This window comes from Periplaneta americana, chromosome 11 (genome assembly GCF_040183065.1).
Source record: "Periplaneta americana isolate PAMFEO1 chromosome 11, P.americana_PAMFEO1_priV1, whole genome shotgun sequence".
In the NCBI taxonomy this organism is placed as follows: Eukaryota; Metazoa; Arthropoda; class Insecta; order Blattodea; family Blattidae; genus Periplaneta; species Periplaneta americana.
In genome coordinates, this window is record NC_091127.1 from 81479246 (window position 1) to 81600974 (window position 121729).

General features: G+C 35.5%; 1 protein-coding gene across 3 annotated transcripts; it reads left to right on the plus strand.

Moving 5' to 3' along the window:
* Positions 1-52842: 52842 nt before the first annotated feature.
* LOC138709149 (UNC93-like protein) lies at positions 52843-113211 on the plus strand. 3 transcript variants are annotated; one of them, XM_069839687.1, is made up of 6 exons: positions 52843-53560; positions 66461-66747; positions 88578-88803; positions 89821-89980; positions 96883-97153; positions 112947-113211. In XM_069839687.1, exons 1-6 carry the CDS (start codon positions 53115-53117, stop codon positions 112949-112951), a joined length of 1395 nt encoding a protein of 464 aa, XP_069695788.1. In that variant the 5' UTR covers positions 52843-53114; the 3' UTR covers positions 112952-113211. The 3 variants fall into 3 exon arrangements, with proteins under 3 accessions (XP_069695788.1, XP_069695787.1, XP_069695789.1); XM_069839686.1 differs by lacking the exon at positions 112947-113211 and adding an exon at positions 101043-102852; XM_069839688.1 differs by lacking the exon at positions 96883-97153.
* The last annotated feature ends 8518 nt before the right edge of the window (positions 113212-121729 follow it).

Consider the following 121729-nt stretch of genomic DNA (forward strand, 5'->3'; position numbering starts at 1 on the left):
CTAATCTGGAGGCAGATGCACTACCACAGAGCTAATTCGGCGGACATTCCATAAATATGTAACTTTCTATATTAGATATTAAATTATGTAACACTACCACCTCTTCTAGTTCCAAGGTAGAAATCAAACCTGGACTGGCTAGTCTGGAGGCAGATGCACTACCACAGAGCTAATTCGGCGGACATTCCATAAATATGTAACTTTCTATATTAGATATTAAATTATGTAACACTACCACCTCTTCTAGTTCCAAGGTAGAAATCAAACCTGGACTGGCTAGTCTGGAGGCAGATGCACTACCACAGAGCTAATTCAGTGGACATTCCATAAATATGTAACTTTCTATATTAGATATTAAATTATGTAACATTACCACCTCTTCTAGTTCCAAGCTAGAAATCAAACCTGGACTGGCTAGTCTGGAGGCAGATGCGCTACCACAGAGCTAATTCAGTGGACATTCCATAAATATGTAACTTTCTATATTAGATATTAAATTATGTAACACTACCACCTCTTCTAGTTCCAAGGTAGAAATCAAACCTGGACTGGCTAGTCTGGAGGCAGATGCACTACCACAGAGCTAATTCAGTGGACATTCCATAAATATGTAACTTTCTATATTAGATATTAAATTATGTAACATTACCACCTCTTCTAGTTCCAAGCTAGAAATCAAACCTGGACTGGCTAGTCTGGAGGCAGATGCGCTACCACAGAGCTAATTCGGTGGACATTCCATAAATATGTAACTTTCTATATTAGATATTAAATTATGTAACATTACTACCTCTTCTAGTTCCAAGGTAGAAATCAAACCTGGACTGGCTAGTCTGGAGGCAGATGCGCTACCACAGAGCTAATTCGGCGGACATTCCATAAATATATCTTTCTATAATATTATATATTAAATTATGTAACAATACCACCTCTTCTAGTTCCAAGATCGAAATCAAACCTGGACTGGCTAGTCTGGAGGCAGATGCGCTACCACAGAGCTTATTCGGTGGACATTCCATAAATATATCTTTCTATAATATTAGATATTAAATTATGTAACAATACCACCTCTTCTAGTTCCAAGATCGAAATCAAACCTGGACTGGCTAGTCTGGAGGCAGATGCGCTACCACAGAGCTAATTCGGCGGACATTCCATAAATATATCTTTCTATAATATTAGATATTAAATTATGTAACAATACCACCTCTTCTAGTTCCAAGATCGAAATCAAACCTGGACTGGCTAGTCTGGAGGCAGATGCGCTACCACAGAGCTAATTCGGCGGACATTCCATAAATATATCTTTCTATAATATTAGATATTAAATTATGTAACAATACCACCTCTTCTAGTTCCAAGATCGAAATCAAACCTGGACTGGCTAGTCTGGAGGCAGATGCGCTACCATGGACATTCTATAAATATATAACTTTCTATATTAATCTGATATTAAATTATGTAACACCACCACCTCTTCTAGTCCCAAGGTAGAAATCGAACCTTGACTGGCTAGTCTGGAGGCAGACGTGCTACCACAGAGCTAATTCGGCGGACATTCCATAAATATATAACTTTCTATATTAGATATTAAATTATGTAACAATACCACATCTTCTAGTACCAAGGTAAAAATCAAACCTGGACTGGCTAGTCTGGAGGCAGACGCGCTACCACAGAGCTAATTCGGCAGACATTCCATAAATATATAACGTTCTATATTAATTTGATATTAAATTATGCAACTTAAGCCTGACAGTTGCTGTAAGTGCAATGTTAAGCGTGTTACAATTTTCCAAGAGTCGAGATCTGATTTACGATATAGAACTTCAATAGTGAGAAATAAGAACAAAAAGAAAGAGCAGTGACAAAGTTGCCACGATCACAAGAACTGGTCAGCAGTGACAGGCGAATGCTTGAAGCTTCTGCCATGAATGTGATTCCTTGAATGTGATTCTCAGTCCTGTTATTCGGAATCAGCTTTGAAGCAATCACAACAACAAAATCATGGATCATTAAATCACAACACACATCTTTAATGTAGTCTCTATCAACCAGATATCGCACTTGACCTTTCCTGGACTTGAATCCCATTCTCTAGAATAAAAAGTCACATGAACTAGCACATCAAAATCTACAGAGAAATAAAATTTAATCTACCCTTAACAAAAATTATACAGTTAAAAGGAGAAATTTTAGGAACATTATATACAGATCTCACCAGATGAATTACACGTTAAAAGTTTTATTGATACATATGTAACTTAATCAAAATCTACAACATTGAAAAGTGATTCTTCCAAGGAATAACTATTAATCTTATTTCTAATTTAATGATGATGTTCTTCTGCTTCCTTCCTTCTCATTTCTGCCCATTTTGCCTTATTTGCTGGAGAGTTGGCTGTAACAGGAGACACAAGTCACAATTTGCACACTTTCTATTAATCTAATTGCAAAATATAAAAATTAATATAATATAAATAAACTACTGCTTTTCAAAAAAACAGACATTTGAAAAGAAGAAATGTTAACTATCAGCCAACATACCTAACTTGCTAATGGAGTAGAACACTGGTGCACACACTGCCAATGAAAAGAAGTAGTATTTCCAAATCCATTGATTCTGGAAGTAATATTTGAGAGGAAATTGTGCAACTTTTGCAGAAAATGTGTATGGATATTTCATTGGCCGGGCAGGTGCACCTGAATCAGACATCTGTGCAAAAAAATAAAAAATAAATAAAAAAGTAAAACTATAGATTAAGTCGTTACTTATATTCTTCACACTATATTGTAAAATATTACAACCTCTTCATGCTAAAGTACATTAAAAGTGCAGACGTATTCATTTATCATCCCTCTTATTATTCATTTTCTGCGTTTGACAGTAATTTACTAGTTATAAGGTTATGTTTGGGTAATTTCCCAGAATGTGTCTCTACACATAGACCAGTCTTACACTAAACCTAAACTTAGTGTAGGCCTATACTAAAACCCTAAACCTAACCTAACCTTCCCTGAACCTGTGACAGGTTAAGTTAGTTTAGGGTTTCAGTATAACTATCATACATTAGGTTTAGTGTAAAACTGGTCTATGTCCTCCCGACACAGTCTGGGAAATTACCGTTATGGATAAACTCCAGAACATGGATTGCACCCTTTTCCTCTTACTTCAAAATTCCAACCTTGTGCACACAAAATAAATTATTTGCATTGAAAAGTGCCTTTTCTTAAATACAATGATGCGCATTCGACAAACGCAGACAAATCTGCTCTTTTTTAAGACATAACTTAATTTGGTAGGTGCAATCCGTGTTCTAAAATTTTCCCCCTATTTGTCTTTGGCAACGCAAATATTTACATCGATTGGCCTTTTTTGTTCTCAGAGGTAAACTGTGAAAAAAGTGACATTTAAGACATCATAAAAACACAAATGCCGTTAAAAATGCAGCACAACAAAGAAATAAAATTTATATATTAATTATATGAATTTTTTAATATTAGTTCGCATTTTAGTATCTTTCTGCCTGCCTGTTTTAAGACATGTCCGAGCTTTACTTATGACGAACAGAATTTATCAAGTACTTTCCTTATCAAGAAATCAGCTTTGAAGTTTCTGTAACTACAATATTCAGTCATTAGATATACGTGAATTCAAAAGAATGCAGTGTTAGATTAAAATATATGTGTATGAAACTGTGTTTGTATGTACCGTTCTTTACATTTAAAATAGCCTATATTAAGATTTGCAAAGTAGGTAGTGAATTTTCAATAATGTGAACCCAATAACCCAACTATGTACTGACGTGAGATTTCTCTTCCTCTCTTCGTTAACCATACTTTACCTTACCAAATAAATTCTTCCCAATCTTTAATAATTCAATCCCCATACTGATTGCTGCTTTAGACAAATGCTTTATGTTCTTGTTCATGTTCATGGTGTTGAAAGGTAGCCTAATTATTCGAAAATCTGTTATACTTCTTATTCCAAGCAGTATTTTTATAATTCTTAGAAATAGTTTACCTTCAATATATTTTATGACTTTAAATGCAATCAAGAAGGTTAATCAAACGACTTGCACTGTCTTTAGGCGAAGGCAAAGAGGCGCTTTCTCAAAGTAGTACCATGGATGAATATAATAGTAGTACTTGCAAGATTGGCAAGACTGCAAGGAAAGAAATGAACGCACAACTTCAGTGCATCCAATTGAATTGAAATAAACAGGTAATGCAAACAAGATTGCGACTATGCTTTCCATCTAGACAATATATGTAGGCCTAGATCATATATAAAACAGATCACCCAAGCTTATACTAAATTTGGACGCAACTGGAAAATAACGGACGCTATGCGTCGCTAGTGTCGAGAAATGAGCTTGCACCAAACGAGACGATAAAAGTCACCCTCGGCTCCCTTTATTGCGCATGCGCTATCGGTGAAGAAATTCCGCTTCCAGTGTGACGCTGAGCCCCGTTGTAAGCATAAAAATGTTTTATTTACCGCATTAATTGTGAACTGGATTTCTTTTACTTTCATTCGAGATTGATGGATTAGTTTTCAAACTTCTGTAATAATGCCTGTGGTATGCAAACATTGCAGTACCATATTTAGTAAACAGTCGAATTTAAACAGACATTTAAGACATGTACATAAAACAGAGCACGTGAACATGATATCGTATCAGTAATATTATATCTTTCTCTTGTAAAATTTCCAGTTTTGGAATTACAAGGTTTTGATCGCCACCCGACGACGAGCCATTAGTTTCACTATCATTGATATAACCCAATTTATCATTGTATTCCCGTTCACTGCACTTTCAGTGGGGACAATTTTCTTTATTAAGCATTTATTCATTATCAGTAGTTATATAGCCGTTGCTAATCAATTAACGAGCACACACCTACGACGGCGATCATAACAAAAAAAAAGCAACCTAAAAACGAGTGTTGATAATGGTTAGTTTTAAATTTTGGGTAATTAAGTAGTAATCATCAGCCAGGCCATCTTCCCGTAATAGAGATCTAGGATAGATACATTACCAAGTATATACATATATTTTAATAATTGTGTAGAAACAAACCATCGACAGGTCATATCGGCCAGGCCATCATTTTACTACAACAGAGATCCAGGGTGTAAAGTGGATACTGGATGACAAGTTAATCATATACAAACGAAATTTAATAAAAGAAAATACATATGATAACGAAGGTGCCCTGGACCTCTATTGCGGGAATATGGAGGCCTGGCCGATTATTACTACATAATTACCATACACTGTTAATTAACTGTTAGCTCTGTGTTATTTCCGCTTGGTAAGACTTAGGACCATTACTGTTCGATCCCAATAGTTCATAGATTTGAACTGAACTACAAAAATGTAGATCATGGATAGAGAAGTGGAGTCACTCTGTTGCATGTGTGAAGATTCACCGATCTCAAATTCAGGAAAGATAGCGGCACTGTGAATTGCTTTACCAACATGTTCGACAGCTGACCTCCTCTATCAGTGATTTAGATGGATAAAAACATTTAGGGCCTACAGGAACTCATAAAGTTAGTGGTATATTTTCTAATTTACCATGATATTTAAAATGCTATTGTTCTAAGGGTGTCCCGATTTGTTCTTTTGGATGGTTCCTTGTCCATTTTGTTACTCAACTGTGGAATAATAAATAATAATGAATATAGGTCTATACCGGTAATAATAAAAAAAATATTTATATCTTCTTTTTTCCGAGATGTTCCAGTCGAACCAAGCCACTACTCTCTATAGAGTTCAAATAATAATCTTTGGCCTATAACCTACTTCATCTTTCAAACAAATTAATTCAATTTTTGGCTAAACTAGTGCTGAAGTAGTTCCCCGCTTATATACATGTTGCATATACGAATCTGTGACAGGTTAGATTTGGTTAGTTTAGGGTTTTGTTACGCCATGCATATATTTGTCTATGATGCATATACGATCAACTGTATCTACATAAAAAGAAACCCTTATAAATTCAACAATTTTCACTTCCGAAATCACCAGAACTACTTCAGCGCTAGTTTCGCCGCTTTATTTACATAGGAATATCTCTTCGAATTGTTAACAAGGCTGAGATCACTCTTAATTTTACTGGATGTGATGCCCCTGGTTTTATAAATTTGGACACAAAGTGTCTTGCAGCCCCTCTGAAGTTGGCACCTACGTTTGGTGATATTTATTTGCATATCACGAGATTCGTAAGTTGGTTTACAGTTGAAATATCCAGAACTACCTCAGCGCTAGTTCTTGCCGCCCCTCTGAAGTTGTAGATGGAATATTGTGTTAGCCAAGTTTAATATCAATACTACCACCAGAAATTAACTCTTAATACATATAGCCTATCAAGACTTATGAGGAAATATTCTGGAATACAATTATACGAAAATAACGTTTGACTTGGATAACAGGGTCTGGAGTAATAATTGTGAAATCTATCAATGCACTATTATTATAATTGCGTAACTTGTATCACCGAAATGTAAATAATATATGATCGTGACGAAGGTGAATCTAGAATGCGGTGAATAAAACAATTTTTATGCTTACAACAACGAGTTAGATACTATAGAGAGGCTAAAGACCTCTGATAAGCGCTCCCTGCGGAGGCCAACAGTACTATGGATCGTTCCCTAAAAAACATGGCGTCTATAGTACCGCCAGCCTCCGCAAGGAGTGCTTATCAAAGGCACACTGTAACGAGTTGGTACATGTATTATATTTTTCAGATACATCAATATTTAATTTAAACATTTCGCTATAGGTTTTGTAAAAAGCTGATTTATAAATGAAAAAGTAATAATTAAGACTTTAAAATTTCCAAAAATGTCTCATTCCCTCGGATTTAAATGAAATGTACCGTAAATCATAATATTCGTTGCTGGATAATTAAACCCTCTCAATACAGGTACCATTGCCGCAGAGAATTATAAGATAAGACAGACAGCATAAGCGAAATATCTGTATTAATAAGTTTGTACCATGAAGAGTTTAATATTTATTGTGTTTATAGGGCCTACTCCAACTTTCTTTTTATTAATGCGTTAGGGCTCTTTTTGTTATCAAAGAGGAAAGATAGCACTTGCATCACACACAATTTGTCATTATTGTTCAAAATAATGTAAGAACAGTTTTATTCTGCAAAAGTCTCTGCTTAGTTGCGAGACACGTATGAGATCAATGCTTGTTTCAAATTATATTAGACTACACGATGTCTCCATCACGCGACAATATTTGTTTCAAACTATATTAGACTACATGATGTCTCCATCACGCGAAAAGAAGTGTACCTAGCTGTGGGTCCTGTTGTTTCTGACAACAATGTTAATCGTAAGTATCTTATCGTTTCAATAAATGTGGTGAGATATGATCGTGAGTAACTTTCTATTAGTGTCATTCTTTAATTATTATGTTGCATGCTAAGAGATTATTTGTAGTTTTAATAATTTCAGTTTTCAAAAGTTCTCTGTGTTAATTCCAATTTCAAATGAATTTTTCTCAATAACTTAATTACTGGATATTTTTTTTATTTTCGCCACTACCTTTACTATATTTTACTCCTATTAGTTACATACGTCGTCTCTCTTGAAATCACCTGGTGAGCACTGAATTACATGATTTCATATTAGGTTAGACTAGCTGTAAGGTAATTAAATTTGTGACGAAGTCAAAAAATTATTTATTTTTCTTCTGCCGATTAAATTCATCCGTCTTTAGGTGCTTTGCTTTGGTTGCATCGAGTATAGCTTGTCATTTAATATCTGGGCTATATTTAGTGAAAGTAATAAAACATAGGCCTACAGCTGTTATAAAACGTAAAGTTTTGTGTGTATTTTACTTTTTACTTATTAACATAGTCTTAATATGTAACTCAATTCACAATAATACTAACTTCATCACATTCATTTCCTACAACATCCGAGCCACGCCCCCTTATTTTGACTAACCGAAACATGGCGGACCAATGTTCAATTTTCTTCAACTTTCTGAGATCTTTGTCCTCTCTATAGTATCTAACTCGTTGGCTTACAACGAGGCCCAGCATCACACCGGAAGCGGAAATACTACACCGATGGCGCATGCGCAAAAAGAGAGCCGAGGGTGACTTTTATCGTCTCGTTTGCACCAACGAGTTAGAAAGAGAAGACTATAGAGTGGCCATGTTGTCCTGTACAGCGCTCTTTGCGGTGCCACCGCGAAACACGGCTGATCTGAGCTAAGCGCCCACCTTTGTAAAAATTCGTCTGCTTACAATGTCGTATAACGGAGGTAAGAAGTACAAATAAACGAAGAAAAAACATGCCTGTTGTGTGTACTGCATATAACTGCAATGTCAAAAGGAAAAATGCAACTGATATATGATATTTCATGTAAATTTTATGAAGTTAAGTCCATAGTTTTGTTAAATTAGCAGCATTTTTTTTTTCATGCATAAATGTGTAACAACGCCCGGCATAAACAAAATAAATGGTTCACTGGTAATGTACTTAAACTAAATACGGATAAAACTAATACAATTCCGTTTCAGACCCAGTGAAAAACAAATAGCAATACAATATTAAAACTGTATTTCGATACCGGCATCCTTTATTTCTGCTCCTTCTGTCCTTACTGCTTATACAAGAAGACGATGAGCTGTAGCTTATAAGAAGTAGGCCTATTTCGAAGACAAACGATTAATCAAAGAAATGGTTCACTAGTAATAAAGTTAAACTAAATACGGATAAAACTGCTACAATTCCGTTTCAAACCTAGTAATAGCAATCAAATATTAAAATTGTATTTCTACACTCGCATCCAAAATAACGCAAAACTCTGGGGTAGGTCGTATTGTTGTTAGTATTTTGACTGGAAGGACATGAAAGAACATAATTGAGCAACCATGTGCAATAATGGGGTAAGTATGAATATATTTCGTAACTACTTACCCCATTATTGTACGTGGGTGCTCAATTATACACTAATAATTAGCTGTGGTGTCACAGCCCTTGAAAGGCACAGACAGACCAGCCGGCTGTTGGCCTCACGTTCACATTTCGATAATAATTATACTTTATTGTAACAAAAAAACTGAAAGTGTGTTTTGTCATGTTTCACCCACGTTACAAGCTTGGAGGTAAAGGTTGTTTACTACAGATAGGGCCTACATTCATTCTATATCTTATGGTATAGTAAATAGTTTTGTAACGTGTTGAGACTGGGAAAACAATTTAATAAAAACATCCGAATCATACTCGTTCATTTTATAGGCAATCTTGCAGGTCGCATTTAAAAGAACCTAGGAATATTAACATTTTCTTCAGTATATTTGCTAGGACTTCTTGTCATACTACATGACAATTTTGCTTAGATTATTCTTTCAAGCATTCCTTCTAGGAATAGCTCAAGTGTTTTAAATTTAGCGTACATAAGTTTAGATTAAGTTCCTAGCACGTATTTGACGAAATACTAGGTTTTTCCACTTCAGTTTAACTGATTTATGCAAACGAAATTAAGACAGCTGACGATTCTAATGTCAGTTATCACCACGCCCACTTTGTTTTGGGCGCATAAGTTCATTACCGACGGTCGTTCAATTTTCTTCAAACATGGCGGCGCAATGACCACCCTATATCTTTCTCTTTCTAACTCGTTGGCTTGCACAGATCCTTCTTTAGTTACAAGCCGGGGCCATACGTCGGCAACACTGTAATTATCTGTCACCCGGAGGCTGACCGTACAGTACACGTGTTTGTGCTAATGCCGATTTCCAATGTAAATTAATGTTACAATATAAGTGTGTGTCGATGGAATTATGTTTGCGGTCGTACCAAACGTTAATTGTTGATGTATTATAAACTAAATGCGTGTTGGTGATAAAAAAAAAAACAAGACAATAAATGAAAATAAAATGGTTGCAGTCTTTGGGAATTTTTACGGTTATGGATGACAAAGTAATTGACTATTCTAACCACATTTTTATATTCTTATTTGTGATTTGTGTGTATCAGAATTCTAGTCAAATTGTTGGGTCTCGCCTGCTATATCAATAAAGTTACGCCGTTGGTTTTCAAAGTCATAGTAAACAGCTGTTTTGTGATCCCATAAATGTTGCAGTTTTGTTGAAGATTCGGAATGCCTGCTATACGTCAGAACTATCTATAATTTGTACATGCATATAATCACTTTGTTGGTTTGGTCAATGTTACTTATGTCCCGCCCACTATAGAGACATAGGCCAATTTTACACATATTTAGTATAACTTGTTGCTTCTTTGACAGGTTAGGTTTGGTTAGTTTAGGTTTTTGTTATAGCCTACCTTGCATATACGATTATAGCGCAACATTGGCAGTGATAAAAGTGAAATATTCGTTCAGTGGACGTTGGATACTCTACTTTCACCCACTTCACTTGGTATTTACAGGATTTAAAGTCCACTGAGTTTACGCTAATTGATACATACATGTACTTAATAGATAATGTTGCGTTTTGTTACGTATTATGTTGAAGGGATGTGTTTTCATTGTTTCATAGATTGTTTTACTTGGCTTAACTGTGTTTACATCCTCATACTTTTATTGTAATAGGAATGTCAATAGTTTCTTCTGTTTACATTTTATTTTAGGCCTATTTGCATTATTCACATTCTTAGCTTGTTTTCTGTAGTTATATTTATTTAAAATTGTATTTTAAAAAGTTTATAACAAATAATTTAGGATAACAGTATTGTTATGGTGACTGGCCAGGTTCAAACTAAAACTGGCTTCCTGGACGTCTGAAATATTTATAGAAAAGCACGACATAATCACATGAAATTAAAATGCATATAATATCCTACACCTTTCATGTCAGAGGTGAAACAACATTAAGCGGCAAAACATTGTCAATTTACTAGCCACATAATGGTTAATTGATTGGAATAGGGTATTGCGAAAGTACGTCATTATTTTATTTATTTTTGGTACAAGTAACAATGCTTTAAGTATTTATTTATTTTCCCTTGTACCATCAATAAAAAAACAAGTAGGTTTTTATTTTTTTTAATTATAAGTGTAGTTGCTACGAAACATAGGCACACAGCACTTTCTAGGCATCTGAAAAATTTGTAGAAAAACATGATAGATAATCGCAGAAGATAATATTAAAATATATCCTAAATCTTTCACAGATGAAACACCATTAAGTCGCAAAACATTGTCAATTTGCTAGCCACAAATTTGTTAACTGAATGGAACTTAAGAATACTGCGTAGGAACTTACGTCTTTATTGCATTATTGATTTTATTATTTTCGGTGAAAGGAATATCTTTTTTATTTATTTATTTACCTTCGTACTATCAATAAAAACATGTTTTTTGTAATTACTTTAAGTGGCAGCCTTTGTATGTAAGTAGCCTACTTACGCCGTATTCTGAAGTATAGCTAATTGATTGCAATAAAACACTATTTTCGAACCCGTAATAATTTACATCACTACTCTGAATCTTGATCTTACCTTTGTGCATGAAGTAATATTGAAAAAATACGCGTTACGTATAACGAAAGCAATGAGCAAACACAATATCACTCTAAAATCTCCCGCCTCCACTCTGCGTTGCCAAACCTACCCATGCCCCGGCTTGTAACTAACGAAGCCTATGGCTTGCAATAACCAACACTTAGATGGCAGAGTACCTGAAAAGTACATAGAGTAATACGACTGTGGGATGACTTTTTTACGTCATGCCACCTCCAAATTTCTTTCTCATTGTAATGTGAGGTTATGTTACTTTGATGTGTCGCTAAATTGTAGCATACAGAAGCTTGTTTTACCCAAATTCATCAACACACATAGATGACATTTTGGTACATGGCTGATATAATGTTGTTTGCGTTCAATATATAATCTGTCATCATTTAATGTACGATATCTAATTGTTTTTAATTTTCAGTATACAATACCCCACTAGCAACAATTAACACAAAATACTAAAAAGAGCAGATTTGTCTGCGTTTGTTGAATGCACATCATCATGCTCACGAAAAGGCACTAATTTATTTTGTGTGCACAAGATTACAATTTTTTAATATGAAGGAAAAGCAGGTGTTCCTCTTCTGAAATTTATCCGATAAGGGGCAGAATTACAACTCCCTCCCCCCAAACATGTTTCCTCTTTGCTAGGCCTGCATGTTTTCATTTTACAGGTGTATTATATGATGCGATATGGAAGCAGATAAATAATAACTGTACGTTTCTCGTCCACATTAAATTCAACGTGTTCATAACGTAGGCCTGATATATTGCTTCATGTAGGCATGTAGGCTACACAGCTGGCAGTGTTCTTTTTACGAATAAGCGGTCGTACTAATAATTTTCTTTTCATCTGAACCATTGCTAGAATATGCGTTTGTGTTTTTATTTGCTCTGTATGTTGTTAAATAACTACTGAACATCGTCTTTGGTTAACAAATTGTTCTAGTATTCGTTTCATATCAGTCTTACGGTATTGAATTATGTCCATAACGTGGGCGAGATGATATCAGGCTGGAAAATTCGCTCTGAATGCATTTTTTTACACAATTTTCTACTTTTCAGCAGATTTACGATACCCTGTGCGGTTTCTCTGCCAATGCAGAGTTAATTGCAATATACGGTAATTCTGTTATTTTCCTGGCACGTTTATATCCGTTCTCATAAACGTACTGATTTAGATTATTTACCCTACTGTAGGTATTTTGCTCTCTACAAATCATCGTTAGTCAAATGAAATAGTCTATAATAGTTGTTTGTAACGAATTAGTAGACAACCTCAATCCCTCCTGATCGCCTCCCTTACGAATTTCTTTCTCACTTTAATCAAATTTCATTTATACTGGTCCTTAAATTACATAAACTAGTGCTGAGGTAGTTACGGTAATTTCTGAAGTGAAAATCGTTCAATTTATAAGGGTGAAATAAAAAATAATTTTTGTAGACTTTCCTTGCTTTAATTGAAAATTTGAGTAACTTCATATTACGACAATATTTCTTCCTTCTTCTGCAGTTAACATAATCGCAGATGGACATTTCTAAATGAAGTTCGTTACACAGAAACTTTTGAGACAATATTGACACTTGAAGTTCTTTATATATATGAACTATATATATATATATATATATATATATATATATATATATATAGTTCATCTATAAGAGTTAAACTAGCGCTGCACCATGCCATGCACCCCACCCCTTGTTTTCTCCCTTGAAATATATCGGTGCCTGGTAGAGTTCCCGGGTAGCTCAGTTGGTAGAGCGTTGGTACGTTAAACCAAAGGTCCCAGGTTCGATGCCCGGCCCCGGAACAATTTTTCCCTAGAAATTATTCAAATCAACTTTGCAGGGAGTTATACATGAAAATCTTGATTAGCGCTGAGGTAGTTTCCTTCATACTCAGCTTCTTCACCTTGCATACACGAGTCTGTAACAGGTTAGGTTTGGTCAGTGCTGTCATGGTAATTTTTTTCTTGGCCATGCACCCTACCCCTTGTTTTCTCCCTTGAAATATATTTTACTCTCCTCTCTCTATCTCTCCAATTGTCATTTAATTAATTTTTTTTAATATTAAAGAAGAAGTAAAATTGTTTTGCTTTACAATTTAATCGTACAAGTTTGATTTAAAGAATACACCATGTAGCACCACCATTGATGCACACTTGTCTCGATGAATCCTGGAGTATATATTTGCAGCACTTCTCGTTTTTCAATCATTATTTTATATAATTCTGGATTCCAGTGCTGAAAAGAGGTGGATAATTTTTTGTTTATGAACATCAAACAAAATACCGGTAGGTACAGTAGGAACAGCAAGAGATGATCTAAGATCTGTATAGATCTCCACGTACAAAACTTAGGCACCCATATGCCGTATGGCTCCTTACAGACAAAATTTTCATTTCCCCATACGATTAATTAAAAAAAATTGTAGGTTCCATACGATATATGGCCTCGTGTGGCCTCCATGACAGCACTGGGGTCAGTTAGTTTAGGCACTTTTACACCTTGCATATACAATCAAATGCATCTCCACAAAAAAATTCCTTATAAATTGAAGGGTTTTCACTTCAGAAATCACAGGAACTGCTTCAGTGCTACTTTCACCCAGGTAGTAGTTAGCAGTTAATCATTTCAAAGCTCTTGTTATATTATGAAATAGCATCACACAATGCTACCAAAATAAATGTTCCCAGTATTAAAATTACAGAATGTAAATTTCGCTTAGGACAGTTTTTGCTCTGGAAAATTAAAGGAAACAAACAGTATATCAAACCAGCAGCTGAGACACAAAGTACCTGAAATTCGAAAGTGGTTAAAAATTTTTATATTTCGTTCTTTCTTATTTACCAGCAACAGAAGTACCAGTATCAGATTTTTTGCAGAGCTAATATCAGAGCCCCTCCTATTAGAGAATGTTTTGAATATTATTATATTCTGGAAAACTACATTGGCACATCAACCTCCCCTCCCCTCGCATGAATTCTGAGCTGAAGCACGAAAATTTCAAAATGTACAAACTACAGATGCGGCAGAATGTTACCACAGTGGTCTTCAGCAAGAATTTTGTAAGACATATCCAAATATCTTCATGGTCATTATATGTATTAAAGTAAAACATATGCTACATGTGAGGTACCTACTAAAAATGAGAGAAATAGAAATGGGAAGGACAATAAAAAAAAAGTGGAATGGACAAACACTAAGTAACTATTCATCTTGAATCAGTATGAACAATAGGACACTTTTTTTTTTGGTGCCAGTGGTATAGAATATGAAATTAAGTTGCATCAATAAGTTTTTCGAGTTTAGCATTACTTCAAGTATTTATTGTCCCCCTGTTGGAAAGATGGAATTACTTTGTTTGAAACTTGATGAAATTTTATTGTACCTTAACTCAATTTATTAAGGTACAATAAAATTCAAAATAATAACTGCAGGCCATTTTAAAATAAATCTGTTGGATGTAAATTATTTCTTAAATTATTAGGACCATAAAGGTATTTTTACAAGCGATAGATTGAATCATTTTTATCTTAATAATTTAATGTAGGATGATTATTTCGGGAATTGTTAAGCTCTAAATTGTGAGGATATTTTAATACTTTTTTAAAATATAAATTTGGAATATGTTTCCAGTTAGTAAAGAGTAATTCAGAGAGACAGAGGTCTCAAGTTTTTTTATTGACACATGCCAGAATTATTAAATATGAAAAAAAAAGAGTTCTTGCACTAACATACTGTTTATAAAGTAACCAAATCTTAAGAAATACAGCATATGTACTGGCATTCTATATAAAGGCATAGGAGTGAATATAAATCTGTTTTAAGGAATTCCTATTTAATATTCCTTCTATAGGAACATGACAAAATAAATACAACGCAGCATGGAAGCTAATTCAACTCTTTATCGAGTATTGTTGATGAGATGTGCTATGAAGGTAGACCGAATCATTCAATATAAATGTATAAATAGGACGAATAATAACAGATTAATTTCAATGTATTTAGTATCAAAACTGAAAGCGGTAACTAGACTATGAATGATGTCTTAACAAGTATAAATAAAATGGACTCTTGACAAGAGACACACATTTGGCTTCAGTAATAACTAGGACTTCAAGGAATTTATGGTAGCTCACCTGTCAGGCAAAACTCTGAATAGTCAGCATTGTCAAACTATAGAAGCGCGATTAAAAAGTATTTTTTTCCCCACCCATTACATATGATTGCTTTTTCCAAGTCCCGGTAATAACATTATTAAATTAATTATCCCACATATTTGGGTGGTGCCTTTCTTTGTTTCTGACATAATTTATGAGAGTTTCTCTTTTACACTTCAATAGAGAAATACAACTTTCAGTGGACAATGAACGTGTAACTCTAATGGAACTCTAAGAACCACAGCATTAATGTTTTCTTCTTTTCTTTCTTGCCCTTTAGTTTTTGTTGCAGATAACGGATAACGGATAATGCAGATAATGGATAATTATACATGCACCTTTCTAATAAAATTGCCATATATTTCACTGGTCTCAGAAGTAAAATTAAATGTATAATAGCTTCTCGGTGAAAAATATTTACTGAAAATTATTGTAGGATTTGAATAGAAATGCCACTTCTCAGGCAAGGTTATTCGTGGATGACTGTATGATATATAGAAAAAATTAGTGATAAATCTTATATCACCACCTTGCAAAACTAGCTTGACGTTATTGAAAACTGGACTACAACAAATAAAATTAAAATCGATGTGAGCAAAAGTAAATCAATATATATCCTTCTGTAAAACACAAAATTAAATTCGTCTCACATACCAATTAAATGGATCACCAGTGCCACAAGTAAACACTTAGGTACTGTATATATTTTAGTAACAAACTGGTTGAAATAAGTCACTAATATTACAAGGATAGCCTGGAAAGCACTACATTTCTTTATGCGTATTCTTAAGAAAGCTAACCGAAAGTCAAAAGAATTAATGTACAGTTTCCCTGGAAAAGGATGAGGCGATTGAATATTCCCAAGTCTCAGATGTAAGACACTGCGCATGATCGGAGACCAGAGCACTGATACACAAGATAACGAATATTGAGTTACTTAAATGCAGGCTATTTGGTTTGTTACTACCATCGTTCCGAAATTCACTTCAAATACTGCAAAACATATGATAATATTAGGTAAATAAAATATAAATATATACGTAAATCGTGTAGTAAAATCGACAATGGACCTTCATGACTAGATCGACACTCCACACAGAAAGAAAAGCTTTCGTGTCGTTTCAATTGCTCAGACGCTAAGACTTCTGCCTGTTGTGTAGAAGAGAGCGAGTTCGATTCTTAGTCTACGTCAACGATTTTTTTTGTCTAAATAATGTTGAAATAGTTAAGTAACGTTAAAATAGAGTTTTACAAAGTCCTGAAATTAAAACTGATCACAGACAATACAAAATTACAAGTTATAATATTATAAACGTTAATCTAGTGAATGCATTTACATACACACATATACAATGTAAATGCATATATATTAAAAAGTAACAATTAAAATGAAATTTAAAAATATTCCTAAGCCACACAGACAAACTTTTACAAAGGTTTGGAGTCCTAGGGTATGTCATTTGCTGAGTAATTATTACAATATTTTATTAGTAGCTTTCCCATATGTGTAAGAAATGCACTCGCACAAAACACTTTTTGTTAAAAGTGTGGCTTTGGATTATTTCACTCTCACCGCTTCAGTTGATTTTAACTATTTTATCTACGTGTTTCCAATAGTGTTTAATTTAATGTGCATTCAATTTTATTCATGTTATGATTGAATGAAAAAGCAATGTTGCAGTTATTGACTAATTACATATATTAATACTAATTATTAAATGCAACTGTTAAGTAACCAATTGCAGTATCTTTTGCAAAATCTTTAATGTTTAAGTTGTCAATAATATTTCTGTACCATATACTATAAGACGTTAAAAGAATTTGCAATAGATTTGGAATCCTCTACTTTATAATCACTTGTTTTAATGAAAAAATATTTTCTTTCTTAGAATATCTACAAGTTTAACTTTAATAATATTCCGAATAGCTTTAATTGCATTATCTGAATTTTGCACTTTTCTATTCAAATGTATTCCATTTCCCTCTTTCATTATTTTTGATAAATTACACTGTACTTCTTGTAGTATTTAAGAATATGAGGATCATTACATTTCAGCTCATTACATAGAGATTCGTCTTTTTAATACATTAGATTTTTAAGTCCCTGCGTTATCTACATTTTTTTACTTTTGAATTTTTTCACAACATTGAGTGGAGAAAATCCACTGAAGTGATTCTGAAATTAAATGAAAGATACAATACATTTACCCTTAATACCAGTAGTACCAGTATCATATACGTTTTTCCAAGATTCATTGTAGACATAAATGTAAATAATCACTAGATACTTGAAATTGCTCAGTGACATTGGAAACACTTAGGATTTGTTTATCATGTTCAGAAAAGCCATTGATTATAGATTCTGTCGAATACAAATTCAGTCTAATTCTGTGCACAAAACTTTTATCAATGGCTGTGCTACTTCAGCTTGTATGCTGGTAGGAAAATTACGCTAAACTAAGGTTGTCAGTTTCAAGGAGTGAATTTAATTTACTTTCACGGAAAAGTTCCGAGAGATAATCTATGTTTATGTCACTACAGAGTAGCCACCTATGCCCACCGACGCCCTCGAAATCGAGACGAATTGTGGAATCAAGTTGTTGACACCTGGGAAGATCTCGCCGAGAATCAGAACCTGTTCCACAATCTCGTGACATCCATGCCGGATTGACTTAGAGCTGTAATAGAAGCTGATGGCATGTGGACAAGATTTTAAGTTAACAGGTCTCGTTTTGTTTCTTATGATTATTGTTTCAGGAAGAATACTTTTAACTTCCAAGTAAGATTTTTTTTTGACGAGGTTCAGCCCACTTGTAAGACTCAGAATTTAGGAATAAATTATTCCATATTTTTCGACAAATTAGACAGTCGAGGAACTGTGAAGAAATTAATTACACCTCAATAAAAAAAAGTTTTACCCGGGATCGAACACGAGACGTTTCGGTTATATAGTAGAACCGACACGCTATTATAAGAGCTACCGAGACAAGACAGTGACAGCAGCAGTCCAGAATGTAGATCCCATAGCAGGCATTTGCCATTCGGTACAGTGAAGCAATGATATTTTGTGACTCGAGCTATGTTGTGAAATCGTGGCCTTAAATCGCTATCTTCTTCGTGATTCTTATTCTGGTCCTTGTCCTTGTTGTGGTCCTTGTAACAATTCTTGTTGTATATGTCATGGTATTTATTGTTACTTCGATATCGAGTGAACCGCGCTGTAGAACTTTAACTTCCGACGACCAAGAGTCGTCTCATTCCTTTTAAGGGTAACTGTACATAACCCATGTTCAGTCCACTGCTGTGGAGTAATGGTAGGCACATCTGACCGTGAAATGAGTGGGCCCGGGTTCAAATCCTGATTGGGACAAGTTACCTGGTTGAGCTTTTTCCCGAGGTTTTCCCCAATTGTAAGGCGAATGTCATGTAATCTATGGCGAATCCTCAACCTCATCTCGCCAAATATCATTTCACTATCACCAATCCCATCGAGGCTAAATAACCTAGTAGTTGATACAACATCGTTAAATAATCAATTTAAAAAAGACGTCAGATAAGCAGAGGAAGTTACAAAAGCTTGTGGTGACGACGAATTTAAAGTTTCCGTGATGTTCAAGAAAGGAAAGTACTACAAATGGGAGGAAAAGTAGATAGCCTATATTGGTGTATTCATCACATGATATTACACAGGAGATATCACCACATATGGTTGTAAATAACCAAGGACATTTTAAATCTGAATGTGTATTTTAGTGCAATCAAGTGTTGCTTTGTATAATAAGAACTGTAGGCACTGTGTATAAATCTCGATATGCATCTGAAAAAAATAGTAATCAACTTGGCAGAAATGTTCTTGTGTCACAATATAATTCGTAATATTTTATTTGTTAATGGCACTGTTATTTTTGTTAAAGTACGTCAGCAGTTACATGTACTACACAAGTGTCTTAATTCTTTGGAAAACAACTATTTATGTCATTTGGCACAATAATATGAACATTTTCCATTTTGGTAATAAATTAAGTGGCAAGAAAATGTTCATATGTCACACCATATAATATTTCATATTTTTTAAATTATTAATTTTCATTAAGATTTTCTGTTTATATTTCGGAATGCTTACGTTAAAAGACAGTGATGTCTCTTTCATAAACTCTTAAGTATTTAATTAAATATTCTGTGACGATCATAGTTACTTCGAAAATGTTATGTGTGTCACTATGGAATGACCCATCAGTATTGATAGTATTGTTACAAATTACAAAACCTGAAACTGTTAGAATGGGATCAGGAGTAGTGACAAAAAAATGTAATGTTGTAGGCCTACATCAACATGACTATTTTAATCCAGTGTCTAATAAGGTGTGAAGGCCTTTTGAGGTAAACAGTATTGAAAATGTGAGGGAAGGGGTATTCCTTTGTAATGGATTAGGCCTGTATATTTTATAATATTATTAACTATATATTGTTAAAGTACCTAGTAAATATCGTAATATGTATATTATATATAATACTGTAAACGAGACATCACAGGCTGCAAACTAGATTATTCTTGTGTTTGTATAATTATACGAACATGTATGAAATAAACAAGATTACTATTGCTTAGGTTAGGATAGTATTATTTATATATTGTAATCAGGCTATATGCACAAATTTTCCAATATACTACTATCATAACTAAATAGGTAATGTTAACATTAATTTTCATACGCTTTTGTGGTACAAGTTAAAATAATTCAAAGTAAAGTATAACAAAACTCCGACAACATTATAATCATGAACGTCAAATTCTCTTATTTTATTTATTTTTCAGTGTTTAGTCCCTTATTTCCCATTGTTCTTTGGATTTATCATTAATAAAATATCAATTAACGGATAAATTATGTTATACACTCAGTTGATAATATAAATAATATTCACGACAAATATATAAAAACAGAAGAGATAACGAATCATATTATTGCCGCCCGATACGGTACCATTACAACATGGTCTACATATTCTGTTTACCGGTACATTGGCTTTGCCTGGAAGACTGGCAGAGATTCTGAATTATATTCAATACAAAGGCGTACTTTACCTTATCTCTTCGCTTCGCCCACGTGACAACTATAAATAGCTGCCTCGTTCTGAACTTGCCAAGTTGCCAAGGTCATATAGGCCAATAATATTTATCCATGGTCATCAGTTGTCGACAATACATACCGAGATTATCTCGTAAGCAAGAAATAATCGATTTAGAGTTCGTGTCTCGTGATGGTGTTGGTCATTGTGCCATCTGTTGACGATTATTGAACTACATCAAGCCGGCCTCGACTGCAAACCCTAAAGCCTATATAAAAGAGCTATCTGTTAGTATATATGATCTAGGATGTAGGTCTAGCTTTCCATAAACGACTAGGGAAAACACGGGAATTTTACTTCAGGCAAGTAAGGAGATACAGTGAATGTAAGAAGTCACCATACACCTATTAAAATAACATAAATATGTATTAAAAGAAGCGTTTTGTAACCTCAATATGGTAATTTATAATAAATAGAATATGTTCAGGGATAGATACAAACATAATACAACGTATATAAAAAAGGAGAAATAATTCTAGTTTGAATTCCGTTAAAAAATAGAAACGTAAGGAAACATTTCAAATCAATGCGCAAAAAGTCTTCAAACACATACAGTATTCCTCTGAAACAGTTGAAACTCTGTTACAGGTGGGGGTGGGGGTAGTGTCTGTTCAGTTGATTGTACCACACCCAGAGACACCTATGCACGTGGCTGAGCCTGAGCTATTGTGAAATGTGCCTGCTAAAACGGTTAAGTTACTGTTAGCGCACTAGCTTTATCTGTGGTGTGGTAGCTCCTTTACTTCTCTGTGTCTTGTGCATGCGCAGTGTCACATCATTGGACTTAAATTTCTTGGTTTGGTTTTTCTGAGGTTTTCCCCAACCAAAAGGCAAATGCCGGGTAATCTTTGGCGAATCCTTGGACCTCACCTCATCATTGTAGAAAATTACTAAATTGTAAAGTTGTAAAATATTGTAAAAATTGTAATTGTAATATTGTAAAATTTTGACTTGTTCCACATCTTAAAGTTTCATTGCTCATGTAAGATCTGTGGAATATAATGAATGAATGAATGCGGTACACTAGCTGCAGTTTCTCCAAGTTTTTTATAATATTCTTACCTGTATTGAATTTGGTATTCCCGAGAAACTATACTTGTTTTTTTTTAAAGATGGGATGTGACAGGAGCGTTGCGATCGGAAAAACAACTAAATGTCACATAGCGTGGTAGGCCTTTTGCTATGGTAACCGCGGTTGAGTTGCCAAACTTACAGTTCCCATGTGGCAGTGCTTAATACCTCTCTTGGCATTGGTACGTTTCGTCTTTGATTCTCTGTCGATTTTTGTATTGTTTTCTTACCTTCGCGTCAATTGTCAATGAAGTTTTAACGTCAGCTATCTTAACGAGCTTCCATCAGCTGGCAGCGTGATAGTTCATATTGGCAACATGGTACTGTACACAGTATAAAGAAGATCTTCTTTATACTGTGCACTGTAGTTCCAAGCTCGGCCGCTTAACTGTCATGTCCCATCTTTCGAAAAAAACAAGTATAGCTTTATTTTCTTGCGGGAAACTAAGTGCAGTTTCTCCAAGCTTTTATAACAGTCTTATTGAATTTGGTATTCCCAAGAGATTAGTTTGGTTAATTAATATGTGTCTCAGTGAAACTTACAGCAGAGTCTGTATAGACCAGCTTCTGTCTGTTGTTTTTCCAATTCACTGTGGACTAAAGCAAGGAGATGCACTATCATCTTTACTTTTTAACTTCGCTCTAGAACATGCCATTAGGAAAGTTCTGGATAACAGAGAGAGTTTGGAATTGAACGAGTTACATCAGCTTCTTGTATATGCGAATGATTTGATTATGTTAGGAGACAATTCACAAACGATTGGGGAAAATACGGGAATTTTACTTGAAGCAAGTAAAGCAATAGGTTTGGAAGTAAATCCCGAAAAGACAAAGTATATGATTATGTTCTCGTGACCAGCATATTGTACGAAATGGAAATATAAAAATTGCAAATTTATCCTTTGAAGAGGTGTAAAAATTCAAGTATATTGGAGCAATAGTAACAAATATAGACACTCGGGAGGAAATTAGACGCAGAATAAATATGGGAAATGCCTACTATTATTCGATTGAGAAGATTTTGTCGTCTAGTCTGCTGTCAAAAAATCTGAAAGTTAGAATTTATAAAACAGTTATATTACCGGTTGTTCTATATGGTTGTGAAACTTGGACTCTCACTTTGAGAGAGGAACAGAGATTAAGGTTATTTGAGAATAAGGTGCTTAGGAAAATATTTGGGGCTAAGAGGGATGAAGTTACAGGAGAATGGAGAAAGTTACACAATGCAAAACTGCACGCATTGTATTCTTCACCTGACATAATTAGGAAAATTAAATCCGGACGTTTGAGATGGGCAGGGCATGTAGCACCTATGAGTATATAGAGTGTTAGTTGGGATGCCGGAGGGGAAAAGATCTCTGGGGAGGCCGAGATGTATATGGGAGGACAATATCAAAATGGATCTGAGGTAGGCGGGATATGATGATAGAGTCTGGATTAATCTTGCACAGGATAAGGACCGATGGCGGGCTTATATGAGGGCGGTAATGAACCTGCGAGTTCCTTAAAAGTCATTTGTAAGTAAGTCAACAAAATATTCCTAAGTGCAGTTAAAATTGTGAACCAATTATTAGGCCTACTTTTTATTGTTGCTTATTATGATTTTCTGCGATTTAAAATATTATATTCAATATTACTATGCTGTTTTCATTCGAACTCCCGACAGGGATAAAAAAATACGACTGCCTACCCTTGACGACGTCACCTAAGTGTAGTTGTAGATATAATACGTCTTGATCCACTAGTAGGTCTATCATTTTAACAGTGGCGCAGCTTCCAGGGTAGGCAGGGTAAGCTGAGCTTTCCCAAACATTTTCGAAGAAGGGACAAGATCAATTTAGAATTAGTTAATTAAAAACAGGAGCGTTTCCGCGTTTCGTTTATCTTTTAGCGACGTAAAGCACGGCCTAGATCACTATTTCCGAATCATGCCTTCAGCCCAGCTTACTCAAACATTTTGCCACGCTTCGCTATTATAAATAACTATAATTAACTAATAATTTTGAATGGACTTTGCAAATTTAACTAGCAGGGGCGGCTTTCGAAGAGGGGCTGCGGAGCTGCAGCACCCCCAGACATTTGTGACTCTTGTCTCGTTTTATGTTGTGAAATACATTTATTATACAGTCTCTATTTAGCGGCTCGAATTTTTTAAAATGTCGCTCTCATTGACATGCACGCAATCGATGTGAAGTCATTTCCTCCCCTGGAGCTGCCAGTCTCGTCTCGGATGCTTTGCGCGTTAGTTTTATCCCTCCCCCTGCTATCCGTGGCCATGAATCCAGAGTTTCCAGGCGCTGCAAAATTTGCAGCAGTTTCTCAGTAGCGCGCAGTTTTAAATACATTTTCTTTAATGTTGTGAGTATAACAAGTGCAACAATGTTTCATTCTGTACAATATTTACAGTCTATTCAGTTCAGTACCTTAACAATTCAGGAGAAATGTGAAATTAAGTGCCCATCAGTTGAATCTCATAATGGAAAGAGCCACTAAACAAAATACAAAGGCTGCATATTTTTTGCTGATTTATCCAGTATCCCTGCTTTCTTCTCTCGATCTCCACTCAGTCTGTATTAGATTAATGTGTTTCAAAGACAATTCCATCAGCCGGGGCAACAAGATGGAGTTTTAAAATAAGAATAATAAATGTTGTTCATGAGAAGAAGAAGCCATTGCTAGAATGTTTTCAAACCATAATGGAATCTGAAACATCTAACAACATTACAATAAATGAGGCAGGCGCCCTGGTGTGTGCTCTTAAAGATCCTGAATTCAATTTTTGGCTAAGTTTTTTTCATTTATTGATGTATCATGTAGATAGGGTAAACGCGGGTGAATCGGATCATTTTTAAAATAATTATAAATAAAAGTGGTAATACGCTGTTAATTCTTGCGTCTCTTACTGTCCGCTGAAAGATAATTTCATTAACTTTAAGTCTCACGCAACAGTCTGTCAGAAATAGTTGTTATGTTTTATTTTTTTTTTTCAATTTAATTGGTTGTTAAAACTGATCCGAATCATCCTCCAGTGGCGGGTGAATAGGATTGGTATTGCGGGTGAATCGGATTGAAAGAAAAAACAGTGGAAACTTATTATTCATGCTATAAGATACAAAATTAGAAGCTCAGTAATAGCAAAATCACATTTCTTAGTTTCTCTGTTTTCAAACACATTTTCCACAGATAAACGTCTTTCTCCCCTTAGCGCACGCACGCACGCACGCGCGCGCGCGCGCGCGCACACACACACACACACACACACACACACACCCCTCGTGGTACCATTCACCCTTACGTTGGCACTGGATCCATTCTCCTTTCTTCACAGACTTGGGATCAGAATATTTCAACATACAGAATTGGCAAAAGTCATCACTCCCTTCATTGTCTATTTCTACAACCACATCCTAATCCTCCTCATCATAATCATCATCATCGTCGTCGTCGTCGTCATCATCACTATCGTTAATCTCAATCATGTCCTCACTTTCTCTTTGCACATTTTTTCTGTTCATTCTGCATCCTTTCTTACTATTTATCTTCTCGTTTTTTAATTCTTGCTTTTTCTTCATTTGTGCTATGTTCTCTGGTGAACTGAGAAGACAAGCAATTTGTCTGGGTCTTCCTCGTGCTGAAGTCTACCCATCCGGAATTAAAAAAAAAACAATATTGCCATTTCTATATAAAATAAGCAGTTCAAATTACCCGCCATTCACTGATCCGTTTCGCCCGCACACGCACAGAAATACATATTTGCAAATTGGCAGCACTGGCAGCAAATAAATGAGAACATCAGGTGAGGTTATAGAATCAAGACAGACTGTTCTTTCCTACTACATAACTTGTTGCGTAAGTTTTAATAATGTGTGTTCAAAAATTGTTTAATCCAGAGCTAAAAAATAATAAAATGGCAAATTCAGAGCATCTATGTACCTCAAAATTATAAAAAGTAGTCTATTTATCACCAGCAGGTCGTATACACGCCAACTTCTTATGGTCATCGAACTGAAATACTAGCATTCTTTGACTTCAGAGGATGGTATCAGCAAGAACTCACTAGCGCACTCTAGGACCAGCAATTTATATTAACTGATCCGATTCGTCCTCCAATCCGATTCACCCGCGTTTACCCTATATTATGCAACCAACTATAACATCGTCAATTAGATATTTCTAAGGTCCAAATCTGCATAAACAATTTAAATTATGTTTTATTTAACGACACTCGCAACTGCAGGGGTTATATGAGCGTCGCCGGTGTGCCGGAATTTTGTCTTGCAGGATTCTTTTAAATGCCAGTAAATCTACTGACATGAGCCTATCTCATTTAAACACACTTAGATCATCTGATATTATCTTCTCTTCTGTGTCAAGAGAAATTTGAATGCTACAAAAGCTCATTTCCTGAAAATGACCTAAACGTATGTGTGAAGCTTTTTCGAATGTTCGATAAAGACAAACTAAAAACGTAACTCACTGTGTTGTATCAGAGACAAGATTTTAGAAATATCAGTGACGCAGTCAAGCTCTTGCAGTTTCTTCTATCTGAGAACTTGCAGGCCTCATTTTCAGAAGTTGTGGAACTACTACGCATAGCTATCATCATCCCAATGACAATTTCTGAACTACTACATTGCTTTTCGTGTTTGAAAACAGTGAAATCCTATCTTAGAAATACGATGAGAGAAGAGAGACTGACCGCATTAACTATGTTTTCCATTGTAAAGACTATGTTAAATGACATATCGGATTTTAATAAGAAGATGATTGGAAAGTTTGCAACTTACAAGACAAGGCGCATGGAACTAATCTTTAAATAAGGCAAGTTGCATGGTTTATTTTTGTATGCAGCCCCCCTGAATTCAATACCCACGAGCCGCCACTGCTGAAGATGATTTCATTCCGCGCTTTGTGAAACACAACGGACAAGAGCTGGGTATAAACATTATTTAATTTAAACAAATCTCTCGCCTCGTTCATGCCTATGTTGTGATTTCCCGTTATCGGACCATAAGCATAAGCTGCGTAGTGTAGACGTGGTGGCGTAGCTATAGGAAGCTTTTCTCCTACATTGTCAATCAATAGCTAGAAACATTTTTTTTACGTTAAGACGTGTGTATATTAGCCTCTTAAGATGCCTAAAATCAAATCGAGTTTAAGATCGCGTCTACAGCAATATGTAGATGAATTTAAAAATCATTTTTACTACCGACGGAAAAGTGTTATTTTGCCAACCATGAGGTAAATCAGTAAGTGCAGATCAGAGCTCTCAGGTAACCCAACATTTGTCTGGAAACAAGCACATTGCCGCTACTTCACGTGTGAATTCACGGCAAAACAGTGGATATAAAATATGTGTAAAGTTGCTCAAGTATTGGAGGGTGCGCCTGTAGGTGAAATTGACGGTGTAGGTGTTTGTGACATTCCTATCTTTAAATATGCACGTCTGACGTCCTGTGATGTGGAAAGATCGTTTTCACAGTATAAGTCTTTGTTCAGAGATAATGGGCATGCATTTGTGATGGAGAATTTGGAAATGACCTTTGTTGTTCACTGCAATTCTCGGACAACTACTAGCAACTGATACTCAAGTGTGATTGGTGAGTACCTAGTAACATTTTTTTTTTCAAGCTAAGTAAAGTATTTTGTCATATTTAAAAAATGTATATATATTTTTATTTTTAGCAAATATTTTCGTACTTTTTAGCACATAAAAAATAAATATATTTAAATTTTTGAGCACATAAAAATCCGCTCCCTAATCATTAGCTGTGACTCGTTTTACCTTGAACTTAGAGGAGTTCTCAATAATCCTCATTAGCAACACTTGAACTATCCATCTTATAACAAAATACACAAAACAGATAATAATAGTAAGGGCAACACTTAATCAGCAATAGACAGAACAAAATAGGCTACTGATCCGGCTGTGACTGAAATCAGCTGTTGGGTGTGACAGTGATGCTGTCAGCTAGTGTGGCAGACTAATTTATTTGAAAAAAAAAAAAAACCATATGTGATGTTAGTTGTGGGGTTTTTACAATAAAAGCATATTTCTTGTACAATTTTTTACATGTTACAATCATGCTAGATATAAGATTTTTATATCAAAAGATGCGCATTCATGCTGGCAATCAAAATCCACAAAAAAACGCAGTTTGCAAAAAATGTTGGTTGTAGTGTTTTTACAATAAACGATTCATATTTTCTACATAAAGTGAAACTCGTGGATTCAAGTACTCGAATTTTTCGATCTCTGCTGATCTTAAATATTCGGGTTTAACATAACAAGTGGGGATAGTTCGCAAGGCAGAAATAACACTTTCTCTCAAATTGTGAATTTGGGGCTTTTATCTTTGCAATTGTGTGTTCCAGAACATTGAAAATGGGTAAAACAAACTCAAGATATAACTTATAAGTAGATTCCTATATTTGGTTACCTAGAAGCCAGTAGCGGCTCGCCGTCAAGAAAATAGGTGAAGTGCTGTTCACATAAACAAATGCATGAACAGTTTTACCAATATAATGAGTAGGCCTACTATTCGTAAACTACGTACAATTTTAATAGTTTTAGAACACATGCAAACAGGAAAACTAATTTATTCAGGACTCACCCAATTTCTTGCATTCAAAGTAACTCCTCCCAGCTTTTAAAGCAGCAAACCGTCGATGATATCTTCATAAAATGTCTGAGTTTAACTGAGGGCGGACAGTATATCTCTATGCAAAGCTATGGGACTAATGATGAAAGTCTCTCCTGTGATGTAGCATTCCGAGTGAAATTTTCAATATTTTCAAACAGAAAAGCTTCTTTCATCGGAAGAATTTTTAAAGTTATTTTATACAACTTCTCTATTTTCTTAGCACTTTTTAAAACAGAGAAAATAATGGAACTGTAGATCGTCAAGAATTTAAAACATCTTTTTATCCTCATATTTAAGTCTACAAAACGACATTTCTAATAAATTACAAACTGTGTCATTTTCGGGATAAATATTTCGCACTCATTTATCAACATTTTCTATGTGCTGGTACCTAACTACTCGTATTTGTATAATAGCTATAGTGATTAAGCATATAATATATACTTACATGTAGGATTAATACACAATATACACTTATCACTAATATACCCTAAATACATTAAATAAGTTAATATAATATGTACACAGTATTAAACTACATGTGTACATTTACGCGCGCTTTAAACTTTCAAATACAAGAGCTTGAACAAAAATTGCCAACTCATGAAAAGAAATCATACACGCCGCGGAAAACAACTTTTTAACTTGACGAATGTATGTGGGGTGTATTCCTGATAAAATAACATAGAGCCATGTAATTTACCACTGCAGGGGTGGCTGCTAAGACACAGAGAATGAGAATACTATTCTCGAGTCAGGTAGTACATACTGTAAAATATCACAGCCCTTGAACAATAGCCCCCGGCCTTGGAGACCAGCTGCAACCCTTCTCTATTATTAGTACTGTTAGATCTGCAAACTGGTTACTCTTCCTACAAGTCCGACAGTTCTCCGTAACTGAAAGACTCAGAAACGCACTTCACTCATACAATCTTTCTTTAGTGCGTGACGTCACGTTACCATGGAAACCAAGTGCTGTATGAGAATGGGAGCCAAAATAATTTCACCTCAACAGTATTGTAGGTTCCAATAGACACCGCTCGGCGCTCGTAACAGTTGACATTATTCTATTCAGCGGACGGTTACAGGTACAATTTATACAACTAAACACTGTTCAGAACGACTGAAAAAAACTTATTTTAGAAATACGGTACCGGTAGTAACTAGAATTAATTATTAACACGAGATAAAATTGCGTTTTACACATAAATAGGTGAAGTAGTACTTCACCTACTTCACCTGAATAACCGCCCCTGCTAGAAGCTCCGAGTAATCCGCAACAGTGTAGGTATGTATGGAGTATAGCGCAGCGTACACATTTTAGGTGTGCTGTTAAGCGAACATGCCAAAACAAAATAAAGCTAGGCGCGCTTGGAGATCAGTGCTCTAATACAGCTATCGGCAAATTTGTACTCAGATGACATCACTGGACGCAAGCCGCAATACATAAGATGTAATTAATCGAGGAGTACAGAGCACTCCGTTCGGATCCCAGTGGCGGACTCTCAACACAAGCATCTGACGTAGACTACACAATATTGATTTATAGATGGACAGATTATATTTTATTTTACTTTTATTTTTATTGTGCTAAAATAACTTAGGAGAACACGTCACAAATTGCCACTCTTAATACAACTCGTAAATTTTCGTTTGCTAGTCACGATCTTTGTTTAGATTTTACAAGTTTTCGTTCAGAAAACGATTGTTCGGAAATATACTGAATGTAGAGCCAAACATAGCAGCTATGTAGGGTAGCGGTAGGCGACCTACAATATGATAGGACTTATGGCTTTTAAGGAACCCGGAGGTTCATTGGCGCCCTCACATAAGCCCGCCATTCTGAGATGTCATTCCCATCTAAGCTAACCTCTTGTACTCTCACAAAGTCTATTCTATATCTAGCTAGTTCTTTTGCCGGATAAATCGCAATATAGCGAACGCCAGTAGGGGAAGTTATCCCCATCCACATGAAATGTGTATTCGACACAACACTCGCCTATCACGTAGAGCAGGCCTGCACAAGGTTTGCGCTCTCCGAGCCGGCTCACAGCTCATGAGCGGAATGGAGGTATTAGCTGCGCTCTGTATAAGGGTGGACTGGAAGAAGTGGTGATCTCGTACAAAATATACACAAAAGGAAGTACTATTACGACGTTCATGAAATGAATTCCCGTTCAGTGTTTGCAAAACTATCTTGGACTTATTAATTAATACAGAAATATTTATTTTACAGAAATAATAGAAATTTTATACCTATTTAAATGTACAATATCATTTTCTTATATTTTTATTTATCAGTACATGAAAACGAGGTTTTATGCTGTTGGCAGCTGAAAGGAACAGTAGCCTACTGATCGTAATGAAACATCAGTTACAGATGTTCGATGCCTGCCTTTATTAATGTTGATTATAGAAAACAGTTGCTCACAAATATAAATGTTGAGACAAACATAGCAATCATTTTCACAGCCAGCCTTTGTAGTCGTGGATAATATTGCTAATGTTTAGTCGTGTAAAACTCAACCAGGCTAGTAGTATTATTCAAACGATCTTTAGCCCTTAGGCCACATTGAAGATCAATAAGTCCGAGCTGTAAATCGTTAAATGTTATGTTTTATTTAACGACGCTCGCAACTGCCGAGGTTATAGGAGCACATTTAAATGCAATCGACCTGGCCCGGAATCGAACCCGCAACCTCGGGCATAGAAGGCCAGCGCTATACCAACTGCGCCAACCAGGCCCACCTATAACTTACATGATATTGTTTCAACTGGTGTTGAAGGAATTTATTATGATAACTTTAAACTTCTTTCCAATTAAGTCAAGACTTTTAGTAGGTTTTTTACGACGCTTTATCAACAGCTTATGTTATTTAGCGTCTGAATGAGAAGAAGGTGATAATGCCGGTGAAATGAGTCCGAGATCCAACACCGAAAGTTACTCAGCGTTTGCTCATACTGGATTGAGGGAAAACCCCAGAAAAACTTCAACCAGGTAACTTGTCACGACCGGCAATCGAACCCTGGCCACCTGGTTTCGCGGCTAGACGCGCTAATGTTACTCCATATGTGTGGACCTTAAGACAAAATCTTGGAACCTAGAATTAAATTCATTTTGAATTTCAATTAATATTTGCACACAATCGTTTAACATGGCTTCATCACGAGCAGTTTCTATCGTTGGAAAGTAAGCCATATTACCTTCCCGAAACTGACTTACGAAAAGTGTAAGTTTACGACTGAAATCCCGTAATTTATTCAACATATCAACACTGAGCTGGCCTTTAAATTGTTTAAGATTAATATCTTTAGTATCTTTATGTCTGGACTCGTAATGACGCATTATGTTACGTTTCTTCCTACCTTTCAAAATGCTTTGGCAGATAAAGCACTGAGTATTTACTCCAGCAACTATGAAAAAATAAGAATTTTCCCATGCAACATTGAAAGAATTTGCCTGATCACCACTTTTTCGTCTTTTAGATTCCTTCATACTGTACTGTAGCAGTAGGTAAGCAACGTGAAACAGTTACTGAGAATACGCACTGCACTCCACAAGATAGCTGAGTGGTCGTTTCCCTCTCCCCTACCTATAGCAAGTCTATGTCATTCCGACGTATCTTCCTCTCTGATTCGGCGAGCGGTAAACACAGCTCTCTCGCTCCGAAGGAGCGCTCGCGCTCGTTGAGCGCTGTTTGTACAGGTATGACGTAGAGTGTCTGATGAGCTAGTAGGGGAAAAGTAGAAGGGGTCGTGGGCGGAGCTTCTACGTTCGCTATATTGCGATTTGCCCCTTTTGCTACTAATGTTACACCTTCTGTTCTATAAAGACTAGTTACGTTCCAAGTACCAAATCTCATAACCCGTATGATAGGAGACATATTTTTCTATAGAGAGCATTTTAAATAAATCTAAGCCAGACCGACCAGGACTGACAAGTCAATTGCAGAGAAACTCAGTCAGTAATTAAAAAACTCATTTTTTAATTTAAATATCTGCTAAATTGAAAAATCATATTTATTAGGCAGTAGCTTACACATTTCATTGTGTATAAAAGGGAGTAGCTCAGAAGCATACTTTTGATACTATCCTATCATTATCATTATCATGTATCGTTACTAAATCACCGGTGTAACTCAGGTGGTAGATGCGTTTGTCTGCTGATCTAGAATTGCGCATTGGCGTGGGTTCAATTCCCACTTGAGCTAATTTTTAGTTGGCTACTTAACGATGATGTATCATCTACTAGATTATTTAGCGTCGATGGAATTGGTGATAGCGAGATGGTATTTGGCGAGATGAGACCGAAGATTTGCCATAGATCACCTGACATTCCCCTTACAATTGGGGATAACCTCGAAAAAACCCAACCAGGTAATCAGCCTAAGCGGAAATCTAACCCACACCCGAGCGCAGCTTTGGATCAGCAGGAAAACACTCTGCTGACTGAGCTACGCTTTCGGCTATTTACCTGGTTGGTTTTTTCCGAGATTTTCCTTAACTGTAAGGCGAATTTCAGGCAATCCTCATCTTATCTCACCAAAACCATTTCGCTGTCACCAATTCCCATCAGATGCTTCCACAGATTCAGCAGACTCCTGAAGTCTTTAACTTTCTCTAGAAGATCGAAGCCGGCCGTGTACCATGTCACCGTCCATCTAGTGATGCTCTATGGGTGCGAGACCTGGACACTCACAGAGCAACATAAGGACTTGTTCCGAACATGGAAGAGAAAAATCTTGTGAATGATGTACGGTGCAGTCTGTGAAATCGGGGAGTGGCGCATCAGGGCCCACTAGGAACTGTTTGATCTCTACGGAGAAATTGAACTGACTGCCTGGGTAAAGAAACGAAGACTGTAGCCTAATATGTGAGACATATGATGAGCATGGATGAGGACAGAGTTCCAAAGAAGACCTTCAAAAAACGCTCAGAGGGCAGAAGGAGACCAAACAAACCAAGGAAAGATGGCTCGATAGCATTAAGGATGGGGAAGCGCGACTTCTATATGGGAGATCATAGTCCTACATGGACTGTAGCGCCTGGAGATTGATTGATTGAGTGACTGATTTATATCACCATTTCCATAAACCCTAAATGACTAGTTGATGCAGCGTCGTTAAATAACCGACTAAAACAATAAATAATATCTACTGTTATTCGTTCCGAGGATTATCCATGTACAAATACTAGACATTTTGATTACACAACTTTTAACATGCTATTGGCCATCATTGTAGAGTTCTGATGATGGCCAATAGCAGACCGAAACATGTTAACAAGGTAACATAAAATTTAACACGTGAAAGACATATAATACGTTTTCCAAAATACTAGACGTTCACCTTTATCGGGATCCCTATGATTCTGGATTAAGAACTACTCGTATTTTAATTTCTGTCTGCTGAGTTGTGCGCATGGCTTGAGGCGCATCTCACTAAGATCAATATATTGTGTCAGATCAATTTGTCGTATACCTAATTAGTTCTCCTTAAGGGCAGGGGCCTTACACATAGACCGCTTCGGTGAGACCATTTTGTTATCTGGGATGGAAAGATGTGTATGCCCTAAAGCCCCCCCCCCCCACTCTTCAGATCCTCCTACGGGTCGTCCCCGAACTCTCCCAATAGCTTGCAGACTGAAGAATCCCTTTAGCTTTACACGTATGCATCAACGTGGCGCGGCGGTTTCACGAGGTACCATGAATCCAAGCCGCGTCTGTGTGCTTACAGCGGCGGTGACCAAAGCGGGTGTCGTGATTACATCGTGTAATCACAGACATTCAAACGGGTACGAGGAGTTTCCTGTACATTGCTGTGTGCTTCATTTACGTATTGAAGACAAGCAGTGGCGGTATCGTGTCTGTAAGAGGTGATTTCGTAAAGAATGAGAAGGAGAACTTTTTTGTTGTTCTGTCGGACAAAATGTAATATGTTTACTTTGCTCAACGGTTCAATTAGGAGTATATAGAAACATTAATTGCCACGCTGAATAATGTATTATTATTATTATTATTATTATTATTATTATTATTATTATTACTGACTACTAAGTATGTGTTTCTATAATTCTCCTGTACGTGATGAATATTGATGTTTTTAGATCTACTCTCTAGAAGAACCATGGGGAAAAATGGCTCCGAAGGGCCACTGCACTCAAAGCCTCCTTGCCTCACTCCACCGACCATCCCCTCCACCGACCATCTCCTCCGCCTGGTGCTTCGTAAAGACACGCTTCATTCAGTGGCGGGTATGGCTTCGATCTCGGGACGTCAGTTTCAGTAAGAGGGGCAGAAATAATTTTTTGTTACTTACAAAAAGAAAAAAGTCTGCTGCTTAATATGCGGGTTTAAAATTGCGCATATAAAATGCTTCAATATTAAACGCCACTTTGATCGGAAGCAAAAAGCGGACTTCGATGATGGTACAAGTATTTATTTACAATTTTAAAAGCTATTTTCGTAATATTTGTGATAAGATACAAAACAAGATATGTTTATGGTATTTTCGGGGTTTAGTTACTTATTATTTTATTAAGTATCTGGAACTTAACTTGCTTATTTATAACTCTGAGTGCATATTAGGCCTACTTGATGCGTCCTCTTTCAAAGAAAGATTTTCAGAAGTAACTGCAATGGACAAGGGGATGTGTCTCTTCAATAATCCATTTGTATTTGATGTTACCCAAGCAGCAGAGCCATATAGAGATGCAAACGAGCACGCCAGTAAAGTGTTTAGGAAAAAATGGATTAGATCTTTTTAAATACCTACCAGAGGAGCAATTCCCTAATTTGCGCACATTTGCAAAGCGTATTGTATCTATTTTGGCTCAACTTACTGTTGTGAGCAGTTTTTTTTTTTTTTTTTTTTTCCAAAATGAATATGACAAAAAATATCTCCAGGTCTAGGATCACAGACATGCATTTTAGTTTCAGTATTACTGTTGAGTTGTTCTACTTCAGATCTTGAGTTGTTCTACTTTAGAGCCAAATATATCCGTTTTAGTTAATAACAAAAATCTCCAAGAGCCACAAAAAATGAAAATTAGCAGTATAGGGCTACAGTAGTATTTGGTCTCATTCATATCTCATATATTTTGTTTAATATGTTTTAAAGTTAAATGACAATGGAGTTCAGTTACTTTTAGTGTTTTTACAAAGAAACAATTGATTATGTTGATCATTATATTGTGTTTAATATGTTTTCAAGTTAAATGACAATGGAGCTCAGTTACTTTTTTATTGGTTAAAAAAACAATGTATTATATTGATCATTATATTTTTTAATATATTGTACAGTTAAATGACAATGGAGCTTTGTTTTTTCTGTATTGTTTTTAAAAAGAAACAATTTATTATGTCGATCAAAAGACAGTTCAAGAATTTTTCGTGCACATGTAAAGGAATGGTTATAGAATTGAAGAATATATAATTTGCCTAATGACAGTAGGTGGTTGTAATAATTATTGTATGACACATGTACTTCATATAAACAAGAGATTATAATTATTTTGAAACAAGAAATAACAGCGGAGAAATTACTGACGCGCAAGGTGTGTCGAACCCACCACTGCACTTGACTTAGCAAAACAGCTGCGTTCCCCTCGCCTGCCAATCAAACGAATGTGGGGTGGGTAGGAAACGTTCCCTCCCTACTTTGCTTATAGTCCCCATAGCTGATCTAGAAGGATACAATTATTAGGTTTTATCTCAATTTTAATCTTCTTAATCTTTAGATGAGGGTAACAATTTAGCCTATTAGTTATTCATTTAATAATATATTGTAGAAAAAACTGATTGAATATTTGGCCTATGTGCCAACGAACTGTTAAACGCCAGGAATTGGCATGTCTTAAATCATAGCCAAGAAGAGAAAGATGAGATAAATAAATATAAGGAAGTCAGCTACCTAATAGGGTTTGAAATATCTCGTGCTCTTAAGCCTTTTAATAGAACAGAATTTCTCAAAAGAGTAATGATTAAAATAGCTTCAATAACTTGTCCTTAAGAAGTTTTTAATTTTGAAAAACTACGAATTTCTCGACCAAGTATCGAGAAAAGAATTTAGAAAATTCCTGATTATATTCAAGAGGAAGGTTAAAAAAAGAAGCAAGAAAAATCGTATATTATTCACTGGCTCTTGATGACAGCAGTGACTTTACTGATACAGCAAAGCTTGGGATTTTTATCCGCGGGACTGATCAAGATGTTAGTACAGGATCCACCACTGGTTATAGTTTTCATGCCAAGTACCTTTCCTTCGTCTCCTTACTTCATAGACTGTCTGTCGCATGTAATCACTGCAGCTCGACTTTTGGTCACCGCTGGCTTACAGTGATAGCTCACTGATCTTCTATTCAAGCGGCCAGGATTCTATCCCCGGTTAGATCGGGTGGAATTTTTGTGGACAAAACAGCAGAAGGTTTTTTCGGGGTACTCCCGTTTCCCTCTTTTATTTCACCAACACTCTCCACTTCTCTCTCAGTTCATCTAGCATCTGCAATAGTGAAAACAGGCTAGGGTGATGTCCAGGGGTAGTACGGGTTTCCGATGCTGATCTGAGCTCTAAGCTTGGGGCTCCGGGCTCTGGGTTCACGCTCGTCAGTAGATGATAAGACCTTACCTACAGAGCCAGGAAGAATGGCCCGCCTGTCAGCATCGGATTCCACCCGAGCCATTCGTCGGTCTTAGTCATCGCATTTAGAGCGTACAGTGGGCCTAAACGGCCTAAGTGTAAGGATCATCCCCGATCCAGGTTTCGCGAAATCAATCAATCGTTATTTCATGCCATTAGGAAGTCTGGCAATCCTGCTGCAATGACATAGAAACGGAATGCTGCTATTCAGACGTGAATTCGTGTGTATTTGTTAGCCGGTCATGCGCTGTTACTAAACTAAGCAGATTTCCAGCCTAATTTTCTAATTTTGTCGCTTTCAATCTGCACAGTTATATCATTTCCATCCTGTATATTATTTTAAGCTCATGTTTTACTCAGTACACGGACAAAATGTTACGAACGGTCATTTCAAAACATATTATGATTTATGGCCAAAATGCCCTTGAATAACTTGTTTGTTCTATGGAACATTCACTTTTAAATATCAGTGAGCGTCCTGATAAAAGTTCAGTACTCTTTACATGTCGAACTCTAATGACGTGATGTTCATAGACGTTGTGAAGTTAACAAAAGTAGTGAAGAAGACATAGAAGATGATCAGGGAGGATATTCGATATCGGAATAGGGTACTATGAAGGACAGCAATACTAGTTTTAAAGATTCGGATTTACGTATGCTACTAATATTGTAATTTTTTTCTTACTCATTATTAATTTTTATCTTCTTCCTGCTATATGTAATTTTATATTTCGTTACGCCACCGTGTTAATAGTGAACGTTAACTATGTGTACCTAAGCTTTATCGAGGCCCAGTTCAAAAGGGAAATAACTCAAAATTTAAAGTTTTGAGAAACGTGAATTTTGAAGTTTCGTGTTACTGTGGAAAATCCAATTAACACACTCTGATTTGAAATTAAAGTTTATATAAAACATCATTAACAGAATATGGAGTAATTTTACAGCAACATAAAGGTTTTAAATGCAGATTTCTCAAAACTTTAAATTTTTAGTTGTTTTCCTTTTGAACTGGGCCGTCGCGCGTCGATATATTATCTTAATTTAGTTTTTTATTTGCTAAATTAGGAGGAGAATACACCTTTTGGGCCATAATGTAAACAGTGGCGAAGCTTCAGGGTAGGCAGTATAAGCTGAGCTTTCCCAAATATTTTCGAAGAAGAGACAAGATCAATTTAGAATTTAGTTAATTAAAATCAGGAGCGTTTCCGCGTTTCGTTTACCTTTTAGCGACGTAAAGCACGGCCTAGATCACTACGTCCGTTTGTAGAAAATTTGGTGACAGAATTCAGCCACAGAGCGCTCCTAGATCTGTTCTGGGGTGAGGGGGAAAGGACGCATTATATTCACACTGCTCCAGTAAGCCGGCTTATCCGAGCACGTAGCTCGGTTATCTCGACGTTTGAGTAGAGCGAACGCATTTCCATCTTAATAACGAATGCAGCTTCTTTTATTTTAGTGTTTTAATGTTATGATTTACATTTATTTAACTGTGATTTACTTTGTATTATATTGACAATGTTATTTTAACATTTAGTGCAGTGTACTTAGCAAACAAAAATGGAAGGCGTTGTAGATATTAACCATGACTCATTCGATTCAGTTGACTTTTTGTTAAATAATTCTATAAATAATCTAACTTTTGAACAAAAAGTGGATCTAAAAGGAAAAATAGCCAGCCCAAAATTAGATATTTCACAGAAAGATCGTAAATATATCAGAAACGTTTCATGAAAAGTGGTACTTGAAATATAGGTGGTTGGCAAGAAATAAAACAAGGAGGACATATCGCTGTTATTATTGCTTAATGTTTGGTGGAGAAGATTCGTGGTGTAAAGGAGGTCAGGCAGCATTGAAAAACTTTGAACTTAAGGCTTCTAAGCATGCCACAAGTAAGCAGCCTATAAAAAATTCTGAGGCGTTTCATATGTTAGGAAGATACAGAATTGATCATTACATTTTAGAAAGTGCCCGTCTTGAAGCTGATAGACACAACAACAATGTTTTGCGAAATCGAACAATTATAGGCCGCCTCATCGATGTGGTGTATCATTTATGAAAGCAAGAACAAGCTTTCAGGGGATACGATGAGAGAGTAGATTCTCTCAATAAAGGGAATTATTTAGAAACTCTAAATCTGCTGACTATAGAGGAGGGATTAATGAAATACCATTTGGAAAGTAGCACAGTATTTAGGGGTACATCTTCAGATATTCAAAACGATTTAATTGAATCAGTCACTATTGCCATCAATGAGAACATTCAGAAGGAAATTAATGATGCAGCTTTTGTGTCAATTCAGGCCGATGAGACAACTGACGTTTGTAAAAGCACAATCCAGTATCATTGCCAGATATGTTCATGGTAGAAGTATCAGAGAACTTTTTTGGGGGGGATTTTATGATGTTTCAGCTGATAAAACTGCCGAGGGGCTGTCAAAACAAATCATCACCGTCCTAGAAAAATACAATGTGGAAGAGAAACTTGTTTTCCAGACATACGACGGTGCTTCAGTTATGTCAGGACGTCATGGTCGGGTGCAAGCCATTATACGCCGAAAGTACGCCAGAGCGATTTTCGTACATTGTTATGCGCACCAGCTGAATTTGGTTCTATTACACAGTGCCAAAACGATTAAAGAGGTTAAACTTTTCATCTGCAACCTCACTGCATTTCATTCCTTCTTCAGTAGATCTTCTTTCCGTGCAGAACAGCTTCGGCAACTTGGATTTCAGCTACATCATCCAGCACAAACACGTTGGAATTACAATTCACGAGCTGTGTCCACCGTCGAGCACCATTACCAAGAGTTGAGAAATTCGGTGAACTATGTAACTAAATCTGATGACTGGGATCCTGAATCTGTAAATAATGCAATGGGACTTCTGAGAATTTTGGATTCTTTAGTGTTCACATTTATCTTGTGTCTTTTCAATAAGATTTTTATCTTCACTGAACATTTGTTCAATGTTTTTCAGACTAAGTGCACAAGTGGTGTAAACTTATGCGTAAATGAAATCAGAACGGCCAAATCAAACATTTCATCTCTATGGTCAGAAAAAGTATTACATGAATGTCTTCAAGAGAGTATGCAGTTGAATACAAATAACCAGGAAGACTTCTAACCCAAGCGTTTTGTTGAAACTCACAAACGTGTTGCATTTGAAATTCTTGATTCCATCATAGTCTAGTTAGATGAACGATTCAGCAATTTAGACGAAATTTCATTTGTAGAACTGTAAACCATAAAAGATTTCTCCAGTTCAAAGAAACATTTCCTGGTATTCAGTTTCAAAAACTTAAAAATACCTATCCTAATGAGTTTAACTTTGTAGCACTACAAAATGAACTGGTTGATATCTACAGTTTCGGAAAAGATAAGGACAAATCCTGCATTGAATTATTGGCTTTCATAGTAGATAATGAACTCGAAACAATATATGAGTAGACAGTAAAGTTGCTTCAGCTAATTCTCAGCAGTCCAATGTGTTCGACTACTACAGAACGTTCATTGAGCACATTAAAAAGTATTAAAAACTATCTCCGAAATTCCATGACAAATAATACGTTATACAATCTAGCTACAATTTTAATTGAAAGGTAGCTTTCTAGTCAGTGTTCTCAAGATGTTGTGTTCAAAGAACGAGTGATAGACACTTTGTCAGAAATGAAAAACAGACGCCTGGAATTAATATATAAAAAATCTTAGGCAACTGTGATGGCCTCGGAACCACCGAAGACAGGATGGATTGTATTTAATTGTAGGTACAGTAGTCAGCTTCCTTTGCTTCTGTTTCCCTACAGCATGAAGCTCACGTTCAGGGACTGTGTCCATCTGATAATTTGCAGTGCCTACTTGACATGTGTTTAATGTCAGAAAGACATGTTGCTCTCTGAACATCACCTCCTCTATAATAATGTAACTTTTATTTCAACACAACAATGTAACTTTATTTGTCACAACAATAATAATCACTTTCTATACTGAATTTAAACACTCCCGTCAACAATGGGATTTCCACTCCACACAGCAACACAGTATTATTGCACTCCACAGACGACAATGACAATTCACTTGGATTATTGAGAACAACAATGTACTGCAATCTAAACTAATGTTCACAAAGCACTATTTACAAAACAGAACTGTCAGTTCTCAGTTCACAGTTCGTTGCCTTGGCTAGTTCCTCTAGCTCATTCACTCAAGTTCACAGTACATCGAACCCAAGGCTTCTAGAGAAGTCCACTGCACTCGAACTCAGGACTTCCGGGACAGTCCACTGCACTCGAACTCAAGTCTTCCAACTGCGTTGCTTCCGCCTGGACACTGCTCAAGTTCACTCGCGTGTCAAACCCTAGACTGCTGATTCACAAGCTGAACTCACTGTCCAATACTACAACAACAACTACTGTCAGCTCACTTGCGTCTCCTATTTATAACTAAACCATAGTTTCCAGAAAGTACGATTTCGAGATCATTCTCGTTACAACAATTTGTTCGCGTGGCTTCCAGCTTCCCCCCTTTTCCTCGCACCACACAGCACATGCCCTGCAGTAGATGCGTGCGCAACTTCATTTTCCGCGCCCAGCCACCGCCGATCTTGCCCTGCTTCTGCCGGTCGCAAGATCGAATCCCGACGTGGCTGTCACAATAATAATAATAATAATAATAATAATAATAATAATAATAATAATAATAATAATAATAATGTTATTATGAATACTGTTACTAGTCTATTGTATAAATACACATCACTATTTCCGAACCATGCCTTCAGCCTAGCTTAATCAAAAATTTTTGTCACGCTTCGCTACTGAAGATAAATAAGATTTTAGAAGAACTGAATGTAGAATCAGTCAGTTGGCAAAATTGGAAGATGCTAACATATTTGAATTCGATACATTTTGGGAACAGATATCTAGTACAGGGTTGCAGAACTGAGGAAAAGAGGGGTGGAAGCTTGGGGAATGAATTTGTTCCCTCGTCCACAAGGCTGGAGCCTTCAATGACGTATCAGTGACATTTGGCAAGGACACTGAATACATCTCTCTTCTCTCCCTACCACATCCAATGACGCGAGGGTTACGTGTTCCGGCTTGTGACGTTTGCCACAATTGTAGAAAATTTTTGCATTTCTGATCTAGAATGATAAATAATAGATTAGAAACCCTACCATATCAGTAGAAGATTTTTTTTATAAAATTGATCAATAAAAGGCCTTTTGACTAGTTTTATAAATTAATTAATGAATTAGCATTTACAAAAAATTTCAATTTACTCGATTTATAATGTCAGTCAAAAGTCTAAGACCACAGTGTAATATCCTGTAATTAATAGAACTTAAACCTTTGCCACAGAAACGCTATGATTTTTTTTCTAAGCGCTTACATCTCTTAGTGCTCCAGTGGATAACTTCACATGTAGGAATCTACGGTAATGAAATGGCTGACATACTGGCCAAAAAAGAACACAAATACAATTAATCAAATACCTGTTCCACCAGAGACTCTTAAAGAGATTCACCTATAAAAAAAATTATGGACATCTATCAGAGTTAGTAAATAAATCAAAAGGAAGAAGATAGGAAAACGTACAAGATAGATGGAAATCACTAAGTAATAAACCAAGAAAAGAAGCGGTGGGCCACTTCAGACTAACAACAGATCATGACAGCCTGACTGCACACTTGAATAGAATAGGCATACTCCATCAGATGGATGCCCTCTTTACAATACTGAATTCAAATCACCTTCTAACATGTCCTGGTTTAGATGTATGCTCCCAAAGTCATGGTAACATTTGTAAATTATATTGGGATGCTAGAAATTGTATGTAGTACTAAGAATTTGTAACACAGACTATGTAGAATAATGTAACATTATGAAAATGTATTCCATTTATATCAATTAAATTTGCACTTGATTTCTTGTCTTTACTGAGTTCTGTTGTATGTAATTAAAATAATTTTATAATTTGTAAACTTAGAATCGGTAATATGTAATACTACGAATCTGTATCATATTTGTTTTAATTTCTACCTGACTTGTGTTCTTACTCTGTAATTTATTACCGGTATATATGTAGTAAGGTGCCAGTTATGTAAAGGATTAAATTTCAATAAAGCCATTTGTAACAACATCTCTTAGTATATTATACTTCGCTAGATTTCAGTTTCTTAGGCAATGTAAGTATTGTAAACATTTTTAAATGTTGAAAGACAACGCCAAAAATTACCATTTTTAGGTATATAGTGCGCTGAGTACTCTCAGTCGTACAAAATAGGCTATTGCCACCAAAATTGTTTGGTACATACAGTATTAGATGGGTTTTATTGTGCTATAAAAATAACAATTCAGAAAAGATGCTGTACGGTAGGGTTTTGTGTTACAGATATATATATATATATATATATATATATATATATATATATATATATATATATATTGATCAGATTTTTTGTATTCGACAGATATTGGAGAAAAATGAGAGTATAAGGGTACAGTACATCAGTTATTCATAGATTTAAAAAAGGCATATGATTCGGTTAAGAGAGAAGTTTTATATGATATTCTTGTTGAATTTGGTATTCTCAAGAAACTAGTTCGATTAATTAAAATATGTCTCAGTGAAACTTACAGCAGAGTCCGTATAGGCCAGTTTCTGATGCTTTTCCAATTCACTCCGGGCTAAAGCAAGGAGATGCAATATCACCTTTACTTTTTAATTTCGCTCTAGAATATGCCATTAGGAAAGTTCAGGATAATAGAGAGGGTTTGGAATTGAACGGGTTACATCAGCTTCTAGTCTATACGGATGACGTGAATATGTTACGAGAAAATCCAAGAACGATTAGAAAAAACACGGAACTTTTACTTGAAGCAAATAAAGGGATAGGTTTGGAAGTGAACCACGAGAAGATAAAGTATATGATTATGTCTCGTGACCAGAATATTGTACGAAATGGAAACATACAAATCGGAGATTTATCCTTCGAAGAGGTGGAAAAATTCAAATATCTTGGAGCAACAGTAACAAATATGAATGACACTCGGAAGGAAATTAAACGCAGAATAAATATGGGAAATGCCTGTTGTTATTCGGTTGAGAAGCTTTTGTCATCTAGTCTGCTGTCAAAAAATCTGAAAGTTAGAATTTATAAAACAGTTATATTAGCGGTTCTGTATGGTTGTGAAACGTGGACTCTCACTTTGAGAGAGGAACAGAAATTAAGGGTGTTTGTGAATAAGGTTCTTAGGAAAATATTTGGGGCTAAGAGGGATGAAGTTACAGGAGAATGGAGAAAGTTACACAACGCAAAACTGCACGCATTGTATTCTTCACTTGACATAATTAGGAACATTTAATCCAGACGTTTGAGATGGGCAGGGCATGTAGCACGTATGGGCGAATCCAGAAATGCATATAGAGTGTTAGTTGGGAGGCTTAGAGAAAAAGACCTTTGGTGATGCCGAGACGTAGATGGGAGGATAATATTAAAATGGATTTGAGGGAGGTGAGATATGATGAGAGAGACTGTATTAATCTTGCACTGGATAGGGACCGATGGCGGACTTACGTGAGGGCGGCAATGAACCTGCGGGTTCCTTAAAAGCCATTTGTAAGTAAATAAGTAAGTATTGCTGAGCTCACCATCGGAACCGGCCTTGAGCGGTTGTTGGCCTCGACGTGTCGTAAAATCCGCTCTCCAAGGCCTGTTCCGATTGCGAGCTCAGCAGTCTTGAGATAGTGATCCTGTATCTCGAGGTTATGTGAGAAAAACGAGGAGAAATTCTCAATATTTAGCACAGATATAAAAAAATAATATATATGGAGAAGAATGGAGCGTGTGAAGTGGACAGACAGAATAAGAAATGAAGTGTTGGAAAGAGTGGGTGAAGAGAGAATGTTGCTGAAACTGATCAGAAAGAGAAAAATGAATTGGTTGGGTTACTGGCTGAGAAGAAACTGCCTATTGAAGGATGCACTGGAACGAATAGTGAACGAGAGAAGAGTTCGAGGCAGAAGAAGATATCAGATAATAGACTACATTAAGATATGTGGATCATATGCGGAGACTAAGAGGAAGGCAGAAAATAGGAAAGATTGGAGAATGCTGGGTTTGCAGTGAAAGACCTGCCCTGAGGCAGGACACTTATGTAATGTATGTATGTATGTATGTATGTATGTATGTATGTATGTATGTATGTATGTATGTATGTATGTATGTATGTATGTATGTATGTATGTAATTTAGGTAGAAAAGATCATTTTAAAGCATTTATTTACAACAATAAATTATTGCATCCGATACCCGAATAAACTTGTATTTTTAATTAGTCATATGGTTCTGCTAGTAAATACAGGCCTAAGGAAATATGCTGCTGAAATTATTTTCCTTTCTCCTGACAAGCGTATTATACAGTAGATTCATTGGTTACACCCTTATTCCGGAGAGGTCTTCAATTATGACGTAATTTTAGTCACGATATTTTTATGTTCAATTGAAATTCGTAATCTTAGGATCGTCCCAGGACACACTGGCATGCATGTCGTAATCGGAACAGAGTTCTTTATCCATTTCGTTATTTCAATATTTCTTCTTTCTTTCTCCATTTGTTCACTTCTCTATTTCATTTTCTTTTTGGTGTTTCTTTTCTCCATTTATCTCCTTCCTCTTTTTTCTGTTACCTCCTTTCCTTCTCAATTTCGTGGTCTCTCTATTTCTCCTTTTCTCATTCCTCCTTACAGGTCCCATTTCTTCATTTCTCTATTTTTTAATTTCTTCTTTGGCGTTTTCTTTCTTTCTACTTTTCTTGATTGTTATATTTTCTCTTTTCTCGTTTCATTTTTCCTTTCCTTCTCATTTGTTGATTTCTCTATTTTTTTCTTTTCTTCTTTCGTGTTTCCTTCCTTTCTAGATTTCTTGGCTGCTCTATTTTTTCTTTTTATTTATCCTTTCTTTCTCGCTTCTCTATTTCTTCTTTTTTCGTTTTATTATTCCTTTCTTTCTCTATTTCTTCATTTATCTATTTCATCTTTTCTGTTTTGGTGTTTCCTTTTCTTCTTCATTTCTTTATTTCTTTATTGCTCTGTTTATTCTTTTCTCTTTTCATTTTTCCTTTCTCCATTTCTTGATTTCTTCTTTTCTTTTTTGATTCCTTCTTTTTTCTCAATTTATTTATTGCTCTATTTCTTCTTTTCTTTTTTATTTTCTCCTTTCTTGCTACATTTCTTGATTTCTCTATTACTTTTTTTGTGTTTCCTTTCTTTCTTCATTCCCTGATTGCTCTATTTATTTTTTTTCTACATTTTCTGATTTCTCTATTTCTTATTTTTATATTTTTGTCACTATTTCCTTTATTCCTACATTTCTTGATTTATTATTTTGTTTATTTTAATTTTTTCTTCCTTTCTCTATTTATGGGGTACAGTAGTTTGAAAGACGGTGTTTTGCACGAATCCGCACACATTAGAGCAATGGTTCCCAAACTTTTCAAAGGCGCGACTCACTTTTGGGCAAGACTTCTGTATGCGACCCCCACTACCGAACTGGTAGAGTACTTCACCCCATTCGAAAAATACAAATCCTTGTAAACTCAAAAACAACGATAATTTTACTCAAAATTATTGGACACCACCCAAAGAACGACCAAAATATTGGAATATCATGTAACAATGACATCAGATATTACGTTAACATAATTTCTAGTAGCCTATTTTGCTGATATTTTCGAACACTTAGCACTTTGAATAGTAGTTTGCAAGGACAAGATGTTAATATTTTACAGACATTTAAAGCATTTATAAAGAAGCTTGATTTCTGGTCGACGTCACTTGACAAAAAGGAATGTGATGCATTCCAGTATATTAAATAACTCGTGGAAATTTTAGCTACGTGTGATAAAACAAATAGCGAGTTTGGTTTTGCGAACATTCAATTAAATTTCCTCAATTCTGAGCAACAGTTTTTTTTTAGTATTTTCCGAAAGACACCCAAAACAATACGAAAGTCACAGATGGATACTAAAACCATTTGTGCGAGATCGTGCGTATTTGCTTGGTTTCCGCACAAAACCAATCCGCGGATAGTCTAAAATTTCACATTCAGTATTCCCAACCTAACACACGTAACAATTTCCCTCTTCTTACCGCTTAAGTGACATATTCATTTTACTGCTTTAGGCTTTTAACATATTATTTTTAGAGACATTCAATATAGTAATAATTATACATTGGAAACTTACCACTGCAATTTCACCTAAATTGCACTGTTAATTATTGTTTTTAAATATTTGCAAAAATTAAGTAAACTTTACAACTCCACTAAAGTTACTGCATTCGTGATGCAAGTAACATTAAGGAAGCCGTGAAAAAATAAACAAGATTCCAGACTCATCATGGCGGCTACTTTGAACGAAGAAAAAGACAGACGTATATCACGGCCTGCTGGAGTACAGTATTGTATTGTATTTATTAACATTCCATGGTATTCATACATGCTTACAGCTGGAATATGGAACAAGTCAAAAAACTTAATACTATTATAAAATCTTAATTTATAGTCACAGTCTAGATGAAATATATACAGACGAGATTTACAATATAGTCTACTAGTACAACACATAGTTTTAGTATCAATTTCATGAAATGTTATTAAATGTCATGAATTCACCTACAGAATAGAAGGCGTGAGAAATTAGATACTTCTTTAATTTGGCCGTAAATAATTTTATGTTTTGAGTTTCATTTTTTATATCGATAGGGAGGCTATTAAAAATTTTTGCTGCCATATAACGCACTCCTTTTTGATAGCACGATAGACTTGCCGATGGAGTATGAAAGTCATTTTTTGACGTGTATTTATGCTATGAACTGTTGAATTAGTTGCAAAGTTTTCACTATTACATACGAGGAAGACTATTAATGAAAAGATATACTGACAAGCCATGGGCATTATTTGTAGTTTTTTGAAAATAGTCCTACACGATTCCCTAGATTTGGCACCTACTATTATTCTAATTACTCTTTTTTGTAATAGAAATATATTGTTACTATCTGTGGAATTTCCCCCAGAATATTATTCCAAAACTCATTACCGAGTGGAAGTATGCAAAGTATATTGTTTTTAAGGTATTGATATTTACTATCTTTTGCATAGATCTAATAGCAAAACAAACTGAATTTAGTTTGGGGATAATTTCTTTAATACGATTTTTCCAATTTAACACATTATCGATTTTTAAGCCAAGAAATTTGGTTGTTGTTGTTTCTAATAGGGATCTATTGTTAATTATTGCGCTAGAAATTTGCGACGTTGAATTTGGACAGGATTTAAATTGAATTGTGTTAGTTTTGTTACAATTTAAAGCAACAATGTTGAAGATAGATATTTTTGTTTTGCAAATTTTCCGTCATTGAACAGAAACCAAGATAGTGATTTCATTGCAACTAATTAGAAATTCCTCTTTCAGGTATGTAATAAACGATCTTCGCACAAAATAATGTACGATACACGAGCGGTATGTTTTTTTTCAATTCTCGGAAATTAAAAAAGCTCAACTACGTTTCGCTTTTTCAGACTTTTCCTCGTACATGAAAACTTCAACATACCGCTCTTGTAACGCATATTACTATTTTAGACAGTTGCATTCAAATGAATGAAATTAAAAAGAAAAGGAACATTTAATTTAAATATGTACATACCTACTGATGGAATGTTGAAACTAGGTTTTTTGGAGAGTATAGACCAGTTGTGGTTCAAAAGAATGCATGAATACCTCGAGCTTGGAAAAGAAACTCTTAAAATTTTTATAGCATTTGCAAACTCGTATTTATGCAAAGTAAGTTTCTCGTTTATGACTGCCATCAAAACAAAGACGAGAAATCTCGTTGAACTTGAAATGATATCACTATGTGTGTAAAAAATACAGAGTTTAGATTTGAAAGCCGTTTTATGAAAAACAAGCATGTTTGTCGCGTGAGTGAAATTATTTTTTACTTAAGTGTATAACTACTGACTTTTTTTTTTTGTTTTTATGATAATGTTGTTTACGTCTCTGAACGCACGGTAATTGTATATTAATAAGACTTTTTTTATTTCTTCATACGATCTTCCTGGGGGCCTCGACCTACAGTTTGAGAACCATTGCATTAGAGAAACTCCAAGCTAATACTGAGCATGAAATAAGAGTTTCAGTTGGTGAACTTCGACGATTGAATGAAAACATATATTACTCTTGCGATATTAAGCTGTACATGAATGGAAGGATGATGCTTTCAACGTCTATTGTAAGGTGCGTTTCATAGTCCATCTCTGTTTCTGCTGTTGTAGATACCATTTTACCGGCTGATGCTCGACCTGTCGCCTGGGAGCCAGATCGCGTGCTACGGCAGCCATATACACGAGTATGAAGAACCCCAGTGTCATTAAAATATATAGCTGCCTAATATACTAATATATACGTCCTGGGTCGACCTGGTTGGCGAGTTGGTATAGCGCTGGCCTTCTATGCCCACGGTTGCGGGTTCGATCCCGGGCCAGGTCGATGGCATTTAAGTGTGCTTAAATGCTCATGTCAGTAGGTTTACTGGCATGTAAAAGAACTCCTGCGGGACAAAATTCCGGCACATCCGGCGATGCTGATATAACCTCTGCAGCTGCGGGCGTCGTTAAATAAAACATAACATTTTTTTTATACGTCCTGGGCATATGACCTGCACTGGCCCATAGTCACGTTACGAGTTTGTCTCTACTCTACTGTCCTTGACACTTCCGCGTGTTTGTTATACGAGTGTTGTTGCTTTAATAAAGTACTCGTGCTCGTTTATCAATCAAATCCGACTTAGATTAAATATGAAGTCCTTCCAGTAAATTCCCAAAACACCTTTCATTTTCAAGTAATTCTCTACTAGTAGAATCGACATGTTCATTAAAAATTAATATCTCGTGGACACTGTATCAGTTTGATTTCTGGCAGTCTGCTGGGACTTCCTGCATGTTAAACAGACCCGTTTTGGAGCAGGCTGTCTGTGAATAGCTTTCCGCTGCTACTATCGTTTTATCACTGCTTCAAGTTGTTCGTAGCATCTCACCTATACGCATGTAGCTTAGATACTATAGGTGAACAGATAAGTCTTCTTTTAAATTGAGTTGGATAATGAGAAACGCTCCCACCATTCGACCTTCCTTTTGCTTATCTGCATATAAATCTAGTAGATAAGTCTTATTATTTCTTTAACAGTGAGTAAATGTCATTCATCATTATGGTACTAAGGAACTATAAGAAAAAGTGGCCTCATTTGTTGAATTAGAACACTCATTTAGGCTCATGGTATGAACAAACTACAATGTTATACGTAACAGTGATATAAGTGTTAACAGTTTTTGTAGTCGTGCTCCTTGGTAGCATTAGACTATGTGTCGATGTTGTGTATAAATGCAGTAGTTTACGAACAAAGAAATAATAATAATAATAATAATAATAATAATAATAATTACAGGTATTATTCTTATTATTATCCTCTGATTGAGATTCTGGCTGATATGAACCTACATCTAATATTAGGCGGAATATCTCACTTGACAATACAAGGTGATTCACGAGGATTTACCGTCCTTTACGGAGCTTATTTTTGAAGACATTCTCAGCAAAAAAAAAAAAAAAAAATTCATGTAAACATGGGTCCTATTCTCAATATTTACAGAGTTACATTTAGTTATTGGAAAGCATTGCTGTGAACGCGTGATCTTGGTCAACGTGCAGTCAGCAGCCAGCGCGAGCGCTACGGAAATCAAAGATAGCCGTATGAAGTTACGTAGCGCGACGAGTGCTGTTCACAAGCGTGCGGCCAAGTGTACTCAAGCGGACGGCGACATTTTTTAAAATGTGTTGTAAACTCCCCAAGACTGTAAATTAGGATGCAAAATTGAACTGCAAATAATTAAGTCGGTGGAAGTGGTGTGATTTGTAATAATTGTTGTGATAATTGCGTAAGAATAATGTAATTTTCTAGTTAAAAATAGAAAAAGATGTCTGTACGAAGCAACTAAGGAGTTCACAGCACATTTTTAGCTTCATAATACTTGCCAATTAAAGAAATGATACTTCTGAATGGTTCATTCTCTATTTGTATTATTCTTTTACCTTCAAACTAAAGAAAAAAACGTATTTTACAAACAACTTTAAATTAATGTAACTCTGACAATATTGAGAATAGGAACTATGTTTATATGACATTTTTTGCTCAAAATGTCTTCAGAAATAACCTCAGTAAAGGACGGTAAATCTTCGTGAATCATCCTGTATATGTCAGAGGGAAAACAATTGTTTGTATGTATCTAAAGTTTGACTATGTAATATGTAGCTAGTCGGCGATGTATTCAATAGAGGGGGAAAGGAACTGGCCACCCTATCCCATTATCTCCTGGCCTAGTTGCCTCATAAGTGGTGCCTTTTTGGTATCACTTGTGAGGTTCAGACCTGTCTTCGGACAGTTGACTAATCAACAACAATTCTTATTATTTATACTTTAGTATGCAGTTAAGACACATTGGAACATAAATTCCTTGTTCTTAACGAAATTATAATTTTGCGCTCATCAGTAACCATTTCGAAGTAAATTTCCCTAATCTTTTTACGCCTGAAGGCCGCTTTTTATTAAAACAATAACAGTTTTTTAGTAGTTGCGATTATATTGACCTTAATGTATATGAAAATATCTCATTTTTATTCCAGTGCCATTGTTTGTTTATTTGCTTGTTTGTATACTTGTTTGTCATTTTTCTTACTCTGTTATATTTCATTGCCTATTTGTTCTTTTTTTGTTTTGTATGCTTTGTCTAATGGCAACCTCTAATTTGAGGAAGCTCTGGTAAATAAATAAATATGTAATTTTCCAAAATTATTTTCACATATCTATTCCTTCCGGTTTCATAAATTGTTTCTCTTGCGTTTTTGAGTTTAGAAGAAAATTAAACAAGCTAAAACATAATTAAACTGAAAATTATAAGAAATCTATTGTCAGTATTTGACACAACTTATAAACGAGTACTTTACTTTTAAACTGTAGATTGATTAGTTAAAATTAGAATTATGGTTTATTTAACGATGCTCGCAACTGCAGAGGTTATATCAGCGTCGCCGGTTTGCCAGAATTTTGTCCCGTAGGAGTTCTTTTACATGCCAGTAAATCTACTGACATGAGCCTGTCGCATTTAAACACACTTAAATGCCATCGATCTCGGCCGGGATCGAACCCGCAACCTCTAGCATAGAAAGCATAGAAGGGCAGCGCTTTATTAACTACGCTACCGAGGGCGACTAGGAGATTAATTGATTAGTCCTATCATACTACAAATGTATATATATATATATATATATATATATATATATATATATATTCCCCTTCTTTCAACGTTCATTATGATGATTTATGCTATGATTTACGATTTGAAGACTCTAACTTACTATTTCTGTCCTGCTTAATATTTCAAATAATAAAATAAATCGTCAACTTATTGACTAATTTACACTGGAATATTTCTTGTTATTGTGTTTTTAGATATCGAGTTGGACATTCGCCATTCGTTTAATTGAAACGATTGATAAGTTTTGTGATAAGCTTACGAATGTCATATAAAAATAAAGGAGGAATCGTCACGATAGTTAATTTTATTGTGAATGCGCTTCTAGACACTATTTAGCTCTCAGAGCATTTCAAATTGTCACGCGAAATTAACAACTTGTTTGAAACATCATCACGTCTAAGAGATTGCATTGTATGAATTTAACCTTCTAACAAAGCTAATCTCACCGTCATTAAAGAGAGGTTTTGTTTAAGGTTACGTGCGTAAGTCGGTGTAATTAAATGTGAAAATCATGTACACTTAAACGTCGTGGTATCTTTGATATAGTGTTAAATAATACACTGTGGAAGTGCTCGTACTTAAGTATGTCTGTTCCAAATGACACGACGTGTGGGGCTACGGTACAAAGTGGAAATAGCATTCTGCCTCACAATAATAAAAGTAATTTTATATGTGAAACGGACGAAGGGAAAACAGAAGAGGACTTAAACATGAAGTCGCCAGATATTTTACAAGAATCTCAGTTTCCAAAAACCCATAGTGGTGAAAATCACAAACCAACAGAAAACCAAAATAATACAAATATATTACAAAATCTAAGTGGAAAGAATAAGTGGAATAAGAAATTTCACTTAATTCTAGATGTACTGATGGTCAGTCTTGCGTTTATGGTGCACTTCACTGCATTTATAGGTACTAGCAATCTACAGAGCTCAGTAAATGCCGCTGAAGGACTGGGCACCACATCCCTCATGACGATCTACGTGGGAATGTCTGTGTCTTCAATCTTTTTACCAGTTGTTTTGATCAAGTACGTAATTATTTTAAATTGTTACAAACTGTATCGCGCAGTGTAGTTCTATTTGTATTATGTACTACTGTGTACATTTGGAAGGTATCCAACATAATCAATCGTTCATTGAGATTGTTTCCATTCATAGACCGAGCCTTCGTCATTTCAAATGGGGACAGATAACTCGCTGCCAATATTTAAAATACTAGCTGCGTGAATGGTTCTGTATATTATTGTAAAATATTTTACTTTTAATAATTTGATACTATTATTACTAGAGACCGGATTTTAAAGGGAATCCCTTTTTTTCAACACGAAACATGAAATAATTAATTACGATGCTCAAAACTATCTTCCACCGAACAAATTATGTGATTTTGACTTCCTTTTTTTTCTTTTTTAGTCCATATTACCTTTTTCCCCCTTTCTTTAAAAACTTATCTTATTTTGGTTCTTTTTGGACAGAATATCACAAACATTTAGATAATTTTCCTACTATATTTTTTTCCGATAGACCTATAACTTCCTGAGCAAGCGAAAATAAATGTCGTTCTTCTTCTGATTCCAGACATGAAAAACGAATAAAGTATGATGATTTAGAGTTCAGGATAAAAATAAAATTTTCACCTCTGGTTTCAGTTGATGTTGAGCGGTCATTTTCTGTTTATAAAGACATTCTGCATTCAAAGAGGCAGTATCATATTGAAACATATTGAAATGTTGAATGTGATCAAATGCAACACTTTCCTTATGTTGTGAAGCGATAAATATAAGCTTGTGTGTGCTATGCGTATCCATGAATTTGCTGAAGTGTGTTTTCAATTAAAATAGTACCTTTTTGAGGGAGTAATATAGTCCTTTTTGAAGTCTTTTTTTTCACTGTATCAAATACAATACTTTCCTTATATTGTGAAGAGATAAATGTAAGATTGTGTGTGCCATGTATTTCCATGAATGTGCTGAAGTGTGTTTTGGGGAGTAATATAGTCCTTTTTCAAGTCCTTTTTTTGGCTGTAATTTTCCCTTTTTGTCCTTTTTTGATGAAAAATTTTCCCTTTAAAATTCAGTCTCTAGTTATTACTGTTCATGTATTATAAGTGTACATTTTTGTCACTAGTTGTTGCATTCAAAAAATAATTTTCATTGAAGAAAAATCCTCACACCCGTCATCTTTAGTTCAGTCTAATAAGACATTCTCTCTCTCTCTCTCTCTCTCTCTCTCTCTCTCTCTCTCTCTCTACAATTTGAACTTGCAGTCTGTTTCTCACATCTGTCCATAGATTTCTCATTGATGAAATTCGCGCTCATCTGCGGAATTACTAATATATTTCGAGCAGTCGATTTGCTAAATTATTATATTATCCATTTCTCGTCTGTCGACATGTTTAGTGAGCTCTTTTATGACTTTCGTAAGCCACCAACGTAGTTCAGGCGGCAAGCGGATTGGTCTACTGATACGAAGCTGCAAATGGACCTGGGTTCGATTCCCGTTTGGACTGATTATCTGGTACGAAATTTTTTCGAGGGTTTTCCTTAACCCTAAGGTAAATGTATGATAATTTATGGGAAATCATAATTCTCACTTCGACAAAATACCATCTCCATATCACCAATTTCATCGGCGCTAAATAATCTAGTAGTTGATACAGTGTCGTTGAAATAGTATATCGCTGATAATTTAACGACACACTATATAAACTTTCGTGATAATTTCAGTAAAACATTGTTTTAGTTTCTTTTGACCCATTTTAAATGCATTCATCCAACCAGTATGCAAGACAATAATGACTGCAAAGATTGGTTTATTAGTGCCAGGATATTATTAAGAAAACATCAATCTGTATTTTAATATGCATACAAATCTAATTATAATATTGGAGTGCATATTACGGTACCCACATATAGCCAGTAACAAAGATTTTGCTTAAGAATTCAAGAGAAAAAGAAAAAAAAATTTTTTTTGCAGACAGTGTCACATGATTTCGAAAAAAAAAAAAAACTCTCAATTTTTTCATCTCCTCACCAAATCAGTGTTTATTAGAAGTTACTTTAAATTTATTTTGGATTCATAAAATCAGAATATTTTGAAGTCCTGGAGAAACATTGTTGGAACGTGAAAAAAGTTCTTTAAAATCTTAGCATTTTCAACAATTCAAAACATGTGGCATCCTAGTTTGTATCCATAGATTATAGGTGTACTTCTGTACGTAGTGTAGGGCTTATGTTATTCCATGGGATGTGTGATTTTAAATGAACGAATAGTACGCCTACTGGGGATATAGGTCTACAGCTTATGGGTCACATAATCACGGAATATCAGATGTTTTGTCTGAATCTGTGGCAGAGGGCCTGTGTGACGTCATCATTTCAAGATGTCTGATATTACAGATACTTATCTCTTTTTTTCTCTTGTAACTTGTTTCAAATCAGTTCTACGACAATTGTCCTAATGAACTTTCTTTCCTAATAAGATAAAGAATACAAAATGTTACTATACATTTTTGATATCTTTAACGCATTCTGCGATATCTCCGAATGTGTGGGAACTAATTGAATGACCATGAAATAATTGCTTGACTTATCTATAAAATACACTAATTGTTATTTATTATCAAAATACTGCTATAAGGTTTTAAGGTCATCTTCTGAGTCCCATAGTCATTGTCACAGATTTATTCATCGCAATCGCACTTACAGCTCTGCGTACCTTATACTAGACATTCACAATTTATGGCAGTTGCCAGTTGGAGAAATGAGATCGAGTCGTCAGATGAAAATGATGTGTGAAATCTTGAGAGCACACACGAGAAGGCAGGTCAAAAGTTATTCTGAACTCCTTGTACAGGGTGTTTGACTTTAGCCGTTCATTTTTTGCGTAGGCGACCTAAGTAACAGTCAAGACATATGGGAGGTATTTAATGGGTAGGATTCAGTCGAGTCTACAGTTACATCTGAACTGTAGCAGATACTGGACGACCAAAATGAAATCCTGCATTATTCTTGTATTTGCTGTGATGTTTGCATGCGTATATCTGTCCCAAACTATGCCGGACGAGTGCGTGCGACGCTGCACCATAGAGTAACTTACGCGTCCGTGTGTGGTAGCGACGGAATCACGTACAACAACGCATGTATACTGCGGACAGAGAAGAGTGTCACCACAAAGATGTTCATGTCGAGTACGAAGGTATGTGCATACAGACTTCAATCACGTCCCAGTCTTCTTCAAACCCGCCTGAGCTTTAAAGCAACTATTAATATTAGAGGAGAAAAATTCGCTCAGGCGCCAGGGATCGAACCCGAGTCTTTGGTTCTACGTACCAAGAACTCTCACCATTGAACTACGCCGAAGTTCAATCCACAGCACCGGATCGAACCCCTCTCCTCCAGTGTTTTTCTCTTTGTGGCCTGACTCCAAGTTGGGCATGTATGTTGACATTTTATATTAAGTCCTCTGCCATTATACAAGGAGCGCACTCAGGTCTCTAATATTAATTGTTACCATAACAGATGTATTCTGTAGGACCAAAGAAATAATAATCTTTACGTAGATTCTTCGAGCAGCAGTGCATATAACTATACAAATTACTGTACATATTACTGTGGAATCCCGGCCACCAAGTCACTCAACTGAGTGCGCTTCTTGTATAATGGCAGATGACAATATAAAATGTCGACATACATGCCCAACTTGGAGTCGGGCCAAAAAAGGGAAAACACTGGAGGAGAGGCGTTCTATCCGGTGCTGTGGATTGAACTTCGGCATAGTTAAATGGTGAGAGTTCTTAGTACATAGAACTAAAGACCCGGGTTCGATCCCCGGCACCGGAGCAAATTTTTCTCCTCTAATATTAGGCCTAATTGTTACAATAACAGATGTATTCTGAAAGACCAAAATAATATTAATAATAATCTTTACGTAGATTTAAAGCAACTGTTTACGATAAAAAGAAATTTCTGAATTTGTACAGTTTTTCACTAAGAAGTATCTTATGGAATGTTTGATGTCCAGTTTTATGCTTAAAAATACATTTAATGATGAACATAAATTTTATTAAATAAAATACTCTGCATGATTAAAAAAATGGTTTCATAGGCGGAATCAGAAGTGGATATAATGTTCACTGACGTCATAACGTGAATGTTAACTAATTTTAGTGTTCGTATGATAAAAACACGTAGTCACCGGCGTAACTCTGTCGGCTAAGGCGCTTGCCTACCGATCCGGAGTTGCGCTCGGGTTCGATTTCCGTTTGGGCTGATTACCTGGTTGGGTTTTTTCGAGGTTTTCCCCAACCGTGAGACAAATGTCAGGTAAGCTATGGCGAATCCTCGAACTCATCTCGCCAAATATCATCGATCACCAATCTCATCGACGCTAAACAACCTCGTAGTTGATACAGCGTCGTTAAATAACCAAGTTAAAAAAATAAAATACAAAAACACGTGCTGTCAAACTATTATGTTACCGGTAATTATTTATTTTCTTTATCCTTTTCAACGTTTATTCCAGACTTGAATAATGTTCTGTCTAGTCATTTGCTCTTCTTACAGTTTCTATAACATAGTTTTCTTAATATTCAACTTATATCTAATCCTTCAAATTAATTATTTGTTTTGTTTCATTCGGAATAAGCAACGTATCTTTAAAGAACAGGTAGCGCAGAATTTTAACACAATGTATTAATTTATTTCAATATATTTTGAACATGTCACACCTAGTGACACTACCAAGCTGGGTAGATCAAGAAAAAAGTTGGATTCAGACTGTGACAGACCATGGGTCTAAGACAGGCCTGCACAAGGTTTGCGCTCTCCGAGCTGGCTCACAGCTCATGAGCGGAATGCAGATATTAGCTGCGCTCTGTATAAGGGTGGACTGGAAGAAGGGGTGATCTCGTACAAAATATACACAAAAGGAAGTACTATTACGAGTGCTTATGAAATGAATTCCCTTTCAGTGTTTGCAAAACTATCTTGGACTATTATTAACTAATAAAGAAATATTTATTTTACAGAAATAATAGAAATTCTATAGCTACTTAAATGTACAATATCATTTTGTTATAGTTTTATTTATCAGTACATCAAAACGAGGTTTTATGCTGTTTGCAGCTGAAAGGAACAGTAGCCTACTGATCATAATGAAACATCAGTTACAGACGTTCGATGTCTGCCTTTATTAAAGTTGATTATAGAAAACAGTTGCTCACAAATATAAATGTTGAGTCAAACATAGCAATCATTTTCACAGTCAGCCTGTGTAGTCGTGGATATTATTGCTAATGTTTAGTCTTGTAAGACTCAACCAGGCTAGTAGTATTATTCAAACGATATTTAGCCCATAGGTCACATTGAAGATCAATAAGTTCGAGCTGTAAATCGTTAAATGTTAAATGTTATGTTCCGTCTTTTAGATTCCTCCATACTGTACTGTAGCAGTGGATAAGCAACGTGAAACAGTTACTGAGAATAGGCCTACACACTGCACTCCACTAGATAGCTGAGTGGTCGTTTCCCTCTCCTCTACCTATAGCAAGTCTGTCATTCTGACGTATCTTCCTCTCCGTTTCGGCGAGCGGTAAACACCGCTCTCCCGCTCCGAAGGAGCGCGCGCGCTCGTTGAGTGCTGTTTGTGCAGGCCTGGTCTAAGACATACGAGATCGATAACAACCCGCATGAAGTTGAACGATGTCGACATAGTTTGCTTACTGAAACATCTTATATTTAATTTTTCTTTCGTTATATTTTTACTTTTACTCTTACGCGCTTCAAAGACTCTAACCTTGAATGGTTACCGACGGTAATATTCGTGCTTTTATAGCTGCTGCTGTGGAACATTCTTGTTCACATGATGTTACAATGGACTGCATTATGTATTTCCATTTTAAAGTATAGTTTTCGTTAGAATATTATAGAATCATCTGAATTCGAATTTCGTAATTTAAAAGTACGAAAGGAAGGACAGAGTATCGTACCCTCTCAGGCAGTCGAAACATTCATACGAACACATCGCTCCAGCTAAGAGCCATGAACTATGTATCCTCGAGAGATCCGCATATTATAAATCAGGCATACCTAAACCCTGCACACTGTGCAGTCGCGCACAATGCGCAGTAGTCTCTGTGGGATGTGCACTTTCTATTCCCCTACCTGGAAGGAGTGAATCGCCTTGGAGGGGAACGCAGAAGGGCTATACAGACTTGCAACAGCATATCAGCTTTTCTTTCAGTAACGCAGTTTCAGTACGGGTGCTGATTTGGCTGTATCTGTGAATGAGTTATGATAAATAAAGTGAGGAGTTCACAGATAACGAAGAAGAGAAATTACGAATAATATAACATAATTGTTATAATGTTTTCCTCAGCCAACAATAATTATTTTAAAATGAAAGGCTTTCATCAGCCCATGTCGAGGTAATAGTGTTGTGACAGTTTAGATCAGATTAGTAAAGTTCTCAAAATATGATATTGATATGATATGATATTGTGAGCGCTTATTTCTCTCACGGCAAAACGTACTTGACAACGACGTTATTTTGGAATCTGTACTAACACAGCCATCAAAGATTAGACGACTTACGACTTTCATTTCATAAGCTGGTAAGAATATAGAGAATATAGTGAGGAATACATGTGAGGCTCTTGAGGTTATAAGGAGCGAAGAAAGCAACTATTTGCAAGGCGGAAAATTTTTCTGGAAAAATATATAATGACTGCATTATGCTAATATACTTGTATTAATAAATTTTTAAACGTGACATAAATAGAATATCGTCGCTTCACAGCTTGTGAACTACATTTTTAATTTCTTTCAGTAACGTTCCCAACTTGTCGATACTTGTTCTCAACGTTTTCCAAATAAACTATATGCGAATTTAAATTCTAAGCTTAATTTATATTATTTATTAATATTACTGTTAATTTATATTGACATACAGCAAGGAAATTATTACAGTGTAAAAACTTCACAATGTCCTACTGCATGTAATTAATTGGGAGCGTAATATTTTCTTCAACATTTGTGTACCAATGGTCCCAATAAATAATAATGCTCGACGAACAATGAAAGAGTAAGGTCTATTACTTTAAAATAATTAGTACCTACTACGTAAAATGAAATACTTGTTTGTTTTTTTTTTTGTTTCGAAATTATTGCAATATTTTTTTCTTCAAATACTATATAAAATCATATTAATAAATTATGCTTTATAAACCACTACTTTGTGAAGTATAACTGAGTAAGCCTAAAGTTTCTTGTATTACAATAATTGTCAAGTATAGACACTGATAATAACCGTGTTTTTTTCCTTCTGCTAAGTGTGTTTATAATGTCCAAATGTCTATTTAATCCAACCCTAGAAGCGCAGAATAGATTATTGTACACCCCTCCAGCTAAGAACGGATAAGAGCAACGCTCGAATGATGCAGTCTGCACAGACCGGCGATTCGCGCACAAAACTGCACATTTAGTCTGATTTCTGGCATGCCTGTTATAAATTATTGTTTCTGTACTCAGATGCATCATATGAATTAATATATCAATCAGTCCACGAACCCATGTCTATTCATTATTTAGCTGTTCTCAATCGTTACTTAAACTAAAATAAAAGCTCTGCGAATTAGAGAATTTCAAAGACAAAACGTAATGTGTTCACCCCTAGTCGTGTTGTACGTGATGTCTAAAACAATTTATGAACGGCTTGAGTCAGACACCCTGTACATTTCAGGTCGTGTTAGTACCTTCCATTTATTCACCAGACACTGATGCTTTTATCATTCCACTTTGGTTGTCACAAATTTTCCCACCAGGCAGCACGTTTGTCACAGGAGTTAGAACTAATAGAAGTTTTATAAAGTTCAATCGTACATTCTCAAGTTCAGGGTTTACGAAAGTAAATGAATCATTAGGCCTTCATGCTCTTTCAGGGTAGTGATGTTCTGGGTGCTTTAAAGATAAAGGAAAACTATCTTTCTGGTAAGCATTGGTGACTGCAGAAGATAAAGCTCTTGACGCTTTGGGAAGAATTGAGTGTTTAGATCAATTTCAAAATGAAGATAAGCAACGGATATAACGATTCATTTGTGAAGTTTACTCGCCAGGAAGAAAGATTTCGGACATTGGTGGATTTTTACAAGAAAGGAACTGTAAATTGAACACCTGCCACCAACAAGATCCTATCTAACACAATATGTCTTAAGGACTCATTACCAGGCTGATCAACAACATCAAAATCTTTCAGTACCGTCAAAATTTGGTTAGGAGTTGTCAGAGAATCAATACTCTTCTACTATGAATACGCTTCCATGTGCACCAGAATCGATAATGGAAATGGTACGTTGTGCCGAAAATTTCAAATACTTATAAGGAGTGCTGTCATGGTAATTCTTTTCTTGGCCATACGCCCCACCCCATGTTTTCTCCCTTGAAATACATTTTACTCTTCTTTATCCGACTGTCATTTAATGATTTTTTTAATATTAAAGAAGAAGTAAAGAAATTGTTTTGCTTTACATTTTAATTGTACGACAAGTTTGATTTTGATTTAAAGAATACACCATGTAGCACCACCGTAGATGCACACTTGTCTGGATGAATCTTGGAGTGTGTATTTGCAGCATTTTTTGTTTTTAAACCATTATTTTATATAATTCTGGATTCCAGTGCTGCAGAGGTGGAAAATTTTTGTTTATGAACTTCAAACAAAATACATTAGGAACAGCAAGAGATGATCTAAGATCTGTACAGATCTCCACGTACAAAATTTAGGCACCCATATGCCGTATGGCTCCATGCAGACAAAATTTTTTTCCCCCTATATGATTAATTGAAAAAATTGTAGGTTCCCATACGATGTATGGCCCCGTATGACCTCCATGATAGCACTGCCTATAAGATACACAGAACTGTGTATGTGCGATGGTGATGAAGAAATCTGTTACAATGTCAATGCAGACGATGATGAACGAAGATGACTTTTAAAACCTTATTGCAGGTATTTTGGTAATAAATAAAATTATTAGTGTACTTTATAGATACGTCAAGTAATTATTTTCATGGTCATTCAATTAATTCTCTACGTTCAGTGATATAGCAGAAACGATGAAATATATAAAAAAATGAATAACAATCTTTTTTATTCTTTATTAGGAACAAAAACGTCCATTAGGACAATTTATTGTCGTAGAACCGATCTGAAACAAGTTACAGAGAAAAAAAGATAGGTGTCTGTAATTTCAGAAATCTTGAAATGATGACGTCACACAGATCATACTATTCCATTCCTTCATTTAAAGTCTCACGGACTAGGGTAATATTAACATATTATGCCTCTGCACTAACACATGCGAATAGTATCTATATCTTAATATACAAAATTGAATGTGGGTATGTATGTATGTATGTATGTATGTATGTATGTATGTATGTATGTATGTATGTATGTATGTATGTATGTATGTATGTATGTATGTATGTATGTATGTATGTATGTATGTATGTATGTATGTATGTATGTATGTATGTATGTATGTATGTATGTATGTATGTATGTATGTATGTATGTATGTATGTATGTATGTATGTATGTATGTGTGTATGTTCTCTATACAAATCTGCACGCTTTGACCGATATGTGCCAAAGTTTGTACATTTAACCTTCATAATCAGGAGAAGAACATAGGCTACATTAAAATTGTGCAAATGGAAGTTAAACTAATTAAAAATATAAAAAATAAAAATAAATAGATCAAAATTCATGTATAATATTAAAATGCAAAATCTTCTACAGTCAGTTGTTTTTTATTATTGTCTGTTGTATTCAACATGACTTTCACGAGGCCTTGGAAATTTTAACACGAAATTAAATTACATTGTTGTTACACATCATGAAGGCTAAAACTAGATAATTCATGCAATAAGTATCTTTACGTAGTCCAGGACCGTATTATGAATTCCTCGATGCAGTTTTGTAGATAGTGAGCAGACTGTTTTATACAACTGAATTATAGAATTCTTTGAAACTACAAGGATTGCTACCACATAGTTTACTTAATATTGAATAACTAATAGTACTATTGCGAAATATTAACCCACCAAAATTATGCACGAATAAGAATTGGTGTGAAAAACTCATATGAAACGTAAAAGAATTGGCAATATTAACTTCAAAAAGAAAAGGAGATGTTTTTATTCCACGTATTGCTAGAATACTCATTCAATTTTAAGCAACTGCAATTTCAATGCCACTAACATTTGTAAGGGCCATATTAAAATGAAGGTCAAGGACAAACGCTCAAAGTTGCAGACATTAACTTAAAAACTGCGTGTTTTTCACATCCTCAACTATATTTTATACAAAGAAGTGAAAAAAAATTTACACATATCAATAAGCAATTCAATGATACTTTTGTCATGTTGTTAATGTAGTATATGAATGTACATAAGGCCACTGAAAATAACATTGTATTAATTCTCAAAATATTGTTGTTCGCGTCCGAAAATGTGTTGTTGCGAAATTATATCTGTATAATCACGTTGAAAATTTAGTATGTTAAGCGTTGTGGAAATAAAAATCTCTTGATTTCTAAAATACCGGTAGGCCTATACGTTTCTCAGAATATTAGTCTTTATGTTAAAAGATGACTTATTGCGAGTTTATATTGTATCTGTATTCTGTGTATAAAATTAGAATGGGTAAATTAGGGTCTGTTGGACAGTCGGGCATGTTGGAAACTTTGTACTTTAATGTGTTACCTCGCCACTTGTGGGCACCACATTCTGCTAGAAGTCAATGACTGAAATAGCCACGAGTGGGGCTACTTCAGTCATTGACTTCTAGCAGAATGTGGTGCCCACAAGTGGCGAAGTAACACGTTACAGTACAAAGTTTCCAACATGCTCGACTGTCCAACAGACCCTAATTTACCCCTAATATAATATGTTCTGAATTTATGAGATATAGTTTCAAGTTATATTAAAAAAAACTGGGTACCGTAAAATGGGGTGAATAGGATCAGTGGGGGTGAATAGGATCAAAACTTATTCTTGGTTATAAAGTTTGTTATAAACTGTACTTGAGCGGGATCACAGTCATTGGTTACTATTATTGTTCTAGTAAGCAATGACTGTCTTCCTGCTCAATTGCAGTTTATAACAAACTTTATAACCAAGAATAAAGTTTTGATCCTATTCACCCCCACTGATCCTATTCACCCCATTTTACGGTATGATATAAGTGGGTGTACAGCAGTCAAGATGTAAACAATCTTCCAATATAAATTAAATTATATATGTATATATTGATTCGATGCTGAAACTGATCAGAAAGAGGAGAAGGAATTATATTTTCGTTGGGTTTTACTTTGTTTATAGTTTGATTTTTCTATTACTTTATTTGTATTTCTGGAGGTGTGGAAGAGAAGGCCTAATGGCCTTAACTATACCAGAATAAATAAATAAGTAAGTAAATAAATAAATAAATAAATAAACAAACAAACAAATAAGTAAATTTATATGTATATATATATATATATATATATATATATATATATATAAATTTAAAACAGCAGTTTAACGTCAGGCACATGATGAAACGTTTTCTTTTTGGTGCCTGATTTACAACTGTTTTAAATTAAGTTAACCCTGGCAGGCATTTGGCTAAGGACTTCATTAATTCATGTAAGTGACGTTAAGTAAAGATTCATCTTTATGGGCGAAGAAAGCTTAGTAAAGACAATTTGTTTTGGTTGTGTATAGTTAGGTTTCCGAGATTTCCGAAAATTTAATAAACAGTTTAATTAAAAATAGAAGCAGAAAGGAAAACCCGGGCAACGCCGGGTGCTTTCAGCTAGTATAATATATTTTAAAGATGAATCAGTAAGACTTTCACTAGAAAGTTGTTACAAATATGATATTTCACTTGTTTTATTAAAATTTTAACGATCAAATCCAAGAAGGGTAAAATTAATTAGTTCTCCCATGAAGTGTTCATGGAAATATGTTTAGTTCTCAAGTAATTATTGTTATGTTCTGGTATATTCAACAAATTGAGTGAAAACGGAGATAAGAATTCATGATTTATATAAATTATTTACGATCATAAAGATAATATTTTAATGGTGACTTTGTCAAAAATATGGGCTTGTTAGCGCTGTAGACTATATTTCAAGCCAACAAAATTAACCACTTCGTTTTAAAATCTTTTTAACGAGAGGTTTTTCGTACTCTAGTACCATTTTGTGGCTTATTTCGACCTCACACGGTAGAACTGGGATGACATACAGTCGCCACTACATCAGATCTCCATGATCGACAATATAGGAAATCACAGCGATAACGGACATACATCCATGCCCTAGGCGAGATTCGAACCCATGACAATGCCCTACATGCAACGACAAAACTGAGATAAAATAGCTTTTGTAACTATGACAATAGCTGTTCTAGTATATATCAATGATGCCATATATGGTAATAATTCAGTAATTATAACTCTGAGTAAAATACAGTTACATAAATTTATATAGGCGCTCTTTTCCCTTCTAGCAATATAAGTAGGATATAGAAAAGAAGCTGTTACAGTTGCTCAATATATTTTGTTCCTGCAATTGAATGGTTCAGAACCATAGTATAGTAGTATAGTATAGTATAATGGGCCAAGCACCATTTACTGAAACCATAGAAAACAAGGGTTAAAATGACGTTATCACCATAATTCGATGGAAACATATAGCAAGTAATATAAAGTATACACATTCAAACTAAATGATATGCCAATCTTCATTAAACTTTGGTATTCACTTAACTTTAACCCTTGCTTTCTCCGTTTTTAATAAATGGCGCTTGGCCCACTATGGCTCTGAACCCTTCAATTCATGTAATTTGTAACCGTGAAAATGAAAAATGACATGTGTTTAGGTGGCTGGGATGTAAGTGGACTCTGGTGCTCACAATGGTTGCCTACATCCCTTATATTGTTGCACAAGTGTACGCAAGATTTTACACTTTGATACCTGCCGCCTTCCTAGTTGGTATGGGAGCTGGGCCCCTATGGTGCGTGCAAGGCGTCTACATTAATACTGTAGCTGAAGTCTATTCTGAGCTTGTTGGTCTTCCAACAGGAACAATACTCGCTAGATTTTTTGGCATCTTCTTCATGCTCTACCAGACTTCCGAAATCTGGGGTAACCTCATTTCATCTGTAGGTAAGATTTAGAAGTGATAAAATGCATGTACGAGTACATTTCAGACTCGCACAGACACTGTCTGAGGAGTCAAGCAATGAGTATGTTGGCGGTGGGTATGTGTTCTAAATACAAGGAATTGTTTACAAATGCCACCTATTGCTTCTTCTCACATTCTCTTGTATGGAGATAAACCACTTGTTGGTAAATTGTAATCTGTTATCGCGATTAAAAGTACATGTACAGTCTTAGAAAAAAGTTTTTTCGTGTCTCTTAGTGTTGGAAATGGAGAATTGATGCGCGATTTACACGAGCAGGCCTACGTTTGTATGTGTGCTGTCTATATTGACTTCAAGACGAGCTGCTATAAGCCTCTCTTCGTGCTGTTTTTCTAACGTCCGACGAGATCAATTTTTTTTATTAACTTAACTAACGTAACAATTTTTTTTATAGTGGAACAAATTATTTCCCAACTCTGGCTCGACTAGGAGAATAAAAAACTCTTGGAAGATCAATTTTCTTCCCGAATTAAAACAAAGATAAACAAACAAATTAAAGCAAAGTAAAAAAATATACATATGAACCTAATACCACAGTCTAGTACAGTCATGTCAATTGATGCGCATAGGCGCAAGCGCGCGCTTTACAGCTCAGGAGAGCCTGAGCGCTTTACAACGGAAAGGAAAGAGACTGACGAAAGAAATAGTATGTGCCGCTTGGTCGAGCTGTATACAGGGATGGCCAGCACTGATTCAATAGATAAAGGGAAGAGAATTTATTAAAACTGTATTCATGTTAATTTTTAGATTTGTCTGAAAAGTATAAGTGCATTATAAGAAAGTTAGTTTTAATTTTAATGCTAATTTTTTCACAAATTTGCTATTTTTTTTATTCAAAAGGAATATTTTCTCAACTTTTTTGATAAAAAAGTGAAATTTTCAGATACAGGCCTATTTATTTAGTAGCCTTACAGGTACTGAAATAATGTTTTCGTAAATCTAATATACCGTAAATACGTATTACTGAATATAGTGTATTAAAATTTTGAAAATATTCGCATGGGAAATGTTTGTAAGGAAATGAATTAACAAAGCAATTACTGCTACATCATAATCAAAAGATATACGTGCCCATGTGTTGTAAAAGTGTCAGCTCTATAGCTTCAGCAGGTTTCGAGAAAATAATTTAATATTCTGATGATAGGAAGTTGCTCACCAATATCACCTTATGGAATATTTTTTTTGGAATATTAGTTACAGTACCTAGGTAACTTTGCTTTGTACTATAATATTGTTTGATTAGTTCAGTGATTACTTTTATAAAGCTAAAGATACCATCAATATCAATTCCAACTTATTATGTCATATTCAATCTCTATTTTTTGGGGTATCACTTTCTTTATAAATGATGTTTCATCCACTTAGTACAGTATAGTTGTACTGCTATGGAATATATGTAAACATTTCTTCTTAACTCTTTATTATGTTATTAACGTTTAAAACATAACTGCAATATTAAGAAATTGGTGTTAGTACTTTTGTTTTACAGACAGTATAGATAATATCAAACAGAAAGAAGCCATATAAAGATAACCACATAAAATTTAACGTTCCGTTTTAAGTTTGTGCACCACTTTTTTCTTAATCCAACAGGCTGCTTATTTCTTCTTCCATACCTAGCGCTTGATGCCCGCGCACGACGTCAAGGTCAGAAAAATGCGCTTGCTTTGACATCACTGGTCTAGTACATACAGTCACGAAGCTTGAGGTGATATTTTGCATCTTTCGCGATACAATGCTCCAAGCGATTAGCAACTCAAAGTACTAGGGACAATAGACTGTGGGATAGTAGCGGTCCTCGTGGTTAGCAACTATAGTTCAACTGTAATTGAACACATATTCCCTACCTATTGAGCTTCGTGACTGTATAATATAGCCTACTAGACTGCACATGTCACCGGCGGCGTCTGTCACTGCCTGGCATCTTCGGGGCATTGCGTTCACCAGATCGCGGAAATAGTTCTGGTCCTCGGCGAGATCTTCCCAGGTAGCCAGAACTTGATCCCATAACTGATCTGGATTTTGAGGTGAATGGTTTTGATATTTGTAGATCGTCTTCTCTTTTTTCAACTCAGCCATACGTGTTCGAAAATGTTCAAATCAGGTGTCTTGCGAGGCCAAGGTATGAGTTCGATCTTGGGCCTTCCTGTGAACTATCTTTGAACATTCATGGCACTGTGCGTGGGGTGGTTATCCTGCTGGAAAATTAAATTTCCTTTAGGATAACTAACTCGGACTGAAGGAAGAAGCACGTTTTCCAAAAATATACAGACAATTCGGTGTCCCAAATCGGCCATCGATGCTCTCTAGCACGCCAGCACCATCGCGAGACATCCAGCCCCAGCATGACAAGCTAAATCTTCCCGATCCCTGCCGTCGTTGGATATAGCGTCGATCATATCTGGTGGCGGTCTCACGATAAACGTTGACGCGTGATTCGCCATCGGAAGGGATGGTTGTTTCGTCGGAGAAAATTACTCTTCCCCAATTGAAACCCATCCAACCGGTTGTGAAAGCTAGGCTGGTCGACAGCATGTTCCTCTGTCAAGGCCTCTTTGGTCGCAGCTCTTCGCGAACGAATATTTACCTCTCTCAAATGGTTGCTAACCGTTCGAGAAGAGCCAGGGAAGTTGACCGCAGCACTTAACTGATTTGCAGAGTGGAACGGGTTCTCTTTGTGAGTTCTGCGAAGGATCTCGTCATTTCCCCGTTGAAATACGCGGACGCCATGTAGAGCGGCGTCTTCCAAACTCCCCATAATTTATATATCTACTTACTTACTTACTTACAAATGGCTTTTAAGGAACCCGAAGGTTCATTGCCGCCCTCACATATATCTATCATCTTTGAAATATGGTCTTCGAAGTCTGTGGAGTTCTTAATGTGAAATATTAAAAATGTTTTCCTTCATGTTTATTCAGTTTAAACTACATAATAAATTACAATCACTTTCGTAGTTACACTTTGTCCATAAATGTTTCTAATTAATAAAAGTTCCATGGAATAAAATTGAGGATCTCAGAGACGCAAACCAGTACTCATAATACGTTCCCAAATGGTTTAACGGACTTGAATAATTAAATTTTAAATAATATGTTGCTCATTGGTTGCAATAGGGGCACAAAAAATTCAAGATTTGAGATAAAAATTTTCTTAGTATTGAAATTAAGAAATCATATGATTAATTAAAAGAATTAAAAAAATAGCGCCTTTATAAGATTCAGTTAATAATAATATCATAAAATGTTTACCTCCTGACTCCCTTGCCGTACTTATGACTATCTTTTGAGTTTTGCTACTGTTATAGTGCGCGCCACCGATTTTGGCATGTGAAATAAGTAATGGAAAGCTTAAGTGCGAGTGTCTAACTTTTGTAGCAATTTATAGGCGATAAAGCTGGCACTTGTGATTGATAGATTGTTGATGTGACGCGTATTTAGGAGGAGGTACCGTTCTCAGCTGCAGTGGCAACAGAAATTCACTGACTGGACACTGTGCTCAAGGACACACCGCAGGAAAGTTAAGTGCGAGTATCTTACTTTTGCCGCAGTCTGGGCAGCAAGACTGACAACTGTGGTTGGCAGATTGCTGAAGTGACGTGTATAGGAGGTGGTACCATTTTCAGCTACACATCAATAGATGCTCGCAGACTGTGCATTGTACTCAAGGACACGTGCCAAAAACCCTGGCGCCAGCTATACAGCCCATGAGCGGAGTGGCATTACCCTGCATTAAATGTAGCCTACACAGTTAGGCTATTTTATCCTTCCGTTAGTTATGTTACATAAAAGATGGGGCTAATATTAAGTTAAAGTATTTTTCTGGCTTTATTTACTATTCCAATAATCATTTTTTGATTACTGATCACCAGGCAGCGTATTTTTCGTTCCCAAACAAGTTAGGAAAGTTATCGGTTAGTATATCTTGGAATTTCAAGGTTCAAACTCTAACCTTAAATGCGTATATTATAGATTTATTAATTTGTCCTACAGAATAATATCTGTAATATTGACAATTAATATTTGAGGAGAAAAATTCGCTCCAAGTTAGGTCCGATGCTGTGGATTGGATTCGGCGTAGCTCAGTGGTCAGAGCGCTTGGTACGTAAAACCAAGGACCCGGGTTCGATCCCTGGCGCCGGAGCGAATTTTTCTCCTCAAATATTAATTGTCAATAGTACAGATATTATTCTGTTGGACAAATTAATAAATCTATAATATTCTCATAGCTAGCAGTGCATATGTCTGTACAGCAGTAATGTCAACTGGTACCCATACGGGCAAGCTCGCGCTTTAGAGCTCAGGAGAGCCTCAGCGCTTTACAGCAGAAAGGAAAGAGACAGACGAGAGAGGTAGTATATGCCGCTTGGTCGAGCTATATTCAGAGATGGCCAGCACTGATTCAATGGGTAAAGTGAAGAGTACCGTACTTACTAAAACTGTATTCATGTTAAATTTTATTTTTTTTTTCTTCTGAGTATAAGAATGTAAATTTTATTTTGTGCGAGATCGTGCGTATTTGCTTGGTTTCCGCACAAAACCAATCCGCGGTAAGTCTAAAATTCCACATTCAGTATTCCCAACCGAACACACATAACAATTTCCCTCTTCTTACCGCTTAAGTGACATATTCATTTTACTGCTTTAGGCTTTTAACATATTATTTTTAGAGACGTTCAATATAGTAATAATTATAAATTGGAAACTTACCACTGCAATTTCACCTAAATTGCACTGTTAATTATTGTTTTTAAATATTTGCAAAAATTAAGTAAACTCTACAACTCCACTAAAGTTACTGCATTTCGTGATGCATGTAACATTAAGGAAGCCGTTTGTTTTAAGTTCGCATTTATAGACTGGGGGAAAAAAAAGACAGACGTATATCACGGCCTGCTGGAGTATAGTAAACGCAGAAAACATTTTAAAGCAACAATGTTGAAGATAGATATTTTTGTTTTCCAAAATTGCCGTCATTGAACAGAAACCAAGATGGAGATTTCATTGCAACTAATTAGAAATTCCTCTTTCAGGTATGTAATAAACGATCTTCGCACAAAATAATGTACGATACACGAGCGGTATGTTTTCTTTCAATTCTCGGAAATTAAAAAAGCTCAACTATGTTTCGCTTTTTCAAACTTTTCCTCGAACAAGAAAACTTCAACATACCGCTCTTGTAACGCATATTACTATTTAATGCTCATTTTTTCACAAGCGTGCTTTTTTTATTCAAAAGAAATATTTTCTCAACTTTTTGACAGAAAACTGAAATTTTAAGATATATTTATTTAGTAGCCTTACAGGTACTGAAACAATGTTTTCGTAAATTTAATTTATTGTAAATACGTATTACTGAAGATAGTGTATTACAAATTTTTGAAAATATTCGCATGGAAATGAATTAACAAAGGAACTACTGTTACATCATAGACAAGAGATATGTGCCCATGTGTTATAAAAATGTCAGCTCTATAGCTTCAGCAAGTTTCGAGACAATAATTTAATATTCTGATGCTAGGAAGTTACGCACCAATATCACCTTAAAAGCATAATGCGATAATAGTGTTGTTAGGGTCGGGCGTAGAAATTGGTTATCACTATTTTACACTAAACCTTGTTTTGAAATTAAGACTAGTATTGTCTCATAAAAAAATCAACAAAAAAAATTGCGGATTATCCACAAATAAGACAATTTATAAAGAAAAAGAGTTGCACTATTTCTCATTGCGTTGGGATGGCGTCGTAGAAGTACATTCTTGGCATTAAAGGCTCAAGCGCATTAATACGTAACAGATGACAAGCGCGGAACTTTCAACATCAATTTTCATACAATCATGGATGATAGAGGTATATTGGATATTATCCAAAACTTTTCATGAGGCAATGAGAACACGTTAAGAACTTTACAAGATATGAGATTGATAAGAAGAAGAGTGTGTAGTTTCCTAATACCTGGTACTCGTTACATAGGTCGTTTTTGTGTTTACACAGTAGCTGATTTCTGAAAAGAATTTTAATAGTTTGTTACTAGGTGTGTTTCTAGTCAGTTTGTAATATATTTTTGGTCCAGGGAAAATATACATTTTTTATGATTATACAACAATGGCTGACTTAACAGCTTATGTAGCGAGTATCGGGTACTAGGAAACTTCCAAAGAGTGAGATGCAAAGTTAGAAATTGTAGACGATATTGCTCTCTCGTAAGAAAAAGTGACAGCTATTTGGGATGGAGACATACAGGAACATGACCCAACATATTTATGAACGATAACGTAATAGCCTACAGTTCTATTATTTCTAATGCATACACCAAAATTGCCTATTAAAATTATATAATGCGAAGTTCGTAAGCTATTTAAATTATTTATTTCTTTAAAATAAAAATACACCCTGGACCACTGTCAAACCTTAAGGGTCATCTGGGCATAAGTCTATAACTCTTCCCAAAATCATGTCGAAGTAACTCCTTTTCTTTAAAATGTCCATTCTTTTCTCTTCGACACATCGCTGTAGCCACTGCCACAATCCTTGAAACTTGGCTATCTTTTTACGGGTTATTGTTCGTGGTCTGATACTTTGAATAAATTCTAGGAACAAATCCATAGGGCAGCCATTTCCGAAGAAAAAACTGTTAAAGGCAAACGGGCTTTGTATTTTAAGTCGCTGGTCCATAGTATTCTTCTGATGTACAAAGGCCACTTATCCCTTTCGCCTATTACATCTTGTATTTCTATATAAATTTTGTGCCACGACATTTTCCTGCTGCTCATTTTGAACAATTACAATCACCGATATATATCGATTCACTTAATCGAAACCTTAGTGCCACCGCCATCTGGATACCTTCGCCTAGCGTCTCGTTGTTAACTTGCCTGCTCTATGCTATAGTTTAACATGGAACCCGCCGTACACATGTATTGACATAATTCTCCGCTATTGGCGCCACCCAACGCACACATATCAGTACAATGGTGTGATGTATAGCAGTGTGTATCTATACATGTCGGTGTTTGAGCACAGATTTACATAGTCGCAAACGTAGTAATAATTGAAAATGGTTAATTGTTGTGTGCCTTTTTGTAAATCCAAACAGGGAAAATCTAGTTCGGTAGGAATAAGATTTCATGAAATTCCTTCGGCCGAAGAACTTCGAGAAAGATGGCTAGCTGTTATAAGAAGACAAGATGATACCAAAGGAAATAAGTGGATTCCATCCGATTATGCACGTGTTTGTAGCCTTCATTTCCAAGAAGAAGACTATAGGGAAAATTGTAAAAGAAAGATTTTAAAGCCTGGTGTTGTACCAACTATATTTCTTGATTATCCAAGCTATGTTCAGAAAAGCAGGAAAACTCCTCGGAAAATACGAGAAAGGATACATCGAGAAGAACGACAAATAATCAACAATGAAGTGGGTCCATCAATAGAAAATAGTGGAAATGAAAGGCACGTAGAGAGTGGCATCGGAATTCAAGTTGATTTTCCGACAAGAAATAATGTTTACCAGAAGATAATAAATAGCATGCTTCGATTCAGAATACAGAGACTGCAAAAACAATTGGCGGACGTAAAATCTGAACTTGAAAGTGCGCAGAAGAAGCTCGACGAGTGTCCAGAAATAAAGAAAATCAATATGATAAAAGAGGCTGCAAACGAAAAGAATCAGAAAGCTGTGTACCTATTGGACCAAATTAACAATTTCGAAAGGAAAAAACCGGAGTGGTCAGAACAATCTATTCGATACTATGTTGCGTGGAGAATAGCATCTCCTAAAGGTTATGAGCATGGTAGAACTTCAGGATTTATTTCAGCTCCCTCACGAAGTACTCTAGACAAGTACATGGGTCATATTGACTGTGATGTGGGAATTTCACAGTTGGTAAAGGACAGGCTTAAAGCTGAGTGGTGAGAACCTGCAACCAATAGAGAAGATTGTCTCAGTTATCGTTGATGAAATGGCAATAAAGGAACGCCTTATCTATGACAGGACAATTGATAAATTCATTGGAGCAGTCAATGCTGACGGGGTGTATGACGCAAACATAGGGAAATATCCTGTGTTAGCAAACAAGCTACTCTGTTTTGTGGTAAACGGTTTGTCTACAAAGTACACTATTCCCGCGGCTTATTTCCTAGTTAGAGGTCTGCAGGGCTCCGACCTTCACCTTTTAGTTAAGCAAGTGATCAATGCTGTAGAAGACTGTGGTTTCTATGTACTTAGGATAGTGACAGAAAATCACAGGACTAATGTTTCTATGTTTAAGCAATATGGAGGCGGAGAACTCAAGACGTGTGTCCCTCATCCATGCGATCATAATCGTAAACTTTACTTCAGTTTTGATTATTGCCATGTACTTAAGAATATCAGGTCTCAGTTCCTGGATAGAGAACTCACAGACGGCAATGATGTAATTAGTTCTAAATATCCAAAGGAAATTTATCGATTACAGAGAGATCTGACTGTGAAGCCAGTTCGCTATTTAACAAAAAAACATGTTGAACCCACCAACTTGGAAAAGATGAATGTCCTGTAAGCTGTTCAGATATTCTCTCCTGATGTAACGGCCACAATAGAATTCATAAAGAACAATCATTCCCAGTTAAACTGTAAGATCGATTTTTCAGAAGCAGATTCAACAATCAAATTTATGAAGTCAATTTACAGATTTTTTTACGTTTCGTGATATCAGCGACAGAACTCAGCATCTTAGACAAAATAATGAAGACTGCATGCATTTCTATTCCGTAGCTGATGAAAGGCTACAATGGCTAAACGAAGATTTCAGTGAATATATTATGAAAATTCAAACTGAATCAAAGCGTGCGAAAATGAAGGGCTTAACCAATGAGACTGTAGAAGCGCTCTTGTTTACAGTGAAATCTACAGTAGAGTGTGTGACTTTCCTGCTGCAAAACGGGTTCTTTTATGTCCTTACTAGGAGATTTTCCGGAGATCCCGTGGAGGCTGTATTTAGCGCAGTCAGAATGGGAGGTGGATCTAATGACATTACAGATGCACGTACAGCAGCATGTGCCATAAAAAGAATGCTAAAATCTGGCATCATGATTCTTCTAAAAGTGCCAACGTTGCTAGCAGAAATCAAAATTACTGTGGCGATAGCTTGCCAAGCACGAGCTCCAGTGCTGAATCTGTTGATGAAAATATTCTTCCAGATTACGTAACTGTCCTTCTCGATAGAATTCGAGAGCCTGAAATTACGGTTTTCATAAACCTGCAAACAGCCACTCAAGCATTGGTTTGTGGATATTTGATTCGTGTGGTGGATGAAAGATTAAGTTGTGACATATGTGTTAGCAACATTTCAATGTCGAATTCATCAACACCACTCATGGAACTAATCCATAATCAAGATAGAGGAGGCCTTCGCTATCCTAAACAGCCCTTTGTAGGGCTAATAAAACATGTGCAAGAATTTGTTGAAGCTGCTGTGCCATACTGTAAGAAATCGAGCCACATACTGAAAACAATGCATAAATACTTGATTTCACCCCTTTCTCAGTGTGATTTACTGAAGTGTAGTGTCTCAGGTCATCAAAAGATGGTTAGCGAAATATTCATTGTGAAATTTGTTAGACCATTGTTATCAAATATCGGAAAAAAAGAAACAGAAAATGTGTTCCGATATGTGTGCTACAGTAAACCGCTGTCTAGGAAGGTCCTGAAACTGTGAATTATGCCAACAGGATGTGTGTTAGTTAAAATTTAATTTTCTTGCATGCTCATAAAAATAATATTCAAAACAAAAAAGTTGAAATTTTTATGTGTTACCGGATAATTCATACAACTCTTGTACTGTACGTGATTGCGTGAAGGGTGTGTTAGCTGCTGCCATCTATGATACGCAAAATCGGCAGCATAGAGCAGGCAGTTAACGAGACGCTAGGCGAAGGTATCCAGACGGCGGTGCTTAGTGCAGTTTATTCACGATGCGGAAGGAAGAAAATAGTTCCGATGAAAGAAGATTGCATCGTAGAATACACAAGCAGTCGGTAGAATTATACACGAGACCTATAACCCGTTCCAGTGCATTGAGAAATAGTGCAACTCTATTTCTTTATAAATTGTCTTATTTGTGGATAATCCGCAATTTTTTGTTGATTTATTATCAGACAGTACTAGTCTTAATTTCAAAACAAGGTTTACTATAAAATAGCGATAACCAATTTCTACGCCGGACTATAATATTGTTTTGATTAGTTTATTCATTACTTTTATAAGACACCATCAATATCAATTCCAACTTATCATATCATACTCTTTCTTTGGGATATCACTTTCTTTAGGAATGATGTCTTTCATTCACTTAGTACAATTTAGTTGTACTACTATGGAATTTATGTGAATATTCCTTCTTAACTCTTTATTATTTATTAACGTTTAAAACATAACTGCAATATTAAGAAATTGGTGTTAGCACTTTTGTTTTACAGACAATATAGATAATACCAAACAGAAAGAAGCCATATAAAAATAACGACATAAAAATTTCACGTTCCGTCTGAAGTTTGTACACCACTGCTTTCTTAATCCAACAGGCTGCTTATTCAAATGCATAATCCTTCCTCCTTCCATACCAGCGCTTGATGCCCGCGCACGACGTCAAGGTCCGAAAAATGCGCTTGCTTTGACATCACTGCTGTACAGATTACTGTGCACTTAACTGCGGAATTCCAGTCAAACAAGTCACTCAACTGAGTGCGCTCCTAATATAATGGCAGTTGACATTGGACATATACGTCAACATATATGCCTAACTTGGAGTCAGGCCACAAAGGGAAACATTGAAGGAGGAGGGTTCGGTCCGGTGCTGTGGATTGGATTCGGCGTAGCTCAGTGGTCAGAGCGCTTGGTACGTAAAACCAAGAACCCGGGTTCGATCCCCGGCCCCGGAGCTAATTTTTCTCCTCAAATATTAATTAAATGCGTATGTCAGGACGCTACGAAAGGTAAAACCTAGTTCGGTAAATAATAATAATAATAATAACAATAATAATAGACTAATAATAGGCCTAATAATAATGGAGCATGACAACTCTAAGTGGGATTGCTACAAAACTGAAATGGTCTGTTCAGCTACTTTTTAACCACATAAACGCACTAACATTGGGAAACTAGCGCTCTACAAAATATTAGTGCTACATATGACAGGAAATATAATTAGATCGATGATACTACTGAACTGGTATATATTATAGAACATTACAGTAAACATGATACACATTAACTGTATATACTCTATAAATACAATATATACACAATTAATCCATTTAACGAGATCAGCTCCGTTACGGTAAACAAAAATATGTATTCTGAGATTATTAAATTCATATTTTTCACCACAACTGTCAGTAAAAATTTGCTTAAGCTAAGAAAATGTTTTCTACGTCACAAGAAGTTACAGCGACACAATTATAATAATAAAAATCAATATACAAATTAACAATACTAGTGGGTTGAAAATCACAATAAAATTCATGTACACAAAGTCCCACATTACTGATATTATTAAAAAAACCTAACACAGCTGTATTAATAACTCAAATGGAGATGAAGTACATTACATGAACCACGGCCCTCTGCACAACATTACAAAATAATCTGCAAGATGTTCTACGGTATACGTCTTTGCTGCGATGGACGCACATATTTTTTAAATTTTTACATCGTAATATGTAATACTGTCTTCATGCATAATTTCACTTCTTGAAACGTTGTTACAAACATCATTTTCTACATATGAGTTATTAATGCAGTTACATTTCTAAACGTTCTACCACATTTTCTTGGTCGACCAGCTACACTCATAATAATGAACTAATAAAGAACTAAATTCACAACGTAACAACACTAGTACTTTTTAAGTAATGCCAGATAAAAAACACAGGTATTATATTGAAGAACGAAAAAAAAAAAACGTGACAGTTGAAAGACGAACAAACCATTATTACGGTATCGAGATCTCGAAAAGCATGATATTGTGACGTCAACATCTCACATGTAAAAATTCTTGCTATACATTATGAAAAGGAACTCTTGTTAAGAATCTTAGTTACTTATAATATCGTCATAACGACCCCAGGGCGGTTGAATGGATGTTACAGAACATACAGCTGCACTGCAACGACTGTAATGACGCTGGAAGGTGCCATTTTAAGCATTTATTCCAATGATTACGGTGGTATTGTACTGTAAGTATATTTATCAGCTTAACTTGATAAAAATGTAATATTGCATAGCTGATAATTTATTTAAATCTACAAAAAGTGAACTTGAGATTTTTCTCTTTCCAATTGAATAGGCATCCCAAAATGCATAAATTTAGGGTGGGCTGCTATTTACTGGGAACTGATTTGGCTTATAACTTTTAATAGAGGCTTTAAGAGGGTTCCTTATCTCAGGATGGCGCTTTTGACATTTTCCGACATTCTGAAAGTTCTCAACATGGTCACGGAAACACCCGGTATATAAAGTTATTCCTATTTCAGGCAATCGAAGCCACAGGGTAGCAGACAGCATTATTGATAGTAGAGATGCCATTCGTTTTTCATATGTAATACGTACCTAATTTTTAACATCCACCAGATTATGTATAAAATATAATTTTGCTGCCCCCATAATCTGCCACCCCGCTCATGTCCCGAGTTGGCCTATGCATAAGTAATACACCTCTGAACCTCAAGCTGCAAGTGATCCTTGTTTATCAGAATTTTGGGAAGATATTCATGAGCAATATTCTAGAAAACTTCTCTGAACATATTTCATATTATAACACATAACTATCGTGCCTTGGTTATCTCTTACTGTAAATAATTTGAGATAATAGAGCTTGTACCTAGTAATTTGAATTAAGATAAGCTCTCTCAAATATTGATAAAGTTATGCGTTTTAAACTAAGGACAAGTAACCATAATGCAAATCTCTTACTTAAAACTGTAGAGGTTAATGATCTTTTAATCTAAAGTTTGATGTTATGGAAGTAGATAGTGACATCCAATATAAGATGAGCTTATTTTTTAGTTTAGGAGCAAAAGTTTAAAACAAATATACAACCAACATGTTAAAAACGACATTTCTGTGTTCAGAAACTAAATATTTCTACCAATATAAAATCATTTTAAAAATATTTATATTCAGCTCATGAGGAGTGAGTAGTATACAAGAGGCTTGTAACAATTTAGACTTTCACCCAGTACTGTATTTTCAGTGCCTTTCAGTGTCGCCACATCCTTTCATCACCAGGTTTGGTAATTAGTAATTCTACAGTACAGTAGAGCGTCTCGTTTAGGCACAGTGAAAACGTAAACAAAGTGCAGGTAAAATGTGGGGGAAGGACGAGCCGTACGATAAACACGAAGGATGCACGAGGTTTTAGGTACAACATTTATAGTGGAGCATTAATTGAAATTTTCTAAAAAAAACACAAAACAAAAGAACACAAACTGCATAACGTTATCATATACACATTTTAACAAACAAGCAATTGTAACGTTGAAATAATTCAATATAACAAATCAAATTTTGCTACTTATATGATGTTGCTTTCAAGCACCATTTTTTACGGTCATGAATTTCATTCTCTGTATGACTAATATAATATAACCGTCTTGTGTGGCCGAATTAACAAACTACATTACTGTAGGAAATAATGTTGTAACTTCAGACCAATATAACTGTAGTTTTGTTAATTCGGCCACAGAACACGGTGACATTATGTTAGTCATACAGAGAATGAAATTCATACCGTAAAAATGCTGCTTGAAAGCAATATCACATAAGTAGCAACATTTGATTTGTTATATTTAATTATTTCAACGTTACAATTGCTTGTTAGTTAAAATGTGTATATGATAATGTTATGCAATTTGTGTTCTTTGGATTTGTGTGTTGTAACTAAAACCTTGTGCATCCCTCGTGTTTATCGTACGGCTCGTCCTCTCCCCACACGTTACCTGCACTTCGTTTACGTTTTCACTGTGCCTAAAGGAGACGCTCTACTGTACATTACATTGTAGTTCAGGGGGCGAGACACGGTACATGAGTTGAGAGAGAAAGGAAAGGTTAGGCCATGGATAAATATTCATCCATGGTTAGGCAATCAGAAAAGGAGTTTGGCGTGTGAGGGGTGACGGAGGTTAACATTACACGAATCTACAACACGGAAGTTCAGCTCAGACTAAAAACTTATCTTCCCCCTTCCATACCCATGGGTGATATAGATACGGTGCATGATAAGGTCACAGGACAGGTCTTACCTCGTCTCCTATATCTATATATATATATATATATATATATATATATAAGGGTACGGTGACTTATGGTGCAGCCTGTATAAGAGAGTAAAATTGGATTTTATCCGCGAGTGAAAAGATTAGCGTCCGATGCGAAGTAGAGTGTGATAGTTTGTGAAGAAGTTCTAAATGAATTAATGTATGGATTTTATTGTCGCTAATGTTTTGGTTGTGAATAAGAAAGTGATTTTAAAATTTTAATTCACAGCTAGGAGTTAAAACTTTTAATTCAGTGCTGTAAATAAAGCCATTGTTTAGGTTGTTAAGGACGGTGAAATAAAGGCCAGTTTAGATACCAGCCAAGTATAATAGTTATTTTTGGTACTTGAAATATTCGTAACCAAAAGAAAAAAATGATAATTTCTCCAAACATGATGACCTAAAGATATGACAGATTTGTAAATTCAATTATTACTACTACGTACATTATTATACAAGAAACAGAACTGAAACAAAAATAATTTGAATACACTTCACATTTATGAACATTTTATATTTTTTATTTCAATAAAAGGACTATTAAAATTTTACTAAAATTATTACTTATATTTCATTGCATGATTCCAAGATATATTGACTCGTACGTACTGAATATGAACAACATTCGTCCAGTAGTTCGGGAGAAATCGCTGTACACAGAGTGACAGACAGACGGCATCATCGAAACCATATTTGAGAATGATTGATTCTGGAAAAATATAGTTCTCAGAATATGTGGAAATCGATTGCCGCTGGTGCCTCATTGGCTGAGTTACTTTCTTTTATAGCTGAAGAGTTTTCCTCATTTATACGTCTTTCTACTGGTTGTGAGATGTGTAGACTACGACTTCGTACACTTCAGTATTCTCAAAATTACAATTCTCGTCGCGCATGTTGCGTTATAGGCATCACGGAGAGAACACCTCCAGTATATTCTGTTGACATTTTGGCTTTTAAGCCTAAAATGATAGTAATAGTTGTTATGAACTAAATTTGTTTGCCTTCTTCGAAGTAGGTAGTCGTCATACTGTTCCAAACATGTTATTTAGAAATTTAAACAACTACAATCTTACCAAGGAAACGAACGTACTGCCACACAATATCTTCTTTTTCGTACATCATCACAGAGGATATTTTAGTATTTAGACATTATTTATATTTAAATATTTTATTTTTTAGCCATTCTTGCCATTTAGATAGGTCTATATTATTTTCTGACTTAATTTTTTGGACATTTTTTTTCGATTAAGGGGTTAGGTATAGCTTACAGCAGTAAAATGTTTGGAAATATTCAACTCTTTTTTTTCCTCCATTACTGTATCTTGTACAATAATGAAAATTGGTATGTGTAAAACACTATCCTTCTAATATATGAAAAAAATATTTTTATTGCTGAAACTCATGTTTACAATATCATGCTCTTTCAACTACATTCCTTAATAAATAATATTTTTTTTTATTTTGTATTAGAACAAAATACTGATATTTGACCATTTTTTAAATGAATTTATTTTTTTTATCAGACAATCTATCAAAGGTAGAGAAGTGATCTTGCATCATATTGTAGATATGAGATGCATAAATATACATAAAGAAATTCATCACAGAATGTTGGATAGTTTTTGAGATATGTGGGAAACGCTTCATCACTGTACAGTGAACTGAATTTTGAAAAAAAAAAAAAAAAAAAAAAAAAAAAAAAAAAAAAAAAAAAAAAAAATGTGAATAATTTTTTTTAATCGTAAAAATATATTTTTTTTTCATATAGCAGAAGGGCAGTGTTTTACACATATCACACTAATTTTTATTATTGTACAAGGTACAGTAATGGAGGAAAAAAATGTTGAATATTTCCAAAATTTTACTGCTGTAAGCTGTACCTAACCCCTTAAACATTTTGTACGTTAGAACTAGTTTACGTTTACACATTGTGTTTATTAGCTTAAGACCATTAGAGTTATCGATCTGGAAGCTACAGGATGTCTATCCACATGCCAAACTAAAAAAAAAACATTCTGATATTACTATTAAATTTTGGGAAGTTTTATTAAATTCTGAGTAAAACAAGACTACACAAACGCATATCCATACACACAATCACATATTCTGGCTTTTAATTATAGTCTCAGATATTTCTTCCATGTATTGCATTGCAAAACACAGGATATTCTTGAAGTTTTTTTTTTATTTTCATTATATAGTTCTTTCTGGAAAATATGTTAATAAACTGAGCTGAAACTAAACCGAATACTAGTTTTACCAAGACTAAGCAAATAAGATAAACAGTTGAAATGTGGCCAGTTCCTTTCTCCCTTCATTGCATATATATCGCTGACCAGTAACATATTTCACTAAAAAGACTTAAGATGTATGCAACAATTGTTCTTCCTCTGACCAACATAGTCAAGCGATATGTACTGCCTGATAATTATCTATTATAATAGATGTACATAGTCAGAACCTCAATCAGAGGTATTAGATGAATTACTTAATGGAACTGTAAAGGATACATAATTATGAAATATGCTGTCTGCGGATTATTTAGCATTGACTATAGGCTTTTGATGGGTTTACGTTTGTCTTCTTGAGTACCATTATCGACATTGAGAACCATCATTTAAAGTAATAACCTATGGCTGTTCTTAAGATAACGGACTCTCTGTTTACTTCTTCAAGAATTGCAAGAAAGACATTACTGGTATCTTTTGAAACCTTGATAACTTAAAAATTATTAATAATTGCTAAGCATGTTTACTATTTTAATGTATTGATTTAATAACAAATGGAAATATAATGTTCTTTGATATCATTGGTAAAGTAGGAAAATATAAAAGAATTAGTATTTTTTGTTTAGACTATAAGAACTTTGTAAGTTTTTTTATTTACATATTTAAACATTATGCTGACTATTTCGTTTATATGACGTCATTCCATTTTCGACCAATGAAGTGTAATGAAATTTTGAATTCCAACCAATCACAGTCACATTTTGCGATAATTTTTGCAGCTAGATTTATCGCTATCAATTTATCGCATGGTCGTTCTTTTGTTTAGTCGTTGTCGCCAACTGTTTCCCCGTAAATTGATGATCATGAATGCATTAAGATGCAACTACACGGTTAAATTGTTCTTTTAACTTTAAAGCAGTGAATGCAAGATTGATATTTAATATTAATTAATATATTTACGCAGTAAAAACGACGTTCAAAACGGTGCACCATGTAGACACAAAATTTTCATGCATATTAATTGAACGTACCTTTTAAACTTGATTCTTTCAATATTCTTCCCAGATTGCACACATACGCGATTGGAATATTGAACTGTGTAGATGCAGTTTTAGTTCCGTTACACACTACAGCGAGAATGCGTTTGTCGAGCTATAAAAAATGCTTTCCTGTAGCACGAGGAACGGTCGAAATAAGGCACAGCTGACACTGGTCCTGCTTCCACAGGTAACTTAACCTATAATTGTAGCCTATAAAATTTGTATTTTGTGAATGAAATTGAACAGTTAATAGAAAGTCAGATGTTCAAATTTATGTAACATCATCGCATATCAAACCCAAACACCTTGTATAGTAATATATACAAGGCCTTTGATCAAATTACCTTCCGTATGGAGTAATAAAATTCGTGTTTTAATTATCTATACGGAGATGGCTTCACTGTGTACAACATGTCTCGCTTTGAATACATAAGCATTGCTATACAATTCTTCATTTAATTAATGTATTAATCAGGTTACTATAATTATATTATAAAATTGTAAATTAAACTATGATTTCAACAGATAATGTAAATGTATTTGTGTTATTATAATAATAAGAGAAAAGTGCAGTAAATGTAATTAACATTGTTAAACCTGTATTTCGCTTTTCGCAATTGGCATTACTGAATAATAACATCGAATTTCTTTATTGCAGCAATCGATATTCATCTATTTCAACTTCACAATGCCTGAATAGGTTAAGTATTCGTAAATATACAATTATTAACTTTTTGTGATCGAATTTTAGGGCTATATTATTTACATTTTTATTTTATTCACAAAATAGTCCTAACAAAATAAATGTCACTCGAGGTCTGAGATTTCCCAGATAAATCTCAGACCTCTCGTGACATTACTACAGATAAACATGTATTAGAATGCATAATTAACTATGTAATAAACTACTACAGCATGCTATGATCAAAATACCTAACTTATCACTTTTTGACTAGCAAATTGATTTATTAGATCGTCATATGCCAATGACCTCGATAATTATGACTCAATATTGAGAATAACTAGAGCATAAAGTCTGTCCTCATTAATTTTTTAATATAAATAATGTTTAATTTGCCTTAAGCATGGAAAGCTATGTTCACTAGAGTACCTAATTATTCTTGAATTCAGCTGGGGAGGATGTGAGTCAGTAATGAGGATTAGATTTTCTCTCCTACAGATTATTCCATGAGCTCGGACTTCATAGTCATCTGGACAATAATTCATCCTATGTGCAAACCTTGCTGTTATAAGAGAGGTAAAAACTGTCTTAAAAATTATTGTTCCTAAGACACGCCGCTCAAGGCTGTAGCCTACTCAGCCTATTCGTAAATCCTTCTCTGTCTTCAATAATATTATTTCCTTCATCTACAGTCCTTTTTTTTTTTTTCTTTTAATCACTATTTTGTCACATAGAGAACAGTACTAATATCGTGTGAGTAAGGACTCTGCACGTGTCTGCGTTACTCTTCCAGATATTAACAACTAAACACCGATGTTGTAAAAAGAAAGGCAGATTTCTCATTGCAAATAAGAGTTATTTATCCCTAACTTACTTACTTACTGGCTTTTAAGGAACCGGGAGGTTCATTGCCGGCTCTCACATAAGCCCGCCATCGGTCCCTATCCTGAGAAAGATTAATCCAGTCTCCATCATCATATCCCACCTCCCTCAAATCCATTTTGATATTACCTTCCCATCTACGTCTCGGCCTCCCCAAAGGTTTTTTTCCCTCCGGCCTCCCAACTAACACTCTATATGCATTTCTGGATTCGCCCATACGTGCTACATGCCCTGCCCATCTCAAACGTCTGGGTTTAATGTTCCTAATTATGTCAGGTGAAGAATACAATGCGTGCAGTTGTGTATTGTGTAACTTTCTCCATTCTCCTGTAACTTCATCCCTCTTAGCCCCAAATATTTTCCTAAGAACCTTATTCTCAAACACCCTTAACCTATGTTCCTCTCTCCAAGTGAGAGTCCAAGTTTCACAACCATACAGAACAACCGGTAATATAACTGTTTCATAAATTCTGACGTTCAGATTTTTTGACAGCACACTGGATGATAAAAGCTTTTCAACCGAATAATAGCAGGCATTTCCCATATTTATTCTGTGTTTAATTTCCTCTCGAGTATCATTTATATTTGTTACTATTGCTCCCATGTATTTGAATTTTTCCACCTCTTCAAAGGATAAATTTCCAATTTTTATATTTCCATTTCAAACAATATTCTCGTCACGAGACATAATCATATACTTTGTCTTTTCGGGAGTTACTTCCAAACCTATCTCTTTACTTGCTTCAAGTAAAATTCCCGTATTTTCCCTAACGTTTGTGGATTTTCTCCTAACATATTCACATCATTCGCATAGACAAGCAGCTGATGTAACCCGTTCAATTCCAATCCCTCTCTGTTATCCTGAACTTTCCTAATGGCATACTCTAGAGCAGTGGTCGTCAGCACTCGTGTTTTCCGCGGGTAAAAGACGCTAGCCCCAGGGTGCTCTGCGCTGACGACCGCTGCTCTAGAGCAAAGTTAAAAAGTAAAGGTTATAGTGCATCTCCTTGCTTTAGCCCACAGTGAATTGGAAACGCATCTAACAGAAACTGATCTATACGGACTCTGCTGTACGTTTCACTGAGACACATTTTAATTAATCGAACTAGTTCCTTGGGAATACCAAATTCAATAAGGATATCATATGAAACTTCTCTCTTAATCGAGTCATATACTTTTTTGAAATATATCAATAACTGATGCACTGTACCGTAATACCCCCATTTTTTCTCCATTATCTGTCGAATACAAAATAGCTGATAAATAGTTGATCTAGTACATCTAAAACCACACTGATGATTCCCAATAATTTCATCTACATATGGAGTTCATCTTCTCAAAAGAATATTGGACAAAATTTTGTACAATGTCAGCAACAGTGATACCATTCCTCGAAAGTTACTACAGTTAGTCTTGTCCCCCCTTCTTCTTTATCCCTAACACAGAGAAATACCATTACAAAGAGTGTACCGTTATTTTCGTAATCAAACCTTTATACTTTATATGCACATAGGCTGCCAAATATAAAGTAAACAATTAAAAATTAATGTAAAATTACAACATTTTCTTCTCTTAAGTTCTGACAGCACAATGAAGTTAATATTGTAAGTCTAGGATTTGTTAGATGTTAAAGCTTCAGCTATTTGCTCATTTCGTACTGAAATTGCCTATTTACTTTTCGAATAGGAGGATAATACTACTGTATTTCTCCTGTTTGAATGTAAGGATAATGCGAATCTCTGTAACCCCATCTTTTCTCTGTAAATTCCAGAATGTCGAAACTATACTTCATTCCATAATGTCTGACAGGCGATGTAAACATTGCCGGTAGAGAGAGAGAAGGATAATTACCGTTGAATCAAATGGCAGAGGACCCATTCCACGCTTATATTGAAGTTGGGCGGGGGGTGAACGCTTCAGACGCCTAACTTCAAGATAAGCATGGAATGAGACCTCTGCCGTTGGTTCAATAGCAATTATCCTTCTCTCTCTGTCTCTCTCTACCGACAATCTTTACGTCGCCTGTCAGACATATGGAACGAAGTATACGTATTACATGAATTTATTGTAAACATGTTATTTATTATCTTAGAGCAGGGGTCGTCAGCACAGAGCACGCTGGGGCTAGCCTCTTTTACCCGCGGAAAACGCAGTGCACTATAGTGCTCTCGTAGCTGCTAGCGGGTATGCTCTCTATCTCTCCCTGTTGCACGACAGTGCACACGGGACGGCACCGCGTACCCATTGCACATTTCAGCGAGTGCTGACGACCACTGTCTTAGAGCATGACGGCTGTTCTAAATGATTTGATTCCATAAATAAACTTGCTACTATTTCTTCTTTATAGCGTTTACTGTTAGGTATAAGAAATAAGTGAAAGTTAAACATTTCACTACATATTTTTCATTTGCCTTACGAGTATAATCGTCACAAAATTTTAATCCATCTGTAATATATATATATATATATATATATATATATATATATATATATATATATAACCATATTTCTGTAAAGATGGCGGAGAAGACTTTTGTTAGTGTGATAATTCGTATGAAAGTGTTAGAGCCTAAGAAACACAATAACCTTTTATTTTTGTTATTATTATTATTATTATTATTATTATTATTATTATTATTATTATTTATTGTTATCATCTCTTGTAACAGTATTTTCAGCTGCGAAACCTGTCACGGTCAATGAGAATTCTACTACTAGTATACGTGTATGGGAAACTTGTGGCTATAACTTCTGTCCTGGCAGCCAAGAAACCGAAATAAATCCAAATCTGGAGAGACCTCCAGAAGAGGATATTTTTACGATCGCCGGTATCTACCTTGCTTGTATGGTACTTGCCTGTCTCATGATAACATTTGGAGTTAATCCACTTAAGAGGTAAGCCTTAAATAAATTAGGCTTCTATGTCTATGTAACTTACTATTGATTACAAAACTTAAAATTATATTATTTAATCTTTTCTTGTATTTAATATTAGGCAATGATCAGACAGTTTATTTCCATTTCCACAATATTTTTCCACTAAGATATTCATGGTCTCTACTAGTGAGGAAATTTTGAAGGAAGATGATGACGACGATGACGATACCATTATTTCCGCCGCCATTATAATCACCATAAAAAGAAGTTACATATGCATATCTATTTCTATTCTAGGAATTTTGGAATTAATTTGAAGACTTATCTAAGACATAAATGCATTCATATGAGAGAGCTATATGTAATTGACTTGCAGTTCAGGATAGTTTGAACAGACCTGAAAATATAGAGTGAACACGTTTGGAATCTGACATATTTGATTTATGATTACTTATGTCAAAAGTCTAACACGCTTCTTGATAATAAAAAAATAGAAATGTTCACAAATTGCCTATGCTATAGTATGTATATTTGACCAAAATGACAAACCTAGAAACTTTTTAACAATGTCACCGATCTTGTTGACATAGCGTGAACTTGGCACTTCTTTGTACTCATAATATCAGTAGTTTCGTCCATTACATGTATTACAGATTGTGAATAATTGATCTCTGCTTTAATTTCCGTTTTAAATCCCTGTGGAATCAGATTAATCAAATCGCTTTGGGTATCCTAGATAATCCAGAAAAAACAGCTCAACGTCCAGATTACCATAAATATTTCAGAGACTCTGTACTAAGCCTATGTAGTTGCCTATGTCTGGATATTGAGTGACTTCAAAATGCCCACGGTTTTACATGTTCAGGTAAAACGCAAGAGACATCAGTTACACAACATATGTATGTACGTGTGTGCGTGTGTATGTAGTACTTTGTGAATTCATCCATTTTTACGAGGTTGAAAATTATTGCAATTTTATACTTTCTTCTATTATTTTATATGCTAAACTAAGCAATGCAATCTTTCTTACTGCAGATATAACAAAGACGGATCCAGTAGCAGTGCAAGAGTATCGGGAAGTCAACTTCTAGTTGTCACAATTAAATTACTAGGAAATTTCAAACTGTTGCTTCTGATTCCACTTACTTTATGGATGGGTATTGAGCAGGTGTTTCGTGGAGCAGATTACACAGCGGTAAGTTGAATCAATTAATGTGGCTTAGGGAGCAAGTGTAAATAGAGATTTATTAATTGTTAATTAATATTATATTTACAAACCATTTTGATCATGACAGTTTTTATAAACTCTACTTTAATGAGTCTTCCACTTATTTTTTTATTCCGAAGGTTAGTCTGCTTTTATGTCTGCACACGCAGCAACTTAATGCCATTTTCTGTTCTCGTATGTCTGTCTTCCTAGTTTTAAATTAGATACATCTGCGATCTTATGGAACTTTTACAAGAAATTTGAGCTGAATTTTTAAGTGCTGCAGAAATGTAAAAATCACAAATTTTTGAGGTGCCATCTACTTTTGTTTTCAGGTAAAAAAATCAGTGAGTAGGCTATATTGCACTTGGGGTAGATGCCCTCTTCCCCATGTAGGCGAAGTTAAATAAAGTCTGTCAAAAATGATTTCTACAGTTCTGCACAATAGAACTAGTCTAACCAAGACATCTCTTGAATAATACAATATTCCAGTTAAATCGGTCACATGAGATGACCTACAGAGATATCTGCAATCTCAATACAGACGTTGACCCGCAAAGACATAGCACTTCATTGTAGTTACTTAGTTTGTGTCTAGATGGCTTCAGAATAACTGTGTAGAGCAGCAGAAAACTCCCTTTAAGTCCTAAAATTAAAGCAGGAAGATTCTGAATGCAGGGTATACAAGATTGCTTTTGTCTTATTACGGATTCTATTCTGAAATACAAGCGCAGCTTCAAGTTCAACATAGGATTCGTGAAACTGGAAAATATGCTATAGATATTAACGTCCAGGGATTGTACTGATTTCGCACGCTTGTGTGATGCGGAGCAAATTAAAAGTCTTTTTGAAGCAACGATTGCAGATTTTAATTCAGTCTGGAACACATGTGATTCTTCGTGTTGAATTTGATTCCTGTTGTCTGAGGTAGAGCTCTTCATCATGTCGATCTCACGACATAGGAATCCAGTAGCATGTCTATTTAGGTCCTTAAAGTCCGAAAGTCTTTTAAAGAATATAACACTTTTATCGATAGGTATTAGAAACATGTCGCTATTCCGATTATTATAACCTAGATGTACAATGGAGGAGACAAGACCTCTCCTGTGATCTTATCTTGTGCCGTGGCTATTTCACTAATGGGTATGGAGGGGGAATAATAGTTTTTAGTCTGAGATGAACCTCCGTGTCTGTAGATTCCTATAGTATTAACCATCCTGAAACAAATCCTCTTTCTGATAATTCATTCTTTCCCCATTCTCACAGCTCACATGCCAGGTCTCGCCTCCTCATCTACATGTCTTTTATAACCTAACAAAAGACTCATATATCGAGCGAGTTGGCTCATACGTATTGCATGGGACTCGCATTCGTGAAGTCCGTGGTTCGATTCCCGGACCGACCAACCTGACTGTGGTTTTTTTAATTATTTTATTGGGTTATTTTACGACGCTGTATCAACATCTAGGTTATTTAGCGTCTGATTGAAGTGAAGGTGATAATGCCGGTGAAATGAGTCCGGGGTCCAGCACCGAAAGTTAACCAGCATTTGCTCGTATTGGGTTGAGGGAAAACCCCGGAAAAAACCTCAACCAGGTAACTTGTCCCGGGATTCGAACTCGGGCCACCTGGTTTCGCAGCCAGACGCGCTGACCGTTACTCCACAGATGTGGACCTGTGGTTTTTCCGTGGTTTTTCATAGTTAGTTAAGCAAATGCCGAGTTGGAATTTTCATTGTCACGGTCCATTTCCCCTTCCTCCCCCGTGTAGAAAAAGAATTTAGATTTCTTATTCCTCTTCCTCATCTCATTCAATAGACATATTCAGGTCAAGACGCTTGCGGGAGGGGACGTACTCTCCGTAATCGTTCCTGGGTTCCCAGCCTTCTGCACAAGAGGAGTAGAATTTCTACTCCTCTTGCTTCTGAAATATTTCTGGCAGGATTTATTCCATAAGAGCACTTCCAAGGCCACTTCGATACCTTGAAAGGACCGTTGGAATGCTGCTTGTTCACCGTGGCAGCAGAGCGTTTAGAATAGAAAGTGTGGTAACTCGGCAAGTGTCTAATGGGACTTTTAAACCCCCTAGTGTCGCCGCGGCAACTGAGCGAAACATTGGCGTGGCGATCGTTCTAAGATTGCAGTTTTCCTCTTAATACTGTGGACAGAGCATGTAGAACTCGTTCTGCTATGGAATTAAGAAGATATTTCTTGTGATGTTCGGGTGATTTTTATAGTGCCGTTTATGTGAGCGAGTAGTAATAAGCCTAATTGTTTTGTTCTTGATGTAAATCCAATTATAGATACTCTATAATCTGTAAGGAAGAGACTTTCTTTTATCCATCCATAGACTAGACTATTTTTCAGAAGTGGTGTAGAGCAATTCCACGAACACAGAAAACTGTATGCTCGTTCTTATATCTGTGATATCCATTTTTCTGCGGTTTTGATTGTGATTTTTTTAAAATTATGGTTTATTTAACGACGCTCGCAACTGCAGAGGTTATATCAGCTTCGCCGGTGTGTCGGAATTTTGTCCCACAGGAGTTTTTTTACATGCCATTAAATCTACTGACATGAGCCTGTCGCATTTAAACACACTTAAATGCCATCGATCTCGGCCGGGATCGAACCCGCAACCTCGAGCATTGAAAGCCAGCGCTATATCAACTGCGCTACCGAGGGCGACTTTTGATTGTAAGAGCCGATAAATTTATTATTGCCAGTAAAGAGGTAGGACTTCCACGCAAGAACTGGCGACCAAAACCGTATGCTATAACACACATTTTCCCAAACTTGCCTCGATATCTTAAAAAAAGAAAAGAAGAGAATATATCCAACGAAGAGGACATCAATCCGTTCTCATAACAATGTATCCTTACCAAGTACCATCTGGCTATGACCAATTCCATTGACGCTAAATAATGCAGCAGTTGATACAGCATCGTTAAATATCCGAGTAAAAAATAATTGGATGTGACACCCGAAAATCAGAAGAACACCTTAGTTGATCATGCGCTTGTATGCATTTATGTACCATTACTCCACACCTGAATGCCCAAAATTATGTCTAGTTACATTGAGCGTAATTCCTTCCAGTGAATGAACTCCAGACCAGCATTTCAGCTGTTTAGTGTGAGTTTTTCAAAATCGATACATTTTTTAGAGTCATAAACTGTGATAGGTTCGAGGAAAGTGAAAATACAAAATAATTCAAAGGTGAATGAATGACCATGCAGATACGTTGAACTCAAAGACTCCCTCGTCTGCCCTGTACAAAGGATTCTAGCATTACACGATTTTAGATAATATATGACACGTAATTGACAATATAAAGAACCCTTGAATTATTTAGAGTGACAATTCAGAGCACTAGCGAAATATATTAATTCTTGTGGGATAAAAGATTTAAATATATTCAGACAGAAAAAAATTAACTAGGATCCTCTAGAGCGATATTTTGGAATTAGAAAATGATTATCTTGTGATGATTACCATAGACTTTCTACATGTGAAGATTTTTCAATCTATGTGCCGGTTAAAAAATGTGCCGTATTAAAGTGCTAATTGTGAACTCCTAATTGAATCCAAGCACCTAGCTTCTACTTCATTAAATATGCATGTTTAATTATTAATTATTTTATTTTTAATAATAGCACTGTAGTCGTAATTAACGTAAAAGTTATTTCGGTAACAAAAGTACTGTATAATTCTACTTTGCATCTAGGCTAGAACTTAATCTGGTTTACAATTATATTACAGTTGTTTATTACGTTTCCACATCATAAGAGATTTCTAATCGAGCATATGAGAAAGTAATAGACCTCATGGAAAAGTCGTTAATTTAATATTCTCCAATAAGTAGCATACAACTACTTAATACAGTGCTATCAAATTGTTTTAATTTTACAAAACACAAAATAACCTATGTAGATATTTCAAAAGATCAAAACTTACATTAACATAGATATAATATCGAAGCTTAATTTATGAGTCTTAGTTGCACGTAATATTTTTTGTTCCCCTGAATTACGTATAAACCAGATACAACTGCAACTAATGACTAAATAGTAGATAAAAACTATTGGTGAAGATAAAGTGTCTCCTTTATTATATTACAATCTTTCTTGTGTATAAAACTATAATTTCATGTCAATGCGTACTTTATAATGCCATAAAAATTTTCAGTTTTGCGATGCTGTACTTTTTTTTGCGTATTTCTGGCTGAAGCCGGCACAATGTTCCATTTTTCGGTTAATTATTATATTTACTATTCAGGGTTGTGTTATATAACTCACAATTTGTTAATATAGTATAATATTACATTTTTAAAGAAGTAAAATATTGTAACTAAGTACTTTACAATACATTCTTATCTAATGGGTTATTTTTAAAAACCTTTTTCATTCACTTGAATAGCGATCTTGAAACTGGGCACTGAAAATAGGGCTAGCGCCACTCGGCTACGATCCACTGAACTAAGGAAGTAACGTCTTCTACCCGCTCTGGCAGTAGTAAAAAAGTATTGGTGAAAATATAATGTACCATTTGATATATTATATTATACTTTCTTGTACATCGAAAACTATAATTTTGTGTCAATATGTACTTACAACAACACAAAAATGTTTAGTTTTGCGAAGCTGCACTTTTTTTTGCGTTCTTCTCTCTGAAGCTGACAGAATGTTCCAGTTTACTGTTGATTATTATACTCGTGTTTACGATTCAGGAGTGAATGATATAACTCAAGAGTAGTTAATGTAGTAGTATTACATTTTTTAAATAAGTAAAATATTGTGATAAACTATAATATACTTTTATCTAGTGGGTATTTTAAAAACATCTGCATTGACTCGAATAGCGCTCCTGAAACTGAGAACAGAAAGCAGAGCGAGCGCTGGACTAGTGGAAGTATCGTCACTTTCTCTTCTACCCGCTCTGGTGGCAGTGTGAACTTAGAGCGGTGTAGAGTAGGAGGCCCTCACTGGGTGAGCGGGTGAGCAGTCACAAGCAGCCGGTGGGCTGGTACACCCTCATCCTCATTAATCCCATAACATTTGGGGTGCACAATAGGCCTCAGTATGGCCGACGCGCAAAGGGTCGTTCTAATCCGCCGTAGTCATCGTGACCTAACCTAACCTAACTTAACGTTAAGATTCATATCAGACGAATACACAGTGAAAGTTGTGACGTGTAATTATCACGATCCCAGACTTGCACTTAGGGTTAGGGGCCCTATATTACCAATGTTACATTAATCATATTTAAGTACATTAATTTTTACTTGATTATTTAACGACGCTATATCAACTACGAGGTTATTTAGCGTCGATGGGATTGGTGACAGCGAGATAGTATTTGGCGAGATGAGGCCGAGGATTCGCCATAGATTACCTGAAATTTGCCTTGCGGTTGGGGAAAACCTCGAAAAAAACCCAACCAGGTAATAAGCCCAAACGGGAATCGAACCCGCGCCCGAACGCAACTCCGGATCGGCAGGCAAGCGCCTTAGCCGACAGAGCTACGCCGGTGGCTTTTAAATACCTTTATAACCCTCTGATTGAGGTTCTGGCTCATTATTACTAATTCATTAAATAAATACCTTTTTCTTTTTTCATAGATACAGAATACGCCCCAGCTAAATATTAAATCCCTCGATAAATAAAGAATTCTCTTAAACAAAAAATCTTGAAGGAATGGTGAACGGAGGAAAAGTTCGGGGCAGAAGAAAAATCAGATGATGGACAACATTAAGATATAAATAAATAAATAAATAAATAAATAAATAAATAAATAAATAAATAAATAAATAAATAAATAAATAAATAAATAAATAAATAAATAAATAAATAAATAAATAAATAAATAAATAAATAAATAAATAAATAAATAAATAAATCCACTACATCCCATTAGGACAAGGGCTTCCTGCATCAAGCAGGGTGAGCTCTCCTTATACTCGCCTGAGTAGCTATTCCTGACGAGCCTATTGTACTCGTTAAAAAGTTATTACCCTCATGCTTAACGATTGTTCATTCACTGTCTCTAATGTTGTCCATTTTCAGTCACTAGACGTTATGCACTGATAATAGATGTTTGATGTCAGTCAACTTTCCGTCACTTAGGGTCTATCCATCTTCTTCCGAGCATCTGCCTGTTGTCCTGCATGTCGCCATTCATGTCCACTGTCTACGAGCTTCCCTCCTGAAGAAGTCGCTCCATCGGGCCTTTGGTCTTCCCGCTGTCCTCTTCCCCGTTCTTGGATCCCACATGGTCATCACATACGCCCATCTCGACGTGTTCAGTCTGCTCACGTGGCCTCCCCACTTCCACTTCATTCGCTGAGCTGCCATCACGACGTCTTGTAGGCCTGTCAACTTCCTTATTGTTGTGGCTGGCACTTTATCTCTGAGAGATATTTTGGTGATCCTACGTTCCATTTTTCGCTCGCATCTTTGTAGCTTTAGTTTTTCTCTTTCTGTGAGCGACCATGTTTGGCACTCATAGAGTAGTGTCGAGTGCTTGTTTCTTGATGTTCAAGTTTTGGAACTTGTCTTCAAAAATAAATTTCATGCTCCAGTACTTTCTTCAAGCTAAGACTATTCTCCTGTTGATTTCTGTAGAGTGTAGGACATGCGTTCTCAAATGACATCATCTGCCTAAGACAGATATAATCTTTCACGTATTCTAGGGTTTTCCAGCTCACTTGTACTTGCGTTTCCGTTTCGTTCGTCATCAATTTTGTCTTGATTGGGTTCATGACTAGCCCCGCTTAAGATATATTATGCGGAAACTAAGAGGAAATCGGAAAATAGAGAAAACTAGAGAATATTAGGTTTGCAGTAAAACTATGAATGAAATAATACTGTACTTTTTGTATGTGTTGTATAGGCCTACATATCCTGCGCGTGGGGAATCAGCAACATAGGCTATGTGTTGGTCTGCTACGGAGTTACGAATTCTATAGCGTCCCTAGTAACGGGCTATCTTGTCAAGTACACCGGACGCTTACTAATGGTGTTGTCAGCGATGTTGATTCAAATTGGTATAACGACAATCCTTTACGTCTGGACACCGGATCCAGTAGGCGGTTCTGCAATGTTCTTCGTCATCTCAGGCCTTTGGGGTGTCACGGATGCTGTCTGGCTAGTGCAGATTAGCGGTGAGTTTTGACTTCTCTCCCTTTCACTGAAACTGCTGCTATGTCTCATCACCACAACCACCACCACCACCACCACCACCACCACCACCACCATCATCATCATCATCATCATCATCATCATCATCATCATTTATATCAGAAACGATCCCATTATTTGTAGGTTTTGTAGGTGTTATAACAATATTATTATTATTATTATTATTATTATTATTATTATTATTATTATTATTGCTAGGTGATCACTTTGTAAGTCGAACATAAACAGCGGCGCTGTGATCTTGTGTTTTTACAATGTAAGAAAGAGAAAGACATAGTCTATGATTAGAATAAGAGAGCGATCGTACTGCACAGCTGACGTAACAGCGGTTCGCTGTGTATTACAGGGTTGTTTCTGATCTCTGATAACGAATTTGAATGATGTTATGTGCGTCAGGAATCACATCGACAGCTGAATTGCGGCGAGAGGTGACAGACCAATAGTCCGACTGAGTGATTTCATAATCAGAGTGCACGGTGTATCACAGCAGCAATGCCCAAGAAAATCGAGCCTTTTTGAGAGGGGTACATAACAACCCATTCCGATGCCAAGTACAGTTACGTGAAAATCATAGGAGCCTGCAAGAAAAGTGGTTTCTTTATTTCCAACAAAGGCATCTTGTATGTACCTAATAAGACTGGCAAAGCTAGGATGGGATTAATTCCAGAGTCAAGAAAGCAAGAAAATCCACCCCCCTTCACAAGTCACTGCATCCCACGAGATGATACAAATTAATTCCATTCGAGCTTTACCAATCTTATTAAGTATACAGAAGATGCCTTTCTTGGAAATAACGAAACCTCGTGTATTGCAGGCTTCTTTTATTTTCACTTAACTTGGCATTGGTAAGGGTCGTAATGTACCCCTCCCAAAAAGGCTCAATTTTCTTGGAAATTTCTACTGTGAGTCGCTATGCACTCTGACTATGATATCATTCACTACCGGTCTGTCACCTCGCGCCACAGTTCAGCTGTCGTGTGACTCCTGACGCACATGATGTCATTCAAATTCGTTATCAGAGATCGGAAACAACCCTATAGTACAAGTAACTGCCATTCCCAAGACAGAATGGTGGGTAATACTAGGTTTAGCTTTATAAATAAAATTACAATTTACTTTTTACTAATCGAAATTGAAATACACCACCATCCTAGAAGTCATTATCAAAAATCGTTATTATGAACACCAACATATTCTTTTAATTCCTCTTCTGACCCAACCGTATTTTTCTCACTTAACTTACTGTGTCTGATGTCTTCTATCCAAAGACTGAAAATTCGACTTCCAGTATTATTATACTTTTAAGAGCTTAATATTTCCTTCAGAAAAATTGTAATTTGTACCGTTTTGACAACATAAAACTGCATGCAATTTACATTAGATTTACTGTACATGAATATGGGTAAGAACTGAAGTAGTAAAAACATATTTCATGATTTAAAATTTCATTATTTTACTTAGTGTTGTCAAGATACGTATTTGGTAAAAATATGGAATATTTTCCCACAACAGCTACTATTATCTATTGAGTCCATAAATGTTCAGTTTCATTAACAAATTGTTAATTTTATTCTATCCGAGTATGTCTTCTCAAGGTTGCTTGCCAATTATTATTATTATTATTATTATTATTATTATTATTATTATTATTATTATTATTATTATTATTATTATTCAGTGTTCTGCCCAAGGGCAGGTCTTTCACTGCAAACCCAGCTTTCTCCAATCTTTCCTATTTTCTCCCTTCCTATTTGTCTCCTCATATGATTCATATATCTTAATGTCGTATACATCTGATATCTTCTGCCCCAAACTCTTCTTCCGTTCACCATTCCTTCCAGTGCATCCTTTAGTAACAGTTTCTTCTCAGCCAGTGACCAAACCAATTCCTTTTCTTCTTCCTGATCAGTTTCAGCATCATTCTTTCTTCACCCACTCTTTCCAACACAGTTTCATTTCTTATTCTGTCGTCCACTTCATGCGTTCCATTCTCTTGTGATCCACATTTCAAATTCTTCTATTAGCTTCTCTTCACTTCGTCGTAATGTCCATGATTCCGCCTCACACAATGCCATACAAAGCACTAGTATCTTCCTTAGTTATTTTTCCAGAAATCTGCAGAAAATGCTTCTTTTTCTATTAAAAGCTTCCTTGGTCGTTGCTGTCCTTCTTTTGTCTTCCTGGCAACAGCTCATGTTACTGCTTGTACATCCGAAGTGTTTGAAGCTGTCCACTTGCTCTACTGCCTGATTTAGAATTCGCAAGTTTACCTTCTTTATTTTTCTTCCTATGACCATAGTCTTCGTCTTATTTGCATTTATCTTCATCCCATACTGCTCACAGCTGTCATTTAGATCCTATAGCATATCCCATAATATCATCTCCTCTTCTGCTAATAACGCCATATCATCAGCAAATCTTATGCACTTTATTCTTCTTCCTCCTAGTATCATTCCTCCAATGTCCTGAAAACATTTCTTCAATAAATCCTCCAAATATAGGCTAAGTTGAACAGTGTGGGTGATAAAGGTCATCCTTGACGTACTCCTCTTCCAATTTCACTTCCTTCTGACATTTCTTCTCCTATCCTAACTTTGACTTGTTTCATATAAAGATTACTGAACATTATTATTATTATTATTATTATTATTATTATTATTATTATTATTATTGTTATTATTATTATTATTATTATTATTATTATTATTATTATTATTATTATTATTATATAAATGGAATAGAACGTCTGGTTGAGGTTCTGGCTGGCTGAATGTACATCCTTTAACACGAAAACTGGTCGCTGTTCAGAGACAAATTCCCATTTCGGAATAACTCGAGAGTATTTGTGTGCGCTGTGTTCATACCCGTGCGTTTTACATAGAGAAATTCGAAGTACGATTTTTGTAAGCAGATGAAAGAGCCCTATTAGTAATCCATAAAGGTTTCGTAGGGAATATGTCGTTTCGTGACATACAGATACGTCGTTGCTACGACTTGATTTCATCTTCGGACCTCGATGTTTAATATCTGTGTGAATGTCGCGTTAAACCGAACGACACTCAGAAAAATTCACGCTATAGGAGAGCGATCATTTTCCGTGTTCAAAGAGTGTACTCAGTTATCCTCAGGCTTCGGCCTAGGGACACAGAATAACCAGTATGAAGTTTAGAGTACACGGAGTATAAATGACGCCATGAACCGTGTGCAGTCACCCGGCTGCAACAGCACAAGTAATATGCATTACCGTTGTGTGTAGGCCTATTGCTGCTTGGCTGCGGTACGTGTAACAGGCTTCGGCGTAGGGACACCTGATTGAAGGTTACAACTCACGTTAATACTTTAATGGTAGACATTTATTATCTATACTAGGAATGTACTGTATATACTGCATCTGTACAGAGTAAAATATATTTTGTGCCGTACGGTGACGGACTGTTTACATGTTGAGACACGAAGTAACGGCTCGCTCCATCTCCCACTCCACTCGAGCAACACAACACTATCGTTTGTGCGTTCTGAACTTCATGCGTTTCTGTGCCCAGGACCGAAGCCTGTTTATCAGGCAGTACATCTCACTTGACAGTATATTGTATCAGACGAAGAACAATTGTTTGCATTCATCTGTAGTCTGATTACTGTAATATGTTACTAGTCAACGATGTATGCACTGGAAGGGGAAAGGAACTGGCCAAACTACCCCATTATCTCCTGGCTTAGTTGCCTTATGAGTTATGCCTTATTGGTGTCACTTGTAATGTTCAAACCTGTCTTCGGACAATTGGCTAAATAACAACAAATGAAATAATTTGTATAATTTTATTATTCTACTTGTTTTGTTGGATTTCTCCACAGCTCTGTATGGCACCTTATTCCCTGGCAACGAAGCAGCAGCTTACAGTAATTTTCGAACTTGGAAGTCGGTGGGCTTCATATTTGCGTACGCGTATAGCCCATACTTGTGTGCCAGCGCCAAACTGCACATAATGCTCATTACGCTTGTGGTCGGGTGTATTTGTTTCTGCATTGTTGAGTGGTTGGTAAGGCCACATAAGAAAATTAACGATTTCATAACTTTCAAAATTGCTTTTTGTATACGGCCGACCAAATAGTTACCATCACTGAAAAAATCCAGTCAATGGGATATACAGTGTTTCGGTCGTTATGATACAAACTTCTATCGTTGTCCCTAGAAAACAAACCTTTTTCAGAAATCTTCAAACACAAACGTTCGTAATTTTTACGGCCATTTGATGAAGTATATTCTAGGATGCGAAGAGGAATGTAATAATTATATTTACTTTGAACACACTGTTTAATACTTATTAGAAGGTTCAAATCAAGCGTTACCATCATACAATATAATTTCTGTAAAAATTATTGAACAAATTTGCGTGATGTTCTTTGCAGAAAACCTTCCGAAAAATGGTACAATGTATTTAGTCATTCTTCTCTTCTTTAATGAGCAAATATAGCACATTTTTCTCTTGTTAATAAAAGAAGGTTCAATAACTTCTTGTTGATGATTTTCGGTTCCCAATACACATTTTGACCGTTGAGCAGAGATCAGTAGAAGTGTTGGAATGCTTAGTCTTTCCTTCATCCAAGGCACAATTAGTCCTTCGCTTAGTAACCTTAGTATAAGGTAATTTTTCCTTCGTAGTGTTGTCTTACGACAGGTATTATGGACATTAATTGACGCAAACAATGTTGAAAATTCCGCACAAAACATAAAATTGCATACGGAATAATGGGGCACTACTCTGCATGAATCATTCTGTTCTTTCATCTAACAGATCCAATGCCGAGATAATCTAATGTCACACCTGTGCAAAATTGGTTCGATAACTCCCTCAATTCGTGGATAGGCCTCAGATACCCCAGAGGATCCAGAAAGTAGGTTTCCAGGTCGTCTGATTTAAATCCACGTGACTTTGCTTTCTGGGCTAAGGAAAAGTGAAGTGAAGATTCGTGACCTGCAACATCTATGAACACGGATGGAAGAAAAGGGCTGTGAAATCACCGCCGTATTGTAAATAATTTGAAGTTCCTCCTCCAGACATGTTCGAAATTGGAGGGGTTCATATTGAACATGTGTTATGATTTAGCCTACGAAGACGGCTTTGTCGGACACCCTGTACAATAAACTTGTGTCTAATTTCAAAATTGTGTGGACATGTTATTTTGACAACAATTTTAAAAGAAAAGTAAGACAATATGTAATGCCAATTATTTGCATAAAATGAAAATGATTTGTCTTATTCACACTAAAAGCTGCACATTCACAAACACTCGTAAAAATTACGATGCTGGAAATAAAGTTTCTGGTTTGACGATATGCTGACAAATGTATGCAGCGTGAAACTCTGGCACAACCATCATCATCAAGAATTGGAAAGGTACTGAACAGATGGTAATGTCGACTGAATGCATAAATTCACTTACCCTATTTTAAAATTCAGCTCATGACTTATAATTTCATGTTTATTTTAAACTACTGTATTTTCAGCTCATACTATTCTATGCAATGTGTTAGTATTATTCACTTGTATTGTTTAACTTTAAAAGTGTTATGGCTTTGATCCAAATGTGATACAGTAGTTTTGTTAACAAAACAAAATATACACTTAACCTGCAATAAAAAGAAAAACATTTTTATATAAATTTTTCACACCTTGCTTTGATTTTTGCAAAACTTATCGTGATATGAAAGAGATTCAATCCTTCTACGATATATTTATCCATTGGGATGCTTGCTAATGCTTACAAAATAATGTTCCTGAATCATTATAAAATCCAAATATTGTAGTTGCAATCAGCTACTGATCTAGCTTAGGCGGTAGCGCATTTCCTGCTGATCGGAGCTGTGCTCAGGCTGTTCACCTGGCAGAGCTTTTTCGAGGTTTTCCCCAATTTTAAGGCTAATGTCAGGTAATCTATAGCGAATCTTCGGCCTCAGCTATCACTAATTCCATCGACGCTAAGTAACCTAGTAGTTGAGACAGCGTTGTTAAATAACAAAAAATCTGTAATTTAGTAAAATTTAACTCTTCATTTGCCACACACATACACACAGATATATATAATTTTATTATTATTATTATTATTATTATTATTATTATTATTATTATTATTATTATTATTATCATAGGCGGAGAGAGAACCATTTCCTTGGGGGGAGGGGCAAAGCAAAACCACAGAATCCCCATATAATGGGGTTATGGAAGACTTCATTTACTTCCCCCGTTATAGCTTGACCGTGGTAGGCCTACAGTATATCGTAATATGATTACTAGACTTCGTGGAATTGCCACGAGAATCGTAAGGTTTACTGCGCACGCGGGGGGGACGTGCAACGGATGGAATATGCCTCTGATGTAAACACTGAGCAGTATGCTGCGGTTACAATAAAACCTGTATCCTGCATTCAAGAAATATAATGAATGATCATTGAAGTAAGAAATGTCTAAACATGTAAATACACAATTATTTTATAGTGAGATATATTAACTCTTAAATGTAAGATACTCACATCATCCTTGAATATTGCATTGCAGTTAAGAGTTACGTACATTTTGAGCGACTGCAAAGTGAATCTCCTCCGATGGTCACTCAAACAGTTTTTATATTGGGAAAATGTACACTCTTAGACAAAAAAAAAAAAAGACCGGACTCTTGAAGCGTAAATTTGTCTAAGTTCCGTTCGGCTGTGCGCCTGATACACAAGACTAAAATCAGAGTAATAAGGACGAAACCAGCGAGATCCAAGAACACACTTTTATATCGGCAAACAACGGTTTGAATTGGGTATGTGTCATAGCTCCGTGGAAAAACTCTGACTTGATACGCAGACAACCCGGGTTCACATCCGCCTTCGGATAAGTGTAAATATTTATTTCGTTTTGTTTTTTCTCTAGCTGAAAACAAATGATACATTTATTAACGTGCACAGGAGTTTGGAAATTAAACAAAAAACGTTCTGTAATATCGGAGACTTCTTCCTAATTATCCTTCAATTAAAACAGATGCTCAGTTCCTGCATCTTCTCCCTTCTCCATAAGGAGTATTGCTCAGTTACTAAAAGTAGTAGTGGTAGTGGTAGTGGTAGTAGTCTAATAATAATAATAATAATAATAATAATAATAATAATAATATTGCAACAACGAGAATAATAATAATAATAATAATAATAATAATAATAATAATAATCATTATCATCATAAAGTTAATGCTATTGCAAAAACGAGATGAATAATGTTAAAGACAAAACCAATGCGTTCCAAATCGTCAGCCAACTCCTGCACAGGACGCTGCTTTAGTTGCAGAAGTAGAAGCGAACCCACTTCTTCAATTAAAGTAAATGCCCGTTTCCCTGGATCTTCTCGCACTGTCATAAGACGTCTGCGGGACGTAGGACGTTATCCAAGAGTGGCAGCAACGAAAGGGTGCATCACTGATGACCACAGATTATTCCGCCTTGCATTTGCAGAGGAAAATGTTAATTTAGATTGGAATAAGGTAATATTTTCAGACGACGTTACTTTTTCCTCTGACAATTACGGGCGGCAAATAGTCTACCGTTCACGGAGATCCCGATACGATCCTACTCATGTGGCAACTCGCTTTCGCAGTGGCCGTGTATCTGTTCCATGTTGGAGCTGGATGTCCAGTGACGGCCTGGGTGTTCTGCGGCGGCTCGACGGAAATCTGAATGCCCAACAATACAAGGTCTTATTGGAAAATGTTATGCTTCCCTCTGTAAGGATATTATATATCCTGATGATGATGATGATGATGATGATGATATCATATTTCAACAGGATAATCATCATGTTCACACATGTGTCGAGGTCATGAGATTGTTTTCAGAGAGGCCATATATCAGACTGATAGAATGGCCTCCCTGTTCACTAGATCTAAATGTCCTAAAAAATGTGTGGTCGGAGGTGAAGAAAACTACGAACGCGATGATAAATACAATGCCACGTCGGCCGACCAAAAAAGATGCACTCTGGAATATTATCAAGAACGCTTGGGATCGTGTATCTTCACGTCGACAGTACCTGGGACGCCTGATGGCATCCATACCCCGTAGGATGCAGGTGGTTATAGATGCGGAGGGATTACATACCCGGTGTTGCCTATTTTGATTTTTGTTTATTGGTCTCCGACACGTATTTCTTTATTTTGTTTAAAACAAAGAAAAGAATATTGTTTGTTTATTCCTATCCGAGAAGGATTTCTTTTACTTAAGGTTTATTTTTCTTTATTTCTATCTGAGAAGATTTCGTTTAGTCTCTTTAAATACAAGATAGAAGGGAAAGGATTGTTATTATGTATCTAACTTGTCATTTGTAAATATTCAACTTTCTGTTAAATATTTCACAATACTGGTTATTCTCAGTCTACAAGAAGTAAAAAATGAGAATGAAAAAACAAAGTTTTGACGGAGATTCGAACTCGAAACTTTTCGAATACAAGACCACAATGCTACCCACTACGCTATACGAGAGAGACGATGACTTTTTCTCTTTAAGAAGCATGTTATATAATCATCATATAGTGGTGGCAATGGAGTGTTGGAAACATTTACGATAGAAGATATTCGTTTGCGTGTAGATCATGCTCTGACGAATGCACCCGAAGTCTTCCGAATCGGACATAGAATCTGGAGCCCGGTCCTTTTTTTTTTTGTCTAAGAGTGTACGTTCAACATCACACGATGTAATAGGTGTATATCTTACAAAAAATGGTGTAGTTTGTGTATTTGTCTTTTGTTTCCTTTGTATAGTATGAGTATATCGTCTACGTATCTGTGCCAGTATATTATGTTGTCTGCATACTTGTTGTGTTCATTGTTGAGTATGTATGTTTGTTCTATGTTGTGTAAAAATATCTCTGCTAGTATGCTGGATATGAGTGATCCCATTGGCAATCCTTCTGTTTGGGTGTAGTATTTGTTGTGTGTAAAATAGTTTTGCATTGTTATGATGTCTGTGATTTCGATGATTTCTTCGATGTATTCTTGTGGTGTGTTGTTATCTGTGAGCATTTGTTTTAGTATCTATAATGTGTCCTGTATTGGTATATACAATACACGCTAGAACTTGAAAACAACAACTCCATAAATTTCCTAGACATCACCATAACAAAAATCGACAACAAACACACCTTCAAAATATACAGAAAACCAACCACCACCACCACACACATATACAACACATCTAACCACCCCATACAACACAAACATGCTGTATTCAGGACATTGGTACACAGATTACTCAACATACCCATGAGCCAACAACATTACAATGAAGAAGTGAACACAATCAAATACATAGCACAAGAAAACGGTTATAATCCAAACATAATAGACAATATCATAAGAAAGACAAAACAAAAACAAAAACTTAACAAACACAAAAACACGCAAAACACAACACAATCACAAGAACACAAGAAATACTTCACACTAACATATGAAAACAAAAGCACATATAAGATCGCATCTTCATTCAGAAAGTAGAAAGACAACATAACATACAGAACATAAAACACACTACAAATACATCTCAACATACAAACAAATAAATACAACCACACAGGCGTATACGAACTCACATGTAATAGTTGCGACAAGTTCTACATTGGACAGACAGGCAGATCATTCCAAGCACGCTACAAAGAACACATTAAAGCAATAACCAGAGGACACAATACATCTACATACGCCGAAACACATAACTAATGCTAACCATGTATACAATAACATAAATACAGACATTGAAATCCTACACATACAACCCAAAAACGAAAAGCTCAAGGCACTAGAACAATATGAAATATACACACACACATTAAAGCACATCCTGATCAAATTCTCAACACACAGATCAATTTCAGAACATACACACACTATTTGACTCCACTTTTCAACACGCAAACGAACCCCCACAACAGGCAGCGAAGTTCGAGATGACGCCGAGATCTAGTAGGCTCTGAGGATGGTGTGAAGAAGCACCAAAACAGCTGTAAGCCACACGTGCTTATGTAATTTAACACGAGTAAGTCTGCCAGCCAACCAATCATTTATATTTAAATGTTAAAAAGTAATGTACGCAAGACTCAAGATGAATTGTTTTTTTTTTATTTATATAACCATAGGTAATATAATATAATAGAACCAGAACATTTTGATAACTAAGATACTGTTCTGTATTGTCTTATTTTCTCATTTAAACATTTATAATACCGGTATTATTTATTTCAATGATGTATGTTATTCTAAGTTACGAAATCTTTCCACGCCGACTAAATGCTATTTCGAGAATGACGAGCGAGACTCGAAGCGCACGAGAATGACGAGACGAGTATCGAAAGACAAATCAAACGAACACAGCGAGCGAGAGCGGCAGTTAGTTTTGTTCATCTCTACACCTAACCCACTTTTAAATGTGTGTGGCATTGCCACGTCAATTTTTTCTACGTGATGTCTAAATCTAGAAATATTCTATTCTTGCTACTATTAACCAAGATCTGGCAACAACGAGGAACTCCAAGTGAGGTGACAAAGAGCTAAATGGCAGTTAAAGCACGGCACGGTTCCGATTTCAAAGACTAACGTATAATAATGGTGACGCGACAGCGAAAACCTTTTACATGCTTGTCCATCATGAAAACGAGACTACTATATCGGCAATAGGTAGCGGAATTCTCCTCTTTCACTACATATGGAACTACTGTATAATAATGTGCGCAATAAAGCAGTAAGTAAAAATATATTGGAGTTGTCTTGTAAATTCGTTCGCTTCTTAGTTACGTTTCAACTACTAACAACGCCTGGAAATACTGCACATCCCCGGCACAACTGTGACAGAGAAGTTGCCGAAAAATCGGGGGTACGATATGGAATTTATTTACAAAACATTATTTAACACAAGGTCATTCAAAGCAAAGAAGGCAATAAGATTTTGTAAACAAAGTTTATTTTGTACAGTGTTGCTGTTTAGTTATATAACTGTTAGAAGATAGGGTGACCAGACGTCCTCTTTTGTCCGGACATGTCCTCCTTTTTAGGCCTTTGTCCGGGGTCCGGGCGGATTTTAAAAAAAATCAAGAAATGTCCTGCTTTTCGTAATTTGTATGTGTGATATTTTTAAATTATCTGATTTGACGCCTTTTTTCAAGTAATTTTCCTGAAGGTGGCAGCAGAATCGACAGAATATACTCTTTGCTAACGATCATAACTCTCTTTGCATAAAAAGTAATATTAAATTCACATTGTGTGCGGTCTTTTTATGTATTTTTATAATAATTACAGTTCCCTTGATTTTCATATGTAGTTAACTGTAAAATCATTTTATATTATTGAGTTTCATCATAAGTATACTGTAATAAAATATATATTGACATAATTTTAAGTATAATATAGGCCTAAGCCTAAATCTAAATATGGTGGATATTTTCTGTCCTCTTTAATAATTACAGTTCCCTTGACTTTCATATGTAGCTAACTGTAAAAGCATTGTTACTAAGTTTTATCATAATTATTTTTATAATATTAACATACTTTTAAGTACGATATAAGCCTTAATCTGTACTGTAAATATTTTGTAAGAAAATAGATATTGGCATAATTTATAGTATAATACAGCCCTAAGCCTAAATCTAAGTACATATTTTCTGTCCTCTTTTTTTCGAACAATGTTCTCCTTTTTGAAGCTTTGTGTCCTCTTTTCTATCGATGAGAATCTAGTCACCCTATTCGAAGACAGGTTTGAACCTCATAAATGACACTACTAAGGCATCATTCATGAGGCAACTAAACCACGAGATTATAGGGTAGGGTACCCAGTTCCTTTCCCCCTCCATTGCTTACATTGCTGACTAGTAACTTATTTCACTAATCAGACTTAGATGTACACAAACAGTTGTTTTTATCTGACACACATCGTCAAGTGAGGTGAACTGCCTGTTAATGTTACTAGTATCTTTGTAGTCTGAACCATTATTATAGACAATATATTGTAATTTCTCTGGAAGCTTATAAATTTCATTTTTAAAAAATCTGGCGGTTTTCTGATTGATGAAGTGTTCCATGTTGAATCTACAGTCCTCCAAGAAAGTGGGGCGTTTGCTATTAAGGAGATTCTGCAGGGATCTGAATAGATAAAAGTCGAAATATGCAATGTCTGGAGAATGGGGCGGATGGGATAACACATCACAGTCGAAATTCCGCAATTTTTGACAGGTCGCCATAGAAGTGTGTGGTCTGGAGCTGTGCTGAAAGACGTCTCCACCTCGGTTTGCCTATTCCGGTTTTTTCTCCTCAGACGATCCAACTGAGAACAGTATTTCTCTTCATTGATGGTCTCACTAGTAGGAAAAAATTTCTTTCCAATCCCATGAAATGCATAATATAACCGTCTTTGGATGAAGGTTTAGGAAATGATAGTGGTGGCTTCCGTTTCTTGCACCATGATTTTATTTTTCGGGCATTGTCGTACACAATCCACTTTTCATCTCCTGTCACCAGTCATTTTAGAAAAACATATTTTTGATTGTAACCCATTAAGAACTCACAGATTTAAAAGCGCTGAACCAAATATCTTCACTTAGTTCGTGCGGAACGCATAAACGACGATTTACGTAGGCCTAATCAAGTTTCTTTAAGTGCACGGCCACACTCGTGTGAGATACGTTCAGTTCCACTGTCATCTCTCGAATTGTCATCCGTGGATAATTTGAAATAATAATAATAATAATAATAATAATAATAATAATAATAATAATAATAATAATAATAATATCATTTATTCTTTTCACGTCCGTAACCACAGGTCGTCTAGTGCGAGGTTTGTCTTTTAGGGAGAAATTTCTAGCCCGAAATCTAGTGAATCACATTTGACACGTCCAATTCGTCATTGGATCTTCTCCGTAAAGAGCAAACATTTTCAGTTAGACTTGTAATACGGTTTTTCCTTACGATAATAAAATGATATAAAATACCAAAAATGTTTCTTTTTGCTTCCTTCTTATTTTTGTAAACATAAGTCCACGCTGCTGCATCCAACGTCAGTCTGAAACACGTACTGACATATCCAATAGCGGGTCTGGTTGTTCAACTCTTATGTCGCAGGAGTGTTTCGGCAAATATAATTTGGCTGTAGTGAGGTAGAATGTCTTCAGACGGCAAAGATGATACTTACTTCTAAGACAACCTCAATATATAACTTACAACATTAAAATATTCTGTATTAAAGTGATGGTAGAGGTGAAAAATTGTTTTTATCTTATTATTTGCATTAAAAAGTTTGTTTCTCAATGCATATATGAGGGGTCTCGTTCAAACCCGCTAAATTCATAATTTTAGATATTGAAAAAAATGAGAAAATCATATATCTCAGTAATCATGAGTAATGCAATTATTTTTAATGTAAGTTTGCAAGCATATATTTTTTTAAGTTGAGCTTTGTCAATAGATTCGTTCAATTAGTTTAGCAGATAATGATTTGTTTTAATTATACATTAAGCAGGGTTTGAAGCGGAATTTCTATAATCATCAATAAAATTAAATTTACAAGGGTTTATTTTATTGAAAGACATAATATGGTTAATTGTCGTATTTTTCATAAAACAGTACTACTTTTAACGCTAGAAGAACTGTGACCAGTAAACGTCCTTTAAGGCTTCACAAATCGTACGAGATTTATGTTAGCGCCTTTATATATTTAATGACTTTTATGCTATTTTGATTGTTAAACTTCCCTGAAAAATTAAATATCTAACACGAATATGAAAAGAGTTATAAACGTTTTTAACCTAAAGAACCGTTAGAGTTCATTTTGACCGGCAGCAACTATTGTTGATGTAATGTGTAAATATGAAATAATGACTGATTAGTGTAACACGTAGCTAATCGGCGATGTATGCAATGGAGGAGGAAAGGAACTAGCTACCCTACTCCATTATCTCCTGGCCTAGTTGCCTCATAAGTGGTGCCTTGTTGGTATCACTTGTGAGGTTCAGACCTGTCTTCGGACAGTTGACTAAACAACAACATTCTTCCTTAGTGCTCCAGCAAAGATATTGACTTCCAACCTTGTACAAACAGATTCTCATAAACTATCGGAAGTTGGACTACTATCTTTTGTGATCTAAGAGAAAAGCTTTTTCTTATTAAGAATAATTAATAATCTGAAAATAGCAAAAATGGACAGCCGCTCTTAGTGAAATAAAGTACGGAATTAGTGGTGTGGATCGATATGTATATCGAGCAAAAGCTTGTGAGATGTACTAAAAGATGTTCAGGTATAAGACATGGAGGAGGGATGAAAGTCAAAGTCCTTCATGGATTTTGAGCGATTTAAGCAGCAGTGAAAAAATATCTGCTATGAGTTTACTTACAGGTGTTTCTCGTATCAGTAGTGAGGGACATGCTAACAGCGCATGCATTATGTCCAGACAATCCCCCACTCTTCCTACAGAGCTGCACAAGAGATCGGATGAATCTACTTACGAATTACAGGGGAATGGGTTTGTCTTTCCTTGAACTTGGTAGACACACGCCCGACCTTCCCTTCTATTCCTACCCACTCCACAGAAACGTTGTTCCCATACTGCACATCGCGAGTGTCTTGACAAAATGCATGGGCTGTACATATCTGGCGCTAGGTTGACGGGGGATTGTCAAGATATGAAGAAGATAGCCTACTGGACTTGTTCATATTCCACAATTCGTTTAACTCTTGTTCTTATGGTTTATGGAATACTTTCAGGGAAATTGCAGATAGTGAGAACAAAGTTACCGCAAAAATTCACGAGATATTTCCTCAAGGAAAGCTTACTGGCAAATCTGTAGTTTTTAAGCCATGTACTATTTGAGATTTACAGTTGGAAAGATTGATGCTTGTATACAGTAGTTGGTTTAAATGTATGTTTTTTATTTGTATTTCCATAGACTTCCACAGACTACACAATATTGTACAATTGTTGTTAAAGATCTATTGACTTCCTAAGTCTGACGTCAGAGGCTGCCGTTGCCATGGTGATCGCTATCTTTCTTTCTAAACAACTCTCAAGTCGTGTATTATGTTATACACTTATTAGTTGATAGCAAGCTTATGGTGTTAAAGTAAAGTAGAAAAATAGTTTAAGTAGCTTATATGCATATTTTTACAAGTTTTGTTAATTTTTTTGTGCGTGTCCGTGTATATTCAAAGTACATGTAGTCTAGTTATTTCATTATATTGGTACAAAGCAATGGTTATGTGTTTCTACTGTCTACAAGCACTACAATAGTGACAAAAATTCTTACAGGCTTTTCTCATTTTCTAAAGAAAAGAATAAAGCTATGAATTGGATAACTGCTATCAGGTTAGTATAAAGGACGTACCTTAATATAGAAATATCAAAGTTATAATTAAGAAAATTTATGGCAATGCTTCCATTGTACATGATTTGCAGAAGAGTTGACATAGAACCTTCAAAATACTGCCTAGTTTGCAGTTGTACGGTAACTTTAAAAATGTCATTAAGGAAAATTGTCCCTCATTGTGCCTCAGGAATTAAAAAAAATGTATGAACTGTCTCCCTCCAGAATCTAACATGAAGAAACAGAAAAAGATTAGTAAGTCTATAGCCTAGCTCTGTATTTCTAATAGAAGAGAACATTCCCTAACCAAAAGCCCTATACATTGATTAATGGTACAATACATAGTTATCTTCTTAAATTAAATTATCGTATTTTTTTTTTTACAGTTTAGTCTTTTGTGAGAACGCAGCAGAGGGGGAAATTATGCTGCTGAGTAATTGGAAGTATTCATAGACAGAGAAACGTCGAATGTACTGCTTGTAACATCAACAACATTGGAAGATGAAAATTATTTTTTAAAACATTAAGTAGAAAAATTGAAGACTGAAGTGACTATAATGAAAGAAAAGTTGTTTTTCAGATCAATAGGAGGCAATGATAAATTAATAATTTTGTATAATGGATTAGCAAATAAGGAAGTTTTTAAACTTGTGTACAGTTTTGTGAAACATTTGAAATACTGGTAGGTCTATCTTACTACAGTGGGTGAAATGTTGATTGTGTTTCGAAAGAAGATCAACTGTTCATTACATTAAGCTAAGATAGCATGGTCTTCATGAAAACCTTGCAGTTATGTTCGATGTGAGGACTACCACTGTCTCTAACATAATAATAACGATATGGTTGTATGTCTTGCATGAATTTATGTATGAGGGTCTTATGGCAAGTGTTTCTTAAAATTCAGTCTTGTCTTCCAAATTTTACATCACGTAGAGTAATAATTTATATCGTAAGTTCTGGACACTTTGAAAAATTTTATTCAACTAATAGAAGTCTGTAAGTAGAGTTTACACTTTTAACTTTATAAATATTCCATATTAATGTGGACACGAAAATTAATATCAATCTAGAAACTTCACTAGGTCTATATAAAAAGAGTGTAGGCCTAATTGAGTCTGTAGCAGCTAAAAGGCATTATGTCAGTTTTTGAAACTTTTCAGGAGAGAGAATAACATTTATAGCCATCTCCAATAGATCTTTGTATATAATATATAAATTATATAGGCCTACGCATTCAGTGTCATAGAGAACGCTGATCGTTTATTTTCGTATAAATGAAATTTATTCTTTTTAAGGGTCTTAATGTGGAGTCTTTGTACAAAATTTGACCTTCAATCCTTGTTTTCGGAGTTGAAGGAACACTAGACAACCTCCAGAATTACACTTCCTTCCCTCGAAACATAATGGCATCCTTCATGTGAGGCGTTTAGTTGCAAAATCAGATACATCACTAAAACATAATTTTTTAGTATGAAGGGAAAAACGTTTGCAAGGAACCAAGGATTTGCAACCAAAACTATTTTTCATCATACAAATCCATGTGATGTATCAGGCTTTGGAGCATAACAGTGCTATAGCAGTTGTACAATTGTATGAAGATATGAAATATAACATTAACTCATTTCGAAAAAAAAATTATGTATCTGATTTTGCAACTATACGCCTCATATACTGATCTCACAATGCAGATAGTAGTAATAGATTCTTATTTAGCGACGTTTTCAACTTCAGAAGTTATTCAGCTTCTAAATTTAAAGAGGGAGAGAAATTACCTACAAATTACTTCCTTGAGACATAAATCTACGAAACGGGATGCACGGCTTTACTTAACTCCCGGAGAAAGCCATACCAAGAATTTTATCCATTATCCGTTACCCTCTACCAGATTTGAATCCGCGCACATCGAATCCAACGTCCACCATGGTAACACCGAAACCATCCAGAAAGCCTTCCGAAATTTAAGTCCTGGCAATTCTTAATTTGTACTGTATGTTTCCCTTCATTTGTAAACAGGAAAATAATTTTCGCGTAAAACCACTTTTATCATATTATATATGCTGAAAACATATATTCCCAAGAAAATATCGAAATCAGCTTCTTTGCAGAGTCACAGTACTTTCTCTCTATATTTCTTAAAATGAGGAAATCAAATAAAGTTACCAAGTGATGCGATATTTACAAATATGTAACGATCTCTCCCTCCTAATTTTATATTTGGATACTGCCGAAAAGACCCCTTACCCCAAATATTTATTTAATGTCAATAATTGTCAATTAATGTTGTTATTTCAGTAGGTACATAGGCCTAGTTGTGTTGACAATAATATTAATTTGGCTCTTGGTTCAGATAGACAGGAAGCACTGGATTCAAGGTCGGGTAGGATTATTTCAGTATAATTTCAGTGAATCACGCTATGGCGGACGTAAGTGGTCATAGCTACAGTATTGTGGAGCGGTTGTTTTCAAGTGTGTGGATTCATGCACGTCAGCACGCAGGAAAATGGGACAATAGTAATACATGTATTCCAGGAACAATTTAATAAGAATCTACCTCCTAAGGCAATAATGCTTGACTAGGAAAAACGTGCATTTCGTCGTTCATTTTATGGAACCTTCTATGTGATAGTACAGAGCATAATTTTTTCAGGAGTAAGAAAAGAACAATTAAGCCTTTGTTTTACTGAACCGATGCATGAGATGCGAAGTGCGAGGCCCGCGTCGCACAAATCTGGACTACACGAGAGACAGTGAGTGGTTTCTATAGTTGCGAGGTACGCAAGCCTCGCATCTCGCAGTTATAAAAACCACTCACTATCTCTCGTGTAGTTCGGATTTGTGCGACGCGGGCCTCGCACGTCTCATGCGTCGGTTCAGAAAAACCAATAGGCCTACAGAAGAATATTATATAATTCGGTAGAAAATGTTAGTGAACATGATGACATCATCGAGGATCAGTGTAGGCCTATTGACGTTTAATTATTTTTTCTTTCTCCTGAAAAATTATGCTCTGTACTATCACATAGGAGGTTTCATAAAATCAACGACGATTTGCTTCAGGCAGTGGTAAAGACAGGCAACGGAGTGACAGAAAGAAGACACGATTGGGAACTTGCCACAGCGACTGTGGCTTCGATTGAACATTCTGCACTGAAATCGATACGTACAGTACTAGAAAAAAAGTAATGGGCCGAATCTTGGAGGTCGTTTCATAGCGCTATTCACACAATAACGTTCGTTGGGGGATTGACACGCCTCCCAAAAGTGTGACCTTTCGTCTCGTGACAGTAGCCGAGACAGCCTTCTGCCTCTCATGCGGAAGGGAACGAGTACGTGTCTCATCCCAGTGATTTTTTCCCTGAATTAAATTAAATTAAATTCTTGTAAGTTTATAATCTGGATCTGAGTGGTCACCGGTCTGTCAGGCAGATGTCTCCCTTTCTTTGTGAGAAATTATTATTATGGAATTTTACAATCTTGGGACCGATGTTTCAGTTTGTTTAACAAAAAGTGTAATTAATTACTGCCCAAATCCTATGGCTTATAAATAGGCTTGAACATAGAGTAATGTTACAAGGGTTACCGGTAGAAAACTCATGCATATTTTCGCCACATTAGAATGTACAGAGTGAACCCTAACTAGGCCTAATGTCATTAATTTCAGGTGGTTATTCTTTGAGGGATTTCAAACAAAAAAAGTTTACTACAGTTTTGCTCGTTTTTGCTTCCTTTCAGAAAAAAAATTATTTTATATGAAACATTTCATAGGGTGTTTTGGGAAAGTCATTGATTGAATTCCCAATATTCTCAGTCAATTTAGGACATAAATGATTGAAATAATTTTAGTTTTGTCTTTTGAATGTGCAGAAATTTTATCCGAATAAATGCAACATTTCAAAATTCCTTTTCAGAACGAAAAGTTACATTTGTTCAGATCAATTTTCTGCACATTTAAAGGACAAAACTAAAATTCTTTTAATCACTTAGTATCATAATACAATGCTCTCTTAAATTCACTGAGAATATTGGGAATTAAATCAATGGATTTCCCAAAACACACTATGAAATGTTTCACATAAAACAATTTTTATCCCGAAGAGGAAGTAAAAACGAACAAAATAATTGAGGCGTGTAGTTGCAAAATCAGATACATCATTTTTTTTTTTCGAAAATAAGTTAATGTTATATTTCATATCTTCATATGATTCTACAACTGCTATAGCACTGTTATGCTCCAAAGCCAGGTACATCACATGGAATTGTATGATGAAAGAATAGCAGGCCTATTGATTGCAAATCCTTGGTTCCTTGCAAACGTTTTTACTTCATACTGAAAAAATTATGTTTTAGTGAGGTGTCTGATTTTGCAACTAAACGCCTCAATTATTGTATTACATTTTTTCGTTTGAAATATCTCAAAGGTTAAAGGCTGGTTCACAATAAATCGAGAACGGAAACGACAACGAGAACGAGAACGGAAGTATTCTTAAAACAAATGTATTTAAATGTGAGCATTCACAATTAACGAGAAGCTTACCGGTGCCCGCGAACGGGAACGGGAACGGGAACGGGAACGTGAAAATTAATTGTGAACGCTCACATTTAAATACATTTATTTTAACAATATTTCCGTTCTCGTTGTCGTTTCCATTCCCGGTTTATTGTGAACCAGTCTTAACCTCCTGAAATTAATGGCATTACTTACTGTTCAGCCTGTATATTTATTTTCAGGATTAGAGGCACAGCTTATGTAGAGAGAGCTCTTTCATATCTGACGAGCACAAAGCGGTTTTCTTGAAAGGAAAGAACAAGTTCTTGATTACATACTGAAAAAAACTAGATTTAGTGAACTGTACTGGTGACATTATGTCATTGTAAGCAATGTTAATGACAATTCATATAGATTGTTTAAAACATGAACTGAAAGTAATCGAACTCTTAGGAAAGTTTTAACTAAGATCAGTCAGTGGCTAAATTATATTTGTAACTTTCCCGGAAAATGTGTTCGTTACAATTACACCAGTATCTTGTTCTGAAATGTTATTTGATCCCAGCAGAGGAACGTTCTAGAAGAAAGTATGAGCAGCAAGTCGTCTAAGAGACGAAAAGTGGAGGCATTATTAACAAGTACAGTACAAGTAGACACGAAATAACTTCCGCTGGTCGGATTAGTGTAAGTCTATGATCGAAATAATGTTGAAATGGAGTTTTAGTGAACATTTTTTGTTGCATGTTTTTTTTTTCATAATATATTATGTTTGTCTTTAATTTATTTGAGGAAGACAAACTATCCTCCATTTAAGTTTTTTTTTTTGCCAGGTGTGAAGCCTAACTGTAACTGATAGGAATTCAGCAGTAATTATTCCATTTTTTGTAAAACAAACTGAAACATATGTCCCAAGACTCTGTAAAACACCATTCCGGAAATAAAAAAAAATCAGTGATGGGGCCGAACTCGCTCCCCTCCTCATGATACAAAGACTTCTGAATTATCTGAACTACTGAGACGAGATGGAAGACTTCACTTCTGCGCAGCATGTCAATATCCTCAAGAAGATCCAAATTTCGATTTTACTGCACGATTTGCGTCTATTACTTACAGCGAATCCATTTCCTTCGCATCTTTTCAAGTGCGTTTCAGAACGGATTGCGACAACACTCGAAACAGAACGAATTACAGTAACTCCATTAGCAACAGCTTGTGTATCTGTCCTCCAAGTCTCTGGTGCCATAGTATACACTGTAGCGGTGGTACCCAACCTTTTTTGACTGGCGACACACTTCAGTGAAGGCCCACTATATCGCGACACACTTGTTTGTTTTTATTAATAACAATATAATAATAACAACCAGTGCTTTTCTTCTGGAGAAAAATGTGGTGGAACTGTGTGTAGAATATTTTATAGCGGACGGGGAGATGATTAGGCCTACCGTTCACTGCACGGGAATTTTGTCGTTTTTAAGCTCCTTTTCGTCTAACTAAGACTTTCAAGGTAGAAGCGGAATTCAAAGAAAAATTATATTAAAAACATAGTTATTCACACATATTTCGGTTTCATAACGAAAAATACAAGAATAAGGTGCCGGGACGCCGTTCATGCGCATTCCGCCAGAAAAAAACACTGATAACAACTTTTTTTAGTGTCGGACATCCAGTGTTGTAAATAGATCGATGTTAACACGCAAGCGAAAAAAAAAAAACAAGCAGCAACTTGAGTGGCATTAGAAAAATAAAAAACAAAGTTATGTGTAAAAAATCCCAACCTATCTATGCTGGATGTCCGAAAAAAGATTTTTATGGTCGTTTTTGAAGACTCACCTCTTTAAATTAATGTGAAGCCTGCACTTAGTGGGTTGAACAAAGTTTCTCTATACTTGTCCTTTTGGTTGACAGACCAACACGTAAATCATCTTCAAGATGCAGCAGTCTGTTCCTTTGTATAGATTTCACTATTTTCATTGTAAAATTTGCTGACTCACACAATTATGACGTGGAAAACGGCAGTTATAAATATATATTTTTTTTTAGTTTATTCTGCACCATCGACGTATTTGACAAAAATTTCCACATATAAGGGACTCGGGATTTTGTTTACATTCATTGCCACGCCACGTAAAACCATGTTGGAAGTATTTAATTTATCACCGTATTTACGAAGCGCAGTAAGTTTTTGTGAATTCAGAAGGAAATTTTCGCTCACATTATTTGAATTAGCACTGCTTTCATCTAACATAGAACTTGATTCAAATTGTCTTTTTCAAATTAAAAATTTGTCCATGATCAAATCTAAATAAAACACTTTTGATTAAATAGTCGCACTATCACCTGCTCACACGTATGTACTAAAACTGACCAATATGTTCTGACGATTCTAAACTCTTTTTATTACTAAGTGGGAAGAGTAAACGAATTACTAAACGCTGTTGCAGTGTCCACTTTCATTCGAATTATCGCCAGGCAGAAAAATTAAACTGAGCATTGTTGCAGATGTTTACGTTTCATTGGTAAAGTCTGTCTCAAAATAAAATGTATCATATCAAAGACCGTTGTTAATTAAAAAATGCATGTTAAATAGATTTTCTGGATTATATAAAATTTATTTTTCAATTTAAAAATTTCGCAACACACTCCATGGGGTTGCGCGACACACCTGTTGGGAACCCCTGCACTATAGTATACTGTGCTGGTACTGTAAATCGTCTGAGCTTGTTGCGCCGCAGACAGCAATGCAAGACATGAACTTAACTTGAAAGTCAGATGTGGGCAGACCTTTGCGCACGATGCTCCTCAATTAGTTAACGAATGAAGACCTGGAACAGCGCGTTATAGTACCGGTATGTTGTGTTTTTAGCACAATTTACAAAATGCAGTGTCTCGGCCAAAATTGCTATTTTCTGCTGAATGTGCGGATGTGTAGAGACATGAAATATAAATACTGAGCTTAAAACAGGATTATTTCTTTTATTTTCAGATGAAAGTTGCAGTTTATCACACTAAGAAATTCCGAGATGTAGACCTATTAAGAATACCAGGTTCCGTCCGACAGTATAATGTTTTCGTAAATTCCCCATTAGACAATAACTTCAACGAGAAATGTGGACAATTTTATTTACTTGGATAGTGAATATCCTTTGAGAAGAAATTGACTCTTTTAAAAGATAGAGACAATTTTACTCCACAACAAAGTAATTACATTTTACAAAGTAAAAAATGTGGTCGAATATTCTTTCTCCATATTAAAACAAAAGTTAGAAAATTGTACAAGATTTATTTTATATTATTTTATTTTATATTGTTAATCTTAAAAGAGCAGCATGCCTATTACACAATATAGAACATTGGTGATGTATTTGCTGAAAAGAAAACATGTTAGGAAATGCAGGAATGCATCTGAAGGAATAGATGAGGATGGTGAAGAAGATAACAGGGATGCAAAACAGATTCGAGATAATATATTGAACATATTAGAAATGTAGTTTTATTGTTGTGTAATATCCTGCTAACGTCGTACGGTAAGTATCTTACATAATCAAGTGGAAGGCCTTCCTTACAAATACACTGTCACAAAAATAACAATAATAAACATGTAAATTGAATACAATCTTGCCACATGAGAGCACATGAAAAGCACTAAAATAACATGTAAATTGAAAGGGTATTAGTATTTCAAGAACACGTTCTCAGCACTGGGTTAGCTGTGTAATATAATCAATTATATTGAACGTAATGTTGGAATCATTCGATTGGGCGATTTGTTGCTGTATAGAGACAGTATTTAGGGTGAATGGTTGGGCACACACTAGTGATTTTCACACATTTTTTATGTGTTGCAATGTGTAAATATTATAATCAAGTTTCATGCAATAAACATCCTCCCGAAAATATTATAAAGTTCCGACTTCGAAGTGCAAGATTCATCTAGAGAACTGGGAACAGAAATAAAAGTGGGTGTGAAAACAAAAGTAAAATGTAGCTGTTATGAGAATGAAGATAAATTTCATTAGTCATCGTGAGAGCTATTTCAAAAATGTTTCCTATAACTTCCTGAGTCTTGAGAGCATAGTGTACTATACCATACTTCATACATGATTATGTAATAAGATGCAAGTGCAGAGATCCGAAGTATAGTATAATATACCTACATTTGTGCCCTAACTGTAACCTGCAGAAATTTTTCAGCATTTTTCCTCATGTCAGTGATTTTTTTTAAATTGTAGAATTATATTTAACTTTAAAAATAAAACAACAAATGTCTCAGGACTCAGGAGGCTGAGAACTTAACTTTCAGTTGTTGAAATTTCCTGTTATCTTGCTCTAATCTTCTTCTTTGATATTCTAGCCCGTCCTTTCTTATCTGTTCTGAAACACTTATCATTATTATCTCTTTCCACCTTCCTATTCTCTTTCGCACTCCTTTCTGTTTAATTTCATTTTCTTCAGATGAAACAACTTGCACAATATTCTCGGAACTTAGATGTTTATTTTTTTTTTTTCCAAATGACTCATCTATATCTTCAGCAAATTCGAAAGGTGTCCTTCCACTACCTGTTTCATTTTTTTGCTTCTATAGAAGTATATAGATATACCTTCTATAGTTTCTGTCGCTTATGTTACATTTTACCGTAGTTGCTCACTTTTGTTCCGTAGAGATTATACTCCACATTTGTTTCA

What these genes read in the sequence shown, in the direction of transcription:
- LOC138709149 (XM_069839686.1), top strand. Translation starts at nt 53,115, where the DNA reads ATGTCTGTTCCAAATGACACGACGTGTGGGGCTACGGTACAAAGTGGA. An exon ending in TTACCAGTTGTTTTGATCAA is followed by an intron (nt 53,561 to 66,460) that starts GTACGTAATTAT and finishes ACATGTGTTTAG; the next exon opens with GTGGCTGGGATGTAAGTGGA. An exon ending in CTGGCTAGTGCAGATTAGCG is followed by an intron (nt 97,154 to 101,042) that starts GTGAGTTTTGAC and finishes ATTTCTCCACAG; the next exon opens with CTCTGTATGGCACCTTATTC.